Source organism: Rana temporaria, chromosome 3 (genome assembly GCF_905171775.1).
Source record: "Rana temporaria chromosome 3, aRanTem1.1, whole genome shotgun sequence".
In the NCBI taxonomy this organism is placed as follows: domain Eukaryota; kingdom Metazoa; phylum Chordata; class Amphibia; order Anura; family Ranidae; genus Rana; species Rana temporaria.
The window spans coordinates 414,962,526-415,070,654 of record NC_053491.1 but is presented as its reverse complement, the minus strand read 5'-3'; the positions used below and the strand labels follow the sequence as shown (position 1 = coordinate 415,070,654).

Here is a 108,129-nt window from a genome sequence, read left to right as displayed (position 1 = left end):
GGCCAATTTAAATGGGCGTGTGCCATTTAAATTAGGCGCGCTCCCGCGCCGGACCTACTGCGCACGCTCCGTTTCGTAATTCCCGTCGTGCTTTGCGCGCCGTGACGTCATTTTTTCGAACGCCGACGCGTGTAGCGTAATTCCGTATTCCCGGACGGCTTACGCAAACAACGTTATTTTTTAAATTTCGACGCGGGAACGACGGCCATACTTTAGACAGCAATACGCTTGCTGACTAAAGTTAGGGCACCTAAAACGTCGACTAACTTTGCGACGGGAAACTAGACTAGCGGCGACGTAGCGAACGCGAAAATCCGTCGGGAATCGCCGTAACTCCTAATTTGCATACCCGACGCTGGTTTACGACGCAAACTCCCCCCAGCGGCAGCCGCGGTATTGCATCCTAAGATCCGACAGTGTAAAACAATTACACCTGTCGGATCTTCTGGCTATCTATGCGTAACTGATTCTATGAATCAGTCGCATAGATAGAAACAGAGATACGACGGCGTATCAGCAGATACGCCGTCGTATCTCTTATGTGAATCTGGCCCACTGTCTCTATCTATCTCTCTCTCTAACTGACTGTCTGTCTGACTTGTCTTTAACAAAGCCGGAACACACTACACGAGGCCGCCTTGCAGGCAGCCTTATAGTGTGAGGCGTGTACTAAACCCCCTGATCCATAATTGGACAAAGCCACCCTGGCTTTGGCCAATTATTGTTCTTCGTTTTTTGCGCCTTGTGATTGGCCAAGCATGCAGGGTCATGGTGCATGCTTGACCAATCATCAGCGCGCAACGCCGCAATGAATTATGGGCCGACGCGCGTCACTCGAATTTGGTGCGAACGACCCTTTTTGTTCGAAATTCGTTGAACGTACGAACAGACGACGTTCGAGTCGAACATACGTTCGAGTCGAACACAAAGCTCATCCCTAGTTGTGGCTAATTCTAGGATGGCATCAGGGCTGAATCTGAAGATGCGATACACCTCTGAATCACCCATGCCAAAGACGTCCATGAGCGTGCGGTATATCCTCTCCTGTGCCCTCCTACGAGTCGGTGGACCCATTAGTAGTGCTAGGACCACGGCTGCCCCGGGCATGTTGGCACACAGATGTGTTGTCCTGCAAGTGTGGTTGCTCAGCTCGTCCGTAACGGTGCTGCTGTAGCTGCTCTCCAGCTGACCTGTGCCCGTCTGGTGCAAAGATAATCCACCTTTTTGATGGAATAACTTTAGGCCGGACGTACGACTCACGCGCACCGCGCGTAGCCTGCGTCGGCCACACGTACATGCGTGAATCGGCGTATCTCCCTCATTTGCATATTTGAATAGGAAATCAATGTGAGCGCAAGATGCGTCGAGCGTAAATATGCGCCCACAATACGCTGGCGTAGGAAAGTGTAGTCGGTTGGAGGAAGCCTTTTTCAGGCATATCTTGTTCTGTGGGTACGGAACATAAATACGCGGCTTATCTGTAGCTACGTCGGCGTAAGTCTTTCTGAATCCGGCTAAATGTCTTTATCCACCAACTTTTTTAATATGAACTAAAAAAATGTATAGTTTTATTTATGTGAGTTGTTTTGTTAGTATGGTGCCTTAACCACTTAACAACGGCTACAGGACAGTTTGTTAATTCTGGGAGGTTGTACATTGAAGTCCTCCCAGAATCGCACTCCCTGCCATACTCTGAAATACCCTGCCATACTCTGAAATACCCTGCCATACTCTGAAATACCCAGCCATACTCTGAAATACCCAGCCATACTCTGAAATACCCAGCCATACTCTGCAATACCCAGCCATACTCTGCAATACCCAGCCATACTCTGCAATACCCAGCCATACTCTGCAATACCCAGCCATACTCTGCAATACCCTGCCATACTCTGCAATACCCTGCCATAATCTGCAATACCCAGCCATACTCTGCAATACCCTGCCCTACTCTGCAATACCCTGCCATACTCTGCAATACCCTGCCATACTCTGCAATACCTTGCCATACTCTGAAATACCCTGCCATACTCGGCGATACCCAGCCATACCCATCCATATTCAGCCATACCCATCCATGCTCGAAAATAGAAAATAAAGGTCTGGTGTGACCCCTCTAACACCTCCATCCCTAGTAGTACACAAAAAGACAAAAGGGGGCAGCCCTGGGACTTTTAATGAGGTGAGAGAGGTTTAGCCAATGTTCACACCGAACAATGCGACAAAATCTATTTATTATTTTCAAAGTGTTATGTAACGGAGCGGCAACAACAATGATTGTGAGTTACCCGGCATAATAGCCAATGTACACCTCTCTTGCCAATCATTCCGCCTGCCCCCATTTATTAACATACATCTATTTATTTTATCACTTGCATTGCAGATACAACATTCATGCATCCGCCCCTAAAGAAGCGAGCAGGGTCTTGCGAAACTAGTAGGGCTTTATTGATGCTTGTTTTGTGCCTGTACATGCTGGATATTATTGATGCCTGCATTATGTCTACATATTTCTCTGTTTATATGTATGTACATTTTATTTGTTTATTGTATATGTGTATCCACTGGCCTTGCAACTTTCAAGTTTTATTGTTGCTCATTGATGTATAACATTTGTAATAAATCTTTATATATTTACTTTAATCTGCTGTGTACATTGGCTATTATGCCGGGTAACTCACAATAATTGTTGATGCCGCTCCGTTACATAACACTTTGAAAATAATAAATTTATTTTGTCGTATTGTTCGCTGTGAACATTGGCTAAACCTCTCTCACGTCATTCAAAGTCCCAGGGCTGCCCCTTTTTGTCTTTTTGTGTACCCAGCCATGCTCGACCATGCTCAGCCATGCTCTGCCATAGTCGGCTGTACTGGGCCTCTGTATGTGGCCAGGCTGTGGAAGTCTTACACATGTGGTATCGCCATACTCAGGAGGAGTAGGAGAATCTATTTGGGGTGTCATTTTTGGTATGTACATGCTATGTGTTAGAAATATTGTATAAATGGACAACTTTGTGTTAAAAAAAAGTGTGTTTTAACCTCTTTCCGCCCGCCGCCCGTCATATGACGTCCTTGACTTTGTGCGAGGATATCTGAATGATGCCTGCAGCTACAGGCATCATTCAGACATCAGCTTTTTCAGCCGGCGATTCCCTACACCATAAGAATGATCATAGTGGCTGTTCCGCTGCTTGATCATTCTCCCGGGATGCGAGAGGGGACATCCCCCCTCCCGCCGCCCTCCAGTGCTTATACCGACTCACCGATGCGATCAAAGCCAGGGTCATTTTTTTATTTTTTTATTTCAGGCTTCCCAGCCTAGAGATGAGATGTGGGGTCTTAATGACCCCATATCTCACTGTAAAGAGGACCAGTCATGCTATATTCCTATTACAAGGGATGTTTACATTCCTTGTAATATAAATAAAAGTGATCAAAACATTTTTGGGGGGAAAAAAGTGTCAAACTAAAATAAATAAAGTAAAATGAACAATTTTTTTTTTTAAAGCGCCCCTGTTCTCGTGTGCTCGCATGCAGAAGCAAACGCATACGTAAGTCCCGCCCACATATGAAAATGTTCAAACCACACATGTGAAGTATCGCTGCAAACATTAGAGTGAGAGCAATAATTTTGGCCCTAGACCTCCTCTGTAACTCAAAACATGTAACCAGTAAAAAAAATTCAAGTGTCACCTACGGGGATTTTTAAGTAGCGAAGTTTGGCGCCATTCTATGAGTGTGTGAAATTTTGAAGGGTGACATGTTAGGTATCTATTTACTTGGCTTAACTTCATCTTTCACATTATGCAAAAACATTGGGCTAACTTTACTGTTTTGTTGTTTCTAAAGCACAAAACTTTTTTTTTAAACGCGTTCGAAAAAGTGCTGCACAAATACTGTGCGAGATAAAAAGTTGCAACAACCGCCTATGTATAGAGATGTACAGAACTGTTCGCCGGTGAATAATTTGCGGCGATTTTTGCACGTTCGCCGATGCGCACGAACATATGCATGGTTCGATCCGCCTCCTATTAATTATCATTGAGCAAACTTTGACCCTCTATCTCACAGTAAGCAGACACATTCCAGCCAATCAGCAGCATACCCTCCCTCCCTGACCCTCCCACCTCTAGGGCAGCAACCATTTTAGATTCATTCGGAACCTGCATTCTTAGTGAGAGGAGGGATAGTGTTGCTGCTGCTGAATTGATAGGGAAAGCATAGCTAGACTAGTGTTTTCAGTGTCCACTACAGTCCTGAACGACTCATCTGTTCTGTGCTGTAAGAACAGCACCCCAAAAAGCCCTTTTTAGGGCTAGTAACCCCAAAAAGCCCTTTTTAGGGCTGGTATATCAGTCTGCTTTTTTTTTCTCTGTAATCTAATTGCAGTTGCCTGCTAGGAAGGCAGCGTGCATGTGTCAGGATCACAGCATACACTGTGCCCAGTGCCATCCACCACTCATCTATCTTGGTGGTACAGTAGATAACATTAAAAAATATATATATATATATCACTGCAATATAATTGTAGTCAGTTGCCTGGCTGCCAGCGTGTGTCAGGGAACAGCGTACACTGTGCCCAGTGCCACCCACCACCCATCTATCTTGGTGGCACAGTAGATAACATTTAAAAAAAAAATGTATTACTGCAATATAATTGTAGTCAGTTGCCTGTCTGCCAGCGTGTGTCAGGGTACAGCGTACACTGTGCCCAGTGCCACCCACCACCCATCTATCTTGGTGGCACAGTAGATAACATTTAAAAAAAAAATTATTACTGCAATATAATTGTAGTCAGTTGCCTGTCTGCCAGCGTGTGTCAGGATCACAGTGTACACTGTGCCCAGTGCCACCCACCACCCATCTATCTTGGTGGCACAGTAGATAACATTTAAAAAAAAAATGTATTACTGCAATATAATTGTAGTCAGTTGCCTGTCTGCCAGCGTGTGTCAGGGTACAGCGTAAACTGTGCCCAGTGCCACCCACCACCCATCTATCTTGGTGGCACAGTAGATAACATTTAAAAAAAATGTATTACTGCAATATAATTGTAGTCAGTTGCCTGTCTGCCAGCGTGTGTCAGGCAGGGTACAGCGTACACTGTGCCCAGTGCCACCCACCACCCATCTATCTTGGTGGCACAGTCGATAACATTTAAAAAAAAAATTGTATTACTGCAATATAATAGTATATCAGTCTGCTTTTTTTTTCTCTGTAATCTAATTGCAGTTGCCTGCTAGGAAGGCAGCGTGCGTGTGTCAGGATCACAGCATACACTGTGCCCAGTGCCATCCACCACTCATCTATCTTGGTGGTACAGTAGATAACATTAAAAAATATATATATATATTACTGCAATATAATTGTAGTCAGTTGCCTGGCTGCCAGCGTGTGTCAGGGAACAGCGTACACTGTGCCCAGTGCCACCCACCACCCATCTATCTTGGTGGCACAGTAGATAACATTTAAAAAAAAAATGTATTACTGCAATATAATTGTAGTCAGTTGCCTGTCTGCCAGCGTGTGTCAGGGTACAGCGTACACTGTGCCCAGTGCCACCCACCACCCATCTATCTTGGTGGCACAGTAGATAACATTTAAAAAAAAAATTATTACTGCAATATAATTGTAGTCAGTTGCCTGTCTGCCAGCGTGTGTCAGGATCACAGTGTACACTGTGCCCAGTGCCACCCACCACCCATCTATCTTGGTGGCACAGTAGATAACATTTAAAAAAAAATGTATTACTGCAATATAATTGTAGTCAGTTGCCTGTCTGCCAGCGTGTGTCAGGGTACAGCGTAAACTGTGCCCAGTGCCACCCACCACCCATCTATCTTGGTGGCACAGTAGATAACATTTAAAAAAAATGTATTACTGCAATATAATTGTAGTCAGTTGCCTGTCTGCCAGCGTGTGTCAGGCAGGGTACAGCGTACACTGTGCCCAGTGCCACCCACCACCCATCTATCTTGGTGGCACAGTCGATAACATTTAAAAAAAAAATTGTATTACTGCAATATAATAGTAGTCAGTTGCCTGGCTGCCAGCGTTTGTCAGGGTACAGCGTACACTGTGCTCAGTGCCACCCACCACTCATCTGTCTTGGTGGCACAGTATATAACATTTAAAAAACCCCAAAAAATTACTGCAATAGAATAGTAGTCAGTTGCCAGCGTGTGTCAGGCTCATAGTGTAAACTGTGCCCACTTGCCCAGTGCCACCACTCATATATCTGGTGGCATAGTATATTAAATTTAAAAAGAAAAAACACAATTTTGACTGCAATAGAATAGCAGTTAATTGTCTGCAGGCGTGTGTCATGCCTACAGCGTCTACTCTGCCAACTTCTGCCAGTGCACAGTGTCACTCATATCTGGTGTCACAGTAGCTTGCACGCAAAGTACAACTAAACAAATAAGAAAAAATGACTGGCAGAGGCAGGCCACCCCACAGGGGCTGTCGTGGTCGTGGTGCTGTGATTCCCTTTGGCCCTAGAATAATACCCAGTGTTTAGAGGCCACGTACCCTGAACTCCAAAAGTTCTGAGGACATAGTTGACTGGCTAACACAGGACACCCAATCTTCTACAGTTTCCGCTCATAACCTTGACACACCATCCTCCTCCAGCTCCGCTTCGGGCACCTCTCAAGTTACCACTCGCCTGCATGCCGCCACCACCAACACTAGCATCACAGCTGCTTCACTTGATCTGTCAGAGGAGTTATTTACACATCAGTTGGAAGAAATGAGTGATGCGCAAGATACAAGGGATTAAAGGGATATGACTCAGTCAGGCAGCATTACACACATGGACGTATGGTGTGATGATGATCTACCCGCTGCTGCTTCCTTTGCTGAGTTGTCAGATACAAGTGAAGCGGTTGATGATGACGATGTGTCCGGGGATGTCACGTGGGTGCCCGCTCGAAGAGAAGAAGAAGAGGGGGAAAGTTCAGATGGGGAGACAGAGAGGAGGAGGAGACGAGTTCGAAGCAGGGGGAGGTCGTCGCAAGGAGCTAGTGGCACAGTCAGACAGCATGTATCGGCACCCGTGGTCAGCCAGACAGAACACCAATCAACGCATGCTGTTGCCACCACCAGAATGCCGGCATTGCAAAGCTCAGCAGTGTGGCATTTTTTTTGTGTGTCTGCCTCTGATAACAGTGATGCCATTTGCAACCTGTGCCAAAAGAAACTGAGTCGTGGGAAATCCAACACCCACCTAGGTACAACTGCTTTGCAAAGGCACATGATCGCACATCACAAACTCCTATGGGATCAACACATGATGACAAGTACAAGCAGCACACAAGCTCAAAGCCACCATCCTCCTCCTGGTTCAGCATCTTCAGTCACGTCAACCACTGCTGTCCTCCTTGCCCGCTCTCAACCATCCGCCACTGCGTCTCTCACCTTGAGCAGTTCCTGCTCATCTCCCCACAGTCAGGTGTCTGTCAAGGACATGTTTGAGCGTAAGAAGCCAATGTCACAGAGTCACCCCCTTGCCCGCCGTCTGACAGCTGGCTTGTCGGAACTCTTAGCCTGCCAGCTTTTACCATACAAGCTGGTGGAGTCTGAGGCCTTCAAAAAATTTGTAGCTATTCGGACACCGCAGTGGAAGGTACCCGGCCGAAATTTCTTTTCACAAAAGGCAATCCCCAACCTGTACTCTATTGTGCAAAAGAAAGTAATGGCATCCCTGGCACACAGTGTTGGGGCAAGGGTCCATCTGACCACTGATACCTGGTCTGCAAAGCACGGTCAGGGCAGGTATATCACCTACACTGCGCATTGGGTAAACCTGCTGACGGCTGACAAGCATGTAATGTGTGGCTCTGCAGAGGAGTTGGTGACACCGCCACGACTTGTAGGCAGGTCTGCTGCCACCTCCTCTACTCCTCCATCCTCTTCGATAACCTCCTCGGCTGAGTCCTCTTCTGCTGCTGCATCTTGCTCCACATCAGCTGCACCCCCCCAGCTCCCCAGGGGCTATTCCACATCACGGATACGACAGTGTCACGCCGTCATGGGGTTGACTTGACTGAAAGCAGAGAGTCACACCGGACCAGCACTCCTGTCCGCCCTGAAAACACAGGTGGATCAGTGGCTGACTCCGCACCAACTGGAGATCGGCAAAGTGGTGTGTGACAACGGAAGCAATTTGTTGGCAGCATTGAATTTGGGCAAGTTGACACATGTCCCGTGCATGGCACATGTGATGAATCTGATTGTACAACGCTTTGTGCATAAGTACCCAGACTTACAGGACATCCTCAAGCAGGCCAGGAAGGTGTGTGGCAATTTCAGGCGATCCTACACGGCCATGGCGCACTTTTCAGATATCCAGCGGCGAAACAACATGCCAGTGAGGCGACTGATTTGCGACAGCCCGACACGTTGGAATTCAACACTCCTAATGTTCGACCGCCTGCTCCAACAAGAAAAAGCCGTCAACGAGTATTTGTATGACCGGGGTGCTAGGACAGCCTCTGCGCAGCTGGGAATTTTTTTGCCACGTTACTGGACGCTCATGCGCAATGCCTGTAGGCTCATGCATCCTTTTGAGGAGGTGACAAACCTAGTCAGTCGCACTGAAGGCAGCATCAGCGACATCATCCCATTTGTTTTCTTCCTGGAACGTGCCCTGCGAAGAGTGCTGGATCAGGCCGTAGATGAGCGTGAAGAGGAAGAGGAAGAGTTGTGGTCACCATCACCACCACCAGAAACAGCCTTATCAGCATCGCTTGCTGGACCTGCAGAAAAGCTGGAAGAGGAGTGTGAGGAAGAGGAGTCAGAGGAGGAATGTGGCTTTGAGGAGGAGGAAGACCAACCACAGCAGGCATCCCAGGGTGCTCGTTGTCACCTATCTGGTACCCCGTGGTGTTGTACGTGACTGGGAGGAAGAACAGACCTTCAGTGAGATCAGTGAGGACAAGGAACGGGACATGAGTAGCTCGGCATCCAACCTTGTGCAAATGGGGTCTTTCATGCTGTCGTGCCTGTTGGGGGACCCTCGTATAAAAAGGCTGAAGGAGAACGACCTGTACTGGGTAGCCACGCTACTAGACCCCCGGTATAAGCAGAAAGTGCCTGAAATGTTACCAAATTACCGGAAGTCGGAAAGGATGCAGCAGTTCCAAAATAAATTAAAAAGTATGCTTTACACAGCATACAAGGGTGATGTCACAGCACAACAGGAATCTAACAGTGGAAGAGGTGAAAGTATTCCTCCTCCTACCATGACCACGCCGGCAAGGACAGGACGCTTTACAGACGTGTTGTTGATGGAGGACATGCAGAGCTTTTTCAGCCCTACGCGTCGCCACAGCCCTTCGGGGTCAACCTTCAGAGAACGACTAGACCGACAGGTAGCAGACTACCTCGCCTTAACTGCAGATATCGACACTCTGAGGAGCGATGAACCCCTTGACTATTGGGTGTGCAGGCTTGACCTGTGGCCTGAGCTATCCCAATTTGCTATTCCCCTTCGTGATCGTTACCTTGTTGTGGTGAAGGGGCTTGCGTCTCACAATGAAGCAACCACCTCTATGAGTGTGTTGGCAATGGCAATGTTGGCACACCCCAGATGATAAGGTCGTTGCTTCATTGTGATCAGACAAAAAGCGATCGGCTGGATAATTTTGCATAGAAAAAACATTCATTTTCTTTGTGATCATCTAAGGTGATCATTAAAGCCTACTAGGCCAACAATGGGTCCACACTGCAGAATCATTGTTTTCTGGGTCACTTAACTGTCACTGAACTATCTCAGCACAACTATAGGCTTTGAAAAACCCCCATCGCCTGCAATCTCCAAAACATTCATTGACGTCAGTGAGGACAAGGAACGGGACATGGCTAGCTTGGTATACAACCTTGTGTAAATGGGGAGTTTGCGGTTGTGCAAATGGACTGTTTGCAGGTCTTTGCGGTGCGTTAAACGGGGAGTTTGATCTGTCAGAGTTTGGTCTGTCACTGTGAACCCTAACCCTATTACAGACAGGGTTAGGGTTACAGATAGGGTTAGGGTTTCAGATAGGGTTAGGGTTAGGGTTACAGATAGGGTTAGGGTTACAGATATAGTTAGGGTTACAGACTATAACCCTAACCCTATCTGTAACCCTAACCCTACCCTAACCCTATCTGTTACCCTAACCCTAACTCTAACCCTAACCCTAACTGTAACCCTATCTGTTACCCTAACCCTATCTGTTACCCTAACCCTACCCTAACCCTATCTGTAATCCTAACCTTAACCCTAACCCTATCTCTAACCCTAACCCTAACCCTATCTGTTACCCTAACCCTAACCCTATCTGTAACCCTAACCGTAACCCTAACCCTAACCCTAAGCCTTACACTACCTGATCGATATAACATCATACTTGATGTTTTAGAGCACGTTATTCCAAACAATTTATGAATGTTAGGTGATTTATGCCCTTTATGGATTAAAAACGGACTCTGCGACAACTACGTAATTTTCCATGGGAGTTTTGCCATGGATCCCCCTCCGGCATGCCACAGTCTAGCTGTTAGTCCCCTTGAAACAACTTTTCCATCATTATTGTGGCTGGAAATAGTCCCTGTGCGTTTTAAAATTCGCCTGCACATTGAAGTCTATGGCAGTTCGCCTGGTTCGCGCATTCGCGAACATATGCGCAAGTTCGCAATCGCCTTTTGCGAACGCGAAATTTAAGGTTCGTGACATCACTACCTATGTATTCTCTAGGTTCTTTGCTAAAAAAACATATATGTGTATGTATATATATATATATATATATATATATATATATATAGTGAGGGTGGGACTCTGTGCTGTGTGAGAAATGGCTGGTTTACGCCAAATTCTGGAGGAAAAGACACACTAATTGTACAGCTGTGTGTTCAGCTATATAGTTCTGACCTGAACATCGCTCAGGGCCCCACCCCACAGACAGGAGGTCTGTGCTGGGAGTCAGGTGACTCCCAAATCTCTCTGAGAGAAGTCAGAGAGTGGGTGCATTTTTGCAGGAGGCAGATGTCATTAAGGACTGGAGAAAGCGAGGTTTGAGCTTGACTCCAGGAAACTGTTCTGAGGGACAGAAATTGCGCAGCAAGATGCTGACAGAAGAAGCTAGGTGTGTGCTTACCGTTGGGAAACGGGTAGTTCTGAGGAGCAGAACTTGGGCCTAAGCTAAAGGCCTGAAACAGCCTGATGGCAAGTGTGTGAAAGCCAGGAGGCTAAACTGTTGAGTTTTGCAAGATACAGGAATGGTGGAACCCCCTGCGAGGGCTGCTATTTGTATTTGTGAACTTTTAAAAAAAGTGGACTACCGGGCCCTTAAAAACGAAGGGCCAGATTCACAGCCGAGATACGACGGAGTATCTCAGATACTCCGTCGTATCTCTCAGAGTATCTATGCGACTGATTCATAGAATCAGTTACGCATAGATATCCCTTAGATCCGACAGGTGTAATTGTTTTACACTGTCGGATCTTAGGATGCAATACCGCGGCCGCCGCTGGGGGGAGTTTGCGTCGTAAACCATCGTCGGGTATGCAAATTAGTAGTTACGGCGATCCACGACGGTTTTTCGCATTCGCTACGTCGCTGCTAGTCTAGTTTCCCGTCGCAAAGTTAGTCGTCGTTTTAGGTGCCCTAACTTTAGACAGCACACGTATGTGCTGTTTAAAGTATGGCCGTCGTTCCCGCGTCGAAATTTTAATTTTTTTTCTTCTTGCGTAAAACGTCCGGGAATACAAAAGTACGCTACGCACGTCGTCGCCGTTCGAAAAAATGACGTCACTTCGCGCAAAGCACGGCAGGAAATTCAAAATAGAGCATGCGCAGTAGGTCCTGCGCGGGAGCGCGCCTAATTTAAATGGCACACGCCCCTTTGAATTACGCAGGCTTACGCCGGAGGCCGCCAGCGTAAGTTTTCACGCAAGTGCTTGGTGAATCAGGCACTTGCGATGAAAACTTGCGGCGGTGTAACGTATCTACGATACGTTACGCCGCCGCAATTCTTCGTGAATCTGGCCCTCAGTTCTGGACTGGCGTACTCACTGGAGAACGCATCTATCGCTGGAGTCTAATAACCCTAATCTTACATATATACATATATATATTACATATATATATAAAAAAAATGTCTTGATGTTCTATGTAATTTTCTAGCAAATAAAGTATGATTTTTACATGTAGGAGATAAATGTCAGAATTGGCCTGGGTGCTCCAGAACGCCTAATGATGCTCCCTGCATGTTGGGCCTCTGTATGTGGCCAGGCTGTGTAAAAGTCTCAGGCCTCGTACACACGGCCGAGGAACTCGACGTGCCAAACACGTCGAGTCCCTCGGCGAGTTCAGCCCTGAAGCCGCCGAGGAGCTCGGCAGGCCAAGTTCTCCCATAGAACAACGAGAAAATAGAGAACATGTTCTCTATTTTCTCGACGAGTTCCTCGGCGGCTCCATCGGGCCGAAAGTGTACACACGACAGAGTTTCTCGGCAGAATCCGGCTCTGACCGAGTTTCTCGCTGAATTCTGCCGAGAAACTCTGTCGTGTGTACGAGGCCTCACACATGTGGTATTGCCATACTCGGGAGTAATAGCAGAATGTGTTTTGGGGTGTAATTTGTGGTATGCATATGCTGTGTGTGAGAAATAACCTGCTAATATAACAATTTTGGGGGAAAAAACGAAAAAAAAATCTTGATTTGCAAAGAATTGTGGGAAAAAATGACAACTTCAAAAACTCACCATGCCTCTTTCTAAATACCTTGGAATGTCTTCTTTCCAAAAAGGGGTCATTTGGGGGGTATTTGTACTTTTCTGGCATGTTAGGGTCTCAAGAAATTAGATAGGCCGTCAGTACTTGAGGTGTGATCATTTTTCAGATATTGGCACATAGCTTATGGACTCTTTTTTTACAGAATTTTCAATCTTTTTTCTTTTATAGCGCAAAAAATAAAGCTTTATTTGTGTGAAAAAAAGGACAAAAATTTCATAGGGGTACAGTGTTGTATGACTAAGTAATTGTCATTCAAACTGTGAGAGTGCCGAAAGCTGAACATTGGTCTGGTTATTAACCACTTGCATACTGGGCATTTTCACCCTCTTCCTGCCCAGACCAATTTTTAGTTTTCAGCGTTATCGCACTTTGAATGACAATTGCACGGTCGTGCGACGTGGCTCCCAAACACAATTGACGCCCTTTTTTTCCCACAAATAGCTTTCTTTTGGTGGTATTTGATCACCTCTGCAGTTTTTATTTTTTGCGCTATAAACAAAAGAGCGACAATTTTGAAAAAAAAAACACTATGGCCCGGATTCACAAAGCACTTACGCCGACGTATCTACAGATATGCCGCGTAAGTGTAAATATGCGCCGCCGTATCTATGTGCCGGACTTTGAAACCAAGATACGCCTGAAAATAGGCTTCATCCGACCGATGTAACTTTCCTACGCCGGCGTATCATGCGCGCATATTTAAGCTGGACGTAGGTGGCGCTCCCATTGATTTCCTATTTAAATATGGAAATGAGGGAGATACGTCGATTCACGAACGTACTTGCGTCCGGCGCATAATATACGCGGTTTACGTAAGTAGTACGCCCGGCGTAAAGTTATTCCCCATATATGAGGTGCAACTCATGCAAACGTATGGACCAGGGAACACAGCCGTCGTATTTTACGTTGTTTACGTAGTACGTGAATAGGGCTGGGCGTAGGTTACGTTCACACCGTAGGCAGTGATCCGACGTATCCTAGGGAGTAGTTCCGACGTGATTCTGAGCATGCGCACTGGGATACGCTGTTCGTTTTAAGTAGTTGTCTGGCACTTGGCCCATCACTTGCATGGGGTCACGCCTCATTTGCATTGCTCACGCCTACTTCCACTTACGACGACTTACGCTTTCCAAACCCAGCGTAGATTTGGGAGCAAGTGTTTGTGAATACTGGGGTAGATTCAGGAACAATTTCCGCCGGTGTAGACTGAGATGCGCGGCGTAAATGCCAATTTGCGCCGGCGTATCTCCGCGCCGTATTCAGCAAACAATATTACGCCGTAACGTAGATTTTTTTTTTTCGTTTGGACCTTTCCACGCCGGTGCGGCGTGGGCGCCCATTTACGCTGGTCTGAACTAGCGCGGCCCTGGTTTTTCTATTTTAAATATGCAAATGAGGGAGTTGGTCCGATTCAGCAAATTACGAATTGCCGGCGCAGGCTACTCCCGGTGCGTGTAACTCTGGTTTGCAGCGGAAAGTTACCCTTTATAAAGCAGGGGTAACTTTGCACCAGACTTGCTCAAGTCAGCTGGAGAGGGCCCGGATGGCCCGGATGGGAACCCCCTTAAAGGTCCGGAGGCCACCAGGGTCCCAGATGGCAACCCCCCTTTTTTTTATAAAAATAAATTACCAAATAAAGGGGGCTTTCCATCCGGGACCTCTGGGCCCTTTAATAATAATAATAATGATAATAATAATTATATATATATATTTTTGTCCGAAAGGCACTGGCTGTGAACTTGTTCTGCATACAGACGGCAGAACTTTTTCAGCCAACATTCACGAAACTACGTAGTTTTTCTGCTCTTTTGTCCGATGGAGCGTACAGACGGTTTGATTATATGACAAAACACGTCCATCGGAATATTCGATCCCAAAGGTGTTGAGGTCAGGACTCTGTGCAGGCCAGTCCAGTTCCTCCACCCCAAACTCACTCATTTATGTCTTTATGGTCCTTGCTTTGTGGACTGGTCCAAATCATTTGATGAAAGGGGGGATTATGGTGGGGGGTTGTTTTTCAGGGGTTGGGTTGGCCCCTTAGTTCCATTGAAGGGAACTCTTAAGGCGTCAGCATACCAAGACATTTTGGACAATTTCATGCTCCCAACTTTGTGGGAACAGTTTGGGGAGGGCCCCTTCCTGTTCCAACATGACTGCTCACCAGTGGACAAAGCAAGGTCCATAAAGACATGGATGAGCAAGTTTGGGGTGGAGGAACTTGACTGGCCTGCACAGAGTCCTGACCTCAACTCGATAGAACACCTTTGAAATGAATTAGAGCAGAGACTGCAAGCCAGGCCTTCTTGTCCATCAAAAAAATATAATTACAAATATATTAAAAAAATAAAATAAAAAAAAAGGGGGGTTCACATCTGGGCCCCTGGGGACCCCCGGGCCCCTTACAGGTGTACTGCCTGTACCCCCCTGATGGCGGCCCTGGTCATAAGTCTCCATTGCTGTTATGAGGGCTGACATCTCCTGGGTGTTAACGTTTTTTTTCCTCCTCTGCCTGTGGGGAACGGGAGTAGCCATCTCACAGCAAAAGTACCTTCCCTGGGGGGGAATAAAACTGGATGTACATTTGCATCGGCTGGGCGTAAGTTGGGCCGGCGTATCTCTGTAAGTTGGGCCGGCATAGTTGTGAGCATGCTCAGAAGGGAACGAACGTACTGAGCATGCTCCGTTCAAGATACGCCGGGCGTAAATCACTGCTCCACGTTCAGAACATCATTTGCATAAGGTCACACCCACTTCCACTTACGCCGAGGAAATTAAGTTAGGCCGGTGCAAAGTTAGGCACAAGTGCTTTGTGAATACCCTACCTGCCTCTCCACGCTGGTCCGGCGTAGTGTAAAAAAGATGCACTACGCCGGTCCAAAGATGCGCCATTGTACATGAATCTGGCCCACTGTGCTTGCCTCTCTGCGATGCGTCGGCGTAGCGTATATTCGATACGCTACGCCGGCATAAATATGCGCCGATGTATGTGAATCCGGGCCTATGGGCCAGATCCTCAAAAACCCGGCGCAACGTAATTTTTGGCATTTAAGTTACACCGCCGCAAAATCTCTACCTAAGTGCCCGATCCACAAAGCACTTACCTAGAAATTTTGAGCGGTGTAACTTAAATCTGTCCGGCGCAAGGCGTTCCTCTTCAACAGGGGGCGATTCCCATTTAAATTTGGCGCGCTCCCGCGCCGGCCATACTGCGCATACTCGTGATGTCATTTTCCCGACGTGCATAGCGCGAAATTACGTTACGCCGAGCTTTGTGGATCGTGACTGGTCAATAAAGTTGCGTCGGGAAAAAAAAAAGATACGGCAGAAAAAAAAAAATCAAAACAAAAAAAAAATCTCGTCGCTGGACAGAAGGGTCTGCTTTTACATGGTGTAAACAGTTTACACCATGTAAAAGCAGCCCTAATTTTGCGTTTGCAAACTAAAACTTACGGAGAAAAAACGAAGCTGAAAAGCTTCGTGGATCTCCGTAAGTGCTAATTTGCATACCCGAGGCCGCATTTCGACACGAAATGCCCCCAGCGGCGGATGCGGTACTGCATCCTAAGATCCGGCAGTGTAAGTCCCTTACACATGTCGGATCTTCTGCCTAACTATGGAAAACTGATTCTGTGGATCAGTTCCATAGTCCTTTTGAGGATCTGGCCCAATATCTTTTACTTTTTGATTTAATAAATATCATAATTTTTTTTTTTTTTTTTTACTTTTTTTTCCCCTCAGTTTAGACCGATTCGTATTCTTCTACATATTTTTGGTAAAAAAAAATCGCAATAAGCGTTTTTGATTGGTTTGCGAAAAGTTCTAGCGTCTACAAAATAGGGAATAGAATTATGCCATTTTTATTTATTTTTATTTTCTTACTAGTAATGGCGGCGATCTGGGATTTTTATTGTGACCGTGACATTGCGGCGGATATATCAGACACTTTTGACACATTTTTGGGACCATTCACATTTACACAGCGATTAGTGCTATAAAACTTCACTAATTACTGTGTAAATGTGGCTGGCAGGGAAGGGGTTAACACTAGGGGGCGCTGAAGGGGTTAAATATGTTCCCTAAAGTGTGTTCTAACTGTAGGGGGAGGGGACTCACAAGGAGAGGAGATCGATGTGTGTTCCTTTGCACTGGGAACACACATCAGTCTCCTCACCGCTGACAGGACATGAATCTGTGTGTTTACACACACAGATCCATGGTTCTGCCGTGATTGCGGGCAATCGCGGGTGGCCGTTGGACATCTCCGCAGCTGGGCACGCGCAACGGGTCCCGAGCAATGTGGCGGGGGCGCGCACGTGCCCCCTAGCGGCTGGGAATGCAAGGACGTCATATGACGTCCAGTCTGAAAGAGGAGAGGTTCCCGCCGATGTCATTTTACAATGACTCGGTAGAGAAGTGGTTAAGGGAGTTTAAGTGTCCAGTTGTCAAGTGGTTAAAGATCCATACTGAAGGTATTTTTCCTTCGTCTTTCTTGGATTTTCGAGTTATTGGGATGTGGCACCATACACCGATTCCCTGCAATGCCATATTTTTGTGTCATTGCATCATGATACAGTGGGTGACCGCGATATTGTGTCAATCTCGCTCCCTTTCTCGGTGAGATTGACCACCTACGAGCCCCATCGCGGGAGCCAGCGCCGAGCTGCCTTGCCGCGATGGAGACAAAGCCGTCATAGAAGCGACGGGAGATCCGACTTGGATTCCCGCCAATTCTACACGTGTGCGGCGTTTGGTATGAATCCTGAGGGGGAACTCCCCGCCGGATTTTAAATAAAAATCCGGCATGGGTTCCCCCCTCAGGAGCATACCGGGCCCTTAGGTCTGGTAAGGGTTGTAAGGAGACCCCCCCTACGCCGAAAAAACGGCGCAGGGGGTCCCCCTACAATCTATACCAGACCCGTATCCAAAGCACGCTACCCGGCCGGCCAGGAAAGGAGTGGGGACGAGCGAGCGCCCCCCCTCCTGAGCCGTACCAGGCTGCATGCCCTCAACATGGGGGGGTTGGGTGCTCTGGGGCAGGGGGGCGCACTGTGGCCCCCCACCCCAGAGCACCCTGTCCCCATGTTGATGAGGACATGGCCCCTTCCCGACAACCCTGGCCATTGGTTGTCGGGGTATGCGGGCGGGAGGCTTATCGGAATCTGGGAGCCCCCTCTAATAAGGGGGCCCCAGATACCGGCCCCCCACCCTAAGTGAATGGATATGGGGTACATCGTACCCCTACCCATTCACCTGGAGGCAAAGTGTAAAGTTAATAAACACGACACAAGGGTTTTTAAAATAATTTATTAGTCTGCTCCGGAGGCCCCCCTGTCTTCTTTAGCTCTTTCACCAGGGGGGGCTTCTTCTTTGACGTCTTAGGGTGGGGGCCGCTCTTCTTCGCCGCCGTCTGGTTCTCTTCCACCACCGGGGGGGGGTCGCTTTTATAAAAGCGCCCACCCCCCGGCGGGTTTCCTCCGACGTCTTCGGCGGGGGTGGTGTGCTTCTGTCGGCCCCCCCTGTCTTCTTTAGCAGGGGGGGGCTTCTTCCGCTATCCGGGGGGTCTTCTCCGCTATCCGGGGGGTCTTCTCCACTCTCCGGGGGTCTTCTTCTATGTTCGCCGCTCTCCGCTGTTGACTCGGCGCACCCCGGTTCTTCCTCCCGCTGTCCGGTGCCTTCTCCTTCAGGGCTGAACGTCTTCTTCTTCTTCTTCTGTGCTGTGACCTCTTCTTCTTCTTCTTCTTCTTCTTCTCTTCTCTTCTTCTGCCTTCTCCCGATGTTGACCCGACGCGTCTTCTCGCTGCAATGACAGGTGCACGGTTTGCATCTGACTTATATAGGCCTCACAGTCCCATCATGCTCCGGTACCTACCCACGTGGGTACCTACCGTAGCATGATGGGACGGTGATGCCTATATAAATGGGATGCAAGGCGCGCTTCCATCATTACAGTGACAAGAGGCGACGAGTCAACATCGGAAGAGGGGAGAAGAACAGAAGAGAAGAACCTGACGTCACAGAAGACCGCGATGGCTGCCTGCTCGTAATTGAGCTAACACACAAAGATAGCAGGCAGCCAGCGCTGAAGAAGAAGGCACCGGACATCTGCAGAAGAACCGGGGTTCGCCGAGTCAACAGCGGAGAGCGGCGAAGATAGAAGAAGACCCCCGGAGAGCGGAGAAGCCCCCCCCCGGAGAGCGGTAGAAGAAGCCCCCCCCAGAGAGCGGAGAAGACCCCCGGAGAGTGGAAGAAGACCCCCGGAGAGTGGAAGAAGAAGCCCCCCCTGGTAATAGAGCTAATAAAGAAGACAGGGGGGGCCTCCGGAGCAGAATAATAAATTATTTTAAAAACCCTTGTGTTGTGTGTTTACTAACTTTTACTTTTTGCCTACAGGTGAATGGATAGGGGTACGATGTACCCCATATCCATTCACTTAGGGTGGGGGGCCAGTATCTGGGGGCCCCCTTATTTGAGGGGACTCCCAGATTCCGATAAGCCCCCGCCCGCAGACCCCGACAACCAACGGCAAGGGTTGTCGGGAAGAGGTCCTGTCCTCATCAACATGGGGACAGGGTGCTCTGGGGTGGGGGGGCCCGCAGTGCGCCCCCCTGCCCCAGAGCACCCAACCCCCCCATGTTGAGGGCATGCGGCCTGGCACGGCTCAGGAGGGGGGGGGACGCTCGCTCGTCCTCACTCCTTTCCTGACCGGCCAGGTAGCGTGCTTTGGATACAGGTCTGGTATGGATTGTAGGGGGACCCCCTACGTCGAATTTTCGGCGTAGGGGGGTCTCCTTACAACCCATACCAGACCTAAGGGCCTGGTATGCTCCTGGGGGGTGAACCCATGCCGGTTTTTTCTTTGAAAATTGGCATGGAGTTCTCCCTCAGGAATGCATGCCGAGCGACGCTGTCAATTTTTTTTTTCCCGACGCAACTTTTAAGCCAGCGCGATCCACAAAACTCGGCGTAACGTAACTTTGCGCATGCGCAGTATGGCCGGCGCGGGAGCGCGCCTCATTTAAATGGGACTCCCCCCATTTGAATAGGAACGCCTTGCGCCGGCGGAATTTTAGTTACACGGCCTGAAATTTCTAGATAAGTGCTTTGTGGATCGGGCACTTAGGTAGAAATTTTAAGGCAGTGTAACTTAAATGGGATTTTTTAAGTTGCGCCAGGTTTTTGTGGATCTGGCCCATAGTGTGCCAGTCTTAGTTTAACAGCCTGATCAAAACTTTCCTCCTCGGGTGTCCTGTCTGTTACGCTGGGCCTTTCCATTAAGTTGGGTCTTTCAGCTCCATCCATTTGAACTAGTTCTGTGATCACGTCCATCTTCTTACGGTTGCTGGCCGGTCTGCCACGGTTCTCCAGTAAGTCCTTGTAGCTGTCCTTTAAGACTGTGGGATCATCTCACTGCTAGCCACCAATTGTAATGGTCAGGGGTTGACACTAGGGTTGTCCAGATACCGATACCAGTATCGGTATCGGGACCGATACCGAGTATTTGTGCTAGTACTCGTACTCGCGCAAATACTCCCGATACCAAAATAGAATACTTTTTTTTTTTTTTTTGTGACATCGAACACAAATTGGATGGCACCATTGGATGGCACTGATAGGTGGCACTGGCATTGATTGAATGGCACTCATAAATGGATGGCACTGATAGGTGGCACTGGCATTGATTGGGTGGCACTGATGAGATGCACTAATAAGCTGCCTCCCTGCACTGATGCACTAATGGGCACTGATCTGCACTGATAGGTGGCACTGGCTAGCTGCACTTTTGGGCACTGGCACCGATGAGCTGCACTGACAGTGATCACTCCTTCAATGATATGTAGTTTTCCAGTACCGTATGCTAAAAAACAGCCCCACACCATGATGTACCAGTTCTTCATAATTCTAAAGAAAATATCTTTGGTCTGTATTGTGGTTTGAAAACGGTCACATGACATTAAAAAAAAGTATCGGTATTCGGTATCGGCGACTACTTGAAAAAAAGTATCGGTACTTGTACTCGGTCCTAAAAAAGTGGTATCGGGACAACCCTAGTTGACACCATTCACGATCTTCCATTCCATCAACCCAAGACAGCTTATCTGACAGTCGGACAAGGCAGCAGGCACAATCCATACCAATTCCCCAGAAAGACGAGACAACACAGCTCTGTTCTTTCTGAGTCAAACGAATGAATACTTTTAATGGTACCTTAGCTTTCTTATATACAGTTACAAAGCATGCTTCAGTAGTTACAGGGACAATGAAACTCTCCACCCCCAACATCACACAATGGGGCTTCAATACACATTCAGATGGGCTAATTACTAATCATTATGCAGACACTCTGGCACCGCATTTAGAGGGGTTAATTACTACAGCTTGACAAGTCACATTCCACATTTTATCATCAATAGAATTCACACCAAACAGTATTAGCATCACACAGACGTTCTGACTCTGCGATAATCTATTCACCTGCTACATAATGCACATTCCTTTGTAGACGTAATTGACATGCTAATCCACTACACCTGAAAAGAGACATCTGACCTTTCAGACTTAATTAGCACACTAGACATTAAGGAATATGATGTGGATTACTGTTCCATGCTAAAACAATCCAACATATGTCCCTTATTTCCTGGCTCAATCTGTGCCCAAAAGTGACTCCCGTTACAAGAGTATTCTATCTTTATTATCACTTTAATTACATTGATGTTAATATCCTGCCCCCAGCCTGTGACTGGACAGTAAGAGAGCAGTAGCAGACTGATGATGCCATCTATCTACTCACTTAGTTCTCTCCTCCTGTCAACTTGCTCCTCTCCAGCACATTTGCACACAGCACACCAGTTTGGCTACCATCCCACCCTTCCCGCTTTAAATCTATGTGCTGCTGTACAGGGCACTGACACAGTGTACTGTTGGTGTGAAGAACTAGTGAAGGCTACAGAGTCACAAAAGAACAACACTCCTTAAAGAGGAACTGCAGTCTGCTCATATTATTTGTAATAAAAACATCTTTGCCATTCTGAAGCTTCCCTCCAACCACTTTGCATATTATTTTATATATACTGTGATTCTGTACTTGTCAAATATGCTGCAGAAATCTCCCTCCACGGAGTCTGGCTGCATCCATTTTAACTGTGGGCAGCTGAAGCTGCTGCCTGTTCATTTCCTGGATTTACAGAGGCACACCTCCAGTTCTCATTGGCCCTCTTATGACCCACCCCTCCCTTCCTGGCAAACACTCATGAGAGTTAGAGAGCTGTGCATGATGTCATAAGCCTAGGCTAATTACCAGACAAGAAAAAATGTTTTACTATCCAAAGTTAACCACTTAACCTCCGGACCATATTGCTGGTCAAAGACCAGAGCACTTTTTGCGATTCGGCACTGCGTCTCTTTAACTGACAATTGCGCGGTCGTGCGACGTGACTCCCAAACAAAATTGGTGTTCTTTTTTCCCCACAAATAGAGCTTTCTTTCTGTGTTATTTGATCACCTCTGCGGTTTTTATTTTTTGCGCTATAAACAAAAATAGAGCGACAATTTTGAAAACTTTTTATTTTTTTTACTTTTTGCTATAATAAATATCCCCCAAACATTTTTATTTCCTCAGTTTAGGCCGATACGTATTCTTCTACATATTTTTCGTTAAAAAAATCGCAATAAGCGTTTATTGATTGGTTTGCGCAAAAGTTATAGCGTTTACAAAATAGGGGGTATTTTTATGGCATTTTTATTAATATTTTTTTTTTACTAGTAACGGCGGCGATCAGCAGTTTTTTTTCGGCACTGCGACATTACGGCGGACACTTCGGACACTTTTGACACATTTTTGGGACCATTGGCATTTTTATAGCGATCAGTGCTATAAAAATGCATTGGATTACTATAAAAATGCCATTGGCAGTGAAGGGGTTAACACTAGGGGGTGGGGAAGGGGTTAAGTATGTTCCCTGGGTTTGTTCTAACTGTAGAGGGTGGACTGACATGGGGAAATGACTGATCTTCTGTTCATACATTGTATGAACAGAAGATCAGCATTTCTCTCCCTGACAGGACCAGGAGCTGTGTGTTTACACACACAGCTCCCAATCCTCGCTCTGTAACAACCAATCGCATGTGCCCGGCGGTGATCGCGCCCGCCGGGCACGCGCACGGGAGTCGGGGGGCGCGCCCGCGCCCCTATTGGCTGCTGGGCGAGGTGACGTATAGCTACATGCTCTCGCCCAGCAGAGCCGACCTGCCGCCGTATGGTCGTCAAGCAGTTAAAACAACAAGGGCAGAAGAATTAATAGATGAAAATATTACTGAAGGTCCACTTTAAAATGTAGGTTTGCCGGCAGACATCATGGACAATTGCTCTTTACCAGAGTGGCCTTTAGTGGTGCGAGCAGCAGGAGAGGTAAGTATTTACATTGTTTTTTACAGAAAACTTAATTTTGAGATTGGTGACAGGGTCACTTTAAAGTAAATCTAACAATTTATTCATAAATACATGAGCTGCATAAAACTGTGTATTTTTAATGGCTTAGTTCAGATCTAACATTTCTGATCATACCTGAGAACTGGTGACATGAAGCAAGACCCTGCGGAACATGAGCAGTTCTCCTGATCATGATCCATTCCCAGGTTGTGGCCCATCTCATGGACTAAAGTGGATGCAACAGAAACTTTTGAACTGCTGTGATCCTGAGGAGAGAAGGGAATGTCAGAGAGGACTAGACACAGGAAGCCAGAAGACAAAGATTGGAGATAGTTATAGCAAAAGTCAATAAACACCAAGCGCATGTTCAGAAGAAGATATTTTGGAACAAATCCCAGTAATAGTATTCATACCTGCACTTTTGCATTAGGATTATGAGAATATAGAAAAGTGTTATTAGTCAGCTTTCTATTTTCTATTTGTATTGTTTTTTAAGCCTAAGAGCCCATTCACACAGGTCCGACTTTGGATCCGACTTCAAGTCGCCCCTAGTCGCCTCAAGTCACGCTGCATGAAGAAATCAATGTAAGTGAATGAAATAATAAAAGGAAAAAGTTGCGCTACTATGAGAGATAGTGGGTGTTGCAGCCTGCACCAACAATAAGACAATATTGTGTACAAAAATAAAGAAAAAAAGTGCGGCGCTAAATGGAGATGTAGTATGAACTATAATCCAAAACAAATGTGTAAGGACATAAAAATGGACCAAACTAGATGGTACAAGTCCAGATTAGTCACAGATTTATGTGAAGTAATTCAATACATTCAATATTGGTCCCGTATGACCAATGAGCAAAAAAGTCCTGTTATGCGACTATGCTAAGCATGTGAGATGAGTCGCATCACCAGAGGCGGTATGTCAGACAGGCATAAACGAAATCCTCAGGATGATGACATCCACAGAGAGAGCATTGAGGCTTCAAAGGATATCGCTGTGGTCCAATGTCTTTAGTCTTGTATACTCGGGATATAGTGAACAGAAATAAAAAACTCCTTGTGGAAGACAGTAGGAGAGCATACTCACATGGAGGGACATGGAAAAAATTGAAAAAGGCTTCACATAGTGTAGTTAATCCCAATGGGAGATATAAAAAGCATTTATTGGCATAAATAAAAATTGGATAAGAACAGTAAAAATACAAGCCCTGTGAAGAGGCATGTACAAGTGATCACAAAATGGATGACAAAGCGTGGTGAAGTAGCTGTAGCAGGCTATGTACCCGACATTGTTTCCAGCTATGGCTCTTCAACTGGGGCATAAACCTTCTGTTCTGACCCACACCACGCCAAAAATATACTATGCATAAACAATTGAATCAATCATGCCAAAACACCTAACAGCTGTTATTGAAAACAGCCGCTCTAAATATCCAGTCAATCACGGTAATGATTTGTGGAAAACACCTCCCATTGTCAGCCAGAATCAACCACTCACTGCAGTGCACATTACACCCACGTCATGCGTCGGTCAGAGAAAACCATTAGTCCAATCAGCGCCTCGAGGAACGTCAACGTCATCACACTCACCCGCGATGACGTATGTACGCTTTATCACCCCTCGGCGTCTGCAACGGCCGTCTGATCCAGACAGAGGTGGAAGGCGTATCACTGCATCATCACAATGGCGTCCCATGATGTCATTACGCCGCGCTCCATAGATACTTGCTTTACTAGACCACTGGGCATTAGCCAACCCAGGGTCGGGGCAGTCAAAACGTGATGGTGATGGTATCATATAATATGGACAATTAACACCTAGCATAGATATACCCATGAATGATATATTAAGCATCTAGGCACATAAATGGAAACAAAAAAATCAAAAAAGGAAGCAATACAATCTGGATAGATCATACCATAATACCATTAATGAAAATCACATATACAAGGCACAATGACCAGAAATACATGTGTATTAAACGAATGGCAATGATGTAAATTATGTTACCATTAATCCTCAATACTTAAACTAAAAGAGGACGGTGAACTAAAAATTAAATTTATATTAAAAATAGCACATAAACCGTAAATTTCATGAATGTATATCCTATGCCTCATTGATAAACGCATTGATATCCCAGTCGATGTCTAACCCATGAGGGGAAAAGCATCGAAGCTGGTGTATCCAGTACATTTCTAACTGAGAGACAACTCTAACACGTGACTCTCTCCTCCAGTGAGGGGTAAATTTGTCAATCACTTGAAAGCTAGTGCCTGCTGGATTTTTTTGATGGCATTGTAAATAGTGCCTAGGCACACTATGGTTAGTCTTGCCTTTCTTTATACTTTTGATATGTTCATTGACCCTAATAGCAAAGGTACGAATGGTCCTACCGACGTACTGCTTTTTGCACGGACAGGTTAGAAGGTATACCACATATCAAGTGTCACATGTGACAAATTCTTTCATGTGATAAATGGTAGACGTTACTGTAGATGTAAAACTTTCTATTTTTCTATTTGTCAGGGTGTTATGAAGGCACACATTACACCTACGGCAAGCATAAAACCCCTTGTATTAATTAATGGTAACATAATTTACATCATTGACATTCGTTTAATACACATGTATTTCTGGTCATTGTGCCTTGTATATGTGATTTTCATTAATGGTATTATGGTATGATCTATCCAGATTGTATTGCTTCCTTTTTTGTTTTTTTTATTTTTCCATTTATGTGCCTAGATGCTTAATATATCATTCATGGGTATATCTATGCTAGGTGTTAATTGTCCATATTATATGATACCATCACCATCACGTTTTGACTGCCCCGTCCCTGGGTTGGCCATGTTTTGGCGATGCCCAGTGGTCTAGTGTTTGGAACGCAAGTATCTATGGAGCGCGGCGTAATGACATCATGGGGCGCCATTGTGATGATGCAGTGATACGCCTTGCACCTGTGTCTGGATCAGACGGACGTTGCAGACGCCGAGGGGTGATATAGTGTACATACGTCATCGCGGGTGAGCGTGATGACGTTGACGTTCCTCGAGGCGCTGATTGGACTAATGGTTTTCTCTGACCGACGCATGACGTGGGTGTAATGTGCACTGCAGTGAGTGGTTAATTCTGGCTGACAACGGGAGGTGTTTTCCACACATCATTACCGTGATTGACTGGATATTTAGAGCGGCTGTTTTCAATAACAGCTGTTAGGTGTTTTGGCATGATTGATTCAATTGTTCATGCATAGTATATTATTGGCGTGGTGTGGGTCAGAAGGTTTATGCCCCAGTTGAAGAGCCATAGCTCGAAACATGTCGGGTACATAGCCTGCTACATCTACTTGTTCAACACGCTTTGCCATCCATTTTGTGATCACTTGTACCCGCCTCTTCACAGGGCTTGTATTTTTACTGTTCTTATCCAATTTTTATTTATGCCAATAAAGGCTTTTTATATCTCCCATTGGGATTAACTACACTATGTGAAGCCTTTTTCAATTTTTTCCATGTCCCTCCATGTGAGTATTCTCTCCTACTGTCTTCCACGAGGAGTTTTTTACTTCTGTTGACCATATCCCGAGTATACAAGACTAAAGACGTTGGACCACAGCGATATCCTTTGAAGCCTCAACGCTCTCTCTGTGGATGTCATCATCCTGAGGATTTCGTTTATGCCTGTCTGACATACCGCCGCTGGCGAGTGTGTCCAACACGTCTGGTAAAAGTATCCATTCCTTACATGTCTTGGCTATCAAAGGATGATAGTCACCGCTCCAATAAGGTATGTGGATGGATCCGTATCCTTTCAGAGAAACCCAGGTGCCGGCAATGCACAAAGCAATTGTAGAAAGAAATGTTTGCCTTTTATTGGCAAAAGTATTCAAACAGCACACATCACAGCAAAGATAGGGGCATACAGCTGACGTTTCGCACTATCAATCAGTGCTTACTCATGAGTAAGCACTGATTGATAGTGTGAAACGTCAGCTGTATGTGTGGTGTTTGAATACTTTTACCAATAAAAGGCAACCGAGAAGGTTTTTCCAGAGTGCGGCTGTCCAAACATTTCTTTCTACAATGTCTTGGCTATCATTGGATTTTATGGTGGACTTCCTAGTGAGCTTCTAAACTTCTGGAGTGATGCGACTCATCTCACATGCTTAGCATAGTCGCATAACAGGACTTTTTTGCTCATTGGTCATACGGGATGCCATCCCACTCTTATGTGTTGAATTACGTTACAGAAATCTGTGGCTAATCTGGACTTGTACCATCTAGTTTGGTCCATTGTGATATACTCATATGTATATGAACATTTGTATTTTTCACAATTATTGTTGCTATTTCAAATCTTTTGATTTAGTTCATCTTTATATATATGGTATTATTCACTAATATTTCAGGCATTTTTATGTCCTTACACATTTGTTTTGGATTATAATGTAAGTGAATGGAGCCATCTTAATGCACACTACTGAAGTCGCTCCGACTTCAAAAAAGGTTCCTGTACTACTTCTAGGTGACTTGTACCCATTGATTTCAATGGAAGTCACCTCCAAGTCGGATCCCCATTCACAGTAAGGCAACTTTACAGGAAGTCGCCCCACTGTGAACCGGCCCTAAGGCAAACCCCTCCCTCCCACAGAGCTGGTATTTGGTATGAATCATGAGGGGGAACTTCACGCCAAACTTTAAATAAAAAACCAGCCTGGGTTCCCCCTCCAAGAGCATAACAGGCCCTTAGGTCTGGTATGGATTTCAAGGTAAACCCCCTACGCCGAAAAAACGGCGTGGGGGTCCCCCCCAAAATCCATAACAGACCCTTATCCGAGCATGCAGCCCAGCCGGTCAGGAAAGGACGAGCAAGCGCCGGTCAGGAAAGGACGAGCAAGCACCCCCCCTCCTGAACCGTACCAGGCCACATGCCCTTAACATGGAAGGTAGGTCCTTTGGGGCAGGGGGCGCCCCCCCACCCCAAAGCACCTTGTCCCCATGTTGATTGGGACAAGGACCTCTTCCCGACAACCCTGGCCGTTGGTTGTCGGGGTCTGTGAAGGGGGGCTTATCGGAATCCGGGAGCCCCCTTTATTAGTCAGCTCTGGGGGTCTTCTTTGGACTTCTCCACTCTCTGGTTCTTTCTGCCGGGCTCCTCCGCTATCTTCTTCAAGCTCTTTTACTAGCAGTGGCCCGATCTTCTCCCTTCTTCCGACTTCAGGGGTCTTCTTCCGACTTTGGGGGTCTTCTTCCGACTTCTCCGCTCTCTTCTCCCTTTCTGCCTTCTGCCGGGTACCGCTATCTTCTTCCAGCTCTTTTACTAGCGGCCGGCCGGTCTTCTGTGTCGTCTTCTTCCTTCTTCTCTTTTTCGATGTTGACTCGATGATCTTCCTGCTTTAATGCTGGGTGCGTGGTGCACAATGATTTATATAAGCCTCTTATGACGTCACAGTCCCATCATGCTCCGGGTGGTGACGACATAAGGGGCGGGGTCACCGGGTGATATCACCCGGTGACCACGCCCCATGCCTATATAAATCGTTGAGCCCCGCGGACCCGGCATTACAGCGCGAGTACCACTTCAACAACCTTCAGACCGAGCCATAAACAACTACTCTAAGGCCGGGTACTCACGACCAAACATGTATGGTGAAAGCGGTCCGTCGGACCGTTTTCACCATACATGTCTGCCAGAGGGCTTCTGAACGATGGTTGTACACACCATCGTACAGAAGTCCGCGCGTAAACAATACGCGGGGCGTGTCCGCGGTGTCGCCGCGTCGATGACGTGGTGTCGCCGCGACAATGACGCAGCGACGTGGGCGGCCCGCCTTTAAAATGCTTCCACGCATGCGTCGAAGTCATTCGACGCATGCGAGGGACGGCGGGCGCCTGGACATGTACGGTAGGTCTGTACTGACGACCGTACATGTCCGAGCGGGCAGGATTCCAGCGGACTGTTTTAAAACAAGTCCAGGAATATTTGTCCGCTGGGAAAAGGCCCGGCGGGCAAATGTTTGCTGGAATTCGGCCCGCTCGCGCCCACACACGACCAAACATGTCTGCTGAAACTGGCCTGCGGACCAGTTTCAGCAGACATGTTTGGTCGTGAGTACGGGGCCTGAGACTTCCTCTCAAATGACTCGCAGAAGAATGGACAGCAACCCGTGTCACGCTTTGTGAGCACATTACCAAGTTGCTCAAATATGGAACAGATATGGAACTTAATATTCATAACTCCAATCACAACCACTAGAGGGTGCCTGCGCATCACAAAATATGATCCTTATATTATCCAAGCGATTAACAATACCCACAAGATAAGGCACTTAATGTACTTAATCTGTTAACTCCAAAGTGCTCAACAACCCTGTGAAACGCAAATCTTTATGGGCTGAAGCTTTTTTGAACCATAGCGATATACTATGTGCACAAGAGACTCATTTTAGCTCACTAGCCCACCTGAATGCACGCATAAGGCCGCGTACACACAGGCAAACTTGTACGATGAAACCGTTTTCACCGTACATGTCTGCCCGGGGATTTCTGTACGATGGCTGTACTAACCATCGTACAGAAATCCGCGCGTAAACAATACGCGGGGCGTGTCCGCGCCGTCGCCACGATGTGGGCGGGCCTGTCAGTTAAATGCTTCTACGCATGTGTCGAAGTCATTCGACGCATGCGAGGGATGGCGGGCGCTCGGACATGTACGAACATGTCCGAGCGGGCAGGATTCCAGCGGACTGTTTTAAAACAAGTCCAGGAATATTTGCCCGCTGGGAAAAGGCCCGGCGGGCAAATGTTTGCTGGAATCCTGCACGCTTGTGCCTACACACGACCGAACATGTCTGCTGAAACTGGTCCGCGGACCAGTTTCAGCAGACATGTTCGGTTGTCTGTACGGCCCATTAGAATTACCCTTTTGTTTTCACTGCAAATGCAGACTCTGAAACCAAGGGTGTTCTCATCGCCATCAAGGACTCAGTGGCGTTTAAGTCAAGAAGTCACTTGTGAGTGACGAATGCGTGCAAGAGTCCAGTTAAAGAGGTACCGGATGTGATGCCAGCGAGTCCGCCACTCGTTTTTTATATGCCTTATTTTAAAACTACTTTTGTGAGTACCTAGGGCCAAATCCACAAAGCAGATGCGCCGACTTAACTCGAGATTTCTAATTTTACTCCGTGCGTATCTTTGCGCCCGATCCTCAAAACGAGTTACGCATTAAAATCCGGATTTTCCGTCCTACCTAAAATGATTACACCGGCGCATCCTCGGACGCAAATTACGCTAGTCACGCCGCTGTTTTTGATAGGCAAAGATGCAAATGAGGGAGATAGGGCGATCCACATAATTAAGTGTGTGCGCCGTAGATTACGCCCTGTGCGCACCTGTTAGTTTCCCTGCGCAAATTTACACGTTATAAAAGCAGCCCTAATTTTACACATGCTGTGTAAAGGTCTGCTGAAGCAACAGCATTGAGGAAAAGCTGAGAACACTTATTTGCTGGACTTCAAACTGTCTGCCAACATGCCCGGGCCATCCATGATCCTAGCAGCACTCGCTACTTTAGAGGCACAAAGAGGGCACAGAGGAGGAGGAGGAGGAGGGCACAGGAGAGGGTATACCACTCATGCCGAGATCTCTTTGGCATGCCTGCTTCTGAGGTCTATGGCAACTTCCGTTTTAACCGGGAAGCCATCCTGGAATTAACCAGAATCCTGCAGGATGATCTCACCACCCCAACCCAACGATCCCATGCCCTGCCACCTCTCATCAAAGTAATGGCAACACTCCATTTCCTTGCACTGGGTCTTTCCAATGCACATAGGTGGTTTGTCTGGGATGGCACAATCCTCCATGAGCAGGTGTGTCCATCAAGTAGTCCCTGCAATACTGAGACGCATGGCCAATCAATTTAAAAAAAAACCCACCCAGGAGGACCAGCAATTGCAAACCATGACGGACTTTTACGACATTGCCCGATTCCCATGGACCATCGGGGCCATTGATTGTACCCATGTGGCACTACAGCCCCCCCATGAGACAGAGCACCTGTTCCTGGAATCTGAAGCACTGGCATTCCATAAATGTCCAGGTAATCGTGGATGCCCATGGCCTCATCTGGCACGTCTGTGCAAAATTCCCGGGATCCTGCCATGACAGCTATATATTCCGGCAGACCAAAATCTTCAGAGATTTGGAACAGAACATGTATGGAGACAGCTGGCTGATTGGTGAGTGACATGGGTGTCAGGTATGTCCCCCCCCATGATGCAGACATCACAAGGGGCACATGCATGACTAACATCCTTATGTCTTTTCCCTTACAGGTGACTCTGGATATGCCCTGGGACCACATATGATGACCCCATTCAGGAACCCCCAAACCCCAGGAGAGCAACGCTACAACGAGGCTTACATTCGCACCCGGGCAGTTGTGGAGCGCACATTTGGGCTGCTGAAGTCCCGCTTCAGATGCCTGGATAAGTCTGGGGGTACATTGTTGTATTCCCCAGACTTTGTGTGCCAGATCATCGGTGCATGTTGCGTGCTGCACAACTTTGCCATGAGAAGGGGACTGCAGATTGACATACGTGCTGACCTGACCCCCCACCCAGGCAATCCCCCCTAACCCACTCTACCCGGTCTGCTGAGGGCACAGCAGCCAGGAGACGCCTCGCAGAAGGCATCTTTTCACAGTAAACGCACATGAATAATGTCACAATGAGAATGTTTCTTTTCACAGTAAACGCACATGAATAATGTCACAATGAGAATGTTTCTTTTCACAGTAAACGCACATGAATAATGTCACAATGAGAATGTTTCTTTTCACAGTAAACGCACATGAATAATGTCACATTGAGAATTTTTTTATTCATAGTAAACGCAGATTAATTATGTCACAATGAGAATGCATGAATGCACACCACTGTGTTCCCTAGCACAGACACATCACATGCACATTGAATTGGATTAGATCCAAGTACCCCCCCCCTTTGGTAAAAATAAAATAAAAAGTACCCCTGCTAATTAATTCCTGCGGCGAGTGCTCCGTCTGGGCTGCCCAAGGGCACGGGCACGGCCAACTGGAGGATCTTCACGGGGGGGGGGGGTGTGAGCAGGGGAGGGAGTATCTTCATGGGGGGGTGAGTGAGCAGGGGAAGAAGGAGCCTCCCCTGGTGTCTGTCCTCCTGCTGGCCTGCCCTCCAAGGCCACTGCTATTCTGTTCAGACAGCCAGTGATGGCAGCCGTATTGGCCTGGCCAGCCCGGGTATTGTCATGCACAGCCCGGGTATTGTCCTGCACAGCCTGGGTCAGGGCAGTCACCTCCTGGGCCACACCTGTTGTGGCGGTCTTCAGGTCCCACAAACAGGTGATGACCCCCCAAAGAGTTTGTGGCCACATCACCAAGTGACTCCCTCATTGCACCCAGGCTGTGCTCCATCTTGTTGATACTTTTTTGTATCTCACCCAGACTGCGGGTCTGCCGGGCATTGTCCTTCTGCAGACTGGCCGGCAGACGCTCAAACACTCCCCTGGTCTCCTGGGTCGCCATCCTGCCTGCCCCTGAGGCTTGTGGCTCTGGAGGAGGGGAGAGAGTGACCCTTGTGGGTTGCAGCCTGTTGGGGAGGAGTGGGAGGGGCTACCCCTGATGGTGGCCTGACTGCTGCCAGCCTCTGGGGTAGCCTCTGGGGTAGCCTCAAGGGTATCCTCAAATGTCATTAGCTCAGAGGCCAGAAGGATTTCCCTGCCAAGCTGCAGGTTTTCTTCTTCCTCCCCCCTCCCCCTCTCCCTCATCCTCCTCCCCCTCATCCTCCTCATGAGGGGAGGTTTGGCCACTCCCCTCCCCTCCCCTGGGGAATCCTCAGCAGCCTCCTGTCCTTGGGGTGGTGCAGCAGCCTGGCCTGATGGCCCAGCATCCTCCTGGGCTGATGGGCCGGCAACCTCCTGGCCTGATGGGCCAGCAACCTCCTGGTCATCTGTGGAGGACACCAAACAATCACAGGTTTGAGGATCCACACACTTGGCACATCTTCCCTTCCCCCACCCACACATGCTAATCACCAGATAGAAAAAACAAAACTTACCTGGCCCCACAGGAACATCAGAGTCAAAGCCACGCAGGCCCACCACCTGCTCTGGCTGGAAACACCGGGCCACTGCCCATTCCTCCTCAGTCAGCCGGATGGGGCATGGTCCCCCTCCTCCAGTGCCCCTCCTATGGGCAGTGAGCTTGGCCACCTTATTGCGGACCACGCTCCTCAGATCATTGATCTTTTTCTGTATGCCAGCGGGGGTCCTCGTCCCCCCCCCCTGCCGCATTTATCTGATCTGTAATTTTTTGGTATATCTTCTTCCTTTGGGCCGGGGAGGTGTTCCGGCTCTCAGGCCCATGTAAATAGCGCCCATATCAGACGATGGACCTGGCAAGGATTTGCTTCTCCACATGGGTAAAATTAAGCTTCCTGCGCTTGGGTGCCATCACAGACACCACTCAGCAATAAGAAACTCACAGGACAAACAAACAAAAAATCACACACAACAAAGAAACAAAAATCAAAACACACAAGCAGACAGCTACTACAAAGTCAAAAACAAACACACAAAAAACAAACACAAAATCCAAGCAGAAAAAAACAAACACAAAATACAAGCAGAAAAAAAAAACACTTAGCAGAAACAATCAAACAAAAAATACACTTATCAGAAACAAACAACAACTACTATCTAATACTCCTCCAAAACTACTCTATCACACACAACTCACCAACAAACACTGACAAACGTTCAGAGCAGAAGCAACTTGCTCTAGGAAGGGAACACAGGGAAATACTTTTGCAAGGGAAGTGTGTTTGACTGGGGCTATTTACACACAGGGCGATCCGCAAACTAAGTATGCTTGGCCTTTTACCTATCTCACTGATTGCGCCGAGCAAAGTTCTGCACATGCCCAGTGAGAAGCAGATTCGTGCGCGCATGCGCAGTACGGCAGGCCCTTCATTTGCATGGGGTCACGGCTCATTACAATGAAGCACGCCCACTTCCTTCCCACTTGCAATAACTCCGCCTTACGCCTCGGAATTTAAGTTACGTAAGCGCAATTTTGTGCGCAAATGCGCTGTGGATACGGCACTTACGAGACCAACTTAGGGCGCCGTAACTTAAATGACATAAGTTTAGAAAAACGTAATTTCCGCCGCTGGCTGTGGATTTGGCCCCTAGTGTATAAGCCGTTTTTATATTATTAAATTGCTCCTACGTTTTTACACTATTGGTGCTCTCCTTTATCTTCTTGTGTGAGGACCATTGCCACTTCCAACGACCTGAATTTCGTTGCTGCACTTATCCAGTTAGAGTTGTTTTATGCTGTTACCTTACAGCAGTAAGGTAAGGGGACATCTGCACTACTTTTAAGGAGATTGGAACCTCTCCCCGGCAAGCACTATATGTTTGAACACTTGGCACCAGCACTTTATTACATGAGCTCCAGCAGCGTCCAGCCTGCTGCTCCTGCATGAATACTTACGTTGTTTTTCACTGTATATATTTCTCTTCCGTTCATAGATGGACACAGCATCCTTTGACAGTAGGGTTATATCCGCTTCCCTTTAGGAGAGTTTAGGCAGAAAAAAAGCACTTAAAGTGTTAACAACTCATTCCTCAGTGCAGCTCCTCCCAGGGGGCGTGGCCCCCCCCCGGGTATAACCCACACCCTGCTCTAGTAGCCTCAGTTTTTTTCCTGCCTAACGTCAGGAGAGTCAGGCCCTTCTAGAGTCCTGTACTCTGGAAGTTTTTTTCGCTTTTATTATTTTGTTCCTGCATTTTTGAATCCTGTGATTCTTCTATCAACAGCCGACTGGGTGACAGGCTGGGTCCTCGACTCTTGTAGTCCCCCCATGTTCGGCCATCGAGCGTGTGCCGGCCCTTAGCTCAGCTTTGGGACATCCACGACAGGCCCTGTTGCTCCAGGGGCGGCCGGGGAACTTCGGTTCTAGGGCACACATATGACCGGTCTTTTATGGCTTTGTCACAGTGTGTCTGGCCGACAGCCATGCCGTTTAGCGGACGTTGGATCTGTCTGGGATACCTCCAGCCGGTAGTCGCAGGACGGATAAGTAGTGGCCCCTTGCTCAGGTAAGTGGTCTGGCTGGAATTTTCCCCTGGGAGGTCGACTGAGGGCGTGCCTTGCTTTCCTCTCTCCCTTATTTCCTCTCCCTCCTTTCCCATTTGGGTGACGGCTGTGAGTTTTTTTTTTTCTGGGGTCTCCTATCACTTGGACCTGTGTGCGTAGCGGGGGTTGTGTGTGTTCACTGCAGGAGCTGTGTGTGTTCACTACAGGGCCTCTTTTGTGTGCTGGAATGTGATTTTTGTGCTGTGCTGTTTTGCTGTGTCACTGTCTTTTTAAATGCGCAACAGCCACCATTTTGTCGGAGTCACGCCTTATATAGCTCGGCGGCCATTTTCTTGTGGTCCTAGGCTCGGTTGTACTGCAAGGAATGGGATACGCCGCAGACAGTTTGCGTTATCCCTTTGTGGAGGACCTTTTTTTGAAGTGGGTCTCTCCTCCGTCCGTGGACTCTCCAGTGTCCAGTTGAGCTAGCCACCATGTGGATGGGGCTCCTGCTTTTGTGGACCCCGCGGATGGAAGTATGGAGGCTGTGGCCCGCTCCATCTTGGCGGTAGGGGGTTCGGCTGTGAGACCGTTTTTTGTCCGGAGCTCTGGTGTCACGAGACTCTGGCTGCATGGGCAACGTTTTGTTTTTGCTGCAGGAGCTGGATGTTTCCGAGCCCTGCAAGGACCTGGCTGAAGAATTAGTTTGTGGTCTTAAAATGTGTCTGTGAGTCGGTCCTGGTTACGCTCTTGCTTTCCAGGGCTTCCGCCTATATGGTGGTACTGCATCGCCTTGTGTGGCTGATGTGCTGGTCTGCGGACTGGTCCTCAAGTAGGCCTTGGTGAATGGCCTTTAAGGGTGAACGGTCCTTTTGGGACTTCCCTGAATGGCATCATTGAGGATGCCACGGGGGGTAATAGCATGCTGTTCCCACAGTCTGGGAAGGGCTAGGGACCTCACCATGTACAAGGACCCTCTTTTACTACCCCCAAGCATTTTTTTTCACCCACCCTGTGCGGTGGGGGAAGGTTTGCAAGGTGCTAAGACCCCCGCTGCGGGGCAGCTGCGCACCTGGTTCCGCAAGCCCAACAAGCCTGCGGACATACCTGCTTCCGCCTGTAGGTCTGCCCCCGCCCGGGTCGGGGGGGGGGGGGGGGGATAGGCTTCACGAAATCGCGGCTCAGTGGAGGTCTCTCCTCCCCGACCGTGGGGTTTGCGAAGTGGTTTCCTCGGGGTACGAGTTAGAGTTTCTCTCTTGTCTACCAAACAGGATTTTCTTTTCCCCTCCAGCCTCTGGCTTCCTCCGGTTCACTGGTTGGCTCTGTCAGGGGCTGTCCAGGATCTTCTGGTCGGGGGAGTGATTGTGCCAGTTCCCTTGATGGAACGGTCTCAGGGGTATTACTTCAATCTGTTTGTAGTCCCCAAGGAGGATGGGGTCCGTCCAATCCTGGGCCTCAAGGCCCTCGTTTGTTTTTTTGTCAAAGTGCAAAATTTCAGGATGGGGATTTTCTGGCATCCTTGGATGTCATGAACGCGTACCTGCATGTCCCCATATGCTCAAAGCACCAGAGATTTCTGGGCTTTGCGGTCGGGTGGGACCATTTTCATTTTGTGGCCCTCCCGCTCGGCTTGGTGTCGGCACCATGGGTTTTCACCGAGGTGCTTGTCCCGATACTGGCCCGGATGTGACAGCGGGGGTTTGTTATGGTGGGATGTCTGGACGACATTCTCCTACGAGCGTCTTCGAGCTCTGAATTAGTGGAGCCGTGTCTATCACTTGTCAGACTCTTCAAGAGTTTGGCTGGCTTCTGTATTGTCCAGAAGTCAGTGTTGATTCCGTCTCAGGGACTGGAATTCCTGGGACTAGTCCTGGATTCCGCCGGGGCGGGAGTTTTTTTCTCCTAACAGAAAAAATTCAGGCTCTGCAATATGTATGGGCAGCAGTTGTCGACCTAGAAGTGGTCATTTCTGCGTTTCTGCATGAGGGTTCTGGGTCTGACGGTGGCCTCTTTCGAGGCGGTTCCGTATGCCCAATTCCACGCCAGGGTGCTACAGAGAGAACTGCTGTCACGTTGGGACAAGCTTCCGTCATCTCTGGATTCCCAGATTCAGTTGAGTCAACTGGTCAATTCTTCCCTGGTGTGGTGGCTGACGTCTCCGGTGCTTCAGGCCGTGAAGTCGTTTCTGCCATGTCACTGGACAGTGGTCGCGACAGATGCCAGCCTCTCCGGTTGGGGAGGGGCTTTTGGGGCACCCAGTCAGCCCAGGGGCGCTGGACTCAGGTGGAGTCCCACCTACCGATCGATGTTCTGGAGCTCCGAGCAATCAAGCTTTGCCTTGCCTGGTGGTCCCTGGATCTACAGGGCCGACCGGTCAGGATCCTGTCCGACAATGCCATGGCGTACGTCGATCATCAGGGAGGCACACGAAGTTCTGTTGCAGCGACGAGGGTTGCGCACATCCTACGGTGGGCCGAAAGGTCCGTTCTGGCTCTATCGGCCGTGTACATTCCGGGAATACGGAATTGGCAAGCCGACTTCCTAAGTCGAAGTGCGCTAGACCAAGGTGAGTGGTCTCTCCACCCGCAGGGGTTTCAGTGTCTGTGCCGAAAGTGGGGCACTCCAGGTGTGGACCTTCTAGCGCCCCACCTCAACCGGAAGGTGTCACGATCGTGGCCAGGTCAAGGGACCCGTGGGCGGACGCATCAGGCACGTGGGTGGCTCCTTGGGGTCACTATCGCCTAATTTACACCTTCCCTCCTCAGTAGCTTCTTCCTCGCCTGCTGCGCAGAGTGGAAGCCGAAGGGATTCTATCAATCCTGATTGCCCCAGATTGGCCGCGTCGCTCCTGGTATGCGGACCTGGTGCGCCTGGTGGCAGACGCCCCCTAGCGTCTTCCCCTGGGGGTTGATCTTATGTTACAGGGTCCAATCTTCCACCCTGTCTTACAGCCACTGGCTTTAGCGGCGTGGCTGTTGAGAGCCTGGGGCTGAAGGTCCGAGGCCTATTGGGCTCGGTGGTCTCTACCGTGCTGCGTGCACGGAAGTCTACCTCCTTGGTGCGTACATTTGGTCAGGGGGTCTGGCATGTGGCCCCTCCGGTGCGCCCTCCACTACCCCCATGGGACTTGAATTTAGTCCTTTCGGTTCTTCTGGATGCTCCCTTTGGGGACATTCGGGAGGTTTTTTGTTGACTGTCACAAAAGGTGATTTTTTCTGGTAGCAATTGCCTCGATCAGACGAGTGTTTGTCTGTACACCTGGCCTTGTCTTGCAAGGCTCCCTACTTGGCCATCCATAGGGATGAGGTGGTGCTGCGGCCGCAGCCGTCTTTTCTCCCCAAGGTCATTTCGGCTTTTCACATTGATGTGGACATTGTTCTTCCATCTATATGTCCTCGGCCGAAATGCCAGGAGGAGGTCACTTTACATCCTCTGAATGGGGTTCGGGCCCTACGAGTGTACTTATCTGCTACGATTCCGTTCCGGAAGTCGGACTCACTGTTCGTGTCGGTGGCTGGTCCTACAAGAGGGCCTGGCAGTCTCGTCGGCCACCATTTCTAGGTGGATCCGACAGATTGTGCTTCAGGCCTATGCCCTGAAGGGGCGTGCGCCCCCCTTTCGGGTTACGGTGCATTCGACCAGGGCGATGGGGGCCTCTTGGGTTTTCCGGCATCATGCCTCTGTGTTACAGGGGTGTTAGGCTGCGACCTGGTCGTCGATCCACACTTTTTCAATGTTTTACAAGATGGATGTGAGTGCATCTTCTGATGCCTCCTTCGGCCGCACGTGTTACAGGCGGCAGTTTATGGTTGGACTTTCTCCATTGAGCAACTCCAGTTTTGTTTGGGGTGTAACCTGGTTTGCTGTGTTATTTTCCCACCCCTTGAATTTTTTGACACTGCTTTGGGACGTCCCTACTGTCAAAAGATGATGTGTCCGTCTATGAACGGAAGAGAAAATAGGATTTTTGTACTCACCGTAAAATCCATTTCTCTGAGTTCATAGACGGACACAGCACCCACCCCTCCTTTGTTTGTACGGCTTGTTACGAACTGAGGCTACTAGAGCAGGGTGTGGGTTATACCCAGGGGGCCACGCCCCCTGGGAGGAGCTGCACTGAGGAATGAGTTGTTAACACTTTAAGTGCTTTTTTTCTGCCTAAACTCTCCTAAAGGGAAGCGGATATAACCCTACTGTCAAAGGATGCTGTGTCCGTCTATGAACTCAGAGAAATGGATTTTACGGTGAGTACAAAAATCCTATTTTTTGCTATCACCTTTGTGTATAGTTTTTATAGCCCTGTGGCTTTATCAGCGTCGGCTGTCTTATTCACCTAGCACTTATTTCTTTCACTTTGGATTTGCTACGATGCATCACTGAAACCGTTTACTGTGATACTGTTTAGATGCACCCATTCTAATCTAGCACAGCATTAATGAGATGTATACTATTCCCTACCCCTACAGCGCAGCACTATTTTTTATTCATTTATTTATGGGATTTGATACACTTGCAGTGCCGCAGCAGTTAATTTTTTTCCCCTTGTTTGTTCACGTTCCTTCCCCACTCTCCTACCCCCTCCTCCCTTCCTTTTAGCTACCCCTTTACTAGTCCTTTGGTAGCGCGGTAATACCCCTCCTCACATTAATCAGTGGCGTTTACGCTCCATGAAGAAATAAAAGACCCACAAGGCAGATTCCTGATACTGCTCTGCGATTTGAATTCCACTACGTATACTATAGTTAATGCAGGAACCTGTTAACAAATGTGAGACGCTAATGTTTAAACACAAGGTATAAAATAAATAAATGAATACACAAAATACATAAAAAGTGGCCTGAATATACAGGCAAAAAAACCTGTAATGAAATGTGAATGGATCTAAATGGATGTTAATGATAACCAAGTTCAAACATAACAAGTGAGAGAACAGTGAATATATTATAAGTCCAAAGGATAGATTCTCCAGTGTAAATCGGTGAATCACCAACGGTAAACTCAAAATGTGACATCAAAAGAAATCCATGTGATCGGTCCACCAGATAAAACACCCGAGTGACATAGGGGCTGATTTACTATGCTCTGTGCGCTGCGCTGGTTCATGCCTTAATTAGTGCGCCGGGTGAAGCCTTAATTAGGCGCATGAACCAGCGCAGCAGCCGGCGCATTGAAAGTAATATGTAAAGCCGCGCCGAACTCCCTATAGAAGTCTATGGGAGAAATCAAAAGTGTTCATTTTAATGGCTAATCTGCAAGTTTTGTCCTAAAAAGTGTTTGGGGACCTCAGTCCTGCCCCAGGAAACATGTATCAATGTTTTTTTTATTTTTTAAAACGGACGTTTTTTCGGGAGCAGTGAAATTAATATTGCTTAAAGTGAAACAATAAAAGTGAAATATTCCTTTAAATTTCGTACCTAGGGGGGGTGTAATGTCAGCATGTGAAATAGCGCATTTTCCCGTACTTAGAACAGTCCCTGCAAAAAATGACATTCTGAAGGAAAAAAGCCATTTAAAATTCACACGTGGCTATAATGAATTGTCGGCTCCTGGCAATTCTAAAGGGATTCATTCATAAAGGAAAACAAAAAATGTATGGGGGTCCCCCAAATTAAATTACCAGGCCCTTCAGGTCTGATATGGATATTAAGGGAAACCCCGCAGTAAAAACCAAAAAAAAAAAAGACGTGCGGTTCCCGGCAAATATCCATAACAGGCCCTTCAGGTCTGGTGTGGATTTTAAGGGGAACTCCACCCCAAATAAAAAAAAAAATGGCGTGGAGTCCCCCTAAAAATCCACACCAGACCCTTATCCGAGCACGTTGACCTGGCCGGCCGCAGAAAAGAGGGGGGGACAGAGTGCGCCCCCCCCTCTCCTGAACCGCACCAGGCCACATGCCCTCAACATGGGGAGGATGTCCCCATGTTGATGGGGACAAGGGCCTCATCCCCACAACCCTTGCCCGGTGGTTGTGAGGGTCTGCGGGCGGGGGGCTTATCAGAATCTGGAAGACCCCTTTAACAAAGGGGACCCCCAGATCCTGGCCCCCCCCTATGTGAAATGGTAATGGGATACATTGTAAAATGACAGTAGCCGGTTTTTGACAAATCTTTTAATAAAATCTTCTTTTCTTCTTCCATTCAGGTTTCTTCCGCTGCTTCTTTCTTGGGTCTTCTCGTCCACATCTTACCCGACGTGTTCTTCTATCTTCTCCGTCCGTCCTTCAGCCTACTCGTCTACATCTTGCCCGTTGTCTTCTCCTGTCTTCTTCTCCATCCGTCTGCCAGCCTTCTCGTCCACATCTTTTTCTTCCCCGGACGCAGCGCTTGAATTTGAATTGGCCGCCGTGTTCCGCTCCTGGGACCCGCCCCCCTCTGACGCCACAAGTAAACTCCTTAGAAGGTCATGTGCGTCAGAGGGGGGCGGGGTCACAGAGCGTCACACGGCGGGGAATTCAATTTCAAGCGCGCCGTCCGGAGAAGAAGATGCCGCCGCAGCTTCCAATTGAAGTTCCCGCCGTGTCACACTCATGTGACCCCGCCCCCCTCTGACGCACATATGCCTCATGTGGACTTTCATATGAGTTTACCTGTGGCGTCAGAGGGGGGCGGGCCCCAGGAGCGGGAACACGGCGGGATCTTCAATTTCAAGCGCAGCACCCAGAAGATCAAGAAGATGCGGGACGAGAAGGTCGATGGACAGAGAAGAAGATGGGAGAAGACGGCAAGACGGCAAGATGTGGACGAGAAGACCCAAGAAAGAAGCAGAGGAAGAAACCCGAATGAAAGAAGAAGAAGGAACTGCGGAAAGAAGATTTTATTAAAGGAATTGTCAAAAACCGGCTACTGTCATTTTTCACACTTTTGTCACTTTTTTTTTGTAAAATGGTAGGGGTACAATGTACCCCATTACCATTTCACACAGGGGGGGGCCGGGATCTGGGGGTCCCCTTTGTTAAAGGGGTCTTCCAGATTCTGATAAGCCCCCCGCCCGCAGACCCCCACAACCACCGGGCAAGGGTTGTGGGGATGAGGCCCTTGTCCCCATCAACATGGGGACATCCTCCCCCATGTTGAGGGCATGTGGCCTGGTGCGGTTCAGGAGAGGGGGGCTGCACTCTGTCCCCCCCTCTTTTCTGCGGCCGGCCAGGTTAACATGCTCGGATAAGGGCCTGGTATGGATATTTGGGGGGACCCCACGCCATTTTTTTTTTGTTTTTTACGGCGGGGTTCCCCTTAATATCCATTCCAGACCTGAAGGGCCTGGTAATTTAATTTGGGGGGACCCCCATACATTTTTTTTTATTTTTTTTAGTTTTAATGAGCAATGACTGTATTCTTTATAGCCATGAGTACTTTAAACTTACTTTTTTTCACTTCAGAAATGACATCTTGTACAGGGACAGTTCTAAGCATGGGAAACATGCGTGTACCCCCCCTCCCCCCCTGTATGAAATTTAAAGGAATATTTCACTTTTATTATTTCACTTTAACCACTTCCATACCGCGCCTATTCTGGCACTTCTCCCCTTCATGTAAAAATTATATTTTGTTCCTGGGAAATTACTCATTTTTTAGCAGACACCCTAGGGAATAAAGTGGCGGTCATTTTTTATTTGATTTCCAACGGCATTTGCGCAATAATTTTTCTAACGCCTTTTTTTTTTGGCCCAAAAAAAAACACGGTCCATGAATTAAAAAATAACAAAACAGTAAAGTTAGCCCAATTTTTATGGATAATGTGAAAGATGATGTTACACCGAGTAAATAGATACCAACTTGTCACACACTCATGGAATGGCGCCAAACTTCGGGACATAAAAATATCCATAGGCGATGCTTGTTTTTTTTTTACAGGTGACCAGTTCAGAGTTACAGAGGAGGTCTAGGGCTAGAATGATTGCTCTCGCTCTAACGCATGCGTCAATACCTCACATGTGTGGTTTGAATGGTGTTTACATATGTGGGGACTTACATGCATATTCGCTTCTGAGTGCGAGCTTCTAGGGACAGGGCCGTTTTTTTTTTTTTTTTTTTTAGCTCATATTTTTCTTCTTGCACTTTTTTGTCACTTTTTTTGATAAACGGTGTTTACATATGTGGGCGGGACTTACGCAAGTCCCGCCCACATATATAAACATCGTTCAAACCACACATGTGAGGTATTGACGCGTGCGTTAGAGCGAGAGCAATACTTTTAGCACTAGACCTTCTTTGTAACTATAAACTGGTAACCTGAAAAAAAAAAAAAGGTCGCCTATGGGGAATTTCAAGTACTGAATTTTGGCCCCATTCCAGGAGTGTTTTTAATAGTAAAGCGTGACATGTAAGGTATCTATTTACTCGGTGTAACATCATCTTTCACATTATCACCAAAAATTGGGCTAACTTTAGTGTTTTGTTAATTTTTAACCACTTGAGCCCCGGACCATATTGCTGGTCAATGACTGGGCCAGTTTTTGTGATTCGGCACGGCGTTGCTTTAACTGACAATTGCGCAGTCGTGCGACGTGGCTCGCAAACAAAATTGGCAACCTTTTTTTTTCCCACAAAGAGAGCTTTATTTTGGTGGTATTTGATCACCTCTGCGGTTTTATATTTTTTAGAGCTCTAACCAAAAATAGAGCGACAATTTTTTTTAAAAATAAGAATAATTTTGACTTTTTGCTATAATAAATATCCCCAAAAATATATATTCTAATAATTAAAAAAATCCCTCACTTTAGGCCGATCCATATTCTACATATTTTTGGTTCCAAAAAATCGCAAATAGCGTTTATTGATTGGTTTTGGCAAAAGTTATAGCGTCTACAAAATATGGCATTTTTATTTATTTTTTATTTTTAACTAGTTATTGCGGCGATCAGCGATTTTTAACGGTACTGCGACATTATGGCGGACACATCGGACACTTTTTCGGAACCATTGGCATTTTTCTAGCGATCAGTGCTCTAAAAATGCATTGCTTACTAAACAAATGCCACTGGCAGGGAAGGGGTTAACACTAGGTGCGAGGGAGGGGTTAAATATGTTCCCTGGGTGTGTTCTAACTGAAGGTGGTGCGGGACTGACATGGATAAATGACAGATCGCTGTTCATGAAGGGGAACTCCAGACACAACCGGTGCTGAGAGCTCCTGGAGATCCCAGAGGCTATGGAGGCTTCAAGCCCAGGGGATGGCTCAAATCCCCAGTCAATGTCTCAGGTTTTGCCGGTGGTGAGTGGGCCTGGAGGCTCACATAAGATCTCAGGTTTTTTGGATGGATTAAAGCCAACTAAGGTTGAAGTACTTTACCTACATTCCCAGGAGAAAGTATGTTGGCTTGCAGCACAGCCGGGGGAAGATGTCAGTAAGAGAGATCTCAGGATTCAAGTCATGTATTGCCTAATGGAGAAAGTGGTGGTGTATCTTGAGGCTGCATATGCTGAGCTGGCCCGGCTGAGGAGTGCTAGAGACTCTGTTAATAAGAACCGCAGAAAGGGCTTTCGGCTAAACATCCAAACCCTGAGGGATGTTACAGTTGAATACACTGCCCTACTAAATGGACTTGTCATGTCTGCAGGTACTGTAACTCCCGAGATGTTTGACTTCAATCAGCGGATTGTGGTTGCCCATGGAAACTGCAGCCAGGCCGTTAGACGGGGTTCCCGGGCCGGGACCTCTGTTGCATCTCGGCCGCTAGGTGGCGCTGTTCCCGCTCGCGGGAGTCCCGCGAGTGCCGTGTGTGAGTCCAACCAGGAAGTGTTTGTGATGGACGGAGGTGCTGCTGCTGAGTGTATGGAGGTCGGAGGTGCCGCGATGGAGGATGAGAGAGCTGAGGGAGCCGAGATGGAGGTCATGGCGGGAGGTGAGAGACTCGATCCGGCGGAGGTCACAGTGACGGAGGTCCCGCATGGACTATCTGGTGCAGCGGCAGCTGTGTCCCCAAAAACGGAACTGACACAGCCAGGTGCTGTCCCCCCAGTAGAGTTGCCCCCTGTGTCCTTCTCCCCTGTTGTCCCCCCAGGGGAGTTGCCTTCTGTGTCCCCACCCTCCCCAGCCTTGATGTGTTCGGCTGCGGCAATGACCCCTCTGCCCGGTGAGTGGGGTGAGTGTGAGCAGGGTGAATCACCAGGCTCAAGCCTCGCCATTAATTATATCAGGCAGATAGAGGGTGAGCCGTGTAAAGTGGTTCAGGGTGCGGATGGTGTCATCATGGACAATTTGTCATTAGATGTTCTAGTGGTCCCTTCTGGGGGTGACCAGCAAAGTGGACAAGTTCAATCTCAGGGGGTTGGTGTTGGGTCACCTCTGGTGGCTGGGGGTAATACTGGTACACCCAGTGTTCCTGATGCTCCTGTGGGCGACCAGAGCAATATGGTCAATGTCATGTTAGATGCTGATAATGTTTTGGTGGATAATGGTGCCCCCCATGTTGTTCTCCCTGTTGTGCCCCCTGCTGTCTCTCCCGTTCCTGCTGCCCTCCCTGCCCCCCCTGTTCCCAGCGTTTCCCCTGCCCCCCCCCCCAGATTAGTGGGTCTCAAGAGGCCCAAGTGGTGTCGGCTTTAAGAACTGGTATGTCATTTGCGGATGTTGCTGGGGATAGGGTGCAGCTTGGGCGATTTTATGCCCAGCATGGCACTATGGCTTTCACGGGCACTGTGCCAGCTGCTGCCCGTGCCGCGGCGGTAGAGAGGAAGCGCCGCAATGTGGTGCAGCTGCGCTGGCAGGGCGGTTTATGTATTTCAGATCGTGCTCCGGGGAGGAGTGCGGTGGTGGATATGGTGCTGGCCCTAGGTTTCAGGGTGGCAGATATTTTCGCCATTATTCACCCCGCAGGCTCCCCGGAGTATGATATCAGTTTTTGTACAGCAACTCTGATGGAGAGCTTCCTTACTAAATTGGAAGTAGTTAAAAATCGCCCTGCCTGGAAGCCTTTTAAGGCAACCCCTTTGTCCCGCCAGGATGATGTAAAAAAAGTTACAATCATGGTCCGCAACGAATCCGTGCCCGCGGAAGACATTACAACATGGTTGGGGAGGTTTGGGCAGGTTATGGGCCCCCCAAAAAAGGAGTTGGGTTCTAAGGGGATTTGGACAGGGGCATGGTTTGTCCCTGTCAAGCTCCGAAGAATCGGGTCAACTGTCACCCATATTCCAGCTACTGGGTACATTGGGCGTGATAGATTGGTGGCTTTCTACCTGGGGCAACTTTGCTTCAAGGGTGGCAGCCCTTTGCACTTTAGTGTGCTGCCACACGTTGCTCTAGGTGTGATGAGGTGGGGCATAGGGCGGAGGGGTGTACCCGGATTCGGTGCAATTTGTGTGGAGTCTTGGGGCACCCCTTCAGTCGTTGCCCTGCAGCTTTTAGGTCACCTGAGGAAAAGACTGACTCTCCTGTAGGCCCAATGCTGTTGGTTCCATCTCAACCAGCTGCTGGTCATAGTGACTCTCCTGTAGGCCCGGTGCTGACAGTTTCGCCTCAACCAGCTGCAGGTCAGTGTGCTCAGCCTCAGGGGTTCACAATTGGTTCTGAGGACCCGGGGTCATCCGCAGGTTGTGGGTCGGCCCCGAGGGCCGGGGACCCCAAAAATCCCGCTCCCAAGGTGAGGAGGGTAAGAGTTAAGAAATCTTCCTTGGGGTCAGGGGCGCCCAGTTCTGGGGTGCCGGGGGAGGGGCAGCCTGTTATAGAGGTACCTCAGGGGGTTTTCAAGGTACCTACACCCCAAGTCTTGAGTTCTGGTGAGCCCGTCAAGCATCCTAAAATGGTAAAGCGTGTGCCTGTGGTGGTGCTCCATCCTTTGGATGGTGGTTCACAGTTCATTCCTACCTGGACCCCATCCCCTGCCCCATTTCCTGTTCTATCCTCTGCCCCATCCTCTACTTCATCCCCTGGTCCATCTCCTGCACCTTCAGAGTGTGAGGATGAGGTTTTTTCCTTTGATAAAGTCAGATTCGGATGTGTACAACAATACAACAATAGATTCCGATTCCTCCGACTCCTCTGATCTCTCCGATGCTCCTAGTGAATCTCGGGGGGAGAAGAGGAGGAGGGAGAAGAGTCGAGAGGTTGAATGGGAATCTGTCAAGGGGAAGGGCAAGAAAAAACAGACCTCAGTGTCTCGTGTTGGTCTTGGTCCTGGTCCCCCTCCTTCTAATCCAGTGTCCGTACACAATAAATTTCTTGTGTTGGACACTGCAGTTGTGGGTCCCTCAGATGGAGACCCCAACATGGAGGCTGAGTAAATTTTGGTATATTTAAAGTAAATAATATTTAGAAAAAAAAAAATGAAGTAATTAAGAGTGTAGCAGGAGTATTTGGTAATGTTGGGGAATTGTTAATGTTGGATTTTAATGAGTTGGAGTTTCTTTTTGTAAAGACTTTGTTTTTGTACAGTGTAAGTAAGTTGTGGGGTGTTGATGTATTAATGTTGTAATGACATAATTATGTTACTCTGTTTTATAGCCAATTGGGGCTTGGCTTTTAATGTCGTGTCTTTAAATAAAAAAAATCTCCAGACCAAAAAATAAATAAAAAATGTGGGTTCCCCTCCAGGTGCATACCAGGCTCTTAGACTTGGTCTGGAACATAAGGGGTTAAACCCGCGCCGAAAACCAGCGTGGGGTCCCCCCCCAAGATCCAGACCAAGCCCTTATCCCAGGCACGCAGTCTGGCTGGACAGGAATGGGGGTGGGGACGAGCGAGCGCCCCCCCCCCTCCTGAGCCGTACCAGACCGCATGCCCTCAACATGGGGGAGTGTGTGCTGTGGGGGAGAGGGCACTGCCCCCCCACCCCACAGCACTCTTGTCCCCATGTCGATAGGGACAAGAGCCTCTTCCCGACAACCCTGGCCGTTGGTTGTCGGGGTATGCGGGCGGGTGGCTTATCACAATCTGAGAGGCCCCTTTAATAAGGTGGCCCCCAGATTCCGGCCCCCCACCCTATGTGAATGAGTATGGGGTACATTGTACCCCTACCCATTCACCTGGGGAAAAAAATGTAAATAAATAAAACACCACACACATTAATAAATTAATTTATTAGTCAGCCGGGGGTCTTCTGCCTGGGGGCCCCCACCACCACCCCATTAGGCCCCGGGCTTCGCCGTCTTCTGCCGGAACCCCCTTCACCATGAGGCTCCTGCCTATGGGGGAGGGTCCCGGGCTTCGTCGAGTTCTGCGGGGTGCACCTGCCCCCCGTCTTCAGCGCCGTATTTCACCGGGACCCCCTTCACCATGAGGCTTCCTGCCTATGGGGGAGGGTCCCAGGCTTCGTCGAGTTCTGCGGGGGGGTGCACCTGCCCCCCCCGTCTTCAGCGCCGTATTTCACCGGGACCCCCTTCACCATGAGGCTTCCTGCCTATGGGGGAGGGTCCCGGGCTTCGTCGAGTTCTGCGGGGGGGTGCACCTGCCCCCCGTCTTCAGCGCCGTATTTCACCGGGACCCCCTTCACCATGAGGCTTCCTGCCTATGGGGGAGGGTCCCGGGCTTCTACGATGTTTTCCGCCGGGGGGGGCGACACCCGCGGGCTTCACACACATTAATAAATTAATTTATTAGTCAGCCGGGGGTCTTCTGCCTGGGCCCACCACCACCACCCCATTAGGCCCCGGGCTTCGCCGTCTTCTGCCGGAACCCCCTTCACCATGAGGCTCCTGCCTATGGGGGAGGGTCCCGGGCTTCGTCGAGTTCTGCGGGGGTGCACCTGCCCCCCTGTCTTCAGCGCCGTATTTCAACGGGACCCCCTTCACCATGAGGCTTCCTGCCTATGGGGGAGGGTCCCGGGCTTCGTCGAGTTCTGCGGGGGGGTGCACTTGCCCCCCCGTCGTCAGCGCCGTATTTCACCGGGACCCCCTTCACCATGAGGCTTCCTGCCTATGGGGGAGGGTCCCGGGCTTCGTCGAGTTCTGCGGGGGGGTGCACCTGGCCCCCCCGTCTTCTGCGCCGTATTTCACCGGGACCCCCTTCACCATGAGGATTCCTGCCTATGGGGGAGGGTCCCGGGCTTCTACGATGTTTTCCGCCGGGGGGCGACACCCGCGGGCTTCTGCGGTGCCTTCCGCTTCTGCCTGGCTCCTCCGCGGAGCACAGGGCTTGTCTTCTTCCTTCTCTTCCATTCGATGTTGACACGACGAGGTCCGGCGCTGGAGTGCCGTGTGAGCGATGGGCATTGACTTATATAGGGCAATGCCACCATGTGACCTCAACCCATGTGACATCACATTCCCATCATGCCCAGGGAATGTGATGTCACATGGGTTGAGGTCACATGGTGGCATTGCCCTATATAACTCGATGCCCGCCGCTGACATGGCATGTCAGCGCGGAACCTCGTTGTGTCAACATCCAATGGTAGAGAAGGGAGAAGACAGCGCAGACAAGCCCTGTGCTCCCGAAGGAGACAGGCAGAAGAAGGAACAGAGAAGAATGAAGAAGGAAGAAAGCCCTGGCTCCGCGGGGGAGCCAGGCAGAAGAGGGAGCAGAGAAAAGACCGGGGAGTTGGCGCACCCCCGGCAGAAGACCAAGAAGACCGGAACCCTGGCGGAAGGCACCGGAAAGACCGGGGGATAGGCGCCATCCCCCGGCAGAACTCGCCGAAGTCCGGATGCCCCCCCTAATGTAAAAGAGCTTAAATGGGGTGGGGGCCCCCGGCGGAAGGCTCCGGAGAGGACCGAGGGATGGCGCCCTCCCCCGGCAGAAATCACCGAAGCCCAGGGTCCCGGCAGAAGATCGGGAGAGAAGAAACCCCCCCTTCTAAAAGAGCTAAAGAAGAAAGGGGGGGCTCCGGAGCTGATTAATAAAATATTTTATTGTGTGGTGTTTTATTTTACTTTACATTTTCCCCCATGTGAATGGGTAGAGGTACGATGTACCCCGTACTCATTCACATAGGGTGGGGGCCGGCATCTTGGGGCCCCCTTATTAAAGGGGGCTCGCAGATTCCGATTAGCCCCCGCCCGCATACCCCGACAACCAATGGCAAGGGTTGTCGGCAAGAGGCTCTTGTCCCTATCGACATGGGGACAAGAGTGCTGTGGGGTGGGGGGGCAGTGCCCCCCTCCCCCACAGCACACACTCCCCCATGTTGAGGGCATGCGGTCTGGTACGGCTCAGGAGGGGGGGGGCGCTCGCTCGTCCCCACCCCCATTCCTGTCCGGTCAGACTGCGTGCTTGGGATGAGGGCTTGGTTTGGATCTGGGGGGAACCCCGCGCCGAATCGGCGCGGGTTTAACCCCTCACGTTCCGGACCAAGCCTAAGAGCCTAATGTACCCCTGGAGGGGGACCCCGCACCGATTTCAAGTTTGAAATTTGGCGCGGAGTACCCCTTCATGGTCAGCGCTGGCTGAAAACAGGTCGGAGATTCCCGTGCGCCGCGTCACGCAGCGCAATCACGGGTACGCCGCTTGGTATTTACCAAGATTTTCACGGCATACTGACAAGGCGCACGGGAATCCCTGACATTTCTCTCTACGCATGCCCAGTATGCAAATGAACCTCCCAAGGTTCAGGCGCACTGTGTAAGCGTACGGGGATCTGTTTTCAAAAAACACTTTCACTTTCAATTCAGCCCGCCAAACACTTTCAAACACATGTCACTTCACTTCCCCTGCATCACCCCCTCCCTCCCCTAATAAACTCCCGCCCGAATCCCCGATATTTACATTTCAATGTGCCGTGCGCCAGGTCTATCAGGCGCACCATGCGCCCTCTCCTGGGCGCACTGAGCACATTAGTAACTAGGGAAATACACTGCACTAGCAGCGTATTTCTTTAGTAAATGGCAAAACGGCTGTTACTCCTGCTTTTACTCCATGAGTCATGGAGTAAAGGCTTAGGTAAATCAGCCCCATAGTGTTGTAGTCTTCTTACCAGAACAAATGACCACAACAGCGGTCAGTATGGACACAGGGTTTGTTTAAAGTCTCCCAGCTTTTTCTCCCAAACTTTTTCTAAGAAAATACATTTCTATAAGAAAAAAACACTGCGCAGAAAAAAATCGTAAGTGCTGCCAAGTACCAAAAAATTATAGATACAAATTTATAGAGAAGTTAAAAAGAATAGGTACGGCGCAAAAACCTATAAACAAATGAGACCCTAATGTTTAAACACAAGGTATAAAATAAATAAATGTTTGTTTAAAGTCTCCCAGCAAGACTTGGGGGGATCCGGTTCCTGAGTCCTGGATATGGCTTTCACATACGTCTCAGAAGGGAGAGAAAATTAAAGATTCCCATAGTGTAAAATTGCTAAAAAATTGTAATTTATTAAAAGTAATGCACTTACAGAAATGTCGACATTGTACGCATTGAAATGGACATCCGCCTGTATGTGCGAGTAATCTCGGCATCTTCTCTTGTCCTCCCGCTGTCTCTGCTTACTGTGTAGGAGATGTGATAGCGTCGGGACGCAGGCAACACCTACACGTTTCGTCACAAGATGACGTCGCCGGGGATTGGCTGCTGCGTCACCGTCATCACGTCTGCCCTTAAATACCGCTGTTCCTCCATTTTGGAAGTGGGAAAACGAGCGGAAGGGCTGCCCTTACATACCGCTGTTCCTCCATTTTGGAAGTGGGAAAACGAGCGGAAGGGCTATGCAGTGCTTAGTAAACTTTGCTGTAGGTGTCACCGGCGCAAATAAAAAATAAAAAACGTGATCTGCTGCAATACCGTGTAAGCCCTTAAAAGGGTTTAATGTGCATATGAAAGAAAAATGTTACTGCGCTGATCTAATAATCCATGAGGTGTGATCTCTGGGGATGTGAACTGTGAACTGATTTAGTGCACAATCGACCATATATATTATCAGGAGTTGAAAACACCTAATATTCAATATGGATAAACTTATAATAAATAAATAAATTAAAACAATCTGTGAAGATATATTATATAAGTGTTACAAAAACCTGAATACATTAAACGTGACCCAAACAAAAAAATGTTTTGGTTGGTTGACCTGCACATCAATGTGCCATAATGCTCCTATGGAGGAAAAAAATGGCTGCTCTTGCTGCTCCAAGCCTACCAATAGTGAAAACAAAGCAAAACAGATATTCCAAGAATAAAATAAAAATCAAAATAGTCAGAAATCACAACAAAACCAATAGTACCAAATGTGCAATGCGCCAGCTGCGCTGAAAATATATAGTCCAATGACTGACAGTTTTGCCATTACACAATGTATTCCAATAGGAAAAGAAGGGTTCAATGCTGGTAATGCTGTATAAAGAAAAGTGCAACTGTCTCTTCCACCCGACAAAGATGTGCCACCATCACCAATGGTTGAACTCAACACTCACCAGACCCCAGGTCATAAAAGGCCCCAAAGTAGTGTCTTTTCTTTGTCCGTTAATGGATGTTGCCTCCCTCTCCCTTTTACAAGATATCCTTAAATCCTCAAAAACAAGGGGCTCATCATGGTGTAGTATATAAAAATTTATTTATTAAAAATATATAAAAGATGCACTTACAAGAAAGAGTGTCTTTGGCAGTGTCAACCGTTAAAAGCCGCTGACCAGCATTTAAATGGCGTCTTGGGAGGCGTGCATACCTCGCTCCTCTCCTCATGTACTGTACTGCTACAAGGGGTACTGGCGTGCTGGTATGTTCCCCTCCTTGTGTGTGTGTCCAAACAGCCTCTACGCGTTTCGCTATTGCGTCGTCAGGAAAGCTGTGGACACTAATTTGTTGGCTATATTTATACCCCAGGGTGCTAGTTTGAAAGTGGCATTGTAGTCACTTAGTAAACTTTGCCCAAAGTAAACGAATACTGAGCAAAAAGACAAGGGGACAATTAAGCTCACGGTCAAGCTGGCAGCGTAGGGAGAAGAGGAAAAAGACGCCAAGATGTACAATAATACTCACTGCACATATATTATAGGGCATTATACCCATTATAAATATAAAACAGATGCTTCTTTTAAAAGGAAAAGATGTTTGATATAACATTTTAATGGATAAAAAAAAACTTAAAACTTGAAAAATAAAATAAAAAATAGAGTAAAATGAAGAGAAAAGAAAAGGTTGATCATAAATCAAACCTATGTTCTTAGGAGTTGTTTATGAAACTGTTTACATCCCAATCAACGTTGAGGCCGTGTGGTATGTAACATTTCATGTTAAAAATCCACTGGGTCTAATTATATGGCAATTTTTCACCTGCCAAAATCAACAAATGATAAAGGGAATCTCTCTCTTTTACGATCTACTATCTACCCACCCATTTGACAACAAAAACGCACACATGATTAAGTGGGAGAAAGATTTAAAGCAAGAATTTACCTGGGACCAATGGAAAAAAGCAATCCATATAGCTAGCAAGTCATCAGCATGTATTGAACACTGGGACAATGCACAAAAAATAATAAATAGATGGTACCTGACCCCATATAAGTTAGCGAAAATATATCCCTCAACGTCTAATGAGTGTTGGAGATGCAACGATCAGATAGGAAACCTTTTACACATATTATGGAGCTGTAAAAATCTACATAGCTTCTGGAATTCAATTACTTCCTTTATAGCAGATCTCACAGGCATCCTAAATAAACTAAACCCAGCCACAGCTTTACTAGGTATCAATCTGGATATCTATCCTAAAGAATATAGAACAATTGTATTCCACACACTAGTAGCAGCAAGACTCACTATAACCAGCCTGTGGAAATCCAAAGACGTGCCCAACTTATCGACAGTTATAGCTAGAATCAATATACAGGCCCAATACGAATTAATGCTGGCTTATAAAAATTATTCCATTACTACGTTCAGAAAGAAATGGTTAGCTTGGATCACCCATCCTAGAGCATCCAAATACTTAAGAGTGTAATATTTAATCTATTGTCAAGTTTGAAACACGTCAAAGTCAGATATATGCTTACCCCAGCTGTAAAGTATTATCCTGGACCTACTTTATTGATCTGTGTAGCAAGTTTTGTTAAGTTCAGTTAATTTCTGTATATATGTGTATATATACATATATGTATATGTATATATATGCATACATTTTCTGTTTCTTTATGATTTTCTAGACACAAATAGTTAACTCAATTGGAGGCCTAGCCATGCCTACAGATTGAACCCGATAGGGGTAGGCTGGTACAGGCTACCAAGCACTGTATTGTTATAAGAACAATCTCATGAACCAAGGTAACTCGGTTGGTTACTAAGGATTAATGTGACAATTTTAATCTGTACTGTTAAGTAAATACTTTCAATAAAAATCTATTGTTTAAAAAAAATCCACTGGGTCTCAATTCTAGAGATGGAACGAACTTTGTTAATGCCTCGCCAGTGTGGTTGTAATTTAACGATTGGGGTGAACAGGGTCCCCTCCAGGGACAAACTGCTACAAATAGCAATAACCAGTCGGGTTATAAAGCAGTCAAACCCAGAAATAAAAACAAAAAAGTCAAATATGACAGAACTGGGGTTTATCATGATCATCCAGAGGCTCAATATGACAATCGGGCACCTGGGAGTAGACCCCCAGCATGGAGGGATTCCCCTAGGAGTAGACCCCCAATATGGAGGGACTCCCATCTCCAGGATCAGACCTATTGTGGTTACAATGATCAATTAGGCTATCTGCCCCCATGTACAACCGATCAAGGTTATGGTTACCAAGGGGATGCCTCATATGATCATCGCACCCTAAGACCCAATCCAGTACCCATCCAGAATAGATTCAACATCCTGGGCCATATTCTCGTAGATCGGCGCATATTTACTCAGGTGTAGCGCATCATAGTTGCGCTACGCCGGCTTAACTTGGAGAGAGCTCTCCCATATTCCCGTACCACATGCGTCCTACGTTGCGCTCGCGGAGCTGAAATGTGTCGGCGTAAGTAGGCGCAAGTGACGGTAGGAGGGATGTGGGCGTGAAGAATGCTAATGAACCGTGACCCCATGCAAATGATGTCCAGACCGAACGGAGCATGCGCCGGACGTGCCCCGCCCTCTGCGCATGCGCAAAACAACAGTAGGCGTAAATCCCTGCTGAGTTGGGCCGTCCCAGTGTATAAATGCGTCACCACATGCGCCCAACGAGTGCAAAGTGACTCCATTGATTCTGTTGGTGGAGATTTTTCTCTTTAGCTTTGCAATGCCTGGACCCAGGAAGGAAAGGAGAAAAAAGAATTTCAGCCAAGATGAGAGGGCCATCGTAGTCTCTGCCATGGAGAGATACGATTCAAGACTCCATGGTGCTGACAGTGGCAGCACAAGTAAAACCAAAAAGGAGGAGATCCTTAGGAAAGTGACTGCCCAGGTCAATGCCTTAGGCCATGAGGCAAGGACCCCCCAGGAAATTCAGAAAAAAATGAATGACCTGCGTGGTGTGGTCAGGAACAAGATGGCCATCATTGCAAAGCATGCCAGGGGCACAGGAGGGGGGCCACCCTGTTCTACCCGGCTCACTGAAGAGGAGGAAGTGATTGCCCGCTGCCTTCGGAGGGAGCAGGTGGAGGGCCTGGAGGGCCATGACTCAAGTGAGCCACCCATGAGGACAGGTAAGTGTGTTTTATCTTCTGGTGTGTTGCATGTTTGGTGGGGGTGGTGGGTTATGTGACAAGTGTGTGGGTCCACCAACATGTGAATGTTTTGTGTCATCCACAGGTGAGCAGGATGAAGCGGGGCCATCCAATGCTGCCAGTGGCCGTCACAGACCATCATCCACTGAGCAGTCTGCTTCTGTGACTGACCTCCTGGGAAGCCAACAGGCCTTGGTGGAGGGGAGTGGTCAGTCCTCCGCGCAGGAGGTTGTTGAGGAGGAGGTCCATGAAGAGGAGGTCCAGGAAGAGGAGGTCCAGGAAGAGGTGGTCCAGGAAGAGGTGGTCCACAGCGAGCAGGAGGTCTTCCTTTTTTTGGAGGAGTCGCATGTGGTGGCAGGACCATCACAAAGCCCCCGCATCTCCAGCCCTTCAGGGTCCTCCAACACCCTCTCCAGTCCCTCCCGTCCCATCCCCCTCATCTCCAGCCCCTCCAGGTCCTCACTCTATGCAAGGGGCCCAGCCACTCCTGTCCCCAGGAGGGCTACCCACAGGACAAGTGGTGCGGCAGAAATGCTTCATGAGAATCTGGCCAGGCAGCAGGACCAGCAAACCCGTCATATGGGGGAAATCTTGGTGGAGTTGAGGCGCCTGTCCGACAGCTTGGCCTCCTCGGGAGCAGTACCAGATGCTCTCCAAGATGTGGCTGGAAACTGCGCAGCCACAATCACCAGCCTGGGTGAGCTGCAGACTACAACTGCCGAACTTGTGGGGGAGGTCAGGTGCCTGCGAAGGGCTGTTCAGGCCCAGACAGCTACCCATGAGTCATTGCTCACCCGCATAGCACTAGCTTTGGAGGGCAGACAGGCAGGCAGGGAGGCACCTGGGAATGTTCCTCCACCTGGAGATGTTCCTCCACCTGATGCCCCAGCTCCCCCCAGGCAAGTGAGGGCCAGGAACCTGGGCACCAGGCGTAGCCCGCGCCGGGGCAAGTGATTATTTCTTGTTCATTTGCTCTGGTTAAGAGCTTATTTTCTTATTTGCTCTGGATAAGAGCTTATTTTATTATTTGCTCTGGTTAAGAGCAAATTTTATTTTTTGCTCTGGTTAAGAGCATTTTTTTTAATTTTGGGTGCTGCACACAGGCAGTGTTGCAGAGTACAGTGTGAATGGTGTGTGAATGTGGGGTGGTGACATTCCTGCCATTAAGGGGTGTCACCCTCGTGCGCTGGTGATAAGTTCTCCCCAGGTCCGTATGAATGACGTATGAATGGACAGCAACATCATTGGGGCCTTGACGCGGCGTTGCTGCTCCTTAGTACCATGCGGTGTACTTCGGTCTAATCCAATGTTCTGTGCATGTGGGGTGTGTGTTAGGGACCACAGTGGTGTGCATGCGTGCATTTTCTGTGTGCCATGTTTAATGTTTGTGTTTAACGTTCAAAGATTCGCTCCACGAGACATCTCCTGACTGCTGTACCATCAGCAGACGGGGTAGCCTCGGTTAGGGGGGGACATGGTGGTTGGGGGGTCAGGTCATCACGTAGGTCAATCTGCAGGCCCTTTCTCACTGCGAAGTTGTGCAGCACGCAACATGCAGCGATGATTTGGCACACAAAGTTGGGGGAATACAGCAGGGTACCCCCAGTCTTATCCAGGCATCGAAATCGTGACTTAAGGAGGCCAAATGTTCGCTCAACCACTGCACGGGTGCGTGCGTGTGCTTCGTTATATCTTCTCTCTCCTGGTGTTTGCGGATTGCGGAATGGAGTCATGAGATGAGGTCCCAGGGCATATGCAGAGTCACCTGGAAGGGAAAAGACAGGAGGATGTTAGTCATGCATGTGCCCCTCGTGATGTCTGCATCATGGGGGGGGACAGTCATACCTGACACCCATGTCACTCACCAACCAGCCAGCTGTCCCCATACACATTCTGCTCAAATTGTCTTGGGATGTCACTTTGCCTGAATATAAAGCTGTCATGGCTGGATCCTGGGTGTTTTGCACGGACGTGCCATATGAGGCCATGTGCATCCACGATCACTTGGACATTGATAGAATGCCAATGTTTTCTGTTGCGGTATATGTGCTCGGTCTCGTGGGGGGGCTGTATTGCCACATGGGTACAATCAATTGCACCCACAGTGCGTGGGAAACCATCAATTAGGCAGAAATCTGTCATTGCCTTCAGCCGCATGTCCTCCTGGGTGGGTCTGATGATGTGGTGGGACATGCGTCGGAGTATTGCGGGGACAACTTGGTGCACGCATCTACTCATGCTGGTTTGGGATATCCCAACCACGTCTCCACTGGTTCTTTGAAAAGAGCCTGTGGCAAGAAAATGCAATGTTGCCAGGACCTTCACCAGTGGCTGCACTGCATGGGATCGTTGTGTTGGGCTGCTGATGTCATTCTTCAGGGCTCTGGTAATTTCAAGGATGGCATCAGGGCTGAATCTATAACGGTGATACACATCCAAATCAGCCATGCCAAAGAGGCTAATGCGCTGTGGGTAGATCCTCTCACGTGCCCTCCTCCGTGCCCTCCTCCTTCTAAGTGCCTCTTCCTCCTCACACACTAGCAGTGCTAAGACCACGCCTGCCCCTGGCATGTTGGCATACGAATGTGTTGTCCTAAAAATTTGGTTGCTCTGCTCGTCCGGGATGGTGCTGCTGTATTTGCTTTTTTCAAGCTAACTTACTCAGGTCTGGAGCAAAGTTAACCGAGCTTTATAAGGGGTAACTTTCAGCCGGACAATCGTCTTACGCGCACAGCGCGTAGCCTAAGCCGATCGCGCGTAGGTTCGGGAATCAGCGCATCTACATCATTTGCATATTTGAATACTAATTCTATGGCAGCCTAGGATGCCTTCAGCGGAAATATGCGCCTACGCCGCGTACACTTAAACGAGTTAGGACGGACAGGAGTAGCCTGATTTCTGGCGGATCTGGTTCTGTGACTATGGCGCATAGATAGGACGGCGCATCTTTACACTTACGCCGCGCATCTCCATATACGCCGGTGTAACTTGTTTGAGAATATGGCCCCCTGTCTCAACATCAGGAATTAAATCCTGGGATTGAGGCAGGTGCTTCTTGGCATCCCAGCCAATTTATGGAACAGGCCAGTCGTTTTAGACAAGAACAATTAAGATCCCCACGGAATCCAAATAGGGGTGAACAGCCCCGTTTTTTTCCCTTGGCCAACATCCGACCCAAAAGGGGTCAAAAGGAAGGAGAGGTACCAGAGGGGGTAGGAGGGTCCAGGCCAAAAAAAAGGAAACAATAAACATCGGTGGAATATTCAATTTGAGTATGGTACAGCTTTCAAAGGGTGAACAATTTGTGTTAAATCAAGGTCTTAAGTTTGCACCCCCACAAAAGCTGAACAAGTTTGAAACTTTTATAGACGCTCACAAATTTATAAGGAAGATGAGTATTAAAATACATTTTCTCCTTAACCCTATTGGGAACTCTAATCGGACAACCCCTTGTACGGTATCAGAAAACATACTTGAGGCTCCTTGTCCCATTTCCCCACCTGGATCTTGTATGGTATCAGAAAACATACTTGAGGCTCCTTGTCCCATTTCCCCACCTGGATCTACCCAAATTAATTCCATCCAGGTTAAACATACCAAACTTGCCAACGCCTCCACATTTAACCCCTCGGGGTTCATGGCCACTTCTATACAGGTTTTCAAAGAAATGGTCTTGAAAGACATTGTGGCCTTGAAGACCCAAGATTTAGGAACAGTCAGGATTTCCAAAATAATCTTAAATCTATCTGTGACCGTAATGATATAGTAATTCGCCCTGCGGATAAGGGGGGAGGGGTTGTCATCCTTAATAAGGATGACTACCTAACCGAGATGAATAGGCTACTTGCTGATGAAGCCACTTACAGTGGTCTGGCATGTAACCCTACAACCAAATTTAAAAAAGCCTTATCCGAACTATTGGATGAAGGATCTTCATTGGGGATATTAAATAAAAAAGAGAGAGCTTTTCTTGTTCCATCTGCCCCAAGAATTCCAGTAATGTATTACTTACCCAAAATACATAAAAGTCTACAAAATACTCCTGGCCGCCCAATCAGACTCCATTACAGCAAGAATTAGGAAATACATTGATGAATTTCTTCAACCTTTGGTAACTCATACCCCCTCCTACCTTAGGGACACCACACATGTACTTAATCTCCTGGCTGATATTAATTGGAGGGAGGGTTACATCATGGCCACAGCCGATGTTAACTCACTCTACACAATTATCTCACATGAACAAGGCCTTGAAGCTGTACGCTTTTACCTTCAACGTGATCCTTCCCTAGGTATCCTACAAAAGGACTTTATTACCAACCTTATTATTTTGCCACCACGCATAATTACTTTTGGTTTGACGGCAATTTCTACTTACAAAAGTGCGGTGTGGCTATGGGGGCTAAATTTGACCCAAGCCTGGCAAATTTATTTATGGCTTATTGGGAAGGGGAGGTCATCGATCATAACCCCCCGAAGGAACTACGCCTATGGAAGAGATATATAGACGATGTCTTGATTTTGTGGGAGGGAGACCTCCCATCGTTAGAATCTTTCATCTCTCTGCTCAACACCAATAACAGAGGTATATATCTCAAACCCGAGGCTAGTCATACTGAAATTCACTTTTTCGACCTTAACATCTGTGTAAAAGATGGAGTTCTTTCTACTAACACTCACTTTAAGGAGACCGACAGAAATGGTTTCATTCCCCTTACCAGTTGTCACCATCCGACCTGGCTTAGTGCTGTTCCGAAAAGCCAATTTCAAAGGATTAGGCGTAACTGCACTAATGTTGTTGAGTACCACCAACAGGCCCTGGTCCTTAAATCTAGGTTTCTTGAAAAGGGGTATGGAAAAATCTGAAATAGATGATACCATCCAGAAGGTTGGAAATATGGAGAGAAAGGCTATGCTGACCAATCGAGGACGAACCAATCGTACTCTTGACAACTGTTTTGGCTGTTCCATGATTACGGGTTTCTCTAACCAATATTTTTCTGTTAAGAAAATCTTCAATAAATATTGGAACATCCTAAAGAATGATAGAGTACTTGGCCCTGCCATTCCCGATAAACCTGTGGTCATGTTTAGGGGAGCACCGTCCTTACGCCATAAGTTGGCACCTAATGTTATTAATCCCCCTTGTACCGTGTCTTTTTTCCAAACCATGAAAGATTTCTTCCCCTGCAGGAAGTGTAACATCTGCAAGGTAAACCAGTTTCAGGGACGTAAAATAGAGTCTTTTCAATCCACACAAACATTGAAATTCTATCCCATTGATTCCTTTATTACATGCTCTAGTGATCATGTCATTTTATCTTATCCAGTGCCCCTGTTCAAAACAGTACATTGGACGAACCAAGAGAGAAGTACACGTGCGACTTGAAGAGCACGTTGGTAACATCAGGCGGGGTTTTCCCAAACATAACTTATCCAAGCACTATGCCCAATATCATAATAAAAACTTGGAGGGGACCCTGTTCATCCCAATCGTTAAATTACAACCACACTGGCGAGGCATTAACAAAGTTGGTTCCACCTCTAGAATTGAGACCCAGTGGATTTTTAACATGAAATGTTACATACCACATGGCTTCAACGTTGATTGGGATGTAAACAGTTTCATAAAGAACTCCTAAGAACATAGGTTTGATTTATGATCAACCTTTTCTTTTCTCTTCATTTTACTCTATTTTTTATTTTATTTTTCAAGTTTTAAGGTTTTTTGATCTATTAAAATGTTATATCAAACATCTTTTCCTTTTAAAAGAAGCATCTGTTTTATATTTATAATGGGTATAATGCCCTATAATATATGTGCACTGAGTATTATTGTACATCTTGGCGTCTTTTTCCTTCTCTCCCTATGCTGCCAGCTTGACCGTGCATAAGGAAAAAATTTGTTACTGCGCTGATCTAATTATCCAGAGATATTAATCTATGGAAGTGTGGACTGTGGATTAATATATACCATCAACCATAAGTAAAATATATATCAGGGCCACAATGTGCCCAATCTTAAATGTGAATAATCTAAATACAAACAATCTATGGAAAATATATAAATTAAAATTGAAATCATGCAAGTGTGAGCTTAATAGAGTGTGAGCTTGACCGTGAGCTTAATAACTTATTTTCCTATTTTCCCGTCTTCTCTAACTCTGCCACTTGATGGCAGTGTTTTGTCCCCTTGTCTTTTTGCTCAGTATTCGTTTACTTTGGGCAAAGTTTACTAAGCACTGTATAGCACTTCCGCTTGTTTTCCCACTTCCAAAATGGAGGAACAGCGGTATGTAAGGGCAGCCCTTCCGCTCGTTTTCCCACTTCCAAAATGGAGGAACAGCGGTATTTAATGGCAGACGTGATGACGGTGACGCAGCAGCCAATCCCGACGACGTCATCTTGTGACGAAACGCGTAGGTGTGGCCTGCGTCCCGACGCTATCACGTCTCCTACACAGTAAGCAGAGACAGCGGGAGGACACGAGAAGATGCAGAGATTACTCGCACATACAGGCGGATGTCCATTTTAATGCGTACAATGTCGACACTTCTGTAAGTGCATTACTTTTAATAAATTACCCTTTTTTTAGCAATTTTACACTATGGGGATCTTTTATTTTCTCTCCCTTCTGAGACGTATGTGAAAGCCATATCCAGGACTCAGGAACCAGATCCCCCTAAGTCTTGCTGGGAGACTTTAAACAAACATTTATTTATTTTATACCTTGTGTTTAAACATTAGGGTCTCACATTTGTTTACAGGTTTTTGCGCCGTACCTCTTCTTTTTAACTTCTCTATAAATTTGTATCTATAATTTTTTGGTACTTGGCAGCACTTACGAATTTTTTCTGTGCAGTGTTTTTTTCTTATAGAAATTTATTTTCTTAGAAAAAGTTTTTTATAGTTAATGCAGGGTTCGACAAAATCCGCCATTGCGCATAGAATTAGTGACCTGGCGCCCTGGGAAGCTAAGGCCTGCAGAAGGCCGCAAATCCGCGGCCTCAATTACCATCTGGCGCGGCCTGACGCGATCGAGCGATGGGGGAGGATGGGTGTCTCCGTGCGCCCCCACCTCTACCGCCGCATGATCACAGCGGGCCGCGCCGGCCGGTAATTGAGGCCTTCTGCAGGCCTAAGCTTCCTTCTGTGATCTGGCGCCATCTTGTGGTGGCTGTTGGCATGACAAGTAAACCAGCAATCCAGCAATTCTGATGGAGTTTCCACAGTGTTTTCACTGCCATCTCCTTCCCTCTAATTAGAGCCCCCAAACATTATGGCCTGGATTCAGAAAGAAGTTACGACGGCGTATGTCCAGATACGCCGTCGTAACTCCGAATGCGGGCCGTCGCAACTCCGCGCCTGATTCATGGAATCAGATACGCCTCACATTTGTCTAGATACGAGCGGCGTAAGTCTTACGCCGTCGTATCTCAGTTGCATATTTACGCTGGCCGCTAGGTGGCGCTTCCGTAGATTTACGCGTCGAATATGGTAATGAGCTAGATACGCTGATTTAGAAACGTACGTGCGCCCGACGCATTTTTTTCATCGTTTACGTAAGGCTTTTTTTCGGCGTAAAATTAACTCTGCTCTATGAGGCATAGCCAATGTTAAGTATGGACGTCGGGCCAGCGTCGAATTTTGCGTCGTTTACGTCGTTTGCGTAAGTCGTACGCGAATAGGGCTGTGCGTAAGTTACGTTCACGTCTAAAGCATTGACTATTTGCGGCGTAATTTGGAGCATACGCACTGGGATATTTTGTCTCTCCTTTGGTCTTATGTCATTTCTATGGTTTTTGTACTGTTTTGGTTTTATGGTGTGATATTGTTGTTTTATTAGTTGATTTTAATTGTGGTAAATATTTTATATTGTTACTATGTTAATTTATGCTTGTAACACTCGGTCTTGCTGTGAATTGTTAATGTCTGGATGTGTTTCGATACCTTCGGGTGATTCTACACTATACAAGATAAACAATAAACAATATTTTCACGGACGGCGCAGGCGCCGTTCGTTAAGAACGTCAATTACGTGGGGTCATGGCTAATTAGCATACAACATGCCCCCTACCAGCCTATAAATATACACTACGTCGCTGTAACTTAAGGCGCAAGTTCTTTCTGAATACAGGACTTGCCTCTCAAAGTTACGGTGGCGTAGCGTATATAAGATACGCTACGCCCGCCTAAAGATAGGCAGATGTTTCTTAATCCGGCCATAATATATTTTTTATTCTAACACCCTAGAGAATAAAATGGCGGTCATGGCAATACTTTCTGTCACACCGTATTTGCGCACTTTTTTTGGGAAAAAATACACTTTTTTAAATAAAAAAATAAGACAACAGTAAAGTTAGCCCAATTTTTTTTATATTGTGAAAGATAATGTTACGCCGAGTAAATTGATACCAACATGTCATACTTCAAAATTGCGCTCACTTTTGGAATGGCAACAAACTTTTACCCTAGGGCTAGAATTATAGGGCTAGAATTATTTCTCTCGCTCTACCAATCGCGGTGATACCTCACATGTGTGGTTTGAATACCGTTTACGTATTCAGGCACTACTCACGTATGCGTTCGCTTCTGCGCGCAAGCTCGGCGGGACAGGGCGCGTTTTTTGGCTCCTAACTTTTTTAGCTGGCTCCTAGATTCCAAGCAAATTTGTCAAACCCTGAGTTAATGTATACTCCCCCCAACAAATATCAAGTACATTTTTCAACAAACTTATGAAAAAGGTCAAATCTCATCAAAAAGGTCTAAAAGGTCAAAAAGGCCGGCGTATCTTCTTTCTGTATTCAGAAAGCAAGATACGCCAACATTTGGCTAAGATCCTACTGGCGTAAGTCTCTTCGATAGGTAGGGAGACCGCAGCTCCAGGTGAGCACAGGCAGGTAATCAATGTCCACTCAGGAATCACACGGGTGCTGGCAATGCATAGAATTAAGCAGGTGGGAGAATGGATGGACAGCCACACTCCAAAAAGTCTTGTTGAAAAAAGACGTGCTCTTTATTGTAAAAAGGAAAAAATGCACAGCACACAACAGCATACAGTGGGATAGACCTTGACGCGTTTCGCATTAACAACTAATGCTTAGTCATAGCTCTTACGCCGTCGTATCTTAATTGCATATTTACGCTGGCCGCTAGGTGGCGCTTCCGTCGATTTACGCAAGGAATATGCTAATTAGGTAGATACGCCGATTTACAAACGTACGTACGCCCGGCGCATTTTTTTCCGTCGTTTACGATAGGCTTTTTCCGGCGTAAGGTTACTCCTGCTATATGAGGCGTACGCAATGTTAAGTATGGACGTTGTTCCCGCGTCGAATTTTGAAATTTTTACGTCGTCTGCGTAAGTCATTCGTGAATAGGGCTGTACGTAAGTTACGTTCACGTCTAAAGCATTGACGATTTGCGGCGTCATTTCGAGCATGCACACTGGGATATTTTCACTGACGGCGCATGCGCTGTTCGTTAAGAACATCAATTACGTGGGGTCACGGCTAATTAGCATACAACACGCCCCCTACCAGCCTATAAATATACGCTACGCCGCCGTAAAAAAAGTCAAATACGTGGGGTCACACTAAATTTAAATAAAGCACGCCCACATCATCCAAATTTGAATTAGGCGGGCTTACGCCGGACCACATACATTACGCCGCCGTAACTTAGGGCGCAAGTTCTTTCTGAATACGGAACTTGAGCCCAAATTTACGGCGGCGTAACGTATCGGAGATACGTTACGCCCGCACAACATTACGCAGGGCTATCTGAATCTAGCCCTAAGTGCTCTAATTCCACGCTACTACCTATTATTCACAATCAAAACCTATATGATGCATGGCATTGTCCACTGGCCACGTCACCTGGCCATGTCAGCTTCCATGTCACCTGGCCACGTCACCTGCCACAAGTTGTGGATTTTCCACTTCCCATGTCACCTGGCCACGTCACCTGCCACAAGTTGTCGATTGTCCACTTGCCACATGACCTGGCCCACGTCACCTGCACGTCAACTGGCCATGTCACCTGCCACAAGTTGTGGATTGTCCACTTGCCATGTCACCTGGCCACGTCACCTGGCCACGTCACCTGCCACATCACCTGGCCACGTCACCTGGCCACGTCAGCTGCCAAATCACCTGGCCACGTCACCTGCCACAAGTTGTGATTTGTCCACTGGCCACGTCACCTGGCCATGTCAGCTGCCATGTCACCTGGCCACGTCACCTGCCACAAGTTGTGGATTTTCCACTGGCCACATCACCTGCCACAAGTTGTCGATTGTCCACTTGCCACATGACCTGGCCACGTCACCTGCCACATCAACTGGCCATGTCACCTGCCACAAGTTGTGGATTGTCCACTTGCCATGTCTCCTGGCCACGTCACCTGGCACATCACCTGGCCACGTCACCTGCCACGTCACCTGGCCACGTCACCTGCCACAAGTTGTGGATTGTCCATTGGCCACGTCACCTGTCACTTCAACTGGCCACTTCACCTGCCACAAGTTGTGGATTGTCCACTTGCCACGTCACCTGACCAGGTCACCTGCCACAAGTTGTGGATTGTCCACTTGCCATGTCAACTGGCCACTTCACCTGCCACAAGTTGTGGATTGTCCACTGGCCACATCACCTGGCCACGTCACCTGCCACAAGTTGTGGATTGTTCACTTGCCACATCACCTGGCCATGTTACTTGCCATGTCACCTGCCACAAGTTGTGGATTGTCCACTTGCCACGTCACCAGGCCACGTCAGCTGCCAAATCACCTGGCCACGTCACCTGCCACAAGTTGTGATTTGTCCACTGGCCACGTCACCTGGCCATGTCAGCTGCCATGTCACCTGGCCACGTCACCTGCCACAAGTTGTGGATTTTCCACTGGCCATGTCACCTGGCCACGTCACCTGCCACAAGTTGTCGATTGTCCACTTGCCACATGACCTGGCCACGTCACCTGCCACATCAACTGGCCATGTCACCTGCCACAAGTTGTGGATTGTCCACTTGCCATGTCACCTGGCCACGTCACCTGGCCACGTCACCTGGCACATCACCTGGCCACGTCATCTGCCACATCACCTGGCCACGTCACCTGGCCACGTCAGCTGCCAAATCACCTGGCCACATCACCTGCCACAAGTTGTGGATTGTCCACTGGCCACGTTACCTGGCCATGTCAGCTGCCATGTCACCTGGCCACGTCACCTGCCACAAGTTGTGGATTTTCCACTTGCCATGTCACCTGGCCATGTCACCTGGCCACCTCACCTGCCACAAGTTGTGGATTGTCCACTGGCCACGTTACCTGCCACGTCAACTGGCCATGTCACCTGGCACAAGTTGTGGATTGTCCACTTGCCATGTCACCTGGCCATGTCACCTGCCACGTCACCTGTTCACATCACCTGGCCACGTCACCTGCCATGTCACCTGGCCACGTCACCTGCCACAAGTCGTGGAATGTCCACTGGCCACGTCACCTGTCACTTCAACTGGCCACTTCACCTGCCACAAGTTGTGGATTGTCCACTTGCCACGTGACCTGCCACAAGTTGTGGATTGTCCAGGTCAACTGGCCACTTCACCTGCCACAAGTTGTGTATTGTCCACTGGCAATGTCACCTGGCCACGTCACCTGCCACAAGTTGTGGATTGTTCACTTGCCACATCACCTGGCCACGTTACTTGCCACGTTACCTGCCACAAGTAGTGGATTGTTCACTTGCCACGTCACCAGGCCATGTCACCTGGCCACGTTACCTGGCCACATCACCTGCCACAAGTTGTGGATTGTCCACTTGCCACATGACCTGGCCACGTCACCTGCCACATCACCTGGCCATGTCACCTGCCACAAGTTGAGGATTGTCCACTGGCCATGTCACCTGGCCACATCACCTGGCCACGTCTCCTGGCACTTCACCTGGCCACGTCACCTGGCATGTCACCTGGCCATGTCAGCTGCCAAATCACCTTGCCACATCACCTGCCGCAAGTTGTGGATTGTCCACGTCACCTGACCACATCACCTGCCACAAGTTGTGGATTGTCCACTTGCCATGTCACCTGGCCACGTCACCTGGCCACGTCACCTGCCACGTCACCAGGCCACGTCACTTGCCACGTCACCTGGCCACGTCAGCTGCCAAATCACCTGGCCATGTCACATGCCACAAGTTGTGGATTTTCCACTTGCCATGTCACCTGGCCACGTCACCTGCCACATCACCTGGCCACGTTACCTGGTCACCTCACCTGCCACAAGTTGTGGATTGTCCACTGGCCACATCACCTGCCACATCAACTGGCCATGTCACCTGGCACAAGTTGTGGATTGTCCACTTGCCATGTCACCTGGCCATGTCACCTGGCCACGTCACCTGCCACGTCACCTGTTCACATGACCTGGCCACGTCACCTGCCACATCACCTGGCCACATCACCTGCCACAAGTCGTGGAATGTCCACTGGCCACGTCACCTGTCACTTCAACTGGCTACTTCACCTGCCAAAAGTTGTGGATTGTCCACTTGCCACGTCACCTGCCACAAGTTGTGGATTGTCCACGTCAACTGGGCACTTCACCTGCCACAAGTTGTGGATTGTCCACTGGCCACGTCACCTGGCCACGTCACCTGCCACAAGTTGTGGATTGTTCACTTGCCACATCACCTGGCCACGTTACTTGCCACATCACCTGCCACAAGTTGTGGATTGTCCACTTGCCACGTCACCAGGCCATGTCACCTGGCCATGTTACCTGGCCACATCACCTGCCACAAGTTGTGGATTGTCCACTTGCCACATGACCTGGCCACGTCACCTGCCACGTCACCTGGCCATGTCACCTGGCACAAGTTGTGGATTGTCCACTTGCCATGTCACCTAGCCATGTCACCTGGACACGTCACCTGCCACGTCACCTGTTCACATCACCTGGCCACGTCACCTGCCACATCACCTGGCCACGTCACCTGCCACAAGTCGTGGAATGTCCACTGGCCACGTCACCTGTCACTTCAACTGGCCACTTCACTTGCCACAAGTTGTGGATTGTCCACTTGCAACGTCACCTGCCACAAGTTGTGGATTGTCCACGTCAACTGGCCACGTCACCTGCCACAAGTTGTGGATTGTTCACTTGCCACATGACCTGGCCACGTCACCTGCCACGTCACCTGGCCACGTCACCTGGCCACCTCACCTGCCACAAGTTGTTGATTGTCCACTGGCCACGTCACCTGCCACATCAACTGGCCATGTCACCTGCCACAAGTTGTGGATTGTCCACTTGCCATGTCACCTGGCCATGTCACCTGGCCACGTCACCTGCCACGTCACCTGGCCACGTCACCTGCCACATCACCTGACCATGTCACCTGGCCACGTCACCTGCCACAAGTTGTGGATTGTCCATTGGCCACGTCACCTGTCACTTCAACTGGCCACTTCACCTGCCACAAGTTGTGGATTGTCCACCTGCCACGTCACCTGACCAGGTCACCTGCCACAAGTTGTGGATTGTCCACTTGCCATGTCACCTGGCCACGTCAACTGGCCACTTCACCTGCCACAAGTTGTGGATTGTCCACTGGCCACGTCACCTGGCCACGTCACCTGCCACAAGTTGTGGATTGTTCACTTGCCACATCACCTGGCCATGTTACTTGCCATGTCACCTGCCACAAGTTGTGGATTGTCCACTTGCCACGTCACCAGGCCATGTCACCTGGCCACGTTACCTGGCCACATCACCTGCCACAAGTTGTGGATTGTCCACTTGCCACATGACCTGGCCACGTCACCTGCCATGTCACCTGGCCATGTCACCTGCCACAAGTTGTGGATTGTCCACTGGCCACGTCACCTGGCCACATCACCTGCCACGTCACCTGGCCACATCACCTGCCACGTCACCTGGCCACATCACCTGCCACGTCCCCTGGCCACAAGTTGTGGATTGTCCAGTGGCCACGTCACCTTTCACACGTTGTGGATTGTCCACAATGCAATGCAAGCAATTACAGTTGTTTATGTTTTTTAATGTTTTTTCATCATTTGCCATCATTTTTGAGATTTCTAATGTAAAAAAATAGGTCACCTTTAAAAACGCCTATAAACGAAATTGCGGCAAAACGCCGGTACCGCGTTTTGCCGCGTTATGGCGCGTTTTGCGTCTGAAACACAAAAACTTTTGCGTCTGAACCCAAAATGTTGCTTCTGAAAAAACGAGCCTAAACCCAACTGCTTTAAAACGCAAAAAAACGTGAATGTGTGCATGGACACATAGGATAACATTAAATGTGTTCAGGGGCAGTTGAAAAAAAATGCCTAAATGCCTCTGAACTCGAGTTTACCAGCGTCTCGTGTGCATGGGGCCTTAGACTCCTATTACTAGAAAACTTTGAGAAATCACCTAGAAGAAAAAAGATGACTTATTACGTTAATGGTAATAGAGCTGGCAAACTTTTAGCATAGAATATTAGAGGGCACAGATAGAGAAGTAAAATACCCTATATAATTCATCACCTTGCCTAAGCCAGGGAAGGAACCCAATTCCCCTTTAAACTTAAATATTTAAAACTATATGAAAAATTAAAAGCCTTACGTTTTGTTAACATATTACCAACACTTATTCACCCCGACCAAACAGGCAAGCTTCGGACGCTACCCAAAGACTGGTGAACATTATTCACATGGCAGGGGTGCAGAAAAGGCTTTCTCTGCTTCTAACATTGGATGCAGAGAAGGCTTTTGACCGTATACACTGGCTAGATTTGGCCAGAGTATTGGAATAGTTTGACTTTGTGGGTAATATCCTAACGGCCATTATGGATTTATATTCCAAAACGCCAGCTCGAGTTTATTTATCTGCAGTGGCGGATGGTGAAGTTTTAGGATGGGGGGGCGCCAGACACCACCCCTCCCTTTTGACCCATCCCACTTATCATAAGCCCCACCCCTTAAATAATTCACCCACTCCGTCCCCTCTATTCCACTAACTTCACAGGACAAAGTATACAACTCAGCATCACAGGACAAAGTATACAGCCCCAGCATCACAGGACAGAGTATACAGCTCAGCATCACAGGACAGAGTATACAGCTCAGCATCAGAGTACATACCTCCCCTCCCAACTGTAAACATGTGGCACGTCGCGCCAAAAATTGGGTGTGGCCAGACTGTTATCAGTGGAAGGGGCTTAAGGGGCATGGTTAAACAAAACATTTCCCCCCTACCACCATCCCTCTCCCCATCATTACACAGGACCCCTCCCTTAACACCAGCCCTCATTGTTACACAGGACCCCCTCCCTCCTACTAACCCCATCATTAAACACAGAGGTTATTTGTTTAGGGTGGAGAGGCAGGGAGGGGGGGTGTTTAGGGTGGAGAGGCAGGGAGGGGGGTGTTAAGGGTGCAGAGGCAGGGAGGGGGGTGTTTAGGGTGCAGAGGCAGGGAGGGGGTTGTTTAGGATGGAGAGGCAGGGAAGGGGGGTGTTTAGGGTGCAGAGGCAGGGAGGGGGGTGTTTAGGGTGCAGAGGCAGGGAGGGGGTTGTTTAGGATGGAGAGGCAGGGAAGGGGGGTGTTTAGGGTGGAGATGCAGGGAGGGGGTGTTTAGGGTGGAGATGCAGAGAGGAGGGTGTTTAGGGTGGAGATGCAGGGAGGGGGGTGTTTAGGGTGGAAATGCAGGGAGAGGGTGTTTAGGATGGAGAGGCAGGGAGGGGGGGGTGTTTAGGGTGGAGAGGCAGGGAGGGGGTGTTTAGGGTGGAGATGCAGGGAGGGGGGTGTTTAGGGTGGAGATGCAGGGGGGGGTTATGGTGGGGATGCAGGGAGGGGGGTTGTTTAGGGTGGAGATGCATGGAGGGGGATGTTTAGGGTGGAGATGCAGGGAGGGGGGTGTTTAGGGTGGAGATGCAGGAGGGGGTGTTTAGGGTGGAGATGCAGGGAGGGGGTGTTTAGGGTGGAGATGCAGGGGGTGTTTAGGGTGGAGATGCAGGGGGGGTTATGGTGGGGATGCAGGGAGGGGGGTTGTTTAGGGTGGAGATGCAGGGAGGGGGATGTTTAGGGTGGAGATGCAGGGAGGTGGGTGTTTAGGGTGGAGATGCAGGGAGGGGGTGTTTAGGGTGGAGATGCAGGGAGGGGGGTGTTTAGGGTGGAGATGCAGGGGGTGTTTAGGGTGGAGATGCGGGGGGGTGTTTAGGGTGGAGATGCGGGGGGTGTTTAGGATGGAGAGGCAGGGGGGGGTGTTTAGGATGGAGAGGCAGGGGGGGAGTGTTTAGGGTGGAGATGCAGGGGGGTGTTTAGGGTGGAGATGCAGGGGGGTGTTTAGGGTGGAGATGCAGGGGGGTGTTTAGGGTGGAGATGCAGGGGGGATGTTTAGGGTGGAGATGCAGGGGGGTGTTTGGGGTGGAGTTGCAGGGGGGTGTTTAGGGTGGATATGCAGGGGGGTGTTTAGGGTGGAGATGCAGGGAGGGGGGTGTTTAGGATGGAGAGGCGGGTGGGTGTTTAGGATGGAGAGGCAGGTGGGGTGTTTAGGGTGGAGATGCAGGGGGTGTTTAGGGTGGAGATGCAGGGGGTGTTTAGGGTGGAGATGCAGGGGGGGGGTTAGGGTGGAGATGCAGGGGGGTGTTTAGGGTGGAGATGCAGGGAGGGGGTGTTTAGGGTGGAGATGCAGGGAGGGGGTTGTTTAGGGTGGAGATGCAGGGAGGGGGTGTTTAGGGTGGAGATGCAGGGGGGGGTGTTTAGGGTGGAGATGCAGGGGGTGTTTAGGGTGGAGATGCAGGGGGTGTTTAGGGTGGAGAGGCAGGGAGGGGGTGTTTAGGTTGGAGATGCAGGGGGTGTTTAGAATGGAGATGCAGGGGGGGGTGTTAAGGGAGGGGGTGTTTAGGGTGGAGATGCAGGGAGGGGGGTGTTTAGGGTGAAAATGCAGGGAGGGGGTGTTTAGGATGGAGAGGCAGGGGGGGTGTTTAGGATGGAGAGGCAGGGAGGGGGGGTGTTTAGGGTGGAGAGGCAGGGAGGGGGTGTTTAGGGTGGAGAGGCAGGGGGGTGTTCAGAGTGGAGATGCAGGGGGGGTGTTTAGGGTGGAGAGGCAGGGAGGGGGGGTGTTTGGGGTGGAGATGCAGGGAGGGGGGGGTTTTAGGGTGGAGATGCAGGGAGGGGGTGTTAGGGTGGAGATGCAGGGAGGGGGTGTTTAGGATGGAAATGCAGGGAGGAGGGGGTGTTTAGGGTGGAGATGCAGGGGGGGTGTTTAGGGTGGAGATGCAGGGGGGGTGTTTAGGGTGGAGATGCAGGGAGGGGGAGTGTTTAGGGTGGAGATGCAGGGGGTGTTTAGGGTGGAGATGCAGGGAGGGGGTGTTTAGGGTGGAGATGCAGGGAGGGGGTGTTTAGGGTGGAGATGCAGGGAGGGGGTGTTTAGGATGGAGATGCAGGGAGGAGGGGGTGTTTAGGGTGGAGATGCAGGGAGGGGGTGTTTAGGGTGGAGATGCAGGGAGGGGTGTTTAGGATGGAGATGCAGGGAGGAGGGGGTGTTTAGGGTGGAGATGCAGGGGGGGTGTTTAGGGTGGAGATGCAGGGGGGGGGGGTGTTTAGGGTTGAGATGCAGGGAGGGGGGTGTTTAGGGTGGAGATGCAGGGAGGGGGCTGTTTAGGGTGGAGATGCAGAGCGGGGGGTGTTTAGGGTGGGGATGTAGGGAGGGGGGGTGTTTAGGGTGGAGAGGCAGGGAGGGGGGTGTTTAGGGTGGAGAGGCAGGGAGGGGGGTGTTTAGGGTGGAGAAACAGCTGCCAGTCACTGCCACGAACCACAACACTCATCAGCCCCCTCCTCCCATGAAGCTCTGCAGCAGCTGAGAAAAGTGATCAGAGGTGGGGGTGGGGGGGGGCCAGGATCACGGCAGGACACAGTACTCACTGCTCAGCTCACTGGATGGAACAGTCACACACTCGGTTTTCTGCTCTGCAGAGGAGACCGAGGGGGGGGAAGCTGCCGGAAGCATGATGGTGCTGACTGCTGAGAGAGAGAGAGAGAGAGAGACATGCGGCACATGCCATGCCGCCAACAGCAAATAGGGAAGGATTCCTGACCTCTCCGACAGCTTACGCCCTAAACACGGGCAAATCAGCTTCCCAGCTTGCAATCAGCTGATTGCAAGCTGAGAATCTTCCCATTGACTGCCGTGTGTCCGGTGCCCAGACGCTCTTAAAGTGACTTTTTTCAGGAGCTGCGGTGGCTCAACGCGATTGGCTCTGCGCTGACAAGCCATTCACCTCTGCAGCTAGGGGTTCGGATCCCGGTCTCAGCTACATGTGAATAGAGTTTGGTGGTCTCAGCCCGGCTACCGGTGGGTGTGCTATGCGAGGTAAGTCTGCGCTTAGTACGCCCACCCCCCTCCCACAAAAACCACCACACTTACACGCAATCGAAATTGGGTTAACATGCACGCACTTTGACCACGCGGTCTCTAAAAAGAGAGGCGAAGGACTAACGGGCCTGGTTGAGCGGGCTAGATCCTCTCACTCCCTTATAGGGAGTCCCTCTGCCCCGTTGGGCTTCAAGGCGGAGCAGGTAGGGCGGGCTGTGTGGGAGGACCCCCTCGCACACCCACCATTGCCACCCGGGGCATGGAGAAAGGTGGCAGATTGCTTCTGGGGGAGGCCTACCTACTCCCAACTCCTGCAGTCCGGCTCCTCTCTCGAGTACACGCACAAAATACACTTAAAAAAAAAAAATAATGACTTTTTTCAAAAGCTTGGGGGGGGGGCGGCGCCGGGGGCCGCCGCTATTTATCTGGTATTTTATCTTCATCATTTACCAAATCAAATGGAACGAGGCAAGGGTGTACATTGTCTCCCTTGATATTCAACCTTTTGATGGAACCCTTAGCTATTTACATTAAAAATCATTCTGATATTAAAGGTTTTCCAGCAGGCAACAATATATATTCCATCAGCTTATTCGCTGACGACATTATCATGATTATGACAGAAGTGGACTGTTCCCTGGCTGCGGAACATGAAGCTTTAGATCTGTTCAATCACATATCGTATTATAAGGTCAATGAAAGCAAATCTCACATATTCCATGCAGGGCATCGGTTGCACGCATCTCACAGTTCCCTTCCTCATGCCAAAACTTCTAAGTGCTGGCCTCTCTTCACACCGGCTCTCTCCTCTCGTGCTGGACTCCAGGCTGGGGATGGAGTGGAGACCCAGCAGGAGAGCGCTTTGATTCTACAGGGAGCCCGATCAGCAGCTGCCCCTGGTTTTAATCACATGTATCTGTCAGTGGGGAAGCCATCAGTTGTTAGGGACGCGGCGGCCCCGCTCCTTAACAACCGATAATTGCTGCAATCTTTTGTGTACATTTCAGTTGTCTGTGGGAGAATCCTGCCGACAGTTGAAAGAACCGAGCCAGTAGGTCTCGATTTTAGATATCGGTGCATTTGCACGAACACCGATACTCATGCAGATGCTTAGTATTGGTACAACCCTATATAGAAGCTTTCTTACACCAGATGATCGTGGAAAGGCTTGCACTCAAATCTATAGTGGCAATTTGTCTTCTTCCTTACAGACAACTATATTTTTTTTTCTGTCAGGTGACCATGGACACGTGATATTAATCACTGAAAGGGAGTCAAGGGCCATGACTTATCATGCTGCAATATCATTTAAGAAGTGCTCAATAGTCATTTTAGCATGTCTTAAAGGGTCACTAAAGGCAAACTTTTTTTTTTAAATAACAAACATGTTATACTTACCTCCACTGTGCACCTCGTTTTGCACAGAGTGTCCCCGAATCCTGTCTTCTGGGGTCCCTCTGCGGCTGTCTCGGCTCCTCCTCGCAAAAGCTTTCTACCTCCATGCGAGCGAGCGAGTATGGTGGAAAGCTTTTGTGAGTGTGCTCAGCGGCGGGCATAGTATCACTCGGCCCTGCCCCCCAGCACGCGCGTCATCCACTGTGATTGACAGCAGCGCCAGCCAATGGCTGGACTGCTATCAATCCGTCCAGCCTAGCCAATCAACGGCCAGGCTGGGAACCGAAGACGATCACATGGACATGCGCGGGACTTTCGAGGGGTCAGAAAAGTAAAACGGGGGTTCAGGGGGGGGGGGGGCGGTACCGTCGGCAGGGCCGTCTTTAATATGGTTTGGGCCCTGGGCAAGCTTATTTTGGGCCTGGCTGGTTCACATGTATGTTTTGGCGGTCCTAATTTGTGCAGGTACAGCAGTCCATTGATTTGAATGGGCTGCCATGCCTTTGTTTCCTGCAGAAAAAAGGTGCATTCAGCATTTTAAAAATACAGTTGCCTTGAAATCCATTCTGCTTGTGCACCATGCTACTTACCTGCAGTTCTTGCACACACAAACGCACTGTGTTTTTAAAAGCGTGACCTAAACGTCTAAAAATGCAGCAAGTTTGACAGTGCGGGAACTGCAGATAAGTCACAGCAGACAGCAGAATGGACAGACAGTGCTGTATTTCAGTGCTTGATGGGCATAGGTGTGCCGTGTACGCAGCCTATTACATGAGGTATGCGCTTTTCTTTGCAAGAAACGCAGGCATGGCGGCCCATTCAAATGAATGTGGGCCGCCAAAACACATACATGTGAACCAGCCAGGCCCAAAATAAGCCCATCAAGCAGTTAAATACAGACAGTAATGCCATGTGCTCTGAGGCCTTACTCAGCCTGGACTGCAGGTCTGGTCTGTGATTTAAAGAGTTCCTCTATTTTACACATGGCATGGCATGGGGTCCCATGGTGCTAAGGCAGAATGGACAGATGGTTCTGTGACCCCCATGCCATGCCATGTGTAAAATAGAGGAACTTTTTAAAACACTGACCAGACCTGCAGTGAATCATCAAATATTATAAAGACTTTGGGCACACTCTACAGAAAACTTCTATTACAATATAGATTAGCAAACAGTGACATACCTTGAGGAGCATGACATGAAGAAGTCAGCCTCAGGAAGAGCAAACTGGGGATGTTATAAAATCACATTCTAATTCACTTTTATATACAAGCAGCACCCAGTGGCAGGAAGGGAGAAGTGCACGTCTAAAGGGAAGCCAGGGGTGCTGTACATTTTAAAACACTGGGAAGGGAAGCAGTACTGTCACTGGCTGCGTGCCGCTGATGATTTTCAGCCTGATTTGTGGGCAGCACAGGGGCTTAACGGGCGGCAGGGATCAGGAATTATGGGGCCACTTACACAGCTTCAGGCATGGGCCCCCTGGAGCAGAGAACCGGGGGGGGGGGTGCTGCCGCCTGAAATTGAAAAGCAGGGGGGTTCTGCGAATTTAGAAGCGGGGGGCCCTTTACAAAAAAATAAATAAAAAATAAAGACAAATATATATAAAAAGAGGGGGTTGCCATCTGGGGCCCTGGGGACCTCTGGGCCCTTTAATAATTGTTTTTTTATAAAAATAAATTACAAAAAAGGGGGTTGCCATCCGGGACCTCTGGGCCCTTTAATAAAAAAATAAAAAAATATGTATAAAAAAAGGGGGGGGTTGCCATCCAGGGCCCTGGGGACCTCTGGGCCCTTTAATAAAAAAAAAATATATATATATATATATATATATATATATATATATATATATATATATATATATATATATAAAAGAAAAAAAAGAAATAAAATAATATGAAAAAAAAATTATAAAAAAAGGGGGGTTGCCATCCGGGGCCCTGGGGACCTCTGGGTCCTTTAATAATAATAATAATAATAATAATAATAATAATAATAATAATATATTATATATATATATATATATATATATATATATATATATATATATATATATATATATATATATATATATATATATATATAATATATATATATATATATATAAAAAAATAAAAGAAATAAAGAAATATATAAAAAAATATGTTTTTTATAAAAAAAGGGGGGTTGTCATCAGGGGCCCTGGGGAACTACGGGCCCCTGGGGACCCCCAGACCTCTAAAAAAAAATTGGCCCTTTAATAAAAAATAAAATAAAAATATATTAAAAAAAATATATTTTTTTATTTAAAAATAAATAAAAAAAGGGGGGTTGCCATCTGGGGCCCTGGGTACCTCTGGGCCCCTGGGGACCCCTAAAAAAATGGTCCCTTTAATAAAAAAAACTCTAAAAAAAAATTGTCCCTTTAATAAAAAATAAAATAAAAATATATTAAAAAAATATATATTTTTTTATTTAAAAAAAATAAAAAAAGGGGGGGTTGCCATCTGGGGCCCTAGGGGCCTCCGGACCCCTAAAAAAAAAAGCTTCCCCATTTGCCCTGTGGTAAAGACGGCCCTGACCGTCGGATGTTTTTGCATAGGATGCATTAAGGTGAAAAAACATTTACCTTTACAACTCCTTTAGCCCTGGTTCACACTGGGTACGATTTGGAACGATTTGAAATGCGATTTGACATGTCAAATCGCATCTCAAATCGGCGGCAATTGTCGGCAATGGCACTGTCCTAATCTGTGCGACGCCGCATCTGCGATTTCAAAAAGTAGTTTCGCAGCCGCGAAATCGCGGTAAAATCGCGCATTTTACCGCGATTTTGAATTCGCAGCAGTGTGAACCTAGGCTTAAAGTCCAATTCCACCTTTGGGCAAAACACCCAACACTGGCCATCATGAAAGTGCCTGGGCTTATAGGAGAATGCTGCAAAGAATGGTGGGAAATGGTGGTGAAGGACAGGAGGGAGGCGGCTGGAGAAGGAGGAGACAATAAACATGGTATTGAGTTTAAAGCACTATTTGGCTCTTCTAAATCAATACTAAACAGCCTCTCAAAAGCACTTTAATACATTTCACACTAAAGCACTTATGAATGAGCTTATCAGAGTGAAACAATTCAGATGACTAAAATAGGACTAAAACTAAATAGAAATTTGATGTCAAAATTAACACTGCAGGACAGAACAAAAGAAAAAAAAAATAGGTGATGTTTCAGATCCCTCAAATGGCAGCAGACTGTGCCACGTAACCAGACTGCGTAGTGATAACTTTAAGGCCCCGTACACACGGACGAACTGTCCGATGAAAACGGTCCGCCAGATTTTGGTCTGATGGTTGTACACACCATGAAACCAAAATCCCTGCGGACAGGATACACGGTGACGTAGCAGCGCCGTCGCCACGACGATCGCGACCCTGGAAGGTCAATGCTTCCACGCATGCATCGAATCACTTCGACGCATGCGAGGGCTTTCGGCCGAGTGGACATGTTCGGTGAGTCTGTACAGACGACCGAACATGTCCGACGGACAGGCTTCCAGCGGACATGTTTCCTAGCATTCTAAGAAACATTTGTCCGCTGGAAACCTGTCCGATCCGCCGAAAAATTGTCCGGTCGGCCGTAGACACGACCGAACATGTCCACTGAAACTGGTCCGCGGACCAGTTTCAGCAGACATGTTCGGTCGTGTGTACGGGGCCTTACTGTTTGGTCATGCAGAAAGGCTGTGTACTATCAACGGTCAACTTAAAAAAATAGACATGACTGGGTTAATGCAAGAATTTGAATAATTAGTCTCAAATTATCGTAACTGTGAAGATTTACATGTAGAAGGTATACCCCCTCCCCCCCATCCTTGTCTGCCGACTGCTTCAAGTCAGGTCATATGCAAACCTTGAAAATTATGTTTTTTTAAAAAAAATCTGAATAAAACTATATTAATGTAGGACTGAATGGTCAACTTATTGAATAATCATAATTGTGACCAGTTCTGGTTCAGGCTACAGAATCTCACCTGGTCGACTCCTGCAGAAAATTGTTCACTGCACATATCCCCGATATATGCCTCTCCAATTGTAGTACCCTCAAAGTTTGTATCCCTGTAAACCAAACACAAGTACCGTATGTAAGAGCTAATGATCTTTATCTGGAAATGTGCACAAATGTTGTCATTGTCCATAGTGAAGATCTGGATAAAGGAAAATCTAACTTTCTTTATTGTGATGAGGCATGGCCAAAGACAGGAGCATTCCTGATGAACTAGATAATCTAGATGTCTTGGAATAAAGTCTACTCTTTTAAAATGAAAGTAGTCAGGTGAAGGGGTTTGGACAACATGTACACATTTTTAAAGTCATTATCTGTGTGGTTGGAGGAAAGATATCCACAATACTTTTAAGGACTACATCTACCATCTGGTTTGGAAATTTTATTTAAATGAAGTTAAATACATTCCAGGTGCATCAAAACAAAAGGCATGCAAAGCCTCAGTCCCCTTTCACACTTGTACGACTTTGCCGTGATTCTGGATCAGTACTACTTTGCCACAACTTTGGCATTAACCAATGAAAAAATACATGGTGTGAGGTAATTTATTTTCCTGCCATAGTTGTTTCAAGTTCCTGTTTGCTTTCTGGTTGTTGTGGTGTGTTGTGTTTGACAGAAAATGTTTGCTACTCAATATATTGCCACAGCAGTTGTCATTGCTGCTGCAGCAGTAGCAGTGCATGAGGAAGAAGAAGAGAAGCTGGAGGACAAGGACAATAACATCTCTTTTTTTTGGGCTGTTTGGAGCACATTGTTCCTGAGGGAATAACCAGGAAGTGAATGTGTGCTAGAAAAGTGTGCTTGGGAGGGGCTACTATGTTAAAAGGATTGGGTGGGACAAGGGTCAAAAAGCTGCTTGTGCTTACAAAGTCGTAATGAATATGTGTCTATATTATTCATTCAGGTACGATTTGCATGCTACTTGAGGGTTTAACATTGAGGTCTATGGACATCAAGTCGCATGGAAGTTGGACCAAAGTTGCGCAGGAACTACTTTTGAAGTCGGCACGACTTATGCTGCATACACACGATCATTTTTCGGGTTGTAAAAAACAATGTTTTTCAGGCTCTAGAAAAAACGAAGTTTTTTTCAACTTGATCATTAAAACAGCCTTGCCTACACACGATCGTGAAAAAAAATGCTCTAGTAAAGCGCGGTGACATACAACACATACGACAGCACTATAAAGGTGAAGTTCCATTCAGATGGCTGCTTTGCCTGATTTTGTGTTAGTAAAAGGCGATTTGCGCTTTTCTGTCTGTTACAGCGTGATGAATGTGTTTACTCCATTACGAAAGCTAGTTTTACCAGAACGAGCTCTCCCGTCTCATAACTTGCTTCTGAGCATTTTTCACGTCGTTAAAGCCCACACACGACCACTTTTTACAACCCGAAAAACGACAACGTTTAGAACGTTGTGAAAAATAGAGCATATTCGAGGAAAAAAATTGTCCATTTTTCAGAAACCGAAAAATGCTCTAAAGTCCACACACGACAGTTTTTAACCCGAAAAATTATCATGTGTACGCGGCATCAAAGTCGTGCCAATATAAATGGAAGTCATTGAAAATCGTGGAGAATGACTTGTCATGCGATTTTGCAGTCAAAAATCGTGGGACAAGTTGTATAAGTGTGAAAGGGAACTTACAGTCCATCCAGGCCTAACTAGGGAATACTTAAAGGGGTTGTAAAGGTTTGTCTTTTATTTTCTAAATTGGTTCCTTTAAGCTAGTGCATTGTTGGTTCACTTACCTTTTCCTTTGATTTCCCTTCTAAATGTTTTTTTTTTCTTTGCTTGAATTTGTCACTTCCTGTTTCTCCTCAGTAAGCTTTCCACCATCATCCGAGCAGTGGAAAGTCAATTAGAACAGCTTACTGAACACCTTACTGAGGAGAAACAGGAAGTGAGAAAATCAGACAAAGAAAACAAAGAAAAAAAACATTTAGAAGGGAAATTGAAGGAAAAGAAAAGTGAACCAACAATGCACTAGCTTAAAGGAACCTATTTAGAAAATAAAAAACAAACCCTTACATTCCCTTGTCGGAACCAGACCTGCATAGCTGAGAGCCTAGGGACCTATCCACATTGTACATCAGAGAAAATAGTTATTTATGCTTGTGCAGGGTCCGCACTGGTGCCTGTTCTGTCACTGGAAGGGAGGTGGCAGAGTCAAGCTGGACTGGTGGAATTGGGCACTGCTCTGTGGTGTCTCCTTGGAAATATTGCATCCTGAGCAGGTAAATGTATTGTGGGACTGGGTGGCACCTGCATGTCAGCATCAGATTTTGATGCAGAGACACCGGGGTGTACGGCGGGGATTAGCGAGCATGTGTTTTTGAATAATTAACCACTTGGGATCCGCCTGCCGTCAATTGACGGCTACAGTGCGGATCCCAATTTCCAAACTGCCGTCAATTGACGGCCGCCCCTTAGGGCGGTCCCCGCGCGTGCTCCAGAGCGCGCTGCGGGGAAAATCTGTGTTGGCCGTGTCCCTCGGACACAGCCAATTACAGATCGCCGCGAACGGCCAATCAGAGTGGCCGTTCGCGAGGCGATCTGTGCGGCCAATGAGAGAGGATCTCATATGTAAACATATGAGATCATCTCTCATTGCCGTTTTACACAGAGACAGCGGTGCTGTCTCTGGAGAGGAGACGGATCTGTGTCTCTTGTACATAGAGACACAGATCGGTCACCCCCCCAGTCACCCCCCCTCCCCCACAGTTAGAACACTAAGCAGGGATACATTTAACCCCTTCCTCACCCCCTAGTGTTAACCCCTTCAATGCCAGTCACATTTATACTGTAATTAGTGCATATTTATAGCACTGATCGCAGTATAAATGTGAATGGCGCCAAAAATGTGTCCGATGTGTCCGCCATAACGTCGCAGTCCCATTAAAAATCGCAGATCGCCGCCATTTCTATTAAAAAAAATAATTAAAAAAAAATAATTCTGTCCCCTATTTTGTAAGCGCTATAACTTTTGCGCAAACCAGTCGCTTATTGCGATTTTTTTTTTTTTTTACCAAAAATATGTAGAAGAATACGTATCGGCCTAAACTGAGAAAAAAAAATGTTTTTTTTTTTAAATTGGGATATTTATTATAGCAAGAAGTAAAAAATATTGTATTTTTTTCAAAATTGTCTCACTTTTTTGTTTATAGCGCAAAAAATAAAAACCGCACAGGCGATCAAATACCACCAAAAGAAAGCTCTACTTGTGGGGAAAAAAGGACGTCAATTTTGTTTGGGAGCCACGTCGCACGACCGCGCAATTGTTAGTTATAGCGATGCAGTGCCGAAAGCTGAAATTTCACCTGGGCAGGAGGGGGGTATATGTGCCCAGTAAGCAAGTGGTTAATAATGAGCATAAACGTTACCTATTGTGTGTGTGTGTGTGTATATATATATATATATATATATATATATATACAGTACAGACCAAAGGTTTGGACACACCTTCTCATTCAAAGAGTTTTCTTTATTTTCATGACTATGAAAATTGTAGATTCACACTGAAGGCATCAAAACTAAATATAAAAATAAATATAATATATTTCATATTCTAGGTTCTTCAAAGTAGCCACCTTTTGCTTTGATTACTGCTTGGCACACCCTTGGCATTCTCTTGATGAGCTTCAAGAGGTAGTCACCTGGCGCAGCACCCCATCACTTGGTCAAATAGCCCTTACACAGCCTGGAGGTGTGTTTGGGGTCATTGTCCTGTTGAAAAATAAATGGTCCAACTAAACGCAAACCAGATGGAATAGTGATTCACACAGTCTCCTCTTAACAGTTCTAGAGATGTGTCTGCTGCAAAAGGTGGCTACTTTGAAGAACCTAGAAAATGAAATATATTTTCAGTTGTTTCACACTTTTTTGTTATGTATAATTCCACATGTGTTAATTCATAGTTTTGATGCCTTCAGTGTGAATCTACAATTTTCATAGTCATGAAAATAAAGAAAACTCTTTGAATGAGAAGGTGTGTCCAAACTTTTGGTCTGTACTGTATATATATATATATATATATATATAGTATTAAATAAAATAAAAAAGGATGTTACTATTTGACAACCGGATTATATCTGCAATCAAAGACTTACGTGATAAGTTGAGCATTGTCATGTGCTATTCTAGGCAATAACTTTTCCTTTTTCCATGTAGAAAACGTTGTCAAAGTATCATCAGATGAAGTGCTTACTTCAATCTGATCCTTGGTATTCCAGATCTCAAGCCCAACAAGAACCACAGAAATGTTTAACATCTTGTAATCCTGTGTAAAATAGAATAGTTAACAGTCTAACTGTTTGAAAAAAATGCAAAAATTGGATTTTCCGCTCTTTATTTGATTTTGGATAAGGGATTTTTTTGGTCCATCGCTCACAGGTGGTCAAATTGGATAAGTTTGTTTCTTCCAAGTGAGAAATAAGTACTGGAGCACTGCAGGGCTGTGTGTTAAGTCCCTTTCTCTATGCGCTGTACACATATGACTGCACCCTCTTTTATGAGACCAATAGTATAGTTACGTTTGCCGATGACACTACTGTAATCAGTTGTATCACTGGGGACAATGAGGAGCAATACAGGAGAGAGGTTGATAGGATAGTGGTGTACAGCGAATAACCTGATCCTAAGCACAGGGAAAACAAAGGAACTGATTGTAGATTTCAGAAGGAACAGGCCTGAACCAGCACCGCTTTTTATTAAAGGCACGTGCATGGAGCAGGTCTCTACCTGTACGTTTTTGGGAACATGCATTTCTGAAAACTTCTCGTGGATAATCAACGTTAAAGCCATTATTAAGAAATCGCACCAGTGTTTATATGTTTTACGACTCCTTAGGAAGAATGGCTTGGGAAGGAAGGTACTAGAGACCTTCTATCGCTCTGCCATTGAGAGTACATTAAAATATTGTATTCTAGTTTGGTATCCTAGTTGTACGCAGGCAGATAAAATTGCTCTAAAGAGAGTGGTTCGAACAGCGCAGAAAATTCTTTTTTTTTTAATTATTGCCATCTGGGAGACATTTTAGGGTGATTAAGGCTAGGTTCACACTGCTGCGAATTCAAAATCCTGGTAAAATCGTGATTTTACCGCGATTTTGCAGCTGCGTTTTTGCCGAGAATTTGCAGCGATTGGTGGCCGCGATTTCAGGGAATGCCAGTCTATAGAGCTGAATTTGCATCTCACACAGATCAAACTCGCACAGGACCCTTTTTTCCCGCAGCTTATATTCGCAATGCATTGATGTGAACAGCACTAATGTTAAACTATGTAATCTAAATGACTTGCGAATTTGAGAAATTGCAACGGCTTAAATTCGCAATAGAATTCGCAGCAGAGTGAACCTAGCCTAAAACACGGACAAATAGATTTAAAGAGAGCTTCTTTACCAGGGCTATTAAGGCTATTTTAATGTCTTGTTTTGTTTTTATTATGAGGACACTTTTTATACTTTTATAATATGGGGATACTTGTATATATATATATTTGTTTTGGTATAATTAAATCCTGTGTGGTAAATGCATGGTTGATAATTGTGATGTATGAAATAAATGTATGAAATAATGTGTGGAGGAGAAATGTAATGTAATTTCATTGTGAATTTGTTTCTACAATGACAATAAATCTTATCTTATCTTAACTCTAATGCCGCGTACAGACGATCGGACATTCCGACAACAAAACCGTGGATTTTTTTCCGACGGAATGTTGGCTCAAACTTGTCTTGCATACACACGGTCGCACAAATGTTGTTGAAAATTAAGATTGCCAAGAACGCGGTCACATACAACACGTACGACGGCACTATAAAGGGGAAGTTCAATACCAAGTGTGCCACACTTTGGGCTCCTTCTGCTAATCTCATGTTAGTATAAGGTTGGTGAGAGACGATATGCGCTTTTCAGCCTCATGCTTTTCAGTCCGAAATCAGTTTGTCAGAATATCAGCAGCAAAACAACTTCATTATTCTAGCATTAAAAAGAAGAAGAGAATGCGCTGCATAAAAGGTTACAAATTTTACAGCTTGACGAATGTGCCATCTCCATTACATATGCTAGTTTAACCAGAACAAGCGCTTCCATCTCTTACTTGATTCAGAGCATGCGTGGAAATTTGTGCGTTGGAATTGTCTACACACACTTGGAATTTACAAGAACGGATTTTGTTGTCGGAAAATTTGAGAACCAGCTCTCAAATTTTTGTTGTCGGAAATTCCGACAGCAAATGTCCGATGGAGCCTACACACGGTTCGAACATTTGTTGCCGGAAATTCTGAGCGTGTGTACACGGCATTAGGCCTCATGCACACTGGACGTTAAAATAATGTTATAAAAAATGCCAGAAGCTTTGCAGTGAGTTTTTCAACTTTTTTCTGTTTTTTTGCAATAGTGTTTTTTCACTTTATATATAAAACGCTGGTGAGCGAAGTTTTTGAGCGTTTGTCGACGTTTATCATATAAGAAGTCTTTTGAATTTTTTTTAAGGATTTTGAATCTCCATTGTCCCCAGCGATAAGGGGAAAGTGCTGTGCAGAGTGTTTGTGGGGATTCGAAGACAAGGCACTAGGGGTTGATTTAGTAAAACCTGAGAGTGCAAAATCTGGTGCAGCTCTGCATTGAAACCAATCAGCCTCCAGGTTTTTTTTGTGTCAAAGTTAACCGCTTGCCGACCAGCGCAGCTACATCCCCTTTAACCACTTCAGCCCCGGACCATTCTGTTGGTCAATGACCAGGCCACTTTTTCCGATTCGGCACTGCGTCGCTTTAACTGACATTTGCACGGTCATGCAACGTGGCTTTCATACAAAATTGACGTCCTTTTTTTCCCACAAATAGAGCTTTCTTTTGGTGGTATTTGATCACATTGATTGCTGTATAAATATGACTGGCATAAAAGGGGTTAACACTAGGGGGGCGATCAAGGGGTTAATGTGTTCCTTAGGGAGTGATTCTTGTGGACATCATGGCCGCCTGGCACGTGCATCGGGTTCCCAGTGACGCGGTGGGCACGCGCCCCCTAGTGGCTCGGGAAGGTGACGTCATATGATGTCCACCCAGAACGAGAGGCTCATTGTCCCGCCGTCATATGACGGCGGGCGGTGGAATAGTGGTTAAATAATAAATATAGTTTTTAAATCATTTTAAATGATTTCCATGTGAAAGAAAGCAAAACTGATCTGTTTGCTGCTGTCTCCAAAGATAAAACACTGTGGGAGACACTGCAGCTCTAACAGAGGAAGGGAGGAGTAGCTTCAGGGGAATAGCATTGCTCTCGGCAGGAGGAGAGGGGAGCGGTGGGGAGGAGATCGGCTCTCACACACAGACTATGGAGGTGACAGGGGAATGGGGACAGGGGAGATGCAAAGATGCTGGATGACGGAGGCAAGTAATCTGACCATTCTATCGGAGATCAGCAGCCATGATAAACATGGTCAGTTTAAACAGGGGATGGAACAGGCAGAATCAACCAGGTATTGTACAACATAGAAAGGGACAATTGGCATGGCAAAAGCACTGTGCTATATCTCGTGCCTTAAAGGGACAGAAGCATTTTTTTAATTTTTTTTTTAGGGTTAAAACCACTTTAATTTAACAAGCTGAAGTTAGAAGCTGATTGGCTACTATGCACAGCTGCACCAGATTCTGAGTGCTCCAGTTTTGGTAAAGTAAGGGCTCTTTCACACGTCAGCTCAGTTTTTTAGATCAGTTTTTTTTTCATCAGTTGATTCGTTTTTCCATCAGTTTTTCGTCCGTTTTTCGTCCGTTTTTCATCAGTTTTTCCATCAGTTTTTCCATCCGTTTTTTTTTTTTTTTTTTGGGGGGCTTTTTACATATTTTGATGAAAAACGGATGTTAGCGGATCGGATGGTAAACGGATCATCCGCTAACGTCCGTTTTTCGTCCGTTCCGTTTTTTTGACGGAAGAAAAATAGGGTTTTCTTCCGTCCAAAAAAACGGAACTTAACGCAGACGGATGCTAACGGACGTTAGCGGATGCTCATCCGCTAACGGACGTTAACCCATAGGGAAGCATTGCGGTCCGTTAACGGACGTCCAAAAAACGGACGAACGGAATGGACGTGTGAAAGAGCCTTAACCCCTAAGTGTGGCTGCATTAGTGATGTTTCCTTCTTCAATTCACAAACGGTCCTCCAGTCCTTGACTTCCACTTAGCTCTTAGGCTGGGTTCACACTACGGTTTTCCCGTCCGTCAGCCGCATACGGTTTCAGTATTGAAAACGTACGGGCCCGGACGGGAAAACGTATAGATAGAGAATGCATTGCAAATCGTATGCACTCAGATGCATCCGGGTGCGTACGATTTGCTGGCAAAACGTTTTTTAAACGTACGCAAAACCGTGTTCAACCACGGTTTTGCGGTCGTTTTTAAAACAGTATGGCAACCGCATACGTTTTCCTTTAACATTAATGTCAATGGAAAACGCACATGTGTGCGGTTCCATACGTTCCCGTCCGTTTCAGCCGCATACGGTTTTTCATATAAATCGTATGCGGCTGACGGACGGGAAAACCGTAGTGTGAACCCAGCCTTACACCCTGCTCCCTTTAACCAATTCTCTAACTGCCCAGTACAAGTTTACTCACCAAATTCATGACATTAACTATTGCAAATATTCTGTTTCTCACATATTTCGTATTCTTGCCATATTTATGATACTGAAAAACAAAATTGAAAGTATAGCAACAGCAAAAAAAATGCAATATTATGATTCCATTTCATCTAATGTAGTATACTATGGCTTTGTTTAAAAGAAAACACAACACTTACCATTGATTTATCAGCAACCACAACCAGTTCTACAAACTTTTGAACATTCAGAAGATGATCAATTTGATCCTATAAAATGTAAATACATTAAACATTGTCAGTGTGATACTTTCAATATCTAGCAATCTTTTATTTACAAGTTACCCAGAAGAAAACATGGCAAACAATTGTTTTACAAAAGCTTCAATCTTCTCTGAGAAAGTAATTATTGGTCTCAGAGGGCCAGATTCTCGTAGATTCCGCGTTGGCGTAGTGTAAGCCATTTACACTACGCCACCGCAACTTACTGGAGCAAGTGCCGTATTCCCCAAGCACTTGCTCCGTAATTTGCGGCGGCGTAGTGTAATTGGCCGGCGTATGGCCGTGTAATTCAAAGGGAGCGGCTTGTATTCAAATTAAGCGCGCCCCCCGCGCAGATTGAACTTCGCATGCGCCGGGCTGTAAAATAGCCCAGTGCGCATGCTCCAGCTCACGACAGAAAACGTCAATGACGCCGACGTGAGCGTCATTGACGTAAAGTCGTATTCAAGAACGACTTACGAAAACTACGTAACCGACGGAAAATGCCGACGCGGACCCGACGCCATACTTAACATGGCATACGGTGGACTGGCGTAAGGGTTACCCCTCATATAGCAGGGGTAACCTTACGCTTTACGGAAATGACGTACGCGACGACTACGTGACGCAACTTCGTTCGGGAATCGGCGTATCAGGCTCATTTGCATAAACAAATGAGAACTGAACGTAAACGCCACCTAGCGGTCGGCATCGCATTACATCTAAGATCCAACGGTGTAAGTGACTTACACCTGTCGGATCTTGGCCGTATCTATGCGAAAATGATTCTAGGAATCACTCGCATAGATACCCGGGCTCAGAAACAGAGATACGACGGTGTTTCCTGAGTTACACCGTCGTAACTCTTTTGAGAATCTGGCCCATAGTGACTAGTGAGGAAAGCTTGGGAAAAATCCGAAATATGTCAATATCCCCTAGTGCAGGGGTGTCAAACTCAATTTCATTGTGGGTCGCATCAGCATTATGATTGCCCTCAAAAGGGTCGCTTGTATCTGTAAGATTAGATGTTCAACACATCCCCTCCCTTTACAATAGATGTCAAGAGCCACCCCACCATCAGAAGTTGAGTCCCCCACTCTCCCTTACATCACAGTGTACCCCCCTTTCCTTATGCTGCTGCTGGGAAGAAGCTGGATTGGATACATTGCTTGAAAGCAGAAAGTAAAGCCTCGTATACACGATCAGTCCATCCGATGAGAACGGTGTGAAGGACCGTTGTCATAGGTTAACCGATGAAGCTGACTGATGGTCCGTCGTGCCTACACACCATCAGTTAAAAAAACGATCGTGTCAGAATGCGGTGACGTAAAACACGACGTGCTGAAAAAAAACGAAGTTCAATGCTTCCAAGCATGCGTCGACTTGATTCTGAGCATGCGTGGATTTTTAACCAATGGTCGTGCCTACTAACGATCGGTTTTGACCTATCGGTTAGAAAACCATAGGTTAAATTTAAAGCAAGTTGGCTTTTTTTTAACCTATGGGGCCCACACACTATCGGTTTTGACTGATGAAAACGGTCCATCAGACCATTGTCCTCTGGTTAACCTATCTTGTGTACGAGGCCTTAGGGTCTGGGGGAGGACCAAAGGAGGGCTGGAGCTCTCCTGCAGCTGCAGGAGAGGTGCAAGGGCCACATGAAATGGCCTGGAGGGCTGAATTCGGCCCGTGGGCCTTGTTTTTGACACCTGTGCTCTAGTGAGATAAAGCAATCTATTTGAAGCTAAGCTGTATAATTCCATCTTGGAAGATCTTGTCTTTTTGGCTCCTCATTGTGACATGACAGGTGAATATTTGATGAATCTATGCCCTTGATTTGGGACCTACTATTGGGAGGATTTAGATGCACAATGGTCCGTTCAACACTATATTTGATATTTTCCATAAATGTTCACTGTGGGGATATGGTCCTCCTATGACACACTGATATCCCTATGAAGGTTATTTTGTGGCTCCTGGTAACTCTGGGGTAAGAACAGTCTCTCAGATGATTCATTGTAACTTTGATGCATATGAATTAATCATGTATGAATATAGATATTAGATAATAGGGCTGTATGGCCCCATGTGGTATTGTCTCTAAATGTGTACTCTTTCTGTACACAGTCTTGTACAGTAATTTAAAAAGTCAGCCACCTCTTGGCGAAACATTTTGAGAAAAAATCGCTGCACTGTGTAACTGGATCTTTTAAAACTTTTTAAAATTTGATATGGATTTTAACCACTTCAGCCCCAGACCATTTTTCTGGTCAAAGACCGGGCCACTTTTTGCGATTCGGACTGGGTCATTTTAACTGACTATTGCGCTGTGGTATATTTCTTTTGGTGGTATTTGATCACCTCTGCGGTTTTTATTTTTTGTGCTATAAACAAAAATAGAGCGACAATTTTGAAAAAAATATATATTTTTTACTTTTTGCTATAATAAATACCCCCAAAAAATACATATTCTTTTTTTCCTCAGTTTAGGCCGATGCGTATTGTTCTACATATTTTTGGTAAAAAAAATCACAATAAGCGTTTATTGATCGGTTTGCGCAAAAGTTATAGAGTCTACAATATAGGGGATAGATTTATGGCATTTTTATTAATATTTTTTTTTTTACTAGTAATGGTGGCGATCAGCGATTTTTATCGTGACTGCAACATTATGGCGGACACTTTTGTCACATTTTTGGGACCATTGTAATTTTAACAGCGATCAGTGCTATAAAAATGCACTAATTACTGTGAAAATTACACTGCCAGTGAAGGGGTTAACCACTAGGTGGCGATGTAGGGGTTAAGTGTGCCCTAGTGAGTGATTCTTACTGTAGGGGGGATGGGCTGTGTGTGACAAGACAGTGATCACCGCTTCCGATTACAGGAAGCGCTGATCACTGTCATTGTCACTAGGCAGAGCGGGGAGATGCCTGTTTACATCAGCATCTTCCCGTTCTTCCTCACCGTGAGACGATCACGGGTATGCCCGCGGCGATCAAGTCCGCGGGACCCACGTTCGGGCTTGCGAAGCTCGCGGAGGGTGGCGCACGCTCGTCCACAATTCTGCGCTCTTAAAGGGGACTTACAGATTTGTCCTTCTGCCTGTCCGTGCCATGCTGTCGACGTATATAGTCATGCGCTGGTCGGCAAGCAGTTAAAATATGATGTTGTATATTGTTTCTGTCTGGCAACTTAAAAGTCCCCAATCCGTATTCTATATGTAGCGCCCTGCGCCTAATGAACAGGCGCTGCCTCAAATTTAATGGGGGTCTGAGCTGTTATTTGGCTCAGACCAGAGTGATTAAGGGCAATTTAGCCTCTGTTCCAGCCATGGCTGTGCTGGGAGTGATCCACCATTGATCGCCTGGGGGTGTTATTACCACCCCAGGCCAAGGGTGGCAGCAGTCAGGTCACGATGTATTGAGTGTCCCCCTCAGCAACGATAAGTGGGAGTGGTTACCCTGCTGTGCATGCTGGGGAGGGGTACTTAAGGGACAGACACCATTGGTGCGAGGTCTGCGTCCGTTTGCGCCCCGTGGCCCGCCTGGCCGGGGGTGCGTGTAGTGAATCCTAGCTCGGGACCATGTTTGCCAGGTTGTCTGACTGTGGCCCGTACTGCAGAGGTGATCCTGTGCTGTCCGTCCTGTGGGAGGATGCCACTTGATGGAGGAGACCAGGGGAGGACCTATCCTGGAAAGGATCAAGCAAGAGGCTGGTACCTTAGAGGAAGGCCTGGGAACTTCATCCACAGAGAAGCCTGACAGTGTCGCCTGTCGGGTCTAAAGGTTCTAGTGAAAAAGCTAAAGAGTGCTGAATCCTGTGACAGAGGATTCCAGACCAAAACATCTCACCGAGAAAGGAAGGTCTGTGGCAGAAACTGTACTTTATTTTGTGCGCCATCCCGGCTGCTAGGCCAGTGAGAGGGACCTATCCGGGTGAGCAATACCCACTCTGGCTAGAGTGGCGACGAGAACTGTTTGCTGGAAACAGGAGTGTTTCCTTACTTTGTAACTGTGCTCCTGAACCTACCTACCCTTCCACTCCTTACTCCTCTTTTCTACTAAAGTTCTCCAAAATAAACCCAAAGAGAAAATAGGTACATTGGGCCAAATTCTCAAAAAGTCTGCGTAACTTAAATTTCAGCAGTTAAGTTACACTGACTTAAAATTTCTACCTAAGTGCCTGATCGTCAAAGCACTTAGGTAGAAATTACACGCTGTGTAACTTAAGTGCCGCCGTCGTAAGGCGGTCCTCCTCTCCTGGGGGCGTTTAAAATTTAAATGAGGCGCGCTCCCGCGCCGGCCGTACTGCGCATGCGTGTGACGTCATTTTCCCGACGTGCAGCGCGCGAACGTAATTAACGCCGGTCGGCTTTGAGAATTTCGACGGGACACTAAAGTTGCGACGGGTGAAAAAAAAAGACGCGCCGGGAAAACAAATAATTATAAAAAAAAATGACAGCGTCGCTCGGCATGCATTCCTGAGAGGGAGAACTCCATGCCAATTTTCAAAGAAAAAAACGGCATGGGTCCCCCCCCCAGGAGCATACCAGGCCCTTAGGTCTGGTATGGGTTGTAAGGAGACCCCCCCACGCCGAAAAATTGACGTAGGGGGTCCCCCTACAATCCATACCAGACCCGTATCCAAAGCACGCTACCCGGCCGGTCAGGAATGGGAGTGGGGACGAGCGAGCGTCCCCCCCCCTCCTGAGCCGTGCCAGGCCGCATGCCCTCAACATGGGGGGGTTGGGTGCTCTGGGGCAGGGGGGCGCACTGCGGGCCCCCCCACCCCAGAGCACCCTGTCCCCATGTTGATGAGGACAGGACCTCTTCCCGACAACCCTTGCCATTGGTTGTCGGGGTCTGCGGGAGGGGACTTATCGGAATCTGGGAGTCCCCTTTAATAAGGGGGCCCCCAGATACCGGCCCCCCACCCTAAGTGAATGGATATGGGGTACATCGTACCCCTATCCATTCACCTGGAGGCAAAAAGTAAAATTTAGTAAACACACAACACAAGGCTTTTTAAAATAATTTATTATTCTGCTCCGGATGCCCCCCCTGTTTTCGTTATTAGCTCAATTAGCAGGGGGGGCTTCTTCTTCCACTCTCCGGGGGTCTTCTCCGCTCTCCGGGGGGGGCTTCTCCGGACTCCGGGGGGCTTCTTCCATCTTCTCCCCTCTTCCGCTGTTGACTCGGCGAACCCCGGTTCTTCTGCAGATGTCCGGTGCCTTCTTCTTCAGCGCTGGCTGCCTGCTATGTTTGTGTGTTAGCTCGATTTCAAACAGGCAGCCGGCGCGGTCTTCTGTGACGTCAGGGTCTTGTCTTCTGTTCTTCCGATGTTGCCTCGTCGCCTGTTGTCGCTGTAATGATGGAAGCGCGCCTTGCATCACATTTATATAGGCATCACCGTCCCATCATGCTCCGGTAGGTACCCACGTGGTGGGTGCCTACCCACGTGCACCCACCACGTGGGTACCTGCCGGAGCATGATGGGACGGTGATGCCTATATAAATGTGATGCAAGGCGCGCTTCCATCATTACAGCGACAACAGGCGACGAGGCAACATCGGAAGAGGGGAGAAGACCAGAAGACCCTGACGTCACAGAAGACCGCGCCGGCTGCCTGTTTGAAATTGAGCTAACACACAAACATAGCAGGCAGCCAGCGCTGAAGAAGAAGGCACCGGACATCTGCAGAAGAACCGGGGTTCGCCGAGTCAACAGCGGAAGAGGGGAGAAGATGGAAGAAGCCCCCCGGAGTCCGGAGAAGCCCCCCCCCGGAGAGCGGAGAAGACCCCCGGAGAGTGGAAGACCCCCGGAGAGCGGAAGACCCCCGGAGAGTGGAAGAAGAAGCCCCCCCTGGTAAATGAGCTAATAAAGAAGACAGGGGGGGCATCCGGAGCAGAATAATAAATTATTTTAAAAAGCCTTGTGTTGTGTGTTTACTAAATTTTACTTTTTGCCTCCAGGTGAATGGATAGGGGTACGATGTACCCCATATCCATTCACTTAGGGTGGGGGGCCGGTATCTGGGGGCCCCCTTATTAAAGGGGACTCCCAGATTCCGATAAGCCCCCGCCCGCAGACCCCGACAACCAATGGCAAGGGTTGTCGGGAAGAGGTCCTGTCCTCATCAACATGGGGACAGGGTGCTCTGGGGTGGGGGGGCCCGCAGTGCGCCCCCCTGCCCCAGAGCACCCAACCCCCCCATGTTGAGGGCATGCGGCCTGGCACGGCTCAGGAGGGGGGGGGACGCTCGCTCGTCCCCACTCCCATTCCTGACCGGCCGGGTAGCGTGCTTTGGATACGGGTCTGGTATGGATTGTAGGGGGACCCCCTACGTTGAATTTTCGGCGGAGGGGGGTCTCCTTACAACCCATACCAGACCTAAGGGCCTGGTATGCTCCTGGGGGGGGAACCCATGCCGGTTTTGAATTTAAAAATTGCCGTGGAGTTCTCCCTCAGGAATGCATACCAAATGCCGTCGCTGGAATGGGCCTTTACAAGGTTTGGCTAACTTTCCACATTATAAAACCAGCCCTAGTTTTGCGCCGGCAAATTCGGAACTTAGGCAGAAATCAAAGTGCTGAAATGCTTTGAAAATCTGCTTAAGTCCTCATTTGCATACGCAAAGCTGCATTTCAATGAGAAATGCCCCCAGTGGCGGATGCGGTACTGCATCCTAAAATCTGACCGTGTAAGTGTCTTACACATGTCAGATTTTCTGCCTAACTTTGGAAAAAGCCTTTTGAGAATCGTTTCCAAAGTTAGGCACAGGGATACGCAGGCTGAACAGCAGTTAAGTCTGCGTATCTCTTTTGAGAATTTGGCCCATTGTGTGTGGACATTGAAATTCTTTGGACTCTCCTTTCACCCTGGACAGCGAGAATAGAGGTAACGTGCCACCCAAAATAAAAACCAGCAGCTCCTACGGGGGTAGTGCTACATATATGTATTCTCTAAATATTTCAATATTTATGACAATTTATGGAAAAAATAATGAAATGCGTGTCAGCATTGTCACAACCCAGGATAGAGCTGGGCTGAGAGACAGGTGGGCCCCCTGGGCAAGCACTAATGAGATATGTTGGGCTGGTGGCCCTAAGTGCCGATACCATTCAGACTTGAATGGGCCCTGCAGTCAGTGACAGTTGCTGGGCATTATATGTCTGCCTACTCCCTGTTTAGATTAGGGATTGCAGTATTGAGCAAAGGAAAGCATCTTCTACCTTTGCAGTGCTGAGATGTCCAATGGTCAAATGCCAACAACCCCAAAGGAAATGGATACTGGAAGATTTGAAAATGTGTGTTATAATAAGCCAATGAGCCGTCACTAGTGCTCTATTGTAAACATCTTACCATTTTACTGTGATTTGTGCGGCACCATCTGCTACAGTTGCTACGAGCACCCATCAATTACTAGGGTCAAACAGAGAAAGATGTGCGGTCCTCAGCCTTTGGTTCCTTACAATAAACCATATCCTTTAAAAAAAATCCACCCTTCTCCTTGCCTACCCATCAATGTGGAACACTAACATGCTGGGCGGGAAAACTTTCTTTAGCCCTCAGACAGGCCCGGACTGGCCATAGGGCACACCGGGCATATGCCCGGTCGGCCGCAGCTGTCAGGGCCACATGTCAATTTCGGGCCTGACTTACTTCATGTGCAGCTGCTAGAGCCGGCCCTGATCACCCGCTGCCGGCCTCTTTGCGTCCGGCTCCGCGGGGAGGGCCGCATCTATGTTCTTCTGGCCGGGGTCCCCAGTCCCCCCCGCCAGAAGCCAAAGCATCTAGGCTGCTCCGTGGGTGCCGCTCAGCCAGCATCAACACGGCCAGCTCCGCGGCCGTCCGACTGACTATTCAGCTCAGGGGGCGGAAATGAAGGGGTCAGGTGACCATGAAGGGGGAAGAGCTGCCTGGAGGAATCCCCTTCTGCCTGTCGCAAAGGTGTATCTGCAGCCACAGACACCGGGGCCTAGAGAAGACTGCTAAAAAGTAAGTAATGCCAGCCTGCCTGCCTGTTTGCAAAAAATTATGTTTTACACTTGCATTTACACAGCATGATAAGAGCATGCTTTGGTCTGGTCAGTGGTCTCTTTTACACAGTAAAAAAGAGTGATGCTGAACTCAGGTAGTTCAGCATCACTCTTTTTTACTGTGTAAAAGAGACCATTGACCAGACCAAAGCATGCTCTTATCATGCTGTGTAAATGCAGGTGTAAAACATTGTGTGAGAGGGACATTTCTTGGGCCCAAAAGGTGCATTTAAAGTGTATATATGATATATTTTTTTTTTGTGTGTGTGTTTGTAATTGTGGTATGTTTAGTACTGGTTGGCTGGGTAAGTGCAGTGTTAACAAAAAATCATATATACACTTTAAATGCATGACACTAAGCCCGCCAGGAAGTTGGCACCCGCGCTGCGCTAATCACAGCCAGGCAGACATTTCCCAATGCTCGGCTGCAGAGATCGGGAAATGTCTGCCTGGCTGTGATTAGCGCAGCGCGGGTGCCGGCTTCCTGGCGGGCTCCGCACGTGTTCTATGCGAACACGCCGGAGCTCATCCTTACATGACACCTTTTGGATTGTTTTAGACCCCTTTCACACTGAGGTGCTATAACACTAAAAATAGTGCCTGTAAAGCGCCCTGATAGAGCCGCTTTATTTACTCCAGTGTGAAAGCCCCGAGGGCTTTCACACTGGAGTGGTGCACTGGCAGGACGTTAAAAAATGTCCTGCAAGCAGCATCTTTGGAGCGAAATGAATGGACAGTGGGGCCATACCGAGGCACTTTGCAGATGGTTTTAACCCTTTTTCGGCTGCTAGCGGGGGGTTAAAAGCGCTATCGGCCGAATACCTCCGCAAAAATGACGGTAAAGCGGCGCTTTACCATCTCCGCCCCTATGTGAAAGGGGCCTTCTATATAATTTTGGGTAATAAAGAGATTTTTAATACAGCTTACCTGTAAAATCTTTTTCTTGGAGTACATCACGGGACACAGAGCGGCATTCATTACTATATGGGTTATATGGAGTACCTTCAGGTGATGGACACTGGCAATCTTCAAACAGGAAATGCCCCTCCCTATATAACCCCCTCCCATAGGAGGAGTACCTCAGTTTTGTAGCAAGCAGTATGCCTCCCAAAATGGTCCCCAAAAGAGGGGTGGGAGCTCTGTGTCCCGTGATGTACTCCAAGAAAAAGATTTTACAGGTAAGCTGTATTAAAAATCTCTTTTTCTTTATCGTTACATCACGGGACACATAGCGGCATTCATTACTATATGGGATGTCCCAAAGCAATGCTTACAATGAGGGGAGGGAGAACATCTCCAAGACAAAAGGATTTAATTTAGAGATATACTCAAATCATAATAAATCCAACTTAGTTGAGAAAAATAATTTTAAATTTTAAATTTAACTCAAAAAGGGGAGCCCCCGGAATCCGAGGGTCTCAAACTGCAGCCTGCAGCACTGCCTGCCCAAAGGCTGTATCAGTATTCCTTCTTACGTCCAACTGGTAGAATTTTGTAAACGTGTGGACAGAAGACCAGGTTGCCGCCTTGCAAACTTGAGCCATAGAGATCTGGTGATGTGCTGCCCAGGAGGCGCCCATGGCCCTAGTAGAATGAGCCTTTAATGATACTGGAGGAGGCAACCCCTTCAAGCCAGTGATTAACTGCTTAATCCACCTTGAGATGGTGGACTTTGCAGCTGCCTGCCCCTTCTTGGGCCCATCCGGTAAAATGAACAACACATCTGTTTTCCGGATCTTCTCTGTAGCTTTAAGATAGGCCTTCATGGCCCTGACAATATCCAAGGTATGCAGCAACCCTTCCTTTTTGGAAGTAGGTTTAGGAAAGAAGGATGGTAATACCAAATCCTGGTTTAGATGAAAACTGGATATAACCTTCGGTAGGAAGGAAGGATGAGGGCGGAGAACGACCTTGTCCTTATGAAAAATAAGATATGGTTCCTTACAGGATAAGGCCGCCATTTCCGATACTCTTCTTGCGGAAACTATGGCGACCAAAAATACTAACTTCCTTGTCAGTAAAACCAAAGGAATTTCAGCCAACGGCTCAAACGGTTGTTTCTGTAAACTTGACAGAACAAGATTTAAATCCCACGGACAAAGCGGGGATTTAACTGGAGGTTTAATACGTAAGACCCCTTGAAGGAAGGTCTTAACCAGCGAGTGGGTGGCCAGCGGCCGCTGAAACCACACTGACAGAGCTGAAATCTGTCCTTTGATTGTGCTTAATGCCAATCCTTTATCCACTCCTAGCTGGAGAAAACTTAATACTCTATCGATGGTAAACTTGCGAGAAAGCCATTGCTTGGACTCACACCAGCCTACATAGGCCTTCCAGACCCTGTAATAAATCACCCTAGAGACCGGTTTCCTGGCTCTGATTAGGGTAGAGATTACTTTCTGAGACAGACCTCTACCCCTGAGAATCAGGGATTCAGCTTCCAGGCCGTCAAATTTAGATGCCGTAAGGCAGGGTGGAGGATCGGACCTTGCAATAGCAGGTCTGGCCGTAGAGGAAGAGTCCAAGGGTCTCCCACTACCATCTTTAGGATTAGTGAGTACCATGCCCTTCTGGGCCATGCTGGAGCTACCAGGATTACTGGTATGTGCTCCACCCTGATCCTGCGCAGCAGGCGGGGTAGTAACTGGAGAGGGGGAAAAGCATAAAGAAGCTTGAACTGATGCCAAGGGCAAACCAGCGCATCGGTTCCGCAGGCCATCGGATCCCTTGAGCGGGATATGAACCTGTCTAGCTTCTTGTTGAGTCTCGATGCCATGACATCCACGTCCGGCACTCCCCATCTTTGGCAGAGTGCTTGAAAGATTTGTGGATGTAGAGACCATTCCCCCGGCAATAGAGTCTGGCGGCTTAAGAAGTCCACCTGAAAGTTGTCCACTCCTGGAATGAATATTGCCGATATGCAGGGCACATGAGCCTCTGCCCATAGGAGAATCAAGCTCACCTCTCTCTGAGCGGCTTGACTCCTGGTTCCCTCTTGGTGATTTATGTATGCCACGGCCGTGGCATTGTCTGATTGAATTCTCACCGGGAACCCCTGCAATTTTGATGTCCAAGCCCTGAGGGCTAGTCGAGCAGCTCTGAGCTCCAAGATGTTGATGGGCAACTGCCTCTCTGGCTTTGCCCAAGTACCTTGGCGAGTGCAACCATCCAAAATTGCTCCCCAGCCCGTCAGGCTGGCGTCTGTGGTCACTATCTTCCAGGCCACTGGGCTGAAAGACTTCCCCTTCAGTAGATTCTGAGGGTCTAACCACCAACACAGACTTTGTCGGACTCTTGATGAGAGCGGCAAAGGGATATCCAAGGCCTGTGGCCTCCTGCTCCATGCTGACAGGATGGCTGCCTGCAGGATGCGAGTGTGGCTCTGGGCGTACGGTACCGCCTCGAATGTGGCCACCATCTTGCCTAGTAACCTCATACATAGGCGAATAGTCGGTTCTTTCTTGCTTAGAACCAGTAGGATTAATTCCTTGATGGCTTTGACCTTCATCAGAGGTAGAAACACCCTTTGTAGTTCTGTGTCTAATCTCATGCCGAGATATTCCAACTGCCTTGTGGGCTGGAATGCTGACTTTTGTCGATTTAGGACCCAGCCGAACCTCTCGAGGTATTGGACCGTGAGGGCCACTGCTCGTTCCAAGCCAGGAGACGAGTGATCTATGACTAGGAGGTCGTCCAGGTATGCTAGGATCGTGACCCCTTGGATCCTTAGCTTGGCTAGGATTGGAGCTAGGACCTTCGTGAACACCCGGGGGGCCGTAGCCAACCCGAAGGGAAGCGCCACGAATTGGAAGTGACGCGAAGCCACCATAAAGCGTAGATATCTTTGATGTGGCTGATAAATAGGAACATGAAGGTAGGCATCCTTTATGTCTATGGACGCCATGAAGTCGTCCTTTTGGAGTGTGGCAGCTGCTGACCGCACGGATTCCATCCGAAATGAGCGGACCTTTAGGTATGTATTTACCCTCTTTAGGTCCAAAATTGGCCTGACATCTCCATTGGCCTTTGGGATGATGAATAGGTTGGAGTAGAAACCCAGCCCCTGTTCCAGGACTGGTACCTCTACTATTACTTCCTGGGAGAGTAGATGATTTAATGCCGTCATTAATGCGGCTCCCTTCTCCGGATCGTTTGGAATCCTTGACTCCTGGAAATGAGGAGGAGGAAACCTTAGGAAGTCTAATTTGTAGCCCGTGGCCACGGAAGACCGTACCCACTTGTCGGGAATGCTGGCTTCCCAAACCTCTGAAAAGAGACGCAGCCTTCCCCCCACCCTCGTGGATGGGGGCGCCCCTTCATAAGGTCGGCTTGGGGGCTGGCTTTGCTGGTTTGCGAAACCACTGCTTTCTGCCTCTAGCAGCCTGTCCCTGCGATTTGCTGCTGAAGCTGAAGTTTGCTTTCGCAGGAGGCCGTCGATACTGTTTGGCATTAGAGGGCCCCTGCCCAGGGGAGTACTGTCGTTTAAACGCAGGCCCCTGGAACTTCTTCTTAGTTGGCAAAAGAGTGCTTTTGCCGCTTGAAATGGTCTGAATGTATTTATCCAGGTCTTCTCCTAAGAGTCGTCCTCCATGGAAGGGGAACCCTACCAGGAGCTTCTTGCATGGGGGCTCGGCCTCCCAGCTCTTTAACCATAAGAGTCTTCTCATATGGATAAGGGATAACGATAAACGTGACGCTTGCTGGATAGAATCCTTAATTGCGTCTACCGTAAAGCGTATGGCCCTAGGGACATCCGAAAATTCTTCTGCCTGCTGGGCAGGAATAAGTTTAAGCATCTGCTTAGTTTGATCCGATAATGCTTGAGCAACCCCAATCGCAGCCACAGCTGGCTGCACTACTGCCCCTGCAGTAGTGAAGGAGTTCTTAAGTAGTGCTTCCAAGCGTTTATCAACCGGATCCTTGAACACCTGTATGTTTTCTACAGGGCATGTTAAAGATTTGTTAACACATGAGATGGCTGCGTCCACCGCAGGGGTAGCCCATCTCTTGGAAAATTTATCGTCCATAGGATATAGGGCAGAGAATCTTTTAGGTGGTAAAAAGATCTTATCTGGCTTGCTCCAATCTTGGAACAAAACTTCCTCTAGCAGAGGATGGATCGGAAACACTGCCTTGCTTTGAGGCGCCCTTAGTGAGCCCAAAGCTGAAACCGACGATACTTGGAGATCTGGTACTGGCAAGTTGAATGCACTATGGACCAAGTCCGTTAAGGCTTGAACCCACCAGCTCTCCCCTTGGGAGATTGCTCCAGACTCCCCTGTATCCGGATCCTCGATCCCCGAACCTGCTTGGTCCTTGTCCAAGAGGTCGTCCAATTCCCCTGAGGAAAGGACCTCCTCTTCTGAGGGTCCACGCTCGGGCGACGGAGATCTATTCCGTTTTCTGCCCCGCATAGCCGTGGCTATCATTTTTTCCATTCTCTTCTCCATCTCTTTTAAAGAGGTGAGTAATACCTCGTCCGTGACCATCTTAGGGTTGGACTGACCCGAGCCAGCTCCAGCCCCAGATCCCGATGGCCCCAAGGCTCCCTCTGGGGAAAGCAGCGGCATAACCTTGTCCGAGACCTCAGACTCTCTGGGGGAATCCCCACCTTTTGTACCCTCTGACCCGGATGCCATGGTACAATACCGAGGTACGCCTGCTAACTTATCGGTACTTGGAACTATAAATAGTTAATTGCCCAAACACCTGTTTGGGGGATAAAAAATGCCTTCTCTCCCCTTGATGGATCTTTAACTTTTTTTTTTTTTTTTTTTTTTCAAATCCAAGAAAGAAAAAGCATTCTGTCCCCCTTAGTAGTATTGCCAAGAAAAAACTATTGAGATAGAAAAGAACAGCCTATTTCTAGGCTTGAAGACAGTCTTATGAAGACTGTAATATCTTTCCTGGCCACTGTGTGTCCTCCGCGCCCCGTGCTGCCGCTCTGGTCTTTTCCTCCTCAGTTCCAGCATAGAACTGAGCTGTGGAGCAAAAAAAGGAAGGGCCGCCCCTTCCTTAAGCAACTGACCCGCCCTTCCCCCCTCAGCTAACGGCGCGAATTGCGCCTATAACACAGGAACGCGCGCGCGCCTGCCGACGGGGGTGGGGGGGTGGGGGGAAGGGAGTCCTCTCCACGAGGAGGCCAGCGTTTGTCTGCTTTTCAGGCTTGAGGAGGAAGAACCGATGCAGCATCGCCTGGAGGCTTGCAGGTAAGCACAGCTCTCTGAACACACACACACACACAGCCCCACTCAATGCTTTTCAACACTACCAGGGAGGTCACCTCTTATGGGGAAAAACACATAGAGCCATCCTATCATTAAGATATGTGACTTGCCAGATGCAGCGCATAACTTTAGGCATGTCCCCTGTGACCCCCCAGAAAAAAACCTGCTAAGAACCAAGTTCCGCAAGTTTTCCCCTCACTTACCTGCTCCATGCCGCAGGACTTTGCCAAGCAAGAGGCCCAATCTTCCCCCATCTCCGTGGGGCTGTCTAGACCTTCAGGCCCTGGGTTCCTATGAAGGATCCACTGTCCTGGGCCCATATAGCACCCTGGCAACAGAAACATTAGGCCCCCAAAGGTTTCTAAGTTCTGGGCCCAGGGTCCAGCTCTCTAAAAAGAAAAGCATTATGGGCTATACCCCAAGGGTTTGGGGTCCGGTTACTGACCACTTTAGCGCTGAGGCCTTTGGACAGAACCGGTTAGCTCACCTAATCCCAAGGATGCGGAGGCAAGCTAAACCATGACCAACACCTAAGACACTGGCGTAAAAACTGAGGTACTCCTCCTATGGGAGGGGGTTATATAGGGAGGGGCATTTCCTGTTTGAAGATTGCCAGTGTCCATCACCTGAAGGTACTCCATATAACCCATATAGTAATGAATGCCGCTCTGTGTCCCGTGATGTAACGATATAGAAATATTTTGAATGTGCCCTAAAATTAACTAATTACTGTTAATGACACTCCACAATCGGTTTACAAAACGCAGCACAGTTTGCCGAATTGGATCGCATGGGTGTGAACATCTGAATCTGGACAATAAAGGGTCCTGCACCAGTGTGGTTTGAATGCAGTATGATTTGAGCCATACAATTCCATGGCTCAAATCGCAACCCAGAGACACAACATGTAATTCGCACAGGAATGTTGAGCACAGTAGTGTGAACCCGGGCTGAGGCCTTAAAGCCAGCTGCAGCATTCCTCTTGGCAGGAGTGAGCTCAGGTGTGTTTGGATCCTAGTCTGAACTATCCTGAGCTTTTCAGCCAGGATAGTCCAGCAGCCGCACATATACACACATATACACATATACACTCCTCTTGTATATGTACAACTGCAGACCATGAAATGTCCTCGCTGCTTACAATTGGAAGCACACTGTAATGGGAGGGGGCCAGGGGGAGGGGTTGATTTAATAACAAACATGTCATGCTTCCCTGATCTTTTTATATATATATATATATATATATATATATATATATATATATATATATATATATATATATATATATATATAACAAAAATGGGCTGCTCAGCCTAAAATGCCCGGGCCTATTATTTGTCCCAGTCCGGGCCTGCCCTCAGATATCTGTCCCTACCATGAAAGGTTGTTGTGTATGCCCCCCCCCCCCCCCCCAGAACAAAAGTTCCCAGTCCTCTATTGTTCCTACTGACATTTCTGATGTACTGTTGATCATTTTGGAGGTGATTTTTTTATTAACTAGTGATGATAAATTGGTTGTTAAATGCACTTTAAATTTACCACTTTATTCAAGCTGACATTACTAATGGATACTGGGAGATCTTTGGTGACACATTCCCCCACCCTGGCCATGTCTGCCCCGTTTGCGCTCTGTTACACTCATTACTGTCTCCTCTGGGTATCCAGCAATGAGTAATCTGATCCAGCCTTTGATGTACTACACACGCATCTACCCCTGATGAAGCAAACATGGTCTTGTAAAACACGTTGGGATACTTTGAAAGGCCTGTATACTTTGCAATTTACATTTTTACCATGATACGTGTAATGACATTTTTTACTGTATGTATCATTTCAGTGATGTTTGCATGACAATTGTAATACATTTTAAAACTGCATTTACTCTGTCAATTGTTGGCTAACCGCATTTACCTAATTTAAAGTCCCGGGGCGATCTCCTGTTTTTTGCAACTGTACTTATGTGCATCACCTTAAAGATGGACCCCACGATACACAGGTCTCTGGACTACCAGGAATATGCATCTAAGGTAGATTCTGAGGGAACGTTTGTGTTTTTGCATTGCCGTATTGGCATTTTGAAATGTATTTTGGCCTGTGTTTACATACCTCCCCCGTTTGATGCTCGGGCGATACGGCTTCTCCTGGAATTTTTGGAGGGGAGGCCGGATCTCCCGATGCTGCTCGTAAGGGACTTTAATAGCTGGTTTGATCCGGGTTTCAGTGATGTTTGCATGACAATTGTAATACATTTTAAAACTGCATTTACTCTGTCAATTGTTGGCTAACCGCATTTACCTAATTTAAAGTCCCGGGGCGATCTCCTGTTTTTTGCAACTGTACTTATGTGCATCACCTTAAAGATGGACCCCACGATACACAGGTCTCTGGACTACCAGGAATATGCATCTAAGGTAGATTCTGAGGGAACGTTTGTGTTTTTGCATTGCCGTATTGGCATTTTGAAATGTATTTTGGCCTGTGTTTACATACCTCCCCCGTTTGATGCTCGGGCGATACGGCTTCTCCTGGAATTTTTGGAGGGGAGGCCGGATCTCCCGATGCTGCTCGTAAGGGACTTTAATAGCTGGTTTGATCCGGGTCTGGATAAACATCCGGTACTGGGGGCGTATTCTCATAGGGCTACTCCTCTGGCTACATTATTACAGGAGGTGGGCTGGCTAGACATATGGAGGCACTGAAACCCTACAGTCAAACAATTTTCCTGCTTCTCAAAGTCTCATGGGTCAACATCTAGGATAGATCTGACGGTGGGTAACTCTGCGATGCTCCCCTCGGTTTCGGATGTCTGATACAAACCTAGATGTGTTTCTGACCACTCTTACATAGTGATAAGCCTTACGGTGACTCAATTATCTACACTCCCCAGAGCACCCTGGAAATTTAACGCCTTTTGGCTTCAGCTATTTCCTGCCCCAGAGGAACTAGAGGGGAGCATTAAGAGGTTTTTCTCTAACCAGACTGATCCAGAATCTGTCCTTGCTGAATGGGAAGCTTTTAAAATTTATCTTAGACGATTGCTTAGTAACGAGGTCAACAAGGTCAAGAAGCGCTCTGAAGCCCTCAGAGAAGCTCTGGAACTACAAGTCCATTCTCTGGAGGTTAAGTACGTGCAGGACCCTACTGAATCAGCTAAGGGGGCGTGGCAGTCGGCTCAAACTGCGTATGGGCACCTGGTCGCCTCCTCGGTGGGAAAAAAGAGGTTCTTTACCAAAACAGCATTTATTGAAGAAGGGGAGACAACAGGTCGTCTCTTGGCTAGAATTGCTAATTCAGAACAGAAGTCCCCGGTTATTGGAACCTTGCAGACTGCTGGGGGGGCGGAGGGTTCACTCCCCAGATCTCATAATAAAGACGCTGGCAGACTTCTATGAAACGCTATATCGCCCGGCCTCGGAATATAGTGTCGAGGACCTATCCGGCTACTTGGATGAAATTACGTTCCCACATCTCTCCCCTACTCAAAGTACAGAGTTAGATTCTCCATTGATTTTGGAGGAGTTGCAGGCGGCGGTGGCGGCCTTCCCTAACTGTAAAGCTCCATTGGGTGATGGAATCCAATGGAGATCTACAAATAATACTCTGAGATCTTATTGCCCAAGCTTTTAGGGGTGTTTAATGCCACAAGAGAGTCTAATGTCCTCCCGTCCTCTATGGCTAAGGCACATATTGTGCTGATCCTCAAACCAGGTAAGGATCCAATGGACCCAGCCTCGTACATGCTGATCTCGCTACTACAATTAAATATAAAAATTCTGGCAAAAATACTATCTCTCAGGTTAAATAAGGTAATTACCTCAGTTGTACACCAAGACCAGATGGGATTTATGCCCAACAAATCCACGGCAAAAAACCTCAGGAGACTATTAGCCAGATTCACGTACGGCGGCTTAAAGTTATGCGGGCGTAGCGTATGTAATTTACGTTACCCCGCCGCAAGTTAGAGAGGAAAGTGCTGTATTCACAAAGCACTTGCGTCCTAAGTTACGGCGGCGTAGCGTAAATGTGCCGGCGTAAGCCCGCCTAATTCAAATTGTGAAGAGGTGGGCCTGTTTTATGTAAATAAAGCATGACCCCACGTAAATGACGTTTTGAACGAACGGCGCATGCGCTGTCCGTGGACGTATCCCAGTGCGCATGCTCCAAATTATGCCGCAAAGACTCATTGGTTTCGACATGAGCGTAAATTACGCCAAGCCCCATTCACGGACGACTTACGCAAACGACATAAAAATTGAAAAATTTGACGCGGTTCCGACGTCCTTACTTAACATTGACTGCGCCATCTTTTTGGTGGTTTATCTTTACGCCTGAAAACGCCTTATATAAATGGTGTATCTTTACTGCGACGGCCGTGCGTACATTCGTGAATAGGTGTATCTCGCTGATTTACATATTCTAGGCGTAAATCAGCGTACATGCCCCTAGCGACCAGCATAAATAGACAGCTAAGATATGACGGCGTAGGAAGACTTACGGCGCTCGTATCTTAGCAACATTTCTCAGTTTGAGAATACGCTTAAATATACGACGGCGCAGATTCGGAGTTACGATGGCGTATCTACTGATACGCCGTCGTATCTCTACCTGAATTATATTTCTTAATATGCAATCCTAATCTGATAACATGGGTAGGAGAGCTCTGCTGTCGCTTGACGCTATGAAAGCTTTTGATAGCATGGGGTGGCCGTACCTCTGGGAGGTGTTGAGGCGATTTGGCTTTGGGGAGGTGTTCATATCCTGGGTGCGTTTGCTATACCATTTCCCCCAGGCGGTTATTAGAGAGGCGGGGAGAGTGTCGCTGTTCGCCCTGGCAATAGAACCATTGGCAATTCGGATTACAGGGGTAGCACTGGCTTCTGTTATGGTGATAGACATTGTAACAGAATGACCCGGGACAAACAGAGACTTTGGAAGGATGAGGGGTACTCCTGTGCCAGCGTCATTAATAACTCTTATGTCTAGGGTCACCTTATGTCCGATAGGGCCATAGGGTGACTGAGAAATTATATCCTAAATTATAGGACAAGGGACATTACTGATAGCTCATATTGCAAAGTGTTGGTTTATTCTATGACTCATCTCTCTGTGTAGACTGTTGACATGCTAATTGAGTCTGGTCCAGGATCTCTAATTATGTATGCTAAATACTGTTTTGTGTGTCGAATGGAACTTGTCAAGCTGTATGCGGAGACAGAACGTCTGTCTTAAGATATGGTTTGAGGGGAATGCATTGTGTGATGGTGTTTTGTTTGAATTTTGTTAATGAAGGAATGTGACTTCTCAGGTGGAGTGATTAGATCATGATAATTATAGCCCGGCACCG

At 47.7% G+C, this 108,129-nt stretch overlaps 1 protein-coding gene across 1 annotated transcript; it reads right to left on the bottom strand.

The window, feature by feature from the left end:
• Positions 1-23,325: 23,325 nt before the first annotated feature.
• Positions 23,326-88,521, bottom strand: LOC120930523 (snake venom metalloproteinase atroxlysin-1-like). Its single transcript, XM_040341701.1, has 5 exons — positions 88,457-88,521; positions 88,273-88,344; positions 83,767-83,936; positions 79,624-79,708; positions 23,326-23,475 (listed from the first exon to the last, which is right to left on the bottom strand). The coding sequence occupies exons 1-5, from the start codon at positions 88,457-88,459 to the stop codon at positions 23,326-23,328; spliced, it is 480 nt and encodes a 159-aa protein (XP_040197635.1). The 5' UTR covers positions 88,460-88,521.
• Between the last annotated feature and the right edge of the window lie 19,608 nt (positions 88,522-108,129).

Coding starts and splice junctions, on each gene's coding strand:
- LOC120930523 (XM_040341701.1), bottom strand. Junction 79,709..83,766: donor GACAATGCTCAACTTATCAC/GTAAGTCTTTGA, acceptor TTTGGTTTACAG/GGATACAAACTTTGAGGGTA. Junction 23,476..79,623: donor TTTCTGCAGGAGTCGACCAG/GTGAGATTCTGT, acceptor TTCTCTCCTCAG/GATCACAGCAGTTCAAAAGT.